Source organism: Mustela nivalis, assembly GCF_964662115.1.
Source record: "Mustela nivalis genome assembly, contig: HAP1_SCAFFOLD_448, whole genome shotgun sequence".
Lineage (NCBI taxonomy): Eukaryota > Metazoa > Chordata > Mammalia > Carnivora > Mustelidae > Mustela > Mustela nivalis.
The window spans coordinates 421874-566052 of record NW_028136207.1 but is presented as its reverse complement, the minus strand read 5'-3'; the positions used below and the strand labels follow the sequence as shown (position 1 = coordinate 566052).

General features: G+C 44.1%; 1 protein-coding gene and 1 pseudogene across 2 annotated transcripts; one reads left to right on the top strand and one right to left on the bottom strand.

The window, feature by feature from the left end:
* Positions 1-38892: 38892 nt before the first annotated feature.
* On the bottom strand, positions 38893-141841 carry LOC309857163 (uncharacterized protein; the record flags this gene model as incomplete). The annotated part of the gene is made up of 18 exons (XM_082749989.1): positions 38893-39011; positions 83864-83946; positions 84521-84674; positions 87650-87714; positions 88719-88813; positions 88937-89004; positions 89084-89119; positions 89227-89287; positions 97181-97282; positions 99901-100039; positions 100206-100269; positions 101202-101276; positions 101492-101580; positions 103309-103330; positions 113893-114024; positions 119755-119818; positions 141025-141271; positions 141700-141841. The coding sequence occupies 18 exons, from the start codon at positions 141839-141841 to the stop codon at positions 38964-38966; spliced, it is 1686 nt and encodes a 561-aa protein (XP_082606115.1). The 3' UTR covers positions 38893-38963.
* On the top strand, positions 67814-68347 carry LOC309857165 (small ribosomal subunit protein eS24 pseudogene; annotated as a pseudogene). The gene has a single exon. The product of its transcript is annotated as a small ribosomal subunit protein eS24 pseudogene (transcript).
* Positions 141842-144179: the final 2338 nt, after the last annotated feature.

The window sequence follows — 144179 nt, the reverse complement described above, 5'->3', positions numbered from 1 at the left end:
TTCATGATTTCAGATGAGTAATCTGCTGCCATCTCCCACCCCCTTTTTTCCTTGTCTACAAGGTGTGTCTTAGTTGCTTCTACGATTTCTCTTTATCCCTGGCTTTTAGCAGTTTATGATGGTCCTTGGTGTTGTTTTCTACATGTTTCTTGTGCTTAGGGTTTGTTGAGCAGCACTGTGCTTTCTACTTAAAGCTTGTAGGATGTTGGGAAATAAATAAGGAACATTTTTATGAAATGAACTAATGTTCAATCTACATTCCTAATGACTATAGTTGCAACTGGCCCAGAAGAGCTAGGATTCTTTGAATTGCCCCGGGTACTGTTTTTCCTCCATGGAAAAATTGCTTTAGAATGGACCTTAGAGATCATTTTATCCAGTCATTACATCCAGGAATCCAGTGAGCTTAAGTGACTGGCCCCACGTCACGAAACAGGTTAGTAGTAATAGAACCTGGACTAGACTTCTGGACTAGTTTTGTCCTCTTCTGCCAAGTCGTATCACCTTTCTGACAGACCAAGCATTAGGAAGATGATAAGAGGCATTCCTCTGTACTCTGCAGTATGAGTGCTATTATGCCTTAGATTTTATGGTTTCTTTACATTGAAGATTCAGAACTGTGGTAGACATGTGTGTATTTCATAACAAAATAAGAACTGTTTCTTCTCAATTCCAGCTCTCATTTTTCTCTGTAGAAAGCACTTCCATGAAATACTCCCCGTTACAGTCTAAACTATCTTAGACTTCCAGTACTTGGGTGTTGTCATAGGAAGCCCTGTGATTTGGTTTGCGCAACAGGGAAATTTGATACAAGGGGATTCAGGGTGTGAATTAGCTTTCTCTTGATTTGTCTGTGGACCTAATGTCTCCCAGTGGGAGAGATGTATGAATGTGGGTGGTGATTTGTTGTTGTTGCCATCATATGCATAAAACTCCCTAAGATTTCCTTTGTTTTTCTACTCCTTTCTTGATGATTCTTCTCGGATGATTTTCTTCATAGATGATTGTGGAGCTCCTGTAGTACTTAGGCAGAGGCGGAATGCTTTACATGCTTTTATCCTTTTTGAAGTTTATAAGATTAGCTCTACAAAACATGCATTGGAAATACTAGATTGTGTCGTCATATGGAACATCTGGTTGTCTTGGAGTTGAAGTTTGATCAGTATGGTTATATGAGGCTTTTAGAAGTACATTTAGAAGTACATGATGAGAGGATTTGTTAGAGAAGAGTGAATGGAGTTTGGGAAACTGAAATGTTAAAATATTTTAAAGAAAATACTCAAGAAAAGGATGTTTTTTTAAAGGTTAGATATACATATACAGAATAGTCAGATTAATCTTTCTTGGTGTACAGGTCTGTGAATGTTCATGAACTTATTAACCCTGTAATTACAAGCAGTAATAATATTTGCATCATCCCCAAGAGAACCATTTTGTTTTTTATCATCAACAGTGTAGAATTTGTTTGTGCATCCTCAGTATTTCACATTGCTGGTTCTTTGTCCTTTTGTAATACCAATATAATAGATTTAATGGTCTATCTTTGTAGTCTTAATTTGCATTGCCTTAATGACTAATGATAAGTGTCTTTTAATGCATGTTTTTTTTTAAGATTCAACTTATTTTACAGAGATCACAAGTAGCCAGAGAGGCAGGCAGAGACAGGGACGGGGAAAGAGTCTCCCCACTGAGTGGAGAACCCTAGGTGGGGCTCAATCCCGGAACCCTAGGATCATGACCTGAGCCGAAGGCAGAGGCTTTAACGCACTGAGCCACCCAGGCACCCCATCCTTTCATGTGTTTTTATGCAAGTCGCCCATCTATCTCTGGGGAAATGCCTTCAGATATATTCTTTTGCCCATTGCATTTATTACTCAGCTTTCATACAGGTTTTCATATATTCCAAATAACAGTTTATTAGATACATATTTTGCATATTTTCTCTCCTAGTCCTTGGCTTTTCATTTTCTTCGTGGTGTCTTTCAGTGGGAGAGGGAATTTGAGGAAGGTGGTCAAAAGGCACAAATGCCAAGTTAGAAATAAGTACTAAGGATGAAATGTACAGCATCATGACCATGAGTCTGTTGTATTATGTATAGGAAAGTTGTTAAAGGAGTACATTCTGAGAGTTCTTACCCAAGGAGAACTTTTTTCCTTTTTATTGTATTTAGAGAAGATGATGGCTGTTCCAAACTTGTGGTAATCATTTTATGACATATGTAAATCAAATTTTCATGCTGTTCACCTTAAACTTTTATAGTGGTATGTGTCAATTATTTCTCAAACCTGGGGAAATGCCCTCTTTCAGAAAATAGAGATTTTTAATTTTTTGAAACTCAATATTTATATTTTTTACTTTTGCAGGTTATGCTTTTTATGTTTTGCTTTTTGAAGATTTTGCTTATTTGACAGAGATCACAAGTAGGCTGGGAGGCAGGCAGAGAGAGGGGTGTGTGAGGAAGCAGGCTCCCTGCTAAGCAGAGAGCCCGATGTGGGGCTCCATCCCAGGACCCTGGGATGAGGACCTGAGCTAAGGGCAGAGGCTGTAGCCCACTGAGCCACCCAGGCACCCCTGCTTTTTATGTTTTATCCAAGGAATCTTTGCATAGACATGGTCCTAAAGATTTTCCTTTATTTTTTCTCAGAAGTTTTATAAGAACTTTAGTTTTACAATTAGGTATTTAATCCATTCTAATATATGGATAAGAATATGGATTGAGGTTCTTAATTTTTATGTATGGACATCCCACCTTTTTCTGTACCAGTTATTGAAGACTCTCTTTTCTCTAATGAGTTAAATTGGTATCTTTGTTCAAAATCAAATGATCCTATGTATGCGTGTATATGTATCTGAACTTTGTGTTTTTGCCAATACCACACCATCTTCATTACTATTAGCAGTCATCATAAACCATGAAATCCAGTAACATCAGTCCCTCATCTGGGTACTACGTTTTCAGAATTTTATAAAATTACTTTCTTACTCATTTAGAGTCTATGAGGTCCTCTTTTTTTATCCTCATTTCTGTGAAATTTGGTGAGATTGTGACTGGATTGCATTGACTCTGAAGCTAGCACTGTCCAGTAGCAATAAGAACTTCTTGTAATGAGGGGGATGTTTCCCATCTACACTGTCCAGTATGGCAGTGACGGACAACATGTGACTTGAGCACTTGAAAAGTGATTAGTGAAATTGAGGAAACGAATTCTAAATTTTATGTGATTTTAATTAAATGCAAATGTAAATAACCATGTTAATAGCGACTGCTGTGTTGTGTATCATAACTACAGGTCATTTTGGGGAAAATTGATTTTAACATTAATAAGTTTTCTCACCTACAAGCATGGTATATCTCTTACTCAGTTAAGTCTCTGATTCTCTCATCAGTGTTTCGTATATTGTAGCGTACAGATCTCCTACATATCTTTTTACATTTATCCCTGAATAGTTAATGTGTTTTTTATGCTATTAAGTTGTACTTTATGTTTTATTTCCAGTTGTTGGTAATATGTCAATAATATTGTATTTATTTTAGTATTTTCATGTTTCAGGTATGAAAGAACTTTGCACTCCTTGTATAAATTCAATTCTTTATTACGTTTTACCCTTTTTTGTATTGCTGGATTCAATTTTCCAATTTCTTAAGGAGTTTTGGTTTCATATTCTTGAGAGAGCTGGATCGTTCTCTTGTGTTGTCTTTATTTTTGGTGTTCTGATAATGCTGACTTTATAACACTGAGTTGAAAAGAGTGTTTTCTTGGGAAGGAAGAATTGGTGAAGAATTCTTTCTTAAATTTTTGGTAGAATTCACCAAAGAAATTGTCTTGGTGGGGGTATTCTTTTGGTTTTGTTGTTTTAATTGTTGAAGTCTTTAAGTACAAATCAGTTATTTTAAATATATATAGGTCTTCTTACTTCACCTATTCTCATGTAACCTTTGATAATTGGAGAAATTCTTTGAGACATCTCATCTAAGCTGTCACATACACAAATCGTAAGTTTCCCTTATCCTTTTAATATCTATAAGACTTGTAATGATGTCTTTTTCTTGATTCTTGGTAGAATTTGCATCTTCTTTTTTTCCTTTGACTTAATGTACTTTTCCGTTTTTAAAACCTTTGGAAAGACAATCTTTTAAACTAATAGAAAAATACGAAGTAATACTCATTCCCTAAATTTAAGAAATGTTAACTCTTTTTGTGCATTTGATTTGGATAGTTTTTTTTAAAATTAAGATCTTATTTATTTATTTGCCAGAGAGAGAGAGCGAGAGCGAGCACAGGCAGGCAGAGTGGCAGCAGAGGCAGAGGGAGAAGCAGGATCCCCACCGAGCAAGGCGCCTGATGTGGGACTCGATCCCAGGATGCTGGGATCATGACCTGAGCCAAAGACAGCCGCTTAACCAACTGAGCCACCCAGGCGTCCCTGATTTGGAAAGTTTTGATTAAAATATTCAAACACTGAACAATTTGCAGGAATTGAAACAGTGAGCACGTCTTCTTTTTCTCCCTCAGTGCCTTTCTGAACCACCGTTACTGAAGGAGATCTATATCATTCCTTTGCATATTTCTGTATTTTTTGGTACATATTTGTATGAATTCATCATCTGTATAAACCTTTTTTCTAGTTGGAAAATCTGTCTAAATGGTGTACTTTACGTATATTTTTGCACCTTGAGTTTTTTGTTTTTGTTGTTGTTGTTGTTTGACTTAGCTTTGTGTGACATACAACCATGTTGATACTGAATCTAGCATGCATAAACAGAATTCCAATTTTCTTGTAGAATACCAACAGTTTGGGGTTATCAGGTTTCAGGTCTAGAAAAGAGAGTGGAAAATGGGAGGGTCGTAAATGGAATTCGAATCTTTTACTGTACATTTTCCTTATCCAGAAGTATAAACTTCTTTTGGTATGTTTGTTATCTGTTTGAAATTCTTCTGTTTGTTAACTGTGTTGGAATGTTAAGAAAGTATAATCTTCTGGACATTGTTCCCAGAGTTATAATTTGAACTTTGGTGTTTCTTTCATTTAGTGCCTTTATACACTTTTCTTATGTTTTCTGTCTTTTGTCTTGTTACCTGTAATTTCAGGGTGCAAAAGGACCAGAGTATGTGCCCGTCTTGATTTTCTTTCTTTTATGAGTTTCAGGTAATGTAAGGATGTTACAGTTTTCAGATGGCTCCTTTACTGTTGCTTTTTACTTTGAAATGGGAAGGAAAGCTTCTCCACCTTTACTCTCTGTCTTCCTTTTTCTGGCAGCTGTCCATTGCATGTTTAGACTTGCTGGGTGCCATCAGTAGGTCACCAGGTGGAAAGGGGATAGCTTTGCATGCTTTATGTGGAGTTAAGAGACAAATCGGGCTCCCAAAAGATTTCCACTCACCAGATATCCTATCAGATGGGAGTTGAAGGTGTCAAGGTGCTAAGAACCTAGGTTGGTGATTTGAACTGACTTGGTAAACTTGGAATTAATAATAAAGTGTATGCCTTTGTGTGTGTCCTACAATCTCGAAGGCATGGCTTCATCTGTACCATACCTTTCTGATTGAAGAGATTGTTCCAGGGTTTTTGGTTAAAAATTTAAATCCACCTCTAGAGATTGTATTTTGCAGCTCGATGTAGAAGTTTTCAGTGCTGAATTTCTTTCCTGTGTTTGTTCTCTGGTGTTAAGAATCAATAGCTAATGATTGTTTGAAATCACTTTTCTTTGGTCTGCTGTGTGGAGGGTTTATACCCCATAAAAAAGATTCATATATTGCAAGACTTAAAACGTGATGCAGCCTCAGAATATGTGAGCTACCAGTATTCTGTAGAGGTAGCAGTGCAAATATGCTATGTTGAAATTAATTTAACTTGAAAAAATTTTATTTTGAAATACTTGTAGATTTATATGCAGTTATAAGAAATACTAGAGACATCTCACATCTCCTATAACCTTTATCCTGTTTTTCCTGGTGACAATGTCTTGAATGACTGTAGGAAACAGTAACACATCCAGAAACTTGACAACGACACAATCCAGACTTTATTTAAATTCCCAAGTTTTACTTAGACCTATCTGTGACGTTGTCAGGTAGAGGAAGTAAGAAAGAAAGAGAGTGTATGCGTAATTAGTTGTAGCTAATGTTACCATACATGTAGTTTGTAATGCCACCATCACAGTGAAGATGCAGAGGAAGTCTGTCACAAGAATCCCTACAGTCCAGTCCTCTGCTCCCAGCCTCTTTGGCAACCACTCATCTGGACTCTCTCCAGTGATGTTGTCATTTCAAGAAGGTTTTGTAGATGGAATCCTATATATGTTACCCATTAAGAGTGGATTTTTTTTCACTTAATCATAATTTCTTTAAGGTGAATTCAAATTGTGTGTTTTACTAGTTATCCCTTTTTACTCTTCAGTTGGTATTCCATGCTGTGGACATACTGTGGCTATAATATCCACCCATTGTAGGGTATTTGAGTTGTTTTCAGTTTTGGGCTATGATCACATAAAGCTGCTAGAAACCCTTACGTAAAGGTTTTGGTATGAAAATAGGTTTTTCTTTCTTTAGAATAAATGCCCAAGAGTATACTTACTGAGCAATGTATTGACTGTGCTTTGGTTTTTTTTTTTTTTTTTTTTTTTGACCATGTAGATGAGAATGAAATACCTGCTGTTAGACATTGCTAAACAATACACCTTAAATGGAAAACTGTCATGTTAAGTTGCTTTTAATTCTATTACAGTTGGTGTTTGAAAATACAATCTTTGGCCTTTGGTAACTGTGAGAATTTGTTGAAAACTAAATTAGCTTCTACTAAAAATTTTGGAGGGTTGGGTTTTCACTTATAACAGCATTTTTTTAAATATTATAATACAAAATTTACCTGTCAAACAATTTAGCACGTTTATACATGTGTCCATTAAACAGATATTTGTGGAGAGAGGGAGAGAGAATCCTGAAGCAGACTCCCCACTCACGATGAAGTCCAGTGCCGGGCTGGATGCCAGGACCCTGAGATCGGGACCTGAGCTGAAACCAAGAGCTGACCGCACATACCGTTTGGTTTAAATGGTAAAGATGTTTGTTAATTCCCAAGATACCCATTGAAGGGCAAAGGTCAAAATGGCTTCAGATTGCCTTAGAGATCCAGGCTCCCTCTGCTATTTCTTGTTTCCCTAAGGCTGGTTCCTCACAGTTGGCAGAAGACCTTCACTGGTAATTTGGGCTTCAGCTCCTGGCTTAGAACACTAAAACTTTGGTTCCTTGTAGCGTACACCATGGAGAGTTTAGGCTACCATAGCATTTTCCAGGTTGTGTAGATCAGAGTTCAGGCTACTGCACCATTTTCTACGTTGTAGCTATTATGTTTATTGGTTCCTGGTTTTCCCACTGCGACCTGCCTAAGGGATGTGAAGGAGTGGTACCTATTACAGAGCTGGGGGAAAGGCTTAGGAAGTCATTCAAGTGAGTTTTAGGAAACAATCTTGGAGCTCTTTTCCCATAGACCTAGAACTTGTGGTCGAGCATAATTGTCTGTCTGGCTCTTGCCAGTGAGTTTGCTGAGGGGATAAATGGTGGCAGGTCTTCTAGGTGAGGTATGAGGTGAGATGCTGTGCTCTGTAGGGTCCTGGGAAGGGAGTTAGGCACCTGAGCAAATAAAGAGAAGAAACGGCCACTGGCAAGGGGTGGAACGGTGAGGGGTGTACGTGAGCACCAAGACAGATGGCTGAGTCTGCTGAGGTTTGTAATGGTGCCTGAAATGCGCCTCTGCTGACCTTTGGAGGTAGCTGATTGTCCTCCTTGACCTGCTTCCTGAGAACTGGGCCCGAACCTATTGACCTCCCCTTACCTGCCTCGTTTCTTCCCCTCTAGGTCTGCAGTAAGCATCAGCTACTGGCATGAACCTTCCATCCAGCATTTTATAAGACTGTCTAAGGAGAAGAAGGCCTCCAGGATGAACAGAGGCAAGTGACTCCCTCCCTCCCAATGTCCCCTCATCAGCCCAGAGTCCTGAGGTTTTAGGGGTTCATTCTTCAAAAGAGAGAGTTCCAGTGTTCACTCTCTCTGGTGGCATATGAAAGTGCTCATTTCCCAACATCCTCACCAGCACAGGGAACTTTTCATTGTGGTTCATCTGTTATGCAAAAAATGTGATCTTACAGTATATTTATGGTATTGTATTCCTCTTATTTGGGGGCTGAAATTAAGGATCATTTTTATATGCTTAAGAACCATTTCTAGTATCTTTTACAGTGAACTGTCCAAGTAAGGAATCACCTTTTTGGCCATATTAAAGTGATAATAACACTCTTAGGCTCTGCAAGTCCCTTCTATCAAGGAAGGCAATGAAAAGATTTGAGATGGGAGGGTGACTCATTCTCGATCAGATGGAGAAATTAGCCAAATGACCCCAAGTCCTTGGGCATGCAGGGAATCCTGGCCAAAAAGATAGAGCCTCTGGGTCGATTTTGTAAGAAATGCAAAGAAAGTTTAAAGTGACAATAAGGACAAGGACCTTCCTTTGAGCTGAGGGTGAAACCCAGGCTTTAGGAAGATGGGACCAGGCCTACCTAAGAGGCCTGAAGCCTCCATTCGGGACTCCTGAGGCAGCTTTCGGGGCTGCCCCTTGGAGCCCTGGGGACCTGGGTGCCCTGAGGCAGCGAGTCAGCAGCCTGCCTGCCTTCTCTCTCTGCATGGGCTGGCATGTCCAGAGTGCTTCCCAAGTAGGGTGTGGTGAGCATCTTTTCAGTTTTTGTTTCAACATCCAGTCTGTTGTGGATGATACTGTATAACATACAACAAAAATGATTTCCTAGAAATAAAATGCAAGATAACCTGTAAACTACAAGCTCAAATGATTTATTAGGAGAATCAATATACACAGAACTCCTATATCACATTGCAGTACATTTCTAAATGCTGCTCAGGTTTTGTTCTTAAGATAGTTACACTTTAAGCAACAGGGCTGTAGAACACAGATTCTATCTTCCTTTCCCCTATTTATTCGCCATCTCCTTTACCCAAGCCCCTCACCCTGGAGCTGAATAAGTCCATTTTGGGGGCAATGTTTGCTCGTGCCTTCCTCTTCTGCAGTCAGTCTGTGATGTCAGTTTATAAGCATAGAGAGTTTTACCCACACAGATTGGAGATGAAGGGAACATGGTAAGAAATACAGCTTTATTTTATTTCATTTTGCTTGGACATTTATCTGCCCCATATTCTGACCGCAAAATATTATATCACCTTGATCTCGCATGTTGATGTTTAGGTGAGTCCTCAGTAGTTTGCACCTGGGCACGAAATCATATTTCGAAGAGGAACATTAAGATCTGATGTTTTGATGTAAAACACTTGTCTTTCCTGTGTAAAATCATGGGACATTTTATGGTAATCTTTAAAGATTTCATTTATTTATTTATTGGAGAGGGAGAGCATGAGTGGGAGAGCCAGAGGGAGAGGGAAAAACAGGCTGTCAGCAGAGCAGGGAGCAGATCCTGACCTGAGCCAAAGGCAGATGCTTTACCAACCGAGCCACCCAGGTGGCCCAAGGGACATTTTTATTTCTAAGATCTTTATTTCCACCATTAAATCATTAAATAGATTGTAGTTACTTTGGTTCCAGCATGTTTAAGTTAAAAAGAAGAGAATGTGAAAGTCTTGATTTCTCCCATGAGTGCACAGGAAAATCCCTGACCCCAAAGAAGAGCAGCCGAATCCCCATAGGCTCTTCTCCCAGGGCGGGCTCTGCAGGGATGCTTTCTGATCTCATGGAGCGATAACTTGTCTCTGTGTCTCTGTCTCAGGATATTTTGCTCGAGTCTATGGCGTCAGTCAGCTGGTAAGGGCATTTCTGCAGAAGACAGAATGTCATGGTCAAATTCTAAATCTTGGGACTGGGATGGAGACCACCTTCTGGAGATTAAAGGTAAGTGAACATTTGCCCTCTTCTTTCATTTGTGAATGTGGCCGCCTGGTTCAAAATGTTGAAAATATATTAGGAGGTGACTGCCTGTCTCCCATGCCTGTCCCCAGCTACTTGCGCCTGCTGCCGCCGTCAGCCACGTACTTGATGTCACCGGGGCCCCGGTGAAGGATGGGTGCCTGGCTTCTCATCCTTTGCTGTTATCAACAGGGCTCCTGATAAAAACCCTTATCGACGTGTCCTCTGCATGAGTGGAAGACCCTGCCAGTGGGACTGTGAGTGCTAGACCCCCGTGTCTGCTGTATTCACAATCACGAAGATTTTATTGTCAGCGTGACAGTGTCTTCAGTACAGTTTAGAGATGTGCAAGGCTGGTGATAGTGATATGTACAAAGGCCTTTCATAGCTGCTCCCTGATTTCATCCCTCACCTGCTCAGTTAACGATCAAGAACAGTTCTAACTTCCCTCACAGAAAATGAGACGGGTCTGGTTAGTGGCAGAAGCAGGACCGAATAGACTGCAGGTCCCACAAGTCCAGGTTGCTCCTGTGTTTCTCTGTACAGAGCCTTGTGCTTGCTCAGGGAGGTCTTTTTGGTCCATCAGTCAGTGGTGCCTGTACCTCAGTGGCCATCGTGTGGCGGAAGGAGCTGGATCAGAATGCGGGGGCAGATCGTGTGCAGTAGGAACAGATGCCACTGGAGAAATGCCTCCTCTCAGCCCCACGTCCTTTCAAATTGGTCCCGAGGTTTGTTTTCTCCTTCGTGTCATATAGTTGGGTTGATCAGGAATACATCTGACATTTTCATTTTTGGTCCAGGTACACTGAGTCTTAGGTACCCCTTCCAAGGATAAGGTTATCTGCCAGTAGTAAGGACGGCAAATAGCACAGGGTAGGACAGATTTAGTGGATGTCTTTTGGACCGGTCCAAAGGGTTTTTTAAAAAAACTCAAGTCCCCTTGAAACAAAAGAATGCCTGTTCCAACCATCTTCATGTTCATTCCCTGCTAGAGGGTAAAACTACTTGACACTTGCCACTTGACAATGGCAAGGTCTCCAGTATCTTGTAGGTCTTCCTTAGCATAGGAAAGTTCTTTTGAAACCCTTCCCTCTCCTTAACTCCCCCACCTTTCAAGGGTGTATCATTTCCCCCCCCCCCAACACTGATGCCACACTCTCTGTGCACGGATCCTTTCCCCGTGCTTTAATAAAACCACTGTTTTGCACCAAAGAGGTCTCAAGAACTCTTTCTCGACATCGGCTCTGGACCTCACCCCACCAAACATCACCTACATTCCAAAACTCTAGGACTGCTCCCCTGTCTACCTGCCGTTTGGCATTATTTCTATCTTTTCCTGCAAATGATGGCAAAGGAGGCACTGCTAGGCTTTAGGGGACAGGCATCAACTCTGGAACAGGGTCAGTGCACACTAAGATCATGGAGTGGAGTAGCAACCAAATTAAACACAAAACAAAGCCACTAAGCGAAAAGTTCTGGGGGAGGGACCTGCAAACCCTCAATTGCAAGTTTAGAAAATGAGAGGGGAAGGAAAAGCATTTTGGTACACACACACCAGAAGAACTGTCACATGTGCTTTGGCCAAACCTCACTCCCCATTTGACCCAGTCCTTGGGGGAAAAAACAAAAAAGCAATAGCTGTGGAAGACTCACACTTTGGTATTTCATCCAGAATAAACAGTCAGTAGGTCCAGTACAGCCAGAAGCCCTAAGGACCTTGAAAGCTGTGCCCCAGAAAACTGGGCATATGACCATCACCTCCAGGAGCTCTCAAAACCACCAGTGAGTGATTCCTATTCCAACAGCCAGATGGTCTACAAACCCTGGTGTCTGTTGTCATTTCATAGTGGATAATGTTTCCTGTCAGGCGTTAAAGCAGAAACCAAAGAAACTTGGAGAGGAGCTGCATCCAAACCCAGAGGGAGAAAGGATTTTTTAAAAGGTCTTTAAAAAAAATAAAAAGAAAAATAAACCTAAAAGTTGGCCCAAAGCGTTTCCACAGTTCTTTTCTCCCAGGGGCCTGGGTTTGGAGGCAGCAGCACCTCTACGGTCCCTCCATGGATAGCAGGAAGTCCGGAGGCAGATCCTATGGGCCGGACCTCCAATTAATTCTTTCCTGCAATTAGGCACTTGGAAGCTGAGGATCTGCAGAGGTAGGGTGCTCCCGAAATGCAGAGAACACCTCCCCCAGAGCACAGTGTCCACGGGGCCTCAGGCACATCAGTGCCCAGAGTTTTTGCCCAGGGCAAACCCTGGTGTGGGGGGCAGGGGAAGGCTCAGGTGCAGTCCCCCCAGGGCGATGCTGGGCATGGCCAGGACAGAGGACGGTGGACACCCCCTGCAGGGGGCGTCTTGGAAAGGCCAATCCACCAAGTAGCTCTTCCCAGACTCTGGCACTGGCCCAAGCTGGCCTCCAGTCTGTGGCTTGGCGCAGACCCAGACCAGGACCCCTTGTGCCTGGTGCGTGGTGGTGGCAGGGGACGTTAGCATGCCCCCAGGAGAGCCTCCAGCCCTCCTGTTCCCGCTCCTGACCTCACCTGGCACAATACAGGCCCGAATGGGCGTATTTACAGGCCAGGGTCTGGTTGGCCAGCTGCTTCACACAGCAGAATTGCTTCTTCATCGTGGCGATGGGGTGGGCAGCGGGGCTCCCGCGGGACAGCTGCCAGCGCGGTTCCTAACCCTATCCCCCTGGACTAGCATCAGTCAGGACTGGCAAGGGGGGTGGAATCAGGCCTCTGCTGCTGCACACCTGCCACTCTGTGCAGGCGGAGGACCCGCGGACCAGGCGTGTCCAACATTCTGCCCTAATGCCTGCCTGGTCTAGGCGCACAGCTGCGGGAGGTGATAGAGGCGCAGCGTGGGCAGTGGCCAGTGAACCGCCTAGAGCAAATCATCACCAAGCTGTCCCTGCAGAACTGATGGGGCAAGGAGGGACAGAGCACTCTGGAGCCACTGGAGGCTGGAAATACACAAAGTCTCCATGAGGGCCATTCTCTGTGCAGATAGAGACCTCTGTGAAGTGCTCTGAGGATCCTCTCTCCTAGCTGGATGGATGTGTGTGACCCTGTAATTTACACCAGAATGAAAAATGTACTATTGGGTGGAAAGACCATACCACAGGACTTTGTGTATTGTGATCCCACTTAGGGGGGTAGTAGAGGGCCATGTGCATTTTCTGGGGGCAAGCACCTGGGTGCAGTCAGTCGGGATCATGCACTAGGGGCACACCCTGGACAAGCACCAAGGAGGACAAGGGGCCGAGGCCTGGGTGGGAAGTTGTGGGGATGAGCTGTGGGGACAGGGACCCGGACCAGTGGCCAGGGGGCCTTGGCTGTTTGGAGTTACCTGACCAGCAGAGGCGCGCGGGAGTGAGCGGCAGGAGGTGGGGTGGGGGGGCAGAGGGGCAGGGAAGGGGCATGCAGGCATTGCCTGAAAAGGTCCCTATTCTTAGGCACAAGGGAGCGCTGGAGAGGGGGGTGGGGGAGGGGCATGCAGGTGTTGCCTGGAAAGGTCTGTATGCTTAGGCATAGCTGAGCTCACAGGAGGGGTCGGGGGAGGGGCATGCAGGTGTTGCCTGGAAACCTCTGTAGGCTTTTGATTCTTAGCCTTGCACAGCTTGGGGTTCTAGGACACTTGGGAGGGTAGTCTGACTGGGCTGAATGCTTTTGTACCGCGGACCAGTACAGTTGTATGACCATCAGATGTTCTCCTGGTCTGGTAGGCTGGGCTCTGGCCTAGGCCATTCCCTAGGGGCCTTGGACAGCAGCCAGACCTCTTTGACCAGGGACATCGATATTAAGAGACATGTGCTGGAGAAAGGGACTTTCCCTGGGGATGCCAGGGATTTGGCTGATGTCATCTCAACCCAGACACAGATCAGTAGACTCCTCCATGAGATTGAAACATTGGAGGCTGAAGTGACTCATTGGAAAAAGTTGTGCCAGTGTTCTACCCAGGGACCAAATACCATCAACACAGAAAGACTGTGGAAACTGAAGAGTCACATCAGGGATCTAGAGCAGCGGTGGAAGCGGGAGCTGGACAAACATCAGCTGGAGGTGGCGGGGTTGCAAAACACCCACTGGCGGAAGCTAGCAGACCTCACTGACCGGCACCACCAACAACTTAGAGACTATCAACGGATGGATCGGCTCTCCAAAGAGGAGATTGGGAAACTCACTCAAATTATCCAGCAAAAGGATTTGGAAATTCAGGATCTTTCTAGGAAAATCTCTGTGGCTTCTCACTGCCAGAATGCGCACATGGAACAGCTTCAGCACCAATTGCAAGAGTGTACTTTGAAAAGCGAACAGGTCTTGGTGGTCCTAAATGAGAAGACGAGGGAGAATAGCTATCTGAAAAGGAACTATCACAGAATGACCAATCGACTTGCTGCCAAAGAAGCAGAACTCCAGAAGATGCAAGAGGAAAATCAAAAACTGTCCACTAGAATAGAAAGCAGTGACATAGAGGTGTTTAGAGAAATGATTCGGAATTTGTCACACATTATTCGAGAAAAAGACCTGGAAGTGGATGCGTTAAGTCAAAAATGCCAGACTTTAATGACAATCCTGCAGACACCCAGCACTGGTCATGCGGTTGGAGGAGTTTCTATTGATCAGTTCCAGCAGCTTCTACAGGAATGGGACACATTAAGACAGCGGGTGATGATCATGGAGGAGTGGAAAGAGCAGGTGCTGACCACAGTCCAAAATATGAAGCGTGAGTCACCCCAGCTTCAGAGAGATCTGCGACAACTCCAGGCATGGGCTTGCACCAACAGCGAGGTTTTGGAACCGCAGATGACCTCTCTTGACCAGATCCACACTTACCAAGGACATGAAATACACTTACAAGAGCTAGAGAAGGAACTGGCACAAGTTCAGCTCCGCATCGGGGAGCTCTGCAATGCCAAGGACCTCCTTTTAGGGAACCTTGACGCGATTTTCCTCCCTCCCTCCAGCGACACTGCAGAGGCAGCCGACTCTCTGAAGGCCGTGAAATCTGACCGAGTGAGTGAGTCTTCTAAGGTGCTCCGAGAGGAGGTAGAAGAGCTCAGAAAATCAGGGCAAGGAAAAGATAAAAAGATTCAAACCCTCCAGGAAATCAGCAGAGACGGATTGCTTCAGGGGCTGCTACGGGGGAAGGAGAAGGGAAGCCACAGGAACAGAGCGATTCCGATTCCCACATGGAGCAGCAGAAGGAGAAACAGGCTGTTCTACAAGATTTCCCTCAGGCTCAGGAGCTCCGAATCCCAGCAAAAAGTGAGGAACTGCTTTCTTTACAGGCGAAGCTCAGGGGCCAACTGAGTGAGAATGAGCTGCTGAGGCAGGCAGTCACCAGACTGAAGGAGAGGATAGGAGATTTTGAAATGGATGTGTGTCGGCGGAAAGAGGAAAATGCAAAGATGGTGGAAACATGTAGAGAAAAGGACATGGAAAATCAGGCCTTGCAAGAGACAAATCGGCTGCTTTCAAAGATGTGGAGGGAGGAGGAATCCCAGCCTGCCGTGATGAAAGAGAACCACTTGCTCTGGAGGAACTGCTGCAAGAGAAAGAACAGGGCGAGATCGGGGAATTGAACCGGCATATGGACGCTGTTCAGTCAAAGCAGGAAAAGGCAGTTGTGGGTCAACAGGAGAGAGATGATGTCGTGTTGGCACAGAAACAGAACGAAACGGAAACCTGTGCCCACCAGAAGGAGGGTCACCAGTTACATGAGAGAATTGCGCCTAACCCAGGAGCTGGAGAGAGGGTGGCACCTCGCTGCAGAAGCCAAGATTCTCGTTGCCCGGAACGTTTGGCTTCAGAAGACCAAGTGGCTCAGCTAAGAGAGGAAGTGACGGTCCTGCAGGAAAACTCGTTTTGTCTTCCGCTGCCATGGAAAAGGGCAAGCATGGAGCCAGTCTGCAGGTGGAGTTGCTGCGGGAGCAACTGCACGTGGTCACCCAGCAGAAAGAGGAAGCTGCGCTCCGGCTTCCCGCCTCCCAGGAAGAGGGAAGGCACTATGATCGAAGGCTAGCGAACCTCAAGCTGGAACATGCTGAATGGATGGAAAAGGCAGACACCCTAGAAGGAAAACTGAAGTCGTTACAGGGACGATGGCATTAAACAAATGCCGACTTGGAGGTGAAGGAGGACCAACTCCAAGAGTTCAAGAAACAGAATGAGGTCCAGCAGGAAATACTGGAGGACACACAGAAGAAACTCTTGACCTTAGTAAGTAAGGCTGAAGGAATGGTGGACAAAACCCTCCTAAGGAGACTCTTCGTGGGATCTCTCCAGGCAGGTGATGCGGAACAGCAAGAAGCGTTGAGGTTGATGGCAAGCACACTGGGGATCCAAGAAGACCAGCTGCAGCAGCTGCGTGGTCAAGAGCCCACGGGTGTGCCCAGGGGGTGACTGGGGAGCCTGGATCCAGAAGCGCCCCCAATGCACCAGGGAAGCCAAATCACCAAGCTGTGGCCAATCATTCTTTTTCAGGACTTTTTGTCCAGTTTCTAGAAGCGGAATCTCATTCAGCTTTTCCATCGCCAAACTCCTCTGCTCATGACATGAAACCCCCAGATTCAGGAGGAAGGGGACAACTGCCTAAGAAACAAGGCCCACCACGACTGAATGCTACCCTGGGATCCACACCCGGAAAAAAAAGATGACAAGCCCAGAAGCACAGCTGTGTCTCTTATTAACCCACCTGGACTGGAAGTGGATGGGTCGGAGCACCTTCTTGTAAATGTTATCTCTGATTCTTTACCCAGATACACACCCTATATACTGTCACCTGCCAAGAAGGTTGGAATGGCAGCCAAAGACCTCTCAGAGAAATAGATGATTGTCAAGCCAGAGATGAGACCAAACTTTGAAGATCCCAAGTCACTCTGTGTGTCTACCTGAACCCCAAATGCCCTTTTTCAAAATGTAAACTATTTGCAGTTCTGCTTTCAGCTTAATAAACATAGTATTTTATGACTTAACAAAAAAAGGGGTCATTTAAAGACTGCAGAAGTATTTGCCAAAGTGAAAACAGTGGTGACTTCTTTTTCTTTTTTTTAAGATCTATCTTTCTTTCTTTCTTTCTTTCTTTCTTTCTTTCTTTCTTTCTTTCTTTCTCTTTCTTTCTTTCTTTCTTTCTTTCTTTCTTTCTTTCTTTCTTTCTTTCTTTCTTTCTTTCTTCTTTCTTTCTTTTTTTGACAGAAATTGGGAGCACACAAGCAAGGGGAGAAGCAGAGGGAGAGAGAGAAGTAGGCTCTCCACTGAGCAGGGGAACCTGTGACCTGATCCTTGGACCCCGGGATCATGACCAGAGCCAGAGGCAGACGGTTAACAGACTGAGCCACCCAGATACCAGAACAGTGGTGACTTTGTTAGGACAGTCGACACTGCTGGGCTTGGGGGCTGTGGTCAAATGATTCTTCCAATAATGTCTGTAATGCTTTAAGGTTTTCACAAGGGTCAGGTGTCTTTGTATATCTGATCTAGGGAACACATCAACTCGTTGTAGTCTTCCAAATTTATCAAATACACGAATACACACTCCTTATATGGGAAATAAAGTGAATAGCACGAAAGTACAAGATAAATATAAGGTTAAAAACAAAAAGGCAAGTTTGCTTTTCCCAGGGAAGTCTCATTTCTGTTCGCTTATTTTTTAGTTTTTATTTTTTCAAAGTCATTTCCTTTTCTGTTGTCTGCAAAAGCACTCTATGGGTAACCTGAGTCCTCTTGGGCCTTATGTATATTTGTCTAGTTAGGAGTATTGTATTCTCTGACTTGTTTTATTTTTTTCCCTCCAAATCACTCTGCCTTGGAGACCATTTGAAATGGGAATGAATCCCATCTTATTCTTTAAAAGAAAATCCAGCTGCTTATGGTTCTACCCTACATTATGCAAATAGCTCCCCTTGATTAGCATTTAAGCGGTTTTTACCTGGAATGTCCATGGTCAACTCCCTTGTTCATTTCTTCAAAAGCCCCTTCAAATCTTCCTTTGCCCTTTGAGGCGAATTGTTCCATTGTCCCTTGGAAAGGATCCATTCAGATTTCTTTAAGGACCTCATTCCTTTTTCCATTCTGCTCTCTCTTCAGCCTGCCAAATATGGTCATTCCTTCCCTGCTTTCCTGTTGTCAGTGCTCTGATTCACCCACTGCTGTCTCAGACTGGTGCAGTAGACTCCCTAACAATCTTGCTGGTTCCACACTTAGCCTCCGTTGAATCCATTCTGAACTCTGCTGTCAGGATGAACTGAGATGAACATGTGATGTTACTTCCCTGCTGTAATTACTGGAGCGTTTCCCCACTGCCTGGGGTTTGACCTTTAAGAGAGCATCCAAGCCCTTGCATTTGCGGCCTTCCTTCCTCTTCATTGTTCACATAAAGGCTGCCCTTTAGCTCCAGGTGAATTCTTGCAAGCACCAAATAGATTATTATCCAAATAGCTTCAAGTCCATGAGCCTTCTCTTTGTGCCTTGACAAAGGTACAAGTGAGAAAGATTTCATCCTCTTCTTCACCCGTTGGCGAGGGGAGGGATTCTAGCCCTAAAGCTATGCAATGTCCGTATGCAACATAGCTGAGATCCACCGTGATTTGTTACCGACCTATCCTCATGGCCCAGGGAAGGAGGACACACACATCATGCAGGGCCATGGGGGACGTTGCACCTGGGAACGGAATGGACAAGGGCTGTGGGTGCAGACTATGTAGTAAGGGGAGAGCGAAGGTGAGCCCTACGTCCTGCAAGAGGGAATGACCTGCTTGCTGGATCATTCCACAGGCTGTCAGGGAACTGGAACTTATTACTTGGGGAGGAACTGTGCCTGGTACCTGTGCTTAGGAGGCCTTGTTGGCCAGAGGATCTGATCTGTGGGAGCAGAGTGGGAAGAGAACATGGAGTGAGGCCATTTGAGGCCATCTGAATCTTAATCAAACTCGGGCTTTCCGTCACGGCAGACTCTGGTATTTGGACATCCATTTCATCTGAGACCCTTAATGCATAGGAAAGGTGCTTCTCCAGGACATGAAGCTGTCATGTGAGCAGGAGGGAGATGTGGTCATCAAAACCAAAATGTAATATCTTCCATAGATGTTCACGCAGTTGATCCCAAGGAAATCCCTGGGTGGCCAAGGGGTAGAAGGAAGAGCTGAAGTCCTCCAGCACCATGGAATCTGGCAATGCACTGTGGACAGAAGCCTCCACCTCCACCTGCAGGTAGGATAAGCAGACTTTGGCTTCAGCCTCTAGCAAGTAGGCCTTGGTGACTCTATTAAGCTGGTGGGGGTGCCATGACCCAGAGAATAATAGGCAGCTGGATAGGAAGGCTCAGAGCCTGTGAGAGACTCTGTTTCCAGGAGTGCCCAGTGCATGGCCAGCAACTGCTGCTTTCATGGTCTATAACCCAGGGCCAAGGAGGGCTGTTTCTTGCATTGGGATCCCATGGACAATTGACAGATAGCATGGGTGGTCCAGGGACTCCAGGAAGGAGAGAGGAGGCTTCTGAAGCCTTTTCTCCTGGGCAATAACAGGTGATTTTTTTAAAAAGAGTTTATTTATGTAGTTAAGAGAGAGCTCTGGCTGGAAGAGGGGGTGGAAGGGTGAGGGAGAAGCAGGCTCCCCACCAAGCAGGGAACCCCCCTGCCAGGCTTGATGTCAGGATCCTGAGATCAGGACCTGAAACTAAGGCAGATGCTTCACCAACTGAGCCACCCCGTCACCCTCAACAGGTCATTTTTACTTGCCTTTTGTTGAGGGGAGACCCTCCTGCTTGATTGTGAGCACATTGACAAGTAACAGCCTAAATGGGCTTCTGTAAAATTTATAAACAAGGAATATGTTGTCTCAGAACCCAAAAAGTACTGAAAGATGTTGGACTTCTATGTCCTTTTTTTCTTTTTTAAAGATTTAATTTCTTAGTTGATAGAGCACGAGAGAGAGAGAGAGAGAGAGAGAGAGAGAAGAATAGAAGGGGCTGGCAGGGGCAGAGGGAGAGGGAGAAGCATGCTTCCCGCTGATCAGGGAGCCTGATGCAGGGCTTGTTGCAGGACCCTGAGATCAGGACCTGAGCTGAAGGCAGACACTTAACTGACAGAGCCACCCAGGAACCCCCGGATTTGTAGGTCCTTAACAAGTTTGCCAAATAAATTTCCTCACAGTAGGATGTCTTTTTTTTTTTAAGATTTTATTTATTTACTTGTCATAGAGAGAGAAGCGAGAGCAAACACAGGCAGACAGAGTGGCAGGCAGAGGCAGAGGGAGAAGCAGGCTCCCCGCCAAGCAAGGAGCCCAACGTGGGACTCGATCCCAGGACGCTGGGATCATGACCTGAGCCGAAGGCAGCCGCTCAACCAACTGAGCCACCCAGGCGTCCCACAGTAGGATGTCTTAAATGTGATGTCATACCTATGTTCCTCGAGAAAGATGGGTGTAGTAAGTTCCTACCCACAAAGGTTGCCTATGATAGCAGAGCGGTTTGGATGCCCTTTGTATAACAAGGTATATCATGTGTCCTTCAAGGTTGAGGCATACATGCCTGTGAGGATGTTAAAATAGGCACTGATCAGAACATCTTGGCCAAATCTATCATAGCGAAGTATTCGCCATTTTAAATTGGTTGGGCTCCCTCATTTTTTAAAATTTTTTTTAAAAATTTATTTATTTATTTATTGTGACAGAGAGAGATCACAATTAGGCAGAGAGGCAGGCGGGGGTGTTGGGGAAGCTGGCTCCCCCCTGAGCAGAGAGCCCAATGTGGGCCCGATCCCAGGACCCTGAGACCATGACCAGAGTTGAAGGCAGAGGTTTTAACCCACTGAGCCACCCAGGTTCCCCATCCCTCATGGTTTCTTAAATGACTTTATTTCTTTATTTTAAAGAGAGAGCAAGAGAGAGAGAGATAGCAAATGAGCGGGGGTAGGGGGTGGTGGTGGGAAGGGAAGGTCAGAGGCAGAGAAAATCCCAAGTGGACTCCACCCCGAGCATGTAGCTGGACATGGGACCCAATCCTATGACTCTGAGATCATGACCTGAGCCAAAAGCTTAACCCAACGAGCCCCCCAGGTGTCTCAGATGTTTTAAGGGGACTGGGGTTTATTTTAATCAGGTATGGTAAGACAGGCAGATATACAAGTAACTCTCACAACGGAAGAAGTGTTTTTGGACTCACAGATCCCATGAAAGGAGGTCCTGGGAGCATGGAGGGCCGCCCCGGGAAGCACCAGGCTTGGTCAGGAGAAAGAGGAAGTGAAGGGACAATAGGGGGAAGACCCTTTATCATGGATTCCGTGCGAAGGGGCAGGAGAGTCCGGGTAAGCACGTTTAAGACTGCCTAGTTTGTGTCATCTCAGTGGGTTCTGGTACACAGTGGTGTCTGGAGTAGTCTGTCCTTACCCCTGGGGTGATCAGGGCAGGGCATAGTGGCCCAGAGTGTAAGAGTTTCTTACAAGAGGTGGTTGGGGTTAAAGCCTCTGATTTGGTTGCTTTACCTGTGAAAGGTTTGCTGGCAGGCAAGCTGCTGACCATCTCTAGGAATTCAGTAAGCCTGCCAAGGACAATCCCTCTGAAGTCAGAAGGCCTGAGATGTCAAAGCATTAAATACAGAGGATAGAAAATATGGTTATTATATTTGCTATAAACAGGATTTGAGCCCTCGTAGTAAGTCCATTAAGGTTAGGCAACCAGTGCCTCCTAGCAACATTAGTGTTCATTCAGAACCTATGATGTAGAGGCACAAAAGCCAGTCGGCCTCCTTTTATTTTTGCCAATTAAATTATTTTAGTAAATTTTGGATTTCTTTTTTTCAAAGATTTTATTTATTTATTGGAGAGAGAGAGAGAGTGCAAGTACGTGTGATAGAGCAGGCCCCAGGGGGAGTAGCAGGGAGAGGTAGAGGGAGAAGCAGAGTGACTCCTTGCCCAGCAGGGAGCTTGATATGTGGCTCTATCCCAGGATCCTGGAATCAAGACCCAAGCTAAAGTCATTGACTAACCATGTGAGCCACCCAGGTGCCCGTGTAAATTTTGGATTGACAGTTGGGTCAAATTTTGAACCTATGTTGAATTAGTCGAGGCAGGTGGGGGGTGGGTTCTGCCTCCTGTATTCAGACTTCTCTCTTCCACTCCTCCTATGCTTGGGTCTGTTTCTTCCTGGAAGAAGAAACCCCTGTGGGGTGGGGGAGTGTCTCATTACCCTGCTCCTCTTTCTCGGGTTTTTTTTCCCAGAGTGTCTCAAATGAGCATCATCAGCCTTGGAGCTTCCGTTGTGGCAATGGTTGTATGGTTTCAAGTCTCCTGGTGTAAGTCAAGTGGAAATTGATCCCCTCACTGTGCCACGGGGGTCCCCCGTATGTTTCCCCCGTAATCCTGAGGATCGGGATCCTGTGCCAAACAGATTAGGCAATGGGGTGGTCAGTGGAAAGGCACAAGACCCACAGCCTAGTCATTGATGAAGCAAAACCATCTTCTGCTACAGCCCTACCTTCTCTCAGTATAGACTGTTTCCCTTCCCCCCTTTTCCCTCTCTACAGATTTCCTCAGGATAGAGTTTCATTTCTAACCACACAAAGCCATGAGGTTTTGTTTCTGTCCCCATCTAATCACATGGCGCACATGTTCTGCATGTTTATGGGGAAAGGGAGCCGGTTTGGTCAGTCCACAGATGCCATCCTCTTCTTGTGGGAATTCCAGTCCATCTCCCCAGTGTTGGAGTCCACAGCCAGGAAAATCATTCTGTCCGTGGCCAGAGTCAGAACATCAAGCCCCCGAATCACAAGATTAGTCTATCGACGAGCTGGGGAGCAACAACACTACGAGAAAGGCAAGTGTGCTGATGAGGTGTTTGGCACTGGGAGAGAAGTGGAACACCAAATGCCTCCCCCCCTCCACTTTTCTGTTTTTGATCAGCTGGTGGGCCTTGGGCTGCCATGGATGTCTACCTGAAAACCTTGAGGGCTCAGGAAGACACATGGTAACAGGGAGAGGAGTGGCAGCTCGGAGTCGGGCAAGGCCACTCCCAATGCCTGAAACACAGTGACTCGGGAGGCTGCCAGGGAGCCATTCTTACATTTCCCTGGGGCCGTGGTCTCCCTCCTTTGCACCCACAACACAGAGGGTCAGCCCCAGGACTGTGCTTGAGGTGCACTGTCCCCCATAGACCTGTACATCAGCCCCAAGCACTGGGCCATCACCCAGTCCCTGGAACTTCAAGCACACAAGTCAGCATGCCCTGCAGTTGCCAACCTCAGGGTTGTGACTAGTAAACTGTTGGAGACCAATGCAGGCCACATAGGTGACACATCTCCCCCAGATACAGTCAATTCTCATTCATTCTCACCTTTTTGGCAAGGATGGGGTATTATTTTGGAAATGGATGGCGACCTCCATTTGAGAGAATAGGACATGAGCCAACACAACTTGCCAGTGATTGCCAGTTCCCTCCCAGATCGTCATTGTCACCCCTGAAGCCAGTGACTTAGCAAATCAGCAGGTCAAGCTGACCCCATGTCTTCATTTAATGTGGGGACACCCTATTTGTGATGCCACTTGTTTGAATCACCTTCTCCTCAGGTCCCTGATGAGGCCTGAGGAGACCTGCTCCAGATGTTTGGGAATCCCTGACACCTGCTACATGTGATTAACAACAGTTTACTAGTCACATATACTCACACTTCAGGGGAGAGGATACCAAACACGGTGCAGGACTGCACAGAGATTGCACTTGGGAACAGAGAGAGGGAGCAGGGCCTTGGAAGGGCAGACTTGGTTGAAACAAGAGGGCAGGCAAGTCCTGGTTCCCATGAGATGGTATGAGTGGCTTCCTTGAAAAATTCAGTGGGCTTCTAGAGAACTGAACACTGCTCCCCAAAAACCAGTAGGCTTTATGTCTGGTCCCTGTGATGAGAAGGGTGTTTGGTTAAGAGACCTCCCCTGTGATAGGGAGAGGAGAACGTGCATGATGCCATTTGAGTCCCTCCTTGATCTTCAGGTGTCAAGACAGCCCTTATTACAGAATCTTAATTTCAGGCCTTATGCCATAAGAGGGTATGACAAAGTAATTCTTACCTTATGTAAAGTAAGTTGTATTCCTCTATGCTAGCAATGAATATGTGGGCTCCACAATCAAACACACATTCACAATTACTCGTAGAAAGAAACTACTTCGGGATAAATCTAACAGTGCCTGTCCAGGCATCCCATGCTGAAAGCTATTTAGCACTGATACAGGAAGTCAAAGATATAAATAAATGGAGAAATGCACCATGCTCGTGATTTGGAAGACTAAGCATTGTAAAGATGTCAATTCTCCCCAGACTGATAGAGTTAATGCAGTTCCTATCAAAGTCCTGTCAGCTTTGTTTGTTTTTGTTGAAATAGACAAAAATATTCCAAAATGCACGTGGAGGGACAAAGGAATTAGAGTAGTTTCAAAAACTATTTTGAAAATAATACTAATGTGTGAACACAGTCTACAGAGTTTCAGAACTTAGTAGTTAAAATAAGGAAGGCTGTGTGCTATTTGTAGGACAGATACATGGAACCGAGCAGAACAGGGGCACCTGGGTGGCTCAGTGGGTTAAAGCCTCTGCCTTTGGCTCAGGTCATGATTTCAGAGTCCTGGGATGGAGCCCCACATTGGGCTCTCCCCTCAGCAGGGAGCCAGCTTTCTCCTCTTTCTCTGCCTGCCTCTCTGCCTACTTGTAATCTCTGTCTGTCAGGTAAATAAATAAAATCTTCAAAAAAAATTTTTTAAAAAAGAATAGAGCAGAACAAAGAACCCAGGTATAGTCCCCACAAATAAGCCCAACTGTGTTTTGAAAAGGGCACTAAAGCAACTCCAGTGGGAGAAAACTGGGTTTGTACTCTCTACAGCCTTTTAAAGCTTGTGGAAGTCACAGAGGCCAAACTTAGAAACAGTATCAGCAGAGAAGGATGATGGTGGTGTGACCCAGGCCCTACCAGGTGGGAATGGGGAAGGAGAGAGATTCCATGCCCCGGGTTGTGTGGGCGGGGTCCAAAGAGTTATCTATTGATGTTTTCCAAAGGGCTAGGGAGATGGGAAACTGTCCAATCAGCATGTGGGCACAGGCACCAATGAGGGGGAGGGTTGTTAGGATAGCTGACGGGGGGGGGGGGGGTGGGTGGGGGGGGCAGGTCTCCAAAATGCCTCTGCTGAGTGCAGGGCGACCAGCTCCCTTTTTCCACCTTTCTGTAAGTCTTGCTTCTTGCCTGGCATCTCTGGATCCCTCTTCCTTGCCCCGGTGGGTGCAGAACCTCCAGACCCATGGCCACTGGCCTGAGGACGCACTTTTTCACCTCCTGTACTTCCTCTTCAAGGCCGATGCAGAGGATGACAGATTGAGCGGCCCCTGGGAAGATGCTTCTCTGTGCAGAGGTACCTGTGGGGCATGATGTCAGGACCCTGTGTCCTTGGGGGCTGGGGCCTTGCTGGGAGGCAGCCTGTGTCTCAGGAATACACTGGATTGCCAAAAGGTATCTGTCAGCTCCTGCGCCCCTCGTTTCGCATCTGTGAGGGGCCCAGAGCAGGGCTTCATTTATGGACCTGCTAATTATCTCAAGTGTGCTGTGAGAAAGGGAGAGTGGGAATGCAGCCTGAACCAGGCACACGGACTTTCGGCCTTCTTGGGGCTCAAGTCCTGCTAAAAACCCGATGTGAAGCGAGTGAGTTGTAGTTTTGGTGGGCCAGAAGTTTCCGTTCTCCCTCTTGAATAGTTACATTCCACTAGGCGTTGTCAGGATCTCCACTGTGCACCTGAGATAGGGCCAATTAGGGGTGTGTGTGTGTGTGTGTGTGTGTGTGTGTGTAGGGGGAATGGCCTTTTGGGTGGCTGGTGGGCCTTCAGTGACTGGAAAGCATGATCAGTAGGACTGACAGGATGTGTGAGGGACTCACCAACTGGTTGGAAAAGACAGAAGGAAATAATGATCCGTGAAATTCATCATTACTATTTTGCATTGAGTGCTGAGGAATACAGCATGCGTTAGAGTTTGTCCTTTACTGAGTAGTGTTTAAACTGAGACCAGAAGGCTAAGAAATAAAAGGCGGATGTGGGAAGGTGTTCAGTGAGAGCAGGGAAGGATGTGTACTGTTACAGGAACTGAGAGAATGTCCTTGAATCTTGGGCCACGTGGGGACTGTAGGATGGGGAAAACCATGGTTTGGGGAGAGGACTTGGACTTTTTGTAGGTTCTTGGAGACTAATCATAGTGATTTAAAACATGATGCCCAGGCCCAAGCTGATCCTAGCTCTGCCTCTTATGAGCCATGTTACTCTACCATTGTAGGTCTCAGTTTCCTGAAGGAAAAAATGGGGGTGATAATAATCCCACTTCATATATGATTGTAAAGATGAAATGATATTTAACATTAATAAAACACTCAGAGCCATGTAGTAGGTGTCGGTGGTTGATGCAAGAAATAAATAGGGGCACCTGGGGGACTCAGTGGGCTAAAGCTCTGCCTTTGTCTCAGGTCATGATCCAAGGGTCCTGGGATCCAGCTTCACATTGGGCTCTCTGCCAATAAGAGGCTGGATCCCAGGACCCTGAGATCAGGACCTGAGCTGATACCAAGAGTCGGATGCTTTGCCAAACTGAGCTACCCAGGAACCCTTACAGGGCCTGTTGCCTTAGGAAAATAAATTGCAAGGGTAAAGAAAGAGGAGGGAGAAAATGAGGCCTATAATTAAAAGAGGCTTGAGAGGCTTGTTAACCAATTGCAAGGTATGGGTCTTATCCTCACTCAGGATTTAACAAATACGGAGAGTCAAAATATTTATGACATAATCAGCTAAATTTCTTTTTTTCCCCAAGATTTTACTTATTTAGAGAGAGATCACAAGTAGGCAGGGGCAAGGCAGAGAGAGAGAAGGAAGCAGGTGCCCCGCTGTGCAGGGAGCCCGATGTGGGGCTCGATCCCAGGACCCTGAGATCATGACATGAGCCAAAGGCACAGGCTTTAACCCACTGAGCCACCCAGGCGCCCCAATCAGCTAAATTTGAACTGTGACTTGACCTGTCATGATATTGCGAAATTATTTTGAAATGTTTAAAGAGTGAGGATAGTTTTGCGGGCATATCTATGTGTGTGTCCATCAAGGGCAATTTTGCTCCCTAGATGTTTGGCAAAGTCTAGGACATATTCGGTGGTCATAAGCACAAGTGAGGAAGAGGCTCTCTGCACCTCATGTATGGAGACCAGGGGTGCTGCTAAGCATCGTAGTATACTCAGGACAGCGCCCTCAGCAAAGAATGATGGGGCCCAAGATGTGGGTCATTCCAAGGTTGTGTAAGCCTGTTCTGGAGACAGGTGTTGATGTAGCCATGGGTTCAATGATAGGATGAAGATAGTTGTTTCAAAATGTTATGGGGGCTGTGGGGATGGGCTGTGAGCTGAGAATTATTTAAGTTAGTGATGGGAGTTCCTTATACCATTCTCTCTATTTGGGTGTGTGTATATGTATCTATCTGTATGTTTATATCGTGTGTGTGTGTGTGTGTGTGTGTGTGCAGTATATTATATGCACTTGTATATTTCCATAACAAAAGCTCACAAGCTTGCTAGGGGTGATGTAGAGTCTGTGTTCACGTGGCATCTGGTGCCAACACGTGGGGAGGGTGGACAAACTGAGACGGGGGTTCGCAGGAGCGGCAGCAGTGGCGTCCTTAGTAGGCTTGGTCTGCAGTGGAATGTTGGTGGTGTCTGGCTGTCAAGCTTCCCTTTATCCCTGTTGTATTTTCATTTTTTTGTCTTGTTCTTTGGCCTTCCTAACAGCCTTTCAATAAATTCTTTTTCTGTTAAATTTAGTCAGAATCAGTTTCTGTGAAGCAAGAATTCTGACTTACACAAGAAAAGGGTGAAGCTGATGTATAGAGAAAAGGTGATCTGACAGACTGTGGGAGGAGAGAGAGGAATTAGGAGAAACAGATATATAAAAATATATGTCATTTATATATCTAACAATTAAAATTTACACAGTGTATATATATATAGATAGATAGATAGATAGATAGATAGATGTAGATAGATAGATATATCTACATGCACATATATATGTATATAATATTTGAAAGAAAGAGAATCTCATGGTTTCTGTTTTTCTTGTTCTTAACCTCTATCCCTCTCAAGACCACAGTTTAATTCTTGTCCAGGGATATTATGAGATAGCCCTATTTTTTAATATAAGAAACTCTCCTTTCTACTTCAATAAATGAAAGTGGTTTTCTGTCACCTACAACCCACAGAAGCTCAGCATAGTTTAGATGATGATGTGCTCACCTAACCACCTTTTTGCTATACTTGCTTTTGCTCACCGCTGTGCAGAGGTTCCACAAATGTCTGTTTCATGGGCACACGATTGTCATTTGGCTCCAGACAAGGAATGAATGTGCTGTTCATGGCAGCAGAGGCACTCTGGTCTTCTTGGCCTTTCCAATAATCATTGTAAGTGGACACACTTATTGAGAGTTCATTCTGTCAATTGTGCCTGCCTTTCATAAGTTTTGCCAGTAAGCCTCAGTCTCTCTGAACACCCCTGACTGTAGGGTCCTCAGTCCTTGGGTTTGTGAGGCACAAGGAATGAATGAATCCAGCGGGGTCCCTTGAGAGACAGCCTGCCGGCCTCTCCTGGTGGGTCCTATACTGACAGACAAAGGCCATTGCAACTTCATTGAGGAAGGTGGCATATAACGTGAAAGAGTGTACAGGCAGGATAGCCTGGGTTTTCCGAGAACAAGCTTTGAGTCAAATAGCCTTAAACTATCACCCTATTTCTACCCTGTGCTCCTGTGCTTCCTTAGGCATGTTTTTTGACCTCTCTATCCTCGGTTTTCTTGTCTATAAAATGGACTGTTTTATGGATTAAATGAAAAAAATGTATACATATGTAAATTCACAGAGAAGATGGCATATGGGGAGCCATGTAGAAATGGTATTTTTATTATTACTCAACATTGTGGTTAATATTATCATAGCAAAGTTCTTCCGGTATAAAGAGCATGAAGCACGAGATGCTCCATTTGGCCCCTTCCAGGCCCTGTGGTTTGCATGATGCCACTTACTCATCAGCTTATTGATCTCATGCATGGGTGACCCCTTCTGGGCCAGCACATTAATTATGCAGCCTTGGTAGCTCCCAGGGGCCTGGTCTTGTGGGGAGGGTTTTTGTGTTGGAGCTGTTGGGTCCTGGCTACCTGGACTCCATCACCTTCTACCTGTGTGACACTCGGGACCTAATCACCCTGTGACAGGAAAGCAATTCGGGCTGTTCCTTAGGGTTGTTGATGATGATTAGATTGAATGATACATATAAAATGCCTGGAACATGTAAGAAATGTTTGACCTCATTCAATTTTCTTACTCTTTTTTACTAGCTCCCAGAACAACCCACTTCTACCCATTTTTGTTTCAGAGAGGTGAGGTGATTTTGCGAAGGCCATAGTTTTAGGCGAATAAGGTGAGGAAAAGACATTGCAGGTGTCGTGAAGAACATGAGTAAAAACTGGGGAGTAAGAACCCGCTGTGAAGCTGCAGGTAACCGGGCGTAGCTGGAGAGCCAGATGTGGGTGAGGGAAGGGTGAGGGATGAGTTTAGGAAGGACTTTGGATGTTGTGCTGAAAGACAGTGGGTCCCTGAGGGACTTTTAAGTTGGAGTGACCTCGTTTAATTTGCATTGTCAGAGCATTGGAGAGGAGAGGTTGGAGGAGGAGCCAGTAGAGACAGAGTGACTCCAGAGGAGGAGGATCTTTTCTGAGGGATCATGGCAGCCAGTGCAGAGGGTTTGAAGCAGGAGTGAAAGGATCTGGGTCCTTAAGAAGGCACAGCCCACTAGGGAAGAAGAGGCCTGCATGGGAGGGAAAGTGATGTAGTACAGTGCCCAGCACGGATGCCAAGAGCATGCAGCCTGGAACCACTGGTCACACAGGCCTATGGCGACGGGTCCCATAGTCACGGAGCAGTGCATTCAGATCAGATGGGATCAGAGTAATAGTTTCTGCCAGTTCTGCTTTGGTCCGTAAAACTCAGGATTTAGCTTCCTAAAGTCCTGCTTTGTTAGGACTGCTCTCTCTTCTCAAGGGGTATATGTGTGTATTGGAAATAGGGACCAACGTCCTAGTTACAAAATCAGGAGAGAAACCTTATTTTGGTCTGTGAGATTCTACCTGCCTCCAGCCCTCAAATGAGAGTGCAGCATTTTTTGTCATCAGGCAGATGTGATTCCAAGTTCACACCCTGCCACGTCACTGTATGACCTTGAGAAGAAAACCTCATTTCTGGGTCCTCGGTTTTCTTATATAGACAGTGGGAGTTATTATGCTGTCTTCTTCCTAGAGTTGCTGTGAAGATGAGATAGTGCATGTGTGTTTGTTATCTCAGAACATAGCGTGAAGTGCAAAATGGACATTAAGCATTGTTTCTTGCCTTGTCATTCGTGGCCTTGTGCCCAGGTCAGATAGTTTGGGTTCCCATCCTGACATCAAGTCGTGAGAGCCATTTTGTTTCTATACAGATTTCAGTGACTACAAGAGAGTCTGAATACATGACCAAACAGACTTGTCCTCAGTGGTCCAGAGCCTCCGATTTCCAGGAATGGTTCAAGGATCCCCCTGGGGGCATAGCCCACGTGGAACTCACTCAGAAGCTTTCTGGGACTTGGTGACCCTTCTCACTGTGATAATGGCACAGCTGAATTTCCCAGAAGGGATCATTAATCAGAGTAGCCACTGATCCCACAAAGGACAGAGCTGAGCTCTTTGCCAGGCATCTAGGACAAATAGGATTCTTGCTTATGATTCTTGGTTTCAGTCCACCAGGGAGAGAAGGAGAAGCAGACTTCCCCTTTCCATGGAGTAGGTCATGGTTAGATATAGACCATGGATTAGTTTTCAACTTACCTTACCTCTAAACTCCGCACTTGCTTCCTTCTACCCTGTCTACCCCCAAATCAGAACAAATGCTGACCTGCTGGGATATATGATGGGCCTGAGGAGGAGGAATGCCAAAAAGAAGAGCAAGGACATATCCCATATCTTCTTGCATATTCACTGTATGTCCACTCCAGGTTTTTGATCCTGTGAATGAATAAGAAAAAGAAATAATAAATGGAACTTCATGAGTCTATGCTTTTTTTCACAGCATCCTTCCTTTCAAATAAAATCCAGACCCATATGCAACCATGCCAAGTCATCTGTGTCGCTCAAGTGTAGAGCCCGTCTCCTGCAGTGAAACATGCAGATCAAACGTGAATGCTTTTCTGTTGCTGTCTAAATCTGCTTTCTACCAGGATGGCACTGCAGAACTCATTGCTTCGAGGAAAGGACAAACATGGAAAAATTAGTCCTCAATTTCAGTTCACAAAAGGGAAACTGAAGATCTCTTGCATGCAGTATAGAACCAGGACCTATTGACTCTGCTGAAGAATTGATGATCTTGAGTGTATCATTGACAATGGCCCCAGTTTTTTTGTCTGGAAAATGGGGAGATGAAGTTTGGTCAAGTGTCCCAGTAGGTATAGTCTTGGCTCTTGGCATTCTGGGTTGGATAATTCTCCTTGTGGAAGCTGTTCTGTGCATCGCACCCCTGCCCTCGACTCAGTAGACGTCAATAGGATTTTCCTTACGGTGACCAACGGTGTCTCTAGACGTTGCCAGATATCCTTTGGACATAAAATCACCCTGGTTGAGAACCACTGAATTAGATCTGTTAGATGATAAGCAATTTAAAATTTTCCAAGGTGGAGTGAGAGTCAGGGCTCTGCTATCTCCTGGTACCTAGCCCTGTGTGTGGCATTGTGGCAAGCATTCAGTACAAGCTGAACGAGTGAGATGAAATAGACAGTTCCTTCCAGTTCTAGGTCAGTTCTTTGGCACAAGAGAATGACTAGATGGTGATGATCTTATCACCCATGTGACTGCCTCTATTTGGGTACTGTTTAACATTCCTGGATAGAAGTAGACTAAAAACGCCACCCGGTGCTATGAAACAAATAGGTCTGTCTGGAAGTTTAGCAACAAATAATGACTATAATTATCAAGGAGGGTCCACTCAATTTCGACAGCAATCTCAGATCGTGTCCCCTGAAAGTTAACTCTGAATTTTATGAATATGACAAAAAATTGAGTTGAGAAAAATGAGTCCAGATCTTGGAATATCATGATCTGAACCAAAGTCAGACACTTATCCTGGTGAGCCACCCAGGTGCCCTCAGCCTGTTTTTTAAAAAGGGATTTTACTGGAATACTGCCATACTCATTTATTAACAGATGGTTTAGGGCTTCTTTGATAACACCAATGGCAAAGTGGAATCCTTGGGACAGAGAATCTTTAGCAAGTAAAGTCCAAAGTATTGACCATGTGGTCCCCTTATAAAGAAGCTTACTGGCCCCTCTTGTAGAGCACAAGTTTTCTCAGGGATGCCCTGTTGCACAGTAGGAAATATGCTTATATTTAATGAGCGTGTGTTAGGTTGCGCCATATTAAGTTGTCATCTTTGTAGGTCAAAATGGTCAGATATTGGCACTTATGTATATGGTCCACATAATGTAACTTTCCAAGCATAGATACATGGAGTACAGTCTGTGCCCTTAAGGACACGCACATAGGTACACACATGCACACATGCTACTGCTGTCAGTGAATGTAGGAATTGTTATACTAGAGGCACAAAATCAGTATTTCAGGAGCACAGAGTAGCGTGTGCACGGTTCTTACCAGTAAGGGTGAGGGAAAGGGACTAGAAGCTTGAGAGGCCTCCAGAGAAGTGGCTGTGTTTCTGGCTGCTGTGCATTTGAGCTGCACGTCATGGCACCTGTAGGATTTGTATTGGGTCAAAAGAAGTGTTTTCCACAGGGGTGGGGGTGGGATTGACATTGAGCTATAAGAAACATGCTGCATTCTGTCGTTCAAGCACAATTGCCGTTCATCCTGGAAAACAGTTGCTTAGAATTAGAGGACATTAAAGATCGAGTGAGTATGACTCGCTAATTTTTAGATGAAGGTTGGAGGCAAAGGGATCGGTTCAAGGTCTCCCTGCTGTTGACCAGTTGTTTTATTGGCAGGACTAGAGCCTATGTCTTCTACGCCCCAACTCAAGGTGATGTCCATCAGGCTACTCGGAATGCCAAGGTAAGAGTCAGAGAAATCACCTACTAGGGACAGTGGTGGCAGCCAGGCCTGGGCTTGCATTCTGGCTCTGGTACTTACTGTCTCTGTTACTCATCACAGGGTTTGTGAGCCAGAATTGCCTCCTACACAGATGCCCTCAGAGTAGAGGGTTAGAAAGCTCAGAGTCTGAAACCAGACTCTCTGAGTTTCATCTCAGCACTACTATATACTAGTTGTGTCACCCTGGGCACATTACTTATCTGGGCCAGTAATAAAGAGATAATACTACTACTTACCTCACTGAGCTATAGGACTGAGTGATTTTAGGATTAAATGCACGCATAAGGCACACAGAAAAGTGCCTGGGACATGCTAAGTTCTATATGCTAACATTATTAGAAGAAAAACAGTGGATTGGGACATCTCAGTGGCTCAGTTGGTTAATAAGTGTGTGCCTTTGGTGCAGGTCATGATCCCTGAGTCCTGGGATGCAGCCCTGCCATGGGCTCCTTGCTCAGCAGGGGGCCTGCTTCTTCCTCTACTACTGTTCTCTTTGCTTATGCTCTCTCATTCTGTCTCTGACAGATAAGTAAATAAATAATAAAATCTTTCAATAAAGAAAAGAAAAACAGTGTATCCTAGGACTGTTCTAAGAACCAAGCAGGGTAATTTAGGTGAAGCCTTTTTCCATACTTGTAGAACAATACAAGTAGAAATGTATTTTTGTTCTCTTTGTGAATTGAAAGACTAGCATCCTGGAGATTGAAGGTGATGATTTTCATTTCTTTTTTTTTTTTTAAAGATTTTGTTTATTTATTTGACAGACAGATTACATGTAGGCAGAGAGGCAGGCAGAGAGAGAGGAGGAAGCAGACTCCCTGCTGAGGAGAGAGCCTGATGCGGGGTTCGATCCCAGGACCCTGAGATCATGACCTGAGCTGAAGGCAGAGGCTTAACCCACTGAGACACCCAGGCGCCCCATGATTTTCATTTCGTACAGCCTTACTATTTGCCAGGGACTTGACTTCTGTTAAGCATCACAAGATCCAGAGACGGTTCTTAGTTTGGCTGACAATTGTGACTGCATAGCAGAGTGTAGGAGGTCAGTGTGCTGCAGACTCCGGGGCCAGGCTTCCTGGGTCTGAATCCTTGCTCAGCCTCTTACTGGCTGTGTGAACCCAGCTGTGTTGCTTACACCCTGTACCTCGGGTTTCTAGTCTGTAAATGAGAATGATGAATATAGTGGTTTTGAGGATTAAAGGAGATAAATTTGTGAAGTGCTTAGGACAGTGTTGGATGGAAAGTATTTGTTTAAGGAAGAATGAAATCAAGAAGCAGATTCCTTGCTGAGCAGGGAGATGGATACAGGGCTCAGTCTCAGGACTCTGAGATCATGATGTGAGTTAAAGGCAGATGCTTAACTGACTGAGCCACCCAGGAACGCCTATCATCACCATTTTCACTATTACTGTAGATAGAGTTCTGTGGGCATTCAATATATGCTGGGGATTAACTCTGTTGATATTATTGATATCACTAGTAGAGCACAGGGCCTTGTACACAGTAGGCACTCAGCACACAGGGAATCAATGAATGCATACTCTAGAGCCAGGCTGCTCAGATTCCCATTCCCGCTCCACCACTTTTTAGTTTTGTGATCAGGCAACTTATTTAATTTCCTTAGGCTTGTTTCTGTCTCTGTAAAAGCGGGTCTCAGAGTCCTTAATTAATGGGGTTGCTGTGAGCCGGAAATGAGCCCGCACGCGTGGGTGCCCGTGTGCGCACTCACGCACACACGCGCGCGCACACACACACACACACACACACACACACACACACACACTGCCCTCTGCTGACCACACCGTGTAAATGCACATGTACATCCCCTGGGCCTCCTTCCACCCTAGGTCCAAGGCATCCCTGTACCTGCCTTAATGCGCACAGACAGACACAAGGACGGGCCTCTGTGTCCTCCTTACCCCCCTTCAAATCGGGTCCGGGTTGCTCCCCACAGCTGATTCAGCCACCTCAGGATGTTCGCTCAGGGCATTCTCCACCTCCATGGGCCCGATGCGGTTCCTGCAGGATGGATGGCTCTTGCTTGGTTTCTGAGCAGCTGCCCAGGCCAGGAGACCCAGGCCTTCAGTGCTCAGGTTTTGAAGGCTCCCATCTACCTCTGGCCTGCAGGAAAACTGTCGCAGGGAGCCAGATACCTGGGACCTGGCTCTGTCATGGGCCCCAGACATGAAGAATGCGCACTCTGTGATGAGGAATACAACACTCGCACGCTCCCCAGAATTTCTCACCTCACTACCTCTGCTCAGGGAGGGGGGTGAATATTTAGTCCTCCCCAAGCTCTGGGTCTTGACACTAGCAGCTTCCCTTGGCCTGAAACTTAATGGAACTCTCAACCTTTAACTTAAATATTGATGCAAATTCTGCATACTCTTCCCTGTTAGATTAGCATGTTTCCATCTGCACCCTGTATTTAGCCCATCCATGTCTGAGCCTTTCAGGGACTCCTACGGTGTCAACCTGCACTATTGGTTGGAGGGAGGGTCTTGCCACACTTGCCAGCCAGTCCTGGAAAGTGGTTGCAGGACCACGTGAGGGTTCACGTGGTTTAGAGCAGAATGCTGACACCAAGACCACTGCTCTCATCCAGGAATTAGGATGCATGACACGCCATTAGAATTTTCATAGGAATTGCACTGAATCTATAGATTGTTTTGGGCAGTATGGACATTTCAATCAGGGTAATTCTTCCAGCCCATGAGCATGGAGTATGTTTCCATTTGTTTGGGTCTTCTTTGATTTCTTTTAGCAGTTTCTGGTAGTTTTCATATACAGGTCTTTTGCCTCCTTGGTTAATTAAACTCTAGGTATTTTATTCTTTTTGATCCAATTATAAGTGGGATTGCCTCCTTATACTCTATGATAGTTCACTTGCCTTTACCTCTAACTGGTCTCAAGTTTTACCTTTACCTCTCTTGCCATCAGTAACCATTATTCTGACTTCTAAAACCATAGATTATTTTTGCCTGCTCACTTATACAAATGGAGTCATACAGTCTGTGCATCATTGTGTCTCACTTCTCTCCAAATAATGCCTGTGAGATTTATACATGCCATTGTATCTGTACCAATAGTTTATTCTTTATCATTATGTAGAATCCCATTCTTTGTACATACCTAAAATGTACTTCACTCTACTTTTGGTGAGAGAATGGAATTGTTTCCAATCTGGGATAACATGAATAAAGTTGCTATACATATTATAGTACATGTCTGTTGCTGAATACTTGCAGAGATTTTATGATTGATATATATCCAGGAGTAGAGATGCGGAATTGTAAGGTGTACATAGTTTAAGTTTGATTAAGTTATTACCACACAGTTTTTTAATGCCTAACATATACTCCTACCACAGTGGAAGCTGAATAAAAGTTGAATAAAAGTTCCAATTGTATAATTATGCTGAGCAAAATAAGTCAGAGAAAGACAAATATCATATGCTTTCACTCATGTGAAATCATTGATGAGCACTGGATTTTGTACTGTGTGCTGAATCACTAAATCCTACACTGGAAATTAAAATTATACTGTATGTTAACTAACCAGAATTTAAAATAAAATTTAATTAATTAAAAAGTTCTATTCGCTCCATACCCTCAACAACACTTGTTATTATGAATCTTTCAAACTTCAGTTATCCCTATAAGCATGCAGTATTATTTCGTCAGAGTTTATATATAATTTTAAGGGCCATGTAGTAGTTCCTTCTGTCAAGATGACAAAGTTTTTTAGTTTACTAATCTTTAATTGTTGGAGGCTTGTTTTTGTTTTCTTTTTAATTCTTTACAAAACACCTGGATGATCATCCTTTAATATAAAATTTTTCTGTACCAATATCAGAAATTAAAAGAGAGTTATCACTACAGGGGCAACTTGGTGGCTCAGTGTGTTGAAGCCTCTGCCTTTGGCTTTGGTCATGATTTCATGGTCCTGGGATTGAGCCCAGATTGGGCTCCCTGCTTCCCCCTCCTCTGCCTGCCTGTTGACTTGTGATCTCTCTCTCTCTCTCTCTGTATCAAATAAGTAAAATCTTTAAAAAATATATAACACCACAAAATAAAACAAAAATCTGAATGATTCAATATCTATTTTAATAATTGAAATAATTATTAACAACTTTATCAGAAAGAAAGTCCTAGATCCAAGTAGTTTTACTGGCAAATCCTATCAAACATTTATGGAAGAAATAACACCAAAATTACAAAAAACCCTTTCAGACAGTAAAGGAGCAAGTAACACTGGGTGTTATGAGGTTTTAAGCCTTTGCCAATGTGAAAACTTTAATCTTATTTGTCTTTTCATTACTAATAAGATTGGATTTTCTTTTTAAAGATTTTTTTTTTGTTTTTCAGTGAGAGCAGGAACACAAGCAGGGGCAGTGGGAAAGAGAGAAGCAGACTTCCCACTGAGCAAGGAGCCCGATGCAGAGTGCGATCCCAGGACCCTGGGACCATGACCTGAGCCAAAGGGAGATGCTTAACAACTGAAACACCCAGGTGCCCCAAAGTGTTTCTTTTTAAATATATATATATATTTATTTGAGAGAGAGAGAGAGAGCTATAAAGATACCACATGTAGGCAGAGAGTCTGGCAGAGAGAGAGCAGGGGAAGCAGGCTCCCTGTTGAGCAAAGGGCCTGATGTGGGTCTCAATCCCAGGACTCTGAGATCATGACCCAAGCTGAAGGCATAGGCTTAACCCACTGAGCCACCCAAGTTCCCCAGATTGAAGTTTTTTGTATATTTGCTGTCCTTTTCCCATTTTAAAATCTTTGAGAGAGGAAGAGAGAACAAGAGAGAGAGAACGTGAGTTCGGAGGGGAAGGCAGAGGAAGAGAAAGGTTCAGAGAAGAGAGAATCTCAAGCAGGCTCCCCACTGTATGGGGAGCCTGCACTGACATGGGGCTCAGTCAGACAACTTAAAATTCATGACCTGAGCGCAAATCCATCAAGAGTTGGACACCTAAATGAGTGAGACTGAGCAGAGGGTGGTGTGCTCAATATGAAAGTAAAAGTGCTCAGTCCACAGTCCCTTTACCTCCACGCTATGGTCTAAAAATACCTGCTTGTCATTAGAGCACTTTTGACCTAAGGTATCACTCAAAGACTGGAACTGTGGGAGAGACGGATCATGAATCCAGGCACTCCTCATTTACTAGATTTTCAGTAGTGCACTAAGGCACAAGGAGACAAGGTAGTTTGGTTTTGATGGAGAAAGGAGACAGGCCGTGAAAAACCAGAATATAAAAACCATAAAACTCAGTCCTGAAGGAGGCCCCATGCAGCCTGATAAGTGGAGTTAAAGAAGCAAAACAAGCCCTTCTTGCAAAATATTTCATTACAGACCAGGGGCGGTTACTGTATTTGTCTGGGGGATAATCTGTTCAGGGAACCAAAAAAGTAATAAGACAAAGAAAAGTGCAGGATTATAATTCTTCTCAGAGAGACTGAGAGTGTGTGGCTGGAAGTAATTTGGGATATTGTCTAAGAAACCCATAAAGGACACATGAGTTAAAGGAGGAAGTTGCTAACCACCTACCTGAGCAAGGTAGATCAGACCAGCTGCAGGGCTTTGCTTCTGGCTGAGAAGGGCATGTGAGTTTAGGGCCAGAAGTGCTTTGCTTGGTACTCTGGGGATGAGGCTGCACCCTGTCACCTCTGTCTTTCTTTTTCATCCTTCCCCACGCAGCCAACAGCTTTTCCTCCAAACAGATGTTGAACAAGTGTCTAAAGGTTGTTGGTTAAATTTTCATTATGAAGAATATTAGGGTCCCTAAAGGGCTGCCCATCTCAGTCTCACCCTGGCTGCAGGAAGGCGGAGAGAAGAGAAGTGGAGAGATGCTGCAATTTCTCTGCTACTCACTTGAATCCTCAAGCTCTCCAGCTTGCTCCCTCCTCCCTTCCTGACAAAACAAAGAGAAAAAGAAGAAAAGGGTAAAAGTCGGAGGATGTATTCGGTTATAAAACACCAGAACTCCTTTCCCCTGCCTATAATGTAAGGATGATAGAGCTCCGACATCTCCTATCCCCCATTCCAAAATTGGAGAAGCTCTGAAAAATAAAACTGCTTCTCATATCTCATTTGATGCAAAACCTGACCTATCAGGAAGTGAAACTCTCTGAGGTCTTTATCCTAGTCAGTAGACATATTCATATATTTCATTGCAGAAATATTTACTGGTATGATTTCAAGATGCAGCTCCATGGTTTTATGTACCATATCACCTTTATAAAAGCTGAGAAACAGGGACGCCTGGGTGGCTCAGTTGGTTGGGCGGCTGCCTTCGGCTCAGGTCATGATCCCAGCGTGCTGGGATCGAGTCCCACATCGGGCTCCTTGCTCGGCGGGGAGCCTGCTTCTCCCTCTGCCTCTGCCTGCCATTCTGTCTGCCTGTGCTCGCTCTCTCCCCCTCTCTCTCTGATAAATAAATAAAATCTTTAAATTAAAAAAAAAAAAAAAAGCTGAGAAACAATGAAATCTAATAAACATTAGCCCTATGGTTTTCAGGTGAGAAATAATATTGAAAGAAATTTCATAAGCGATAAGTGAGAGAATGTTCACAAAGCACCCAGAACGTGCCTGACACCCAAGAAACAGGAATTCCATTTTCTTCTGCCCATGTTTGGCTTATTTGGAGAAGGAGCCCTTCTTCAGAAATTAGCTCCAGGCTGGCTAACGGGGATCAGATATTACCAATGAGGTGGTACACAGTGAAAATATTTGCAACTTCTACAACAAGAAGCTAATATCGCTAACATATCCAGAACTCTTAAAGGAGAAAAAGAAGAAACTTGGTAGGAAAGTAGGAAAAATACACGAATAGATAGTTTACAGGAAATGATAATCAAATGTTCCTTAAACATTAAAAAAAAACAAACAAACAAACACAGAGGGTTACAAAAGGGAAGGGATGGGTTGAAGGGGTAATTGGGTGATCGGTCTTGAGGAGGGCAGCTGTGGTAATAAACACTTGGTGTTACATGCAACTAATGAAAACTACATCAGAAACAAACGATGTAGTATATGTTGCTTAATGGGACAAAATAAATAACAATAATAATGATGATAATAATAATAATAATAAATAAATAAGCCACCCTTGGAAGAATTCTTGTTTTCTGCTCCCTTCAACCCAGGTCCCTGTTCCCTCTTCTGGGTGCTCTCTTCTTCTGTTCCAAACTCCTGTCCGAGAACCACAAGGTGAACAATGTAGAAAGCAAAGCAGGACCAAACTGCAACAACAATCAAATACACAACCAGAGTAGGAGGTTCCAGCCCTCTGTCAGCAACTCAGCGCAGTCTACAGAGCATCCACCAAATATAGATCTTGATGGCAAACCATCTGAATCCGACAGCTGTCTTCATACATCTGTCCACATCCACATCCACTGTGGAGGACACATTGATTTTAGGCACAGAGACCGTTACAAAAATGCTCCCGATTTACTTTGGTCGTAAGGGAAATTTCAATCTGTTTCAGAGGCATGAAATGACACAGAACATGCTGTGTTAACATAATGTGCTAGAAATCACTGATAAAAAACTAACCAGAAATTCCCATATGTTTAGACAGAAAGAAGTACCTCTAATAATGAAATAGGAGTAAATAAGTAGAAAAGAAAAAGAGCTACATTGGAACTGAATGATATGAGCATGATACAATCGTAATCAAATATGTCTTTGGCTGAGAATATCTTGGAAATGTGGTGTGAGAACACTATATGGTCTCAAAATCATGCCTCATAGACTGAACCCTATAAATCCTATGTGATGAAGGAGAACACAAACCCATCCTGACATAGGCCTCCTGTCATTTCCTACCAATATCCCACGTCCCTCCTCCGACCCTGCACAGTCCCCCAGATGGACTGGCACCATGTGGTATCCCCAAGAGGCTCCACCAAGCATTTCAGGCATTCCTCTGACTCAGGAAGTCGGAGGCAGTCCTGTAGACATGCTCTGACCAGTAAGATGTGCGAGGGAGTGAGATGTGCCATCTCGAACAGAATACCTGGGACTGAATCAGGTTCCCCCTCTGTCCATCTCATATAGCACCCGGCAGTTACCTATGGTGGGTGCTCTTTTATCCTGGTCCCACGAAGACCGTGTGGACATGTGGCAGGTGCTAGAAACAGACTTCCCTAATAGAAGCCACTAAGGCTCAGGGCTACAGGTTACTCACAGTAACATCTGGCCCTTTCTAACTGGCACACATCCCTCCAGTCTTCTCTCTGTGAGGCAGCACAGCCTAAAAAGCGAAGCATGAACTCTGTTGTCTGAGACACAGGGTTTGACCTCCACCTCTGCCCATGTCTTCACTCCAACCTCACGCAATTTACTGTGAGTCTCTGAGCCTCCATTTCTACTCTATATGGTGGTTGGTTATACCATCTCAGGTTTGGGGGGATTAAGGAAATAATAATACATGTAAAGTTTGAGTCAGCAACTGCACACACAGTAAATGCTCAATAAATTTTTGCTGTATACCTTTATGTCTCGATTGTAAACATTCTGAAAGCTCAGAAATGTATTGTGACAAAAGAAGGACTTGTTCAATTTTTGGCTTATGCATCCTTTTGAACTGTGTTTTTCAACAAACAGTGTAATATTTACATTCATTGACAGTATTTTTTCTCTTAACAAGGTACTGTGCTCTTTTTAAGTTCCAAATTATAGCTCTGCCTCGGCTTTTTAAATTATTTAATGTTAAATATTGCCAATAATTTAATCATTTTTCTATTGTGGGGCATTTTCATAGGCTGCACATGGCATCAAAAACAAACGAGGTTAAAAAAAAACAAATGAAGTAGATTAAAGTATATCATGTATTACAGGATAGAATAAACACTTTGTTCACTTTTGTTTATCACGTATCTATATATGTCTACATATATGTATATATGTATACAATTTAAGATGTACTCCCAGAGACTCTAAGATGGTGGAGAAATAGGAGACCTTCATTTCATCTGGTCACAGGAATTCAGTTGCACAGTTATCAGATCATTCTGAACACCTGTGAACTCACCCAGAGATGTAAGAAAAGAGTAGCTGCAACTCCTGAAATATAAAAGTGACCTCTTTCTACAAGGTAGGACCTGTGGAGAAGTGAATTCGCATTGATATATGGGAAGATGAACTGCAGGGAGGTACCAGAAAATGATATAGTAGAGGACTGCAAAGTAAGGACTTTTAGAAGTTTGCTCTGATGAGGGCCATTCCTGCCTGAACGGTACCCACGTGGTAAAGCAGGGCAGAATCCAAGGTGGGACAGTGTCATCTCGAGATGCCCAAGGGCACAGAAATAACAGGGTTCCTGAGTGTGGCAGAGGTCCCAGGCATCAAAGCGGGGACTCTTGCTGGAATCATCAAGCCCCAGAGTGGACTCTCAGCTCCAGGCTGCCATAAGCCATGATTTGTGGCACAATCAGTGCCAGCAGGGACTCAGCAACAGCACACAGGCAAGATCCATTCTTCTCCCAGAAGGAGTGGCTTGGGTGTGCCCTGCAGGAGTCTGTAGGGTTTGGAGACTCAAACAGGGTCCCGCCCTGAGATACAAATGCTCAGTCACAGGCCAGGTGAGCACAGAGAGAAGATGGAGACCAGGGAGCCAGGAACGATTCACTGCTTTTCCCTGAGGGTGCACTGAGGAATGGTGCCTCAGACTCTTGGATCCCGGCCTGGACTTTGCAAGGCTTCCTTTTTCATTCTCATCCTCTAATGAAGCACAGAGAACCTTCAGGGAACAAAAGCTGGAGCAAACCGGGGTAGATTACTTAGCTTGGCCCCTAGGCAACAGCAGTGCAATCCTGCCCCGGGGCAAAAATGCCACAGGCTCCTTCCCCAGAGAATCAGCAAGAACACACCGCCAAGTTTACTGATCACTGAGAATGCCCAAACCCCAGTGCTAGGGGAATATAGTATATAGAATTCATGGGGATTTTTCCCCACGATTTGGTCCTTGGCTTTTTAAAAAAAAATTATTTTTTATTGTGTTGTTAGTCACCATCAAATATATCATTAGTTTTTAAAGCAGTGTTCCAAGATTCATTGTTTATGTACAACAGCCAGTGCTCCGAGCAATACATGCCCTCCTTAACACCTACCACCAGTCTCACCCATCCCCCCCGACGCCCTCCCCTCTAAAACCCTCAGGTTTTGGGGCGCCTGGGTGGCTCAGTGGGTTAAGCCGCTGCCTTGGGCTCAGGTCATGATCTCAGGGTCCTGGGATGGAGTCCCACATTGGGCTCTCTGCTCAGCAGGGACCCTGCTTCCCCCTCTCTCTCTCTGCCTGCCTCTCCAACTACTTGGGATTTCTCTCTGTCAAATAAATAAAATCTTTATATATATATAGATATATATATATATATATATATATATATATCTATATATATATCCCTCAGGTTTTTTCTCAGTCTCTCATGGTTCATCTCCCCCTCTGATTTCCCCCAATTCACTTTTCCTTTTCTCTGCTGATGTCTTCCATGTTATTCCTTATGTTCCACAAGTAAGTGAAACCATATGATAATTGACTTTCTCTGCTTGACTTAGTTCATTCAGCATAATCTCCTCCAGTCCCATCCACACTGATGCAAAAGTTGAGTATTCATCCTTTCTGATGGCTGAGTAATATTCCATTGTATATTATGGACCACATCTTCTTTATCTATTCACAGTTTTGTCTTTCCATTTTAATTTTTTGTTCTCTTTCTTTTTGTCAACCACTTTATTTTATCCACACTTCTTTAATCTTAACTTTCACGTTTGTACTTAACTTTCTAAATATTTAAGTTCCTCTTTCTTTATAATTTTAGGGTGCAGTTTCTTCAAACACACCAAAATACACTAGAATCTAGGGTATTATTCTTTTTGCTTTAACTGCCTAATCATACTGTCTTTTCTTCCTCTTCCTCTTTCTCTTCCACTTCTTCTTTTTATATGTTAAGTATTTTAGTTGTTTTTTTGTTTTGTTTTGTTTTCTTCAAGTCTTTTTAAATTTTCATCTTCATGGATACATTCTATCCTTTCCATATATTTAATTTTATTTTTCTGTATATACCTGTGTACATATATATAAATATATATATATAAATGTATATATTTATACATTTATATTTATACATTTATATACATTTATATTTATACATACATTTATATATATTTATACATTTATATATATGTATACATATATATGTTACAAGATTAAATATGTGGAAATCTGTAAATTGGTAAGATATAGAAGTATTTTTCATAATATATATTATATAATACTGTATAGTGTATGTATTATTTAGTTATATATATATTTCATATATATATATTTTTGCAAGATTTTCTTTCTATACAATTTTGAGGTGGAGTTTTTTCTAACAAACCAAAAGATACACTCAGGATATGTAGTGTATTGCTCTGTTTTCCCTACATGTCCCATGATATTCTCTCTGTTCTGTTCACCTGGCTAACTTCCCTTTTTTTCCCTCTTTTTTTTGTTTTTGGACTTTTAAGTTTCATTTATAGGTAATACAATGGCACTAACTTCCTATCTTTTCATAGTTACTCTGAATGTAAATGGAATAAATGGTCAATCAGAAGGCACGGGGTATAGGATAGGATGAAAAGGCCAAGACCCATCCATAATGTTATCTAAAGAGAATCAGTTTAGACCCAAAGATACCCCCAGACAGAAAGTGAGGGGGGTTGGAAAAATATTTATCATGCTAATGGACATCAAAAGAAAACTGGGGTAGCAACCTTTATCAGACAAATTCGATTTTATGGGCACCTGGGTGGCTCAGTGGGTTAAAACCTCTGCCTTTGGCTCAGGTCATGATCTCAGGGTCCTGCGCTCGAGCCCCACATCAGGCTCTCTGCTCAGCAGGAAGCCTGCTCACCCCCCCCCCCCCGCCTACTTGTGGTCTCTGTCAAATAAATAAATAATATCTTAGAAAATTAGATTTTAAACCAAAGACTGTCATAAGAGATGAAGAAGGCTACTATATCATACTTAAAGGCTTTATCAAACAAGAAGATCTAACAATGATAAATATTTGTGTTGCTAACACAGGAGCAGCCAATTATATAAGCCAATTATAGCAAAATTAAAGAAACACAGCAACAATAATACAATAGTAGTAGGAGACTTACAGGAATGGACCTATCATTTAAGCAGAAAATCAACCAGGAAACAAGTGTTTTGAATGATAAAGGGTACCAAGTGGACTTCACATATATATTGAGAACATTCCATCCTAAAGCAAAAAAAAAAAAAAAAAAGACATTTTTCTTGAGTACACATAGAACATTCTCCACAATAGATTACATACTGGGTCACAATCACATTTCAACCAGTACCAAAGACTGGCATTATTCCTCACATATCCTTAGACCCCAGTGCTGTGTCAAATTGTAACTTAATCATGAAAGGAAATTTGGAAAGAAGTCACATGGAGGCTAAAGAGCATCCTACTAAAGAATAAATGGGTCAACTAGGAAATTAAACAATAATAGAAAAAATCATGGAAACAAATGAAAATTTAAAAAGAAGATCCTAGCAAACAGGATCCAACAGCACATTAAAAAGATTATCCGCCAGGACCAGGTGGGATTCATCCCTGGGCTACAAGGATGGTTCAACATTCGCAAATCAATCAATGTGATACAACAAATTAATATGAGAAGAGAGAAGAGCCACATGGTTCTCTCAATCGATGCATTCGTTCCTGATTAAAACACTTCAAAGTATAGGGATAGAGGGAACATCTCTGAACTTCCTCAAATCTATCTATGAAAGACCCACAGCAAATATCATCCTCAATGGGAAAAAGCTTGCAGACTTCACGTTGAGATCAGGAACAAGACAAGGATGCCCACTCTCTCCACTCTTGTTCAACATAGTATTAGAAGTCCTAGCAAAAGCAATCCGACAACAAAGAGAAATAAAAGATATCCAAATTGGCAATGAAGAAGTAAAACTCTCTCTATTCGCAGATGACATGATTCTTTATATGGAAAACCCAAAAGACTCCACCCCCAAACTACTAGAACTCATAACAGCAATTCAGCAACGTGGCAGGATACAAATTCAATGTGCAGAAATCAGTGGCTTTCTTATACACTAACAATGAAAATACAGAAAGGGAAATTAGAGAATCGATTCCATTTACTATTGCACCAAGGACCATAAGATACCTGGGAATAACCCTAACCAAAATTAACAAAACAGGAAGCAACATGTATTGGAGAGGATGTGGAGAAAGGGGAACCCTCTTCCACTGTTGGTGGGAATGCCAGTTGGTGCAGCCTCTTTGGAGAACAGTGTGGAGATACCTCAAGACATTAAAAATAGAACTTCCCTATGACCCTGACATTGCACTCCTGCGTATTTACCCCAAAGATACAGATGTAGTGAAAAGAAGGGCCATCTGTACCCCAATGTTTATAGCAGCAATGGCCACGATCGCCAAACTGTGGAAAGAACCAGATGCCCTTCAACGGATGAATGGATAAGGAAGATGTGGTCCATATACACTATGGAGTATTATGCCTCCATCAGAAAGGACGAATACCCAACTTTTGTAGCAACATGGACGGGACTGGGAGAGATTATGCTGAGTGAAATAAGTCAAGCAGAGAGAGTCAATTATCATATGGTTTCACTTATTTGTGGAGCATAACAAAAAGCATGGAGGACATGGGGAGTTAGAGAGAAGTGGGTTGGGGTAAATTGGAAGGGGAGGTGAATCACGAGAGACTATGGACTCTGAAAAACAATCTGAGGGGTTGGAAGTGGCGTGGTTGGGAGGTCAGGGTACCAGGTGGTGGGTATTATAGAAGGCGTGGATTGCATGCAGCACTGGGTGTGGTGAAAAAATAATGACACTGTTATGCTGAAAATAAATAAATTTTTTAAAAAACCACTCAATGAACCATCTGACATTTGGCAACTGGATTTCATGCAATTTCCTCATCTCGTGGATAAAGTAGGTGTTAGTTAATGTGCCTATGTCTTCTCACTAGACAAACGCTTTCCCTTGGAGAAAGGCCAATGACTCTTCTGCAGCTAAAATCTTGTTAGAAAAAAATTACCCCTCCCAGGGAAGCCCTCTTGACGTATACACAGTGACCAGAAAACACATTTTACCCTGTAGGCGTTTCACCAATTTGCAATGTTTTGCTAGTTTTAGAACAATTTCATTGTATGTTACTGTCCTCTATCTTCAAAGTTAAGCTCACAGAATGACCACACTACTGGGGACTCCATTGGCACAATCTATGGAGACTTTCCTGCTCCCTGGGTCAAAGGGATTGCTGTCACTCCTAAATCTCAAGTCCACCCCTTTGTGGAAATCAGTCTCTCTCCCTGGGAGATAGTCACTGGATTTGATTTGAATTCGATGTGCATTCGACCACTGCCTCTCTGGACCCACAGTTGGGAAAAGGGGATGTATTTCAATAAAGCAAAGATCGAGTTGCCTCTATTCAACCTAACCATGATGCAGTATAGCAGACTTTTTCCCAATGCACTCCCAGGGGACACTTACCCTGACCGCCACACCTTGCAACCTGATTCTGTTGGGAAAGATCCCACAAAGATTCTCTCCAACCTCCCCTGAGGGGCCCCTCTCCAATACTTCTAACCAAACCTTGCACAGCCAAACCCCAAGGAAATGGATGGTTGGGTCCTCAGGACACCTTTAAAGAATTCGCCAAAGCCTGACTCGACCTGTACACCATCTGGTCCCAAGAAGGTTGTTACTGCACCAACTGAAATACAAAACATCTGGGGAGACAGCCTTCTCCACATGTCCGGGCCAGGCCTGCATTTCTCTCCTCACTATTGCTCCTTCTCCATCTTCGGTGCAAAGAACATGCCATTTTCTGCATCTCCCAGTCTCTTGCAGAAGGAGGAAACTTCTTTGGATTATGACCTTGCCAGAAAACACTTATTTTGATCTTGTGAGCATTTCTAGACATTTAGAAGGTTGAGAATTCAAAAGTCGTTCCTTTACCTCTAGTATTAACTGAATCCTGATTCTAAGCCAAATGCATGGTTTCTGAATTTACAACATATCAGACCACTTTTGATAACACATAGAGTTCTAAACAGTTCTTTTGAAAAAAACAATCCTGTTTGGGAATGTCCCGGAAGTATTCCTATTCTTGCAACAAGTTGTCTAAGGAACGCTTCACATTTTTCAGTGTATCCTATGTCCCCAAACACGCTCCCTGATTTCATCCGGTGCACTCTCCCAGTATTTCACTATTTTGCTCATAGCCACTCATGGAGGACACTTTCAGGAGGCATACAGGACTCTGAGTTGGCCTTCATTGGGAGAAAATCTTTCTCCTTCAATCCAAACAAGTGCCAATAAATATTTTCAGTGGCTCCTTTAATACACAGGGTCCTGGTTTAGAACTAACATATGGTTTGGAATTGTCCCCATGCTTTGGTTCTGCCCTTGTTGTCTCTCAAATCCTGTGTAGAAACACTGTCCCCAGTGAGGTGATGCTGACTCACTGATCTCAGTCTTGAGCAGATACAAACTTTACATGGGAAGCTGGTGAAAGTTTCTGCCTTCTAACCCTCCCTGCTCCTCAGTGGTCACTTGAGTAGTTTACAACTGTGATGCCATACCCATGACACATGCCAACCAGAAAAGGCTTTGCTGGCACTGAAACACAAAACCACTAAATACAAAGAAATTACTGTCGATTGAAATTCCTCCAAGGAAACTTTCCTAAAGTTTTAATTTATATTACAATCAACTCACACACTTTTCTATTCATTTCAGGTATATAATCGTGATTCAGTACTTCCATGCAACTCCTGGCGCTCGTCACAAGAATAAGTCGCAATCCCCATTACCTGTTGAATTCATCCTGCCCACACACCTCCTCTATGATTACCAACGGGTTGTTCTCTAGTTAAGAGTCTGTTTCTTAGTTTGCCTCTTTCTCCTTCTCTTTGCTCGTATGTTTGATACCATAATTTCCACAAATGAGTGAAATCATATAGTACCTATCTTTCTCTGACTGACTTATTTCGTTTATCAAGGCAAATCATGATCAGACGGGACAAAGTCATAAGGGGAACGTCACAGCAGAGGGAAGAGGTTTTGGTAGGGGGTGTTCTGACACACTACCACTCCAAATAAATGGGGAACCAACAGGAGGACATGGACTTGATCTTGCACATGGGTGCCCCACTATTCCAGCTAGCAGAGCTCTAGTCTCATCTCTCTCCAGCCCCCTACATCCTCCAACAGGACTCCCCCATGAAAAGCCATAACAATTTGAACTGCGAGATGCCTCCAATGCACTTCTTGTTCTTCTTTCAAATTGCCCCCTGTCTCTGACAAGAGTGAACCTCTCCGAAGTTCCCCAATGTGCCAAAGGATCAGTCACTGCTTCTTTGGCCTACATTCAGTTTTCCTTCCTTCTCAACAAACCCAACATTTGCTGATACTTCTAACCTTGAAGATTACAAACTGGACAGCAGTTTGTTTTTACCTGGGGTTCTGAATCCAGCAGTAATCTGCAAGTAGGCCCCAATTGCATTCTTCTAAGACACCCTGAGAGTCAGCAGGTTGTGTTTTCAGCTCCCTACTACAGGCTGCTCCTCTTCCTCTTTATTTGAGTCAGGATTTCTCCCCAGAAACAGGTCTGCTTCTGTAACAAACCAACCATGGCATCTCAGTTATAGCATCACAGAATCCCTCCATCCACAGATTAGGCCCTAAGTAAAATAGGTCTTATTCAACTACCCTCGAGGAAAACGAGGAGCAAACCATGGGAACAACACCAAAAATGCAACAACGTGGTGGCTCACCTACCAGCAGGTCTCATGAAGCAGCCTAGAGCTCCCTCCTCAGCTCTCAGCCAACAAGGCTGCTTCTGCATCGCATTACAGGAGTCACCAAGTGCTGCAAACACAGCCCTGGCCCTCTGAGGGGTACTGGGTCCTCAGCTGGTGGCAGAATCCCTTTGGGCTCTGAAGAACCCAGCCTCAGATGATGCCATGGCGCGCATTCGGCCCCCTGAGGCTGCTGTGCCCAAGCGCAGACAAACAGTCCTCTGCCAGCTGGAGGTGCGCGGTCGCCCTCTGCTGGATACTCTGGGAATCTCTGCAGAGCTCTAAGCAGGGGCAGGGGTCAGCTCAGCGGGAGGCACTGAGGCAGTTCTGGTCCCAGGGAGCCTGTTCTCTACACTGAGACAGACCTTTGTGGCAGCGCCTCAGACACAAAGAAACTGATTCCTTCTCCTTTCTGTGTGAGTGATGAAGCCAAATTTAACAATGTTATTATGTAATGTGTAGTGCTTGCTCCACTCCCTTCAGAAATACACACTACAGGGGCGCCTGGGTGGCTTAGTGGTTTAAAGCATTTGCCTTTGGCTCAGGTCATGATCCCAGAGTCTTGGGATCAAGTCCCACATCAGGTTCTCTGCTCAGTGGGGAGCCTGATACCTCCTCTCTCTCTCTCTCTCTCTCTCTCTCTCTCTGCCTGCCTCTCTGCCTACTTGTGATCTCTGTCTGTCAAATAAATAAATAAAATCTTTAAAAAAAATACAGACTATAGACGTACAAATGTAAAGTAACAGATAACTTTGTTTACCCACCCAAATATTCCTACTAAATAAATCACTGACACCCATTACACTATTTTAATTTTTTTTTTCCTTCTTCTTCCTTTTAGAAGAATTTCCAGTCAGGTCAGGGTATATGAAAGTCCACTGAATCAAGACATCATCTAGCACTATGATCTTGAATGTGAGACTTTCTTTTCAACCTTGCCAATAAAGTGTTTTGGGACACATAGGTGACAGTGTCAAAAGCAAAGCTAGACAGAGCTACACATGCGTTATGAATTTACTGCATGTCTTTTTAGATCATGTTTTCAATGAAAGGGGATTTAGACACGGTAGATGGATAAAATCATTTCCATCAGTCTGGTAAGGAACCAATTTTACCTTCGAGTAATAATTGCCATCTCTTCACTAGCAGAAGAAGACTTGGTGAAGTAGACGTTTCTGCTTGGATGTAAGAGAAGGCTGCAGGGGTTGAAATCATCCACCTAACATCCTGTGTCAGGATGCTCGTTGGACATATATCTAAGTGTATAATTACCACACATACATTTCATATACTTATTTTGTATATACTTCTATATGATATGTACTTGTATCATTATGTATCTATTTCTACATTCAGATGGTTCAACCATCTAAATCTTCTGCATCCTTACTGATTTGGGGTCTGCTTTTTATCAGCTGCTGAGTGAGGGCTGTGAAAATTTGCCTCAGGGAGGATTTTATTTTTCTTGGAGTATTTTTTTAAAGACTGTTTTATTTAGGAGAGAAAGCATGAGTGGAGAGAAGGGGAGAGTGAGAAGGAGAAGCCGACTCCCAGTGCATGGGGAGCTGGATGTTCGGCTCCATCAAAAGTCCCTGGGATCATGACCTGAGCTGAAGGCAGATGCTTACCTGACTGAGCCACCCAGGTGCTCCTCTACTTGCAGTCTTGTCAAACACTCCTTTATAGGTTTGACGTCTATGTAAGTAAGATCCACAGTTTTACTTTCCTGGGTAAACTACAGCTTTTTTTCATTTTGTACCAACTTTCTTTGTATCTAGTAATGCTTTTGGCCTGATATTACTATAGTCAGAGCAGCATTTCCTTCATTGCTGTTTGCATGGTTCGTTGTTTTCCCACTGTTTTATTTTCCAAATATCCATAACGTTAATTATTGGAGGATTATCATATCAAATTTTACAATGTTTGGTCGGTTGGTTGGTTGATCAAGTTGTGGATTTTTATCTGATCTTCCTGTCCATTCGCGTTCATTGGGACCCTTTTCTCTTCAACTTTACATTCACCATCTCATGATCTGCTCTTTATTTGTCCAGAATTCTCTATTTTTGCTTCTTTTGGAAATCAGTTATTATCTGATATCATACCCTTCACTTTGATTCTGCCCCATGAGCAACATGGGAATAGCCTAGTTTTACTAGAAGGAAGTGGTGTTAAGTTCCCCATGGTTCCCACAGTCCATGTCTTGTTCTCCAACATCATTTCACCCAAAGACCTTAGCATCTACTGAAAACTGGTCGCTGAATTTTTACATATGCTTTTGCAAGATGATTTCTTCTTTCCACTTTCTACTTCTGTCTTTATTTCTGAGCAATCTTTCGCTTCTCTCCAATCCTGATTCTAAAGGTTCTCTTAAGTAGTACTCTAGATTTACAGATTATTATTCAGTGTTGGGAAAGCACTCCTGCTGTGATACATTTTGGTGCAGGTTGTCTTGATTTGGTCAATAGTGACCCTTTCAAGCTGGCTCCTGCATCCTTTTCACATGAAGATATCCTCCTTCTCAGTCCACACAGGTTCAGGCACAGAAACCCAGAGGCTGAGGAAGAATTCCCATCTGCTTGGGTTAAAAAGTCTCTCAGTCTATACCAGAGTCCAGGAAGTTTGGGAAACAAACTGAAGGGTCTGATCAAGGTCCTAGTTGATAAGTAACCTCATCAGAGGTGGACTAAAAAGGCCCTGACCTGAGGTCAATATGGCGTCTTCCCACAAGACAGGCACTCTGACTACCCTTTCCTAGGAGGGCCTGATTTTTTTAAAATATTTTCTCTCCTCCATGGAGAATATTTTGAGTTCTATTAGGATTGAATACCCCCTTTCTCCCTTCACCAGTAACAATCAAGTGGCAAGTGGCTCTACAAAAGCTTAGAGAGTCTTGAGTCGAAGGGAAGTCTCCCTCTTGGTTGATATCCTAGTTTCCTCCCTCCCTAGCTGTGTGCCTGTCTCTGAGCCTCAACGTGCTCACTTCCAAAATGGGGAGGACAATGAGATTTATGTACTGTAGGGCACTGTCCCCTGAGAACAGATTCATTAATAAAGGTCTTTGGAGCATACCTGACATAAACATTCAATAAACATGACATCCCATTACTTACATTTCCTTCCCTCGCATTTTTTATTTCCTGGCTTCACAGCTGGATCATCTTTCAGGCAAGGCCTAACCAGACTATATCTACTGACATCTACCCTCCCACAAATATGCTGGTGCTCTTTCCGGTGCCCAGCAAAGGCCTACAGTTTAACATATTTGTGTTTAATTCAATCCGTTCTTTGCTATAGACTAATATCCAGGCAATCCAGGACTCCAGACTGGATCCCATTCCCCCTTTTAGGGCCAGGATATGAGGGAAGGTAGAGCAAGATCTTCATTTATACTCACACCCCCTCCTACTAACCAGAGGGGAGCAGGAGAGATGGTGGATGCAAGGAACCTCTGACACCTGAAGGGTGGGAGTCTGGAGCCAAGATGGATCTTGGGGAGAAGAAAAGGAGGAAGGGACACAGAAAGTGGGAACAAGGGAGGTGGGGATGGATGGGAGTGAGTCGAGAACTGGATACAAAGATAAGGACGGGGCATGAGTTGAGGGTGAGCACATAGCCAAGAAGTACCATTATGAGCAAAATGGGAGTCAAAGAGGGACGTTCAAGGGATAGGATGTTTGAACTCAGTAACAGTACCACTGATAACGATACTACAATAAATGTCTCCTTCCAACCAGAGCGTTCCACTTTATGTGACAAGTTGAATAATCTCACTATTATCTAGGTCACCCTACTGCTTTGCATGCGTAGATTTTCAGTTCTCCTACCCAAGGGAAAAATGTAAGTTGATTCTCATGACTGAGCTTTGAGATCTCTCAAGAATGTTTGTGTTTTAAAAGGTAGATCCTCTCCTGGGGCACAGAGAGACAACACCCACCATTGTTGGCAGCACCAGGAGCTATGAGAGTTTGGGTGCCTCAGAAAGTGACTCTAAGACAAGGATGTGAGTACAAGTAGTTTCTCTGGAAGGATCTTTGGTGGGAAGAAATGACGGGAGCTAAGAAGTGAAGAAGGAGGCAGCCAACACACAAGACAGGGTGTTAGTTTAGAGGGCACTGCTTGGGCAACTCTGTCTCCATCCACTGGGAACGTTTTAAATACATGCAGAACAGCCCTGAGTCATCCCATCCAAGTGCAAAAAGACCTGCATGGGATGAGTGTTGCTCTTATGGACATTGGTTACCTGGCTCCAGAGCTCACTGCCATGGCCAAAGGAGCCAAGGAAGGCAATGGACACCCTCAGGCAAAGAGCTGCAGGCAACTGCGGGAGGCAGCCACTGTGTGTACAAGACAGGGCTTGTCAGTGAAGACACCAGAGGGCACCAACCCTCTCCTTTCCTCCCTATCATGACCCATGGGATCTGAAATACTGAGAAATTAGTGTAGTGCTGCCCATCATACACCAAGTGACTGCCAGGATGCCTTACTTTCCTGATCACTTACAGTCCCAACACTGATACTTCTTAAATAACAAGTAACTTCTGTCCCATGACTACTCCAACCCCACTCTTTCACTCCAGAAGTTTCAGTTCAAGCAACTCTTCTTCCAAGCACTGTTCAAATCTTGCTAGGAACAAAGACATGCACCTTTAACAAGGGATGGAGGATTATCGACAGTCTATACCTTGTGCCAAGAACAGCAAACAATTTTGTCCTCCAAGAAAAAATTCCCATTCCTTGGAGTCTCAGAAGGCATAGGATTTAAGAGTGCTCACTATCCTTGAAATCATTATTAATAAGCACAGCTTTACAAGCTGAACAGCAATTGACAGTATATTGTGGTAGTGACAAAATAAAAAATGTAATCATGTTCCCATCCTATAAACATTAACAATTAACTATGCATCTTGATATCAACCATACATACATATACATTATTCATATATCTATATCTATATCTATATCTATATCTATATCTATATCTATAAAAGATTTTATTTATTTACTTGACAGAGAGAGAGATCACAAGTAGGCAGAGAGGCAGGCAGAGAAAGAGGAGGAAGCAGACTCATGAAGCGCAGACAGCCCAATGAAGGGCTAGATCCAAGGACCATGAGATCATGACCTGAGCCAAAAACAGAGATATGAACCCACTGAGCCATCCAGGCACCCCCCCCCTTTTTTTTTTTTTTTGAGAAAGTGAGAGAGAACAAAGTCTGAATGGGTGGGGTGGGATAGTGGGAGAAAGAGAAACTTTTTTTTTTTAAGATTTTATTTATTTATTTGACAGAGAGATCACAAGTAGACTGAGTGGCAGGCAGAGATAAGGAAGAAGCAGGCTCCCCACCAAGCATAAAACATGTTGTGGGGCTCAATCACAGGACCCTAAGATCAAGACATGACCTGAAGGCACAGGATTAAACCACTGAGCCACCCAGGCACGGGAGAGGGAGACTCTTAAGCGGACTCCATGCTCAGTGTGGAACCTGATTTGGGCTTAGTCTCATGACCCTGAGATCATGACCTGAGGCAAAATCAAGACTCTGATGCTTAAGCAACTGAGCCACCCAGGAAGTCTCCCTATCAACTCTATTTATCCCCTCAGTAACCTCTAAATAGCCTTTGTTGGTATTAACTGTTCTAGTATTATGACCATGATTGTTCTCCCCATAAATAATTAGCCCCTAGAATGCCAGGCACCAACTTCCCAGAGCACCATGGGATGACACATCCATTCTAGATTAGAAAACTACATTATGATAGAATACATAATGTTATATATGTTTTACCTTAACGCAAAACATCTGTAATAGCTCCTTCTGTGATTTCTATATTGTTGTGTATTACTCAATTTCTGTAACATGAATGCTATTATTTAAATAAACAACAGAAGAGAATAGGTGTCCATTACTACTAAGTAATGGTAGCACTGATTATGCAACATTATGTATTAAAAAATAAGAAAAACAATGATTATGAATAAACTTTAAAATAGGTTTAGATTTACCAACAAAACCAAATAGGAAAGACAGGAGTGAACATTTCCATACACCTAGCAAAGTTTGCCAACTATTTTCCTTTTCTTTTAATTACATTATGGTTCACATACAGTGTTTGTTTCTAGAATACAACAGAGGGATTCAACACTTACATGCATTCTCCATGGCTCATCAGGACAAGCAGCTCCTTCATCCTCATCACCGACTTCACCCATGCTGGCAACCATCACTTTGTTGTCTGTCGTGAAAAGTCTGGAAAAAAGACCTGAGACTGAGGCAGAAATCCATCAAAATCCTAGAGGAGAACACAGGCAGCAATCCCTTTGACTTCATCCACAGAAACTCCTTACTACACACACCTACAAAGGCAAGGGAAACAAAAGCGAAAATGAACTTTTGGGACTTCATCAAAATCAAAAGCTTCTGCACAGCAAAGGAAAACCGTCAACAATCAAAGAGGCAACCCACAGAATGGGAAAAAGGTGTATGCAAATGACACTACAGACAAAGGGCTGATATCCAAGATCTGTAAAGAACTTCTCAAACTCAACACCCAAAAGACAAATAGTCGAATCACAAAATGGGCCAAAGATGTGACGATACAGTTCTGCAAAGAAGACATACAAATGGCTAACAGATGCATGAAAAACTGTTCATCATCATTAGCTATCAGGGAGATTCAAATCAAAACCACACAGATGCCACCTTCCACCACGTAGAATGGCAAAAACTGACCAGGCAAGAACAGCAAGTGTTGAAGAAGTTGGGAGAAAGGAGAACCCTTTCAACTGTTGGTGGGAATGGAAGTTGGTACAGCCCATTTGGAGGTTCCTCAAAAAATGAAAAATAGAGGATATGATATTTCACACCAGGGCTGAACCTGTTCGAAAAATTGTATGTGGCCAAGTGATTCATGTTGGCTGGCTCACTTGTTCTTAGGATACCTCATTTTTCTCTTCCTCCCCTTCATCCTCTTTAGCAGTAATAAGATAATGAGATAATAATGATAATAATAAGATAATGGAGCAACTGCATTCAAATATTTCAAATTTAAAAAGACATTCCACTTCCCCTTTATCCTCTACAACATTAATAGGACAATCAAATATTGCAAATTTAAAAAGACATTCTAGCCGGGAAGAATGTAGAGGGAGTTCAATGAGTTTCAGGCTGAAGGAAAAAGATGTGACCATGAGGTGGCACTAACATGCAACCCCCTTTCCGGGAGGACTGACAGGATTGCAAGAGGGGTGGTCCATCACAGTAATAATCCTTCCAATACTGGGTATATTGAACAGGATACACATGTGCCTAAGTAATGCCTTTCTGCAGCCTGGCTGGGGGAGAGGGGTCTCTGCATCAGGGATTTAGAAAGCCAACAGTAGTTTAGGGTCTTTTAGAGCTAAAGGACTAATCTGGATTGCTTGATTGGCTCACTGACTTTATTTATGATAAGAAAATATTGGTCACAGTTTCACGACATACAGAATAGAGGCAGGCAGTCAATAACTAAACATCTGCTCTCCAGGGTTATGTTTTTAAAAGACTGCATGTGTAGAAAACAAATCTGACTTAGGCACCAACCACAGGTCTTTAGCTCATGGGTTGCAGCTACCAATACACAGGGGCCATCTCTGGATCACCGATATCACAGAACAGAAACAGAATCTGTTACAATGATGATGTAATATTTCATCATGAAGGTTTTTTTCAGAACAAAGTTCACAAATTACTCAAACTCATAATTTATTCCGTTGTGCTTTGCAGCAAATGAAAAAAATATTTTTAAATGAAAGATTATTTTGGGAGTGATTTAGATGTTACGTTTTGTGCAATAAACAATTTACATCTTAGGGGATCACAAGAAAATATTGAAAACCCAAACTCTGGAAGGATTCTAAATTTAGAGTATTATAGATTATTATAATGTCTATATGCCTAATCATATAGTGATAATAAGATCTAGTCTTATATGTATAAAAAATTCAAAAAATTTGTAATGCTATTACAACATTATGTTAGACCTGAACCACTATTGAGAATATTCAAAGAAAAATGCTATCCCCTGGTTATTGATGGGAAAAAAGATAAAGACCATCAGTGAGGAAAAGCTTCAGTTATAAAAGATGTCATATTAAGAATGTCATAAGGCGGCACCTGGGTGGCTCAGGGGGTTAAGCACCTGCCTTATGCTCTGGTTATCTCTCAGAGTCCTAGGATCTAGCCATGTAGCAGGCTCCCTGCTCAGCAGAGTTTGCTTCTCCCTCTGCCTAACCCCCTCCATGCATTCTCTCTATTTCTCTATCTGTCAGATTAATAAAATCCTAAAAACAAAGAATTGGGTCATAAAAACAGATGATACCTTTGTTGATTTTCTTAGCATGGAGAAGAAAAAAGGGTATATTAATTTATGAAATTAAAAAATGGTTAAAAAAAGGATACCATCATAAGATTGCTTATATCTATACACTGCATGTTAACTAACTAGAACTTAAATAAAAATTTTAAAAGTAAAAGTAATTGCCCATATCCAGACATAAGATAATGGGGCAACTGCAGCATGTTTGGAAAAGAATGGAAGACATTTTTTTCTTCTCCCACAATGATTACGTCCACTTGCCCCTTGCTCAGCAAATAACCTTAACTTAAGAGGGAAGTCATCTCCATTTAGGAGATACAAACATGCATCTTTCATATTTCATATTCCAATATGCAAACTTTCAAAATTTAATACTTAGGATATATGATTTTTCCAAATTCAATGAACTTGAGAGATATTCTAAGGCCTTAGTCATGAACAGAAAATCTCGAATAAAGAAATACACTATAATTAAATAAAATCATACGATGCATATAGATTACACTTCTTTTGTAAGATGTCAAGGTGGCATGAAAATTTCGAATGGGTTGGAAACGTTAACAGAGATGTAAACAACCAGTCCTGAAGGGACACAGAGCTGCATGCTCAACAGAAGGTCTGCTTTCTTTACAAGTCACAAAGGAACCTTGAAAGTATGTGTGAAGCATGGAAAACTCAGGAAGGGCTATGAATATGATATCTGAATTAGAAATAAGCAACAAAGGAAAAGAAAAAAGTGGGAAGTGCATGAATCAGTGTAGCTAAGCAACTATTTTAATATCTTCAACAAGCAGGATCAGCTCTTCTGTAATCACTGATTCACAAATTTTGCTTAGTACAATCTTCCGCATAATGAGAAGTGGTCCTGACACTTTTGAGCGAAGAGGGAAGTGGGGGGAGGTGAGGGAGAGAGAGAATCCCAGATAGGCTCCACACTCAGCACCGAGCCCGACTTGGGGCTCAATCTCAAAAGCTTGAGATCATGACCGGAGCAGCAATCAAGATTCTGCTGCTTAACCCACTGAGTCACCCAGGAGCCCTTGTAGGTTCTTTATGTACTTCAACTCCTATTGCTCTAGTGACCTCAGAATCCAATATGCTCTCTCTATGACAGATTAAAATAAAAGCGGAGGCCCTTAGAAGTCCCCACTGAGAGCTGGTATTTGGGCTGAGAAATCTGGAACACAGGCAAATCTGGACACTGGGACTGAAATCCCAGGGAAGTGCACAGCTGCAGGCAGGGTGGTGATGCAGATGCAGAGGCCTAGTGACAGGGTTCCAGCTAGGGTGGCTCCTGGCCAACCCTGACTCTCCCACTAACAGTCTGACTCGGGCTGAGGCCAGGGCGGCCACCCTTCATTGGTTCTTCATCTTGTCTTCATGTTTTCTCACTGGGGGACTTAAAATCCTGTTAGAAAAATTACCCCTCCCAGGGAAGCCCTCTTGAACTATACACAGTGACCAGGAAACCCATTCTACCATGCAGGCTCTCCACCAATTTGCGATGTTTCACTAGTTTTAGAATTTCCTTGTACATTACTGTCCTCTATCTTCAAAGTTAGTCTCACACAGTGACCACAATACTGGGGACTCATTTGGAAAAATCTACATAGACTTTTCAGCTCCCTGGGTCAAAGGGATTGCTATCCTCCTAAATCTCAAGTCCACCCCTTTTTGGAAATCAGAGTCCAAAGTTGCAGATAGTCACTGGACACTGTGCGTTCGACCACTGCCTCTCTGGACCCACAGTGGGATGTATTTCAATAAAGCAAAGATCGAGTTGCCTCTATTCAACCTAACCACACTGCAGTAGATCAGACTTTTTCATAGTGCACTCCCAGGGGACACTTACCTTGACCACCACACCTTGCAACCTGGAGATTCTGTTGGGAAGGATCTCCACAAAGATTCTCTCCAACCTCCCCCGAGAAGTCTCTCTCCACTACTGCTAATAAAACCTTGCACTCCCAAACTCCAGGGAATGGACGCTTCGGTCCACGGGACACCTTTAAAGGAAGAACCAAAGCCTGACTTGACCTATACATCATCTGGTCACAAGAAGGTTAATACTGCACCAACTGAAATACAAATCATCTGGGGAGACAGCCTTCCCCACATGTCTGGACCAGGCCTGCATTCCTCTCCTCACTATTGCTCCTTCTCCATATTCTGTGCAAAGAACACGTCATTTTCTGCATCTCTGAGTCTCTTGCAAAAGGAAGAAACTTCTTTGGATTATGGCCTTTCCAGAAAACACTAATTTTGATCTTGTGAGCATTTCTAGACATTTAGATGGTTCAGAATTCAAAAGTCATTCCTTTACCTCTACTATTAACTGAATCCTGATTCTAATCCAAATGCATGGTTTCTGAACTTACAACGTAACAGATCACTTTTGATAACACACAGAGTTCTAAACTGTTCTTTTGAAAAGAACAATACTGTTTGGAAATGTCCTGTAAGTATTCCTAGTCTTACAACACGTTCTCTAATGAACGCTTCATGTTTTTCAGTGTACTCTATGTCCCCAAACACGCTCCCTGATTTCATTCAGTGCACTCTCACAGTATTTCACTATTTTGCTCATAGCCACTCGTGGAGGACACTTACAGGAGGCATACAGGATTCTGAGTTGGCCTTCATATGGAGAAACCCTCCCTCCTTCAGTCCAAAAAAGTACCAATATATATTTTTAGCTGGTTCCTATCATATGTAGAGTCCTGGTGTAGAAACAACATATGGTTAGGAATTGTCTCCTTACTTTGGTCCTGTACTTGCTGTTCCTCAAATCCTTTGTGTTAACACCATCCCCAGTGAGGTGATGCTGGCTCACTGGTTTCAATCTTGAGGAGATACAACCTTCACAAGGGGAGTGGGTGAGAGTTTCTCCCTTTTAAACCTCTCTGTTCCTCAAGGCTCACTTGAGTAGTTTACAACTGTCATGCACATTCAACCAACATGGGATATGCCAACCAGAAAAGGCTTTGCTGGCATTGAAACACAAAACCACTAAATACAAAGAGCTTGACTGTTGATTTGAAATTCCTCCAAGGAAACTTTCCTGAAGTTTTAATTTATAGTACAATTAACTCACACACACTGCTGTATTCATTTCAGGTGTATAATCATGATTCAGCACTTCCATGCAATACATGGCATTCATCACAAGAATACAACTCAGTCCCCATCGTCTGTTGAACCCATCTGCCCCACCAACACCTCCTTTCTGATTACCAACAGGTTGTTCTCTAGTTAAGAGTCTGTTTCGTAGTGTGCCTCTTTTTAATTTCTCTTCGCTCATATGTTTTATATCATAATTTCCACAAATGAGTGAAATCGTATAGTACCTACCTTTCTCTGACTGACTTATTTCGTTTTATCAGATGGGGCAAAGTCATAAGGGGAATGTCACAGCAGAGGGAAGAGGTTTTGGTAGGGGGTGTTATGACACACTACCACTCCAAATAAATGGGGAACCAAAGGAGGACAGGGACTTGATCTTGCACATGGGTGTCCCACTATTCCAGCTAGCAGAACTCTGTTCTCATCTCTCTATCCAGCCCCCCACCTCCTCCAACAGGCCCCACCCATGAAAAGCCAGAAAGATTTGTACCACCAGATGCCTCCAATGCACTTCTGGTTCTTAACAGCCTTTCAAATTACCCCCTGTCTCTGACAAGAGTGAACCTCTCCGAAGTTCCCCAATATGCCAAAGGATCAGTCACAGCTTCTTTGGCCTACATTCAGTTTTCCTTCCTTCTCAACAAACCCAACATTTGCTGATACTTCTAATCTTGAAGGTTATAAACTGGACGGCACTTTGTTTTTACCTGGGGCTCTGATTGCAGCAGTAATCTGCAAGTTGGTCCCAAGTGCATTTTTCTAAGACACCCTGACAGTAAGCAAGTTGTGTTTTCAGCTCCCTACTACATGCTGCTCCTGTTCCTCTTGAGTCGGGATTTCTCCCAAGAAACAAGCCTGCTTCTGTAACAAACCAACCATGGCATCTCCAGTATGGCATCCCCGTGACCCCTCCATCCAGGGATCCTTGAGTAAAATAGGTCTTGTTCAAATATCCTCGAGGAAAATGAGGACCAAACCGTGGGAACAACACCAAAAATGTAACAATGAGGCGGCTTACCTACCAGCAGGTTTCGGGAAGCCGCCCAGAGCCCCCTCCTCAGCTCTCAGCCAACAAGGCCGCTTCTGCATCGCACCACAGGAGGCACCAACCTGCTGCAAAGCCCTGAGGGTCTCTCCAGGGTAGCATCAGAACTGGCTGCAAATGCAGCCCTGGCCCTCTGAGGGGCCCTGGGTCCTCAGCTGGTGGCAGAAACCCTTCTGGCTGTGAGGAACGCAGCGTCAGATGATGCCATGGCGAACCTTCTGCTCCCTAAGTCTGCTGTGGTGCATGTGCAGATAGATAAAGCGCCTCTGCTGGCTTGAGGCGCTTGGGCGCCCTCTGCCCGCTTCCCTGGGAATCCCCGCAATGCTCTAAGCTGGGGCTGCTCAGCGGGAGGCACTGAGGCTACTCTGGTTCCAGGGAGCCTGTTCTCTACACCAGGGCAGACCTCTGTGTCAGCGCCTCAGACACAAACAAATCACTTCCTTCTTTCTGTGTGAGTGAAGAATGAACCGAACTTGACAATGTCACTGCATAATGTGTAGTGCTTGCACCACTCCGTTCAATAATAAAGACTACTGACATACAAAATGGAAAGTTACAGGGGCACCTGGTTGGCTCAGTGGGTGATGCCTCCACCTTTGGTTCAGGAAATGATTTCAGGGTCCTGGGAATGAGCCCTGCATCAGGCTCTTGGCTCAACAGGGAGCCTGCTTCCCCCTCTCTCTCTGCCTGCCCCTGCCTACCTGGGATCTCTGTCAAATATATAAATAAAATATTTTTTTAAAATGTCAAGATAGATGCGTTTGCCCACCAAAATTGTCATACTACACAATTACACTACTGTAATTTTTCTTTCCTTCTTCTCCTCTTAGGAATAATTTCCAGTCAGGTCAGGATAAATGAAAGTACACTGATACGAGACATCATCTAGCACCATGATCTTGATAGTTTATTTTGACCCTGCCAATAAAGTGTTCAATGACACATAGGTGACAGGGTCAAAATGCAAACCTAGAGGGAGCTTCACATGTGTTATGAATTTACTGCATGTCTCTTTAGATCGTATTTTCAATGATAGGTGCTTTAGATATGGTAGATGGATGAAATCATTTCCATCAGTCTGGTAAGGAACCAATTTTACCTTCGAGTGCTAATTGCCATCTCTTCACAGGCAGAAGAAAGCTTGGCGAAGTATGACATTTCTGCTTGGTTGTAGGAGAAGGCTGCAGGGATTGAAGCCATCCACCTAACATCCTGTGTCAGGATGGGCAGTGAACTTGAGGATAGCAACCCCTCATCCTAGTGCACATTGCTAGCTCCAGAGGGAGAAGATGGACCTTATTCTCAATACTCTGGGTTGACATCAGCTGTGCCTCTGTGTCAGTTTCAGGCTGCAGGACTTGGGGCCTGGTTCTGGAACTTGAGATAGGCCCTGCTGGTGCAGGAGGAATGCAGCAGGGACAGGGGCAGGGAGAGAGATGGCTCAGGGCCACCTCCCCACAGGGCAAGCACTAGACACTACCTGCCAAAGAGCAGCATGCTCTCCCTCAAGCCACCTCTCTCCCTGACAGATCCTGAGGCTGGGTCCCTCATTTCCAGGGCAAATGACGGGGACTCACCTTCCCAAGTGAAATGGCCGCTGGAGGGAGATTGGAGCCCTGAGCTCAGAGAACTCTGATGCTCAGGATTCCTGCCTTTTCTTGCCCCAACACTGAAAGCCCCTCCTCCGTGGGCCATGGTTCCCCCTCCACACTCCTGGGCCATGTCCCACCTGTCTTCATGCAATTCCCCTTTGTCCCTTCCTCTCGCTATCCCTGTTACCTCTGACCCTTCCTCTCCTACTTTCAGACACCTGGTGGTGCCACACTGTCTGGGAGTTGTCCAGAAGTCCATTGACAGAAAAGCGTATGATGAACCTGTTGACTTAAATTAGTAAGGGTCATGGAGATCCCACACAGAGCAAGCATGAGAATCAGCTTGTCATTTTTCCATGTATGTACATAATGTAAGCTCCACACTGACACCTAGTGAGGTTACAGAGAAAAGTGGCGTTTCTAGAGATGTTTTAGGTGTAATACCTTCTCTGTTAATATGGGATGATTTGAACACCATAAATCTTTCTATCCAAAGTTGAATTCCCAGAACTGAAGGAAGTCTAAGTTTTTTTTTTTAATTTTTTTTTCATTTATTTATTTTCAGCATAACAGTATCATTATTTTTTCAGCACACCCAGTGCTCCATGCAATCCATGCCCTCTAGAATACCCACCACCTGGTAGCTTGACATCCCACCCCCTCACCACTTCAAACCCCTCAGATTGTTTTTCAGAGTCCATAGTCTCTCATGATTCACCTCCCCTTCCAATTTACCCCAACCCACTTCTAACTCCCCATGTCCTCCATGCTTTTTATTATGCTCCACAAATAAGTGAAACCATATGATAATTGACTCTCTCTGCTTGACTGATTTCACTCAGCATAATCTCTTCCAGTCCCGTCCATGTTGCTACAAAAGTTGGGTATTCGTCCTTTCTGATGGAGGCATAATACTCCGTAGTGTATATTGACCACATCTTCCTTGTCCATTCGTCCGTTGAAGAGTATCTTGGTTTTTTCCACAGTTTGGCGACCATGGCCATTGCTGCTATAAACATTGGGGTACAGATGGCCCTTCTTTTCACTACATCTGTATCTTTGGGGTAAATACCCAGGAGTGCAATGCTAGGGTCAAAGGGAAGTTGTATTTTTAATTTCTTGAGGGATCTCCACACCGTTCTCCAAAGAGGCTGCACCAACTTGCATTCCCACCAACAGTGGAAGAGGGTTCCCCTTTCTCCACATCCTCTCCAATACATGTTGTTTCCTGTCTTGCTAATTTTGGCCATTCTAACTGGTGTAAGGTGATATCTCAATGTAATTTTAATTTGAATCTCCCTGATGGCTAGTGATGATGAACATTTTTTTCATGTGTCTGATAGCCATTTGTATGTCTTTATTGGAGAAGTGTATGTCCATATCTTTTGCCCATTTTTTGATATGATTATCTGTTTTGTGTGTGTTGAGTTTGAGGAGTTCATTATAGATCCTGGATATCAACCTTTTGTCTGTACTGTCATTTGCAAATATCTTCTCCCATTCCGTGGGTTGCCTCTTTGTTTTCTTGACTGTTTCATTTGCTGTGCAGAAGCTTTTGATTTTGCTAAATTCCCAAAAGTTTATTTTCGCTTTTGTTTCCTTTGCCTTTGGAGACATATCTTGAAAGAAGTTGCTGTGGCTGATATCGAAGAGATTACTGCCTATGTTCTCCTCTAGGATTCGGATGGATTCCTGTCTCACATTGAGGTCTTTTATCCATTTTGAGTTTATCTATGTGTACGGTGTAAGAGAATGGTCAAGTTTCATTCTTCTACTTATAGCTGTCCAGTTTTCCCAGCACCATTTATTGAAGAGACTGTCTTTTTTCCACTGTATATTTTTTCCTGTTTTGTCGAAGATTATTTGCCCATAGCGTTGAGGGTCCATATCTGGGCTCTCTACTCTGTTCTACTGGTCCATGTGTCTGTTTTTATGCCAGTACCATGCTGTCTTGGTGATCACAGCTTTGTAGTAAAGCTTGAAATCAGGTAACGTGATACTCCCCCATTTTATTTTTGTTTTTCAACATTTCCTTAGCGATTCGGGGTCTCTTCTGATTCCATACAAATTTTAGGATTATTTGCTCCAGCTTTTTGAAGAATACTGGTGGAATTTTTATTGGAATAGCATTAAAAGTATAGATAGCTCTAGGCAGTATAGACATTTTAACAATGTTTATTCTTCAGATCCAAGAGCATGGAATGGTCTTCCATCTTTTTGTGTCTTCTTCAATTTCTTTCCTGAGTGTTCTGTAGTTACTTGAGTACAGATCCTTTACCTCTTTGGTTAGGTTTATTCTCAGGTATCTTATGGTTCTTGGTGTTATTGTAGATAGAATCAGTTCTCTAATTTCCCTTTCTGTATTTTCATTGTTAGTGTATAAGAAATCCACTGATTTCTGTACATTGACTTTGTATCCTGCCACATTACTGAATGGCTGTATGAGTTCTAGTAGTTTGGGGGTGAGTCTTTTGGGTTTTCCATATAAAGAATCATGTCATCTGCAAAGAGAGAGAGTTTGACTTCTTCATTACCAATTTGGATACCTTTTATTTCCCTTTGTTGTCTGATTTCTGTTGCTAGGACTTCTAATACTATGTTGAACAAGAGTGGTGAGAGTGGACATCCTTGTCGTGTTCCTGATCTCAACAGGAAGGCTGCAAGCTTTTTCCCATTGAGGATTATATTTGCTGTGGGTCTTTCATAGATAGATTTGATGGAGTTCAGGAATGTTCCCTCTATCCCTACAATTTGAAGCATTTTAATCAGGAACAGATGCTGGACTTTGTCAAATGCTTTTTCTGCTTCAATTGAGAGGACCCTGTGGTTCTTCTCACTTCTCTTATTAATTTGTTCTATAACATTGATTGATTTGCGAATGTTGAACTATCCTTGTAGCCCAGGGATGAATCCCCCCTGATCATGGTGGGCAATCTTTTTTTTTTTAAGATTTTATTTATTTGACAGAGATCACAAGTAGGCAGAGAGGCAGGCAGAGAGAGAGAGAGAGAGGAGGAAGCAGGCTCCCTGCTAAGCAGAGAACCCGATGTGGGACTCGATCCCAGGACCCTGAGATCATGACCTGAGCCGAAGGCAGCGGCTTAACCCACTGAGCCACCCAGGCGCCCCATGGGTAATCTTTTTAATGTGCTTTTTGATACTGTTTGCTAGGGTCTTGTTGAGAATCTTAGCATCCATATTCATCAGTGATATTGGTCTGAAATTCTCCTTTTTGGTAGGGTCTTTGCCTGGTTTGGAGATCAGGGTAATGCTGGCTTCATAGAAAGAGTCTGGAAGTTTTCCTTCTGCTTCAAATTTTTGAAACAGCTTCCGGAGAATAAGTGTTATTTCTTCTTTTAAAGTTTGGTAGAAGTCTCTGGGGGAATCCATCAAGTCCTGGGCTCTTGTTTTTTTGCGAGTGTTTTGACCACTGCTTCAATCTTGTTACTAGATATTGGTCTATTCAGGTTGTCAATTTCTTCCTGGTTCAATTTTTCTAGTTTATAGTTTTCCAGGAATGCATCCATTTCATCTAGGTTGCTAAGTTTATTGGCTATATCTGTTGATAATAACTTCTGATGATTGTTTCTACTTCTTTGGTGTTCGTTGTGATCTCTCCCTTTTCATTCATAATATTATGTATTTGAGCTTTCTCTGTTTTCTTTTGGATTAGTGTCGCCAATGGTTTATCAATCTTATTGATTCTTTCAAAAAACCAGCTTCTAGTCTTTTTTTCCTCTCCGGCTGCTTGAAGCTTGGCCGCCATCATGAAAGACACAGTAACTATCAGGACCAGGAAGTTCATGACCAACCGACTACTTCAGCACAAACAAATGGTTATTGATGTCCTTCATCCTGGAAAGGCAACAGTACCTAAGACAGAAATTCGGGAAAAACTAGCCAAAATGTACAAGACCACACCAGATGTCATATTTGTATTTGGATTCAGAACCCATTTTGGTGGTGGCAAGACAACTGGCTTTGGCATGATTTATGATTCCTTGGATTATGCAAAGAAAAATGAACCCAAACATAGACTTGCAAGACATGGTCTGTATGAGAAGAAAAAGACCTCAAGAAAACAGCGAAAAGAACGCAAGAACAGAATGAAGAAAGTCAGGGGGACTGCGAAAGCCAATGTTGGTGCTGGCAAAAAGAAGTGAGCTGGAGATTGGACAACAGAAGGAGTAAAGATGCTGCAGTGGCTTTATTTTTGGTGATTGTGCAGATTTTTCATGAGAGGATTAATAAACTAAGAATGTTTTAAAAAATCTTCTAATTTCATTGATATGTTCTACTGTATCTATGGTTTCTACCTCATCGATCTCAACTCTAATTTTGATTATTTCCCTTCTTATGTGTGGAGTTGGTTTGATTTGTTGATTCTCCAGTTCTTTAAGGTGTAGAGAGAGCTGCTGTGTTCTGGATTTTTCAATTTTTTTGAGGGAGGCTTGGATGGCTATGTATTTCCCCCTTCAGACCACCTTTGCTGTATCCCATAGGTTTTGGATGGAAGTGTCTTTATTGTCATTGGTTTCCATGAATTGTTTTAGTTCTTCCTTGATCTCCTGGTTGATCCAAGCATTCTTAAGCAAGGTGGTCTCTAGCTTCCAGGTTTCTGAGTTCCTTCGAAACTTTTACTTGTGATTGAGCTCCAGTTTCAAAGCATTGTGATCTGAGAATGTGCAGGGAATCATCTCAGTCTTTTGGTATCGGTTGAGTCCTGATTTGTGACCCAGTACGTGGTCTATTCTTGAGAAGGTTCCATGTGCACTTGAGAAGAATGAGTATTCTGTTGCTTTAGGGTGGAATGTTCTGTATATATCGATGAGGTCCATCTGGTCCAATGTGTCATTCAATGCTCTTGTTTCTTTATTGGTTTTCTGCTTGGATGATCTTTCTATTTCTGAGAGAGGCTTGTTAAGATCTCCAACGATTAGTGTATTCATATCAATATGACTCTTTATTGTTGATAAACAGTTTTCTTATGTAATTGGCTACTCCCATATTGGGGGCATAGATATTTACAATTGTTAGATCATCCTGGTGGATAGTCCATTTCAGAATGATGTAGTGTCCTTCTGGATCTCTGACTACAGTCTTTAGTTTAAAATCTAATTTGTCTGATATGAGTATTGCTACCCCAGCCTTTTTTTGAGGCCCATTGGCACGAAAGATGATTCTCCATCCCTTCACTTTCAGTCTGGGTGTATCTTTAGGTTCAAAATGGGTCTCTTGTAGACAACATATGGATGGGTCCTGTTGTTTTATCCAGTCTGCAAACCCGTTCTGTTTTATGGGCGCATTTAGGCCATTCACATTGAGGGTGATTATTGATAGATACGTTTTTATTGACATCATGTTACCTTTGAAGTCTTTCTTTCTGTAGATTGTCTCTCTATTTCTGTTCAATGCTATTCTTGGGCTTTTTCCTCCTTTAAAGAAGCCCCCTAATATTTCCTGCAGTATCGGCTTGGTGGTTACATAGTCTTTTAAGCCTTGCCGATCCTGGAAACTCTTTATCTCTCCATCCATTTTGAATGTCAGTCTTGATGGATAAAGTATTCTTGGATGCATGTTCTTCTCATTTAGTGCCCTGAATATATCTTGCCAGCCCTTTCTGGCTTGCCAGGTCTCTGTGGACAGGTCTGACATTATTCTGATGGGCTTTCCTCTGTACCTAAGGATCTTCTTTGTCCTAGCTGCTTTCAGGAGGTTCTGCCTACAATTCTAATTCTTCATTCTTACTTTTAGGTGTCTCGAGGACTTTGAAGAATCTCTAATCTTGGGGGGGAAACCTTTCGGCCTCTAGTACATAAACGCTGGTTCCATTCATGAGATTTGGAAAATTTTCATGAAGAACTTGTTCCACTATATCTTCTAGACTTCTTTCTTTCTCCTCCCCTTCAGGGATTCCAAAAATTCTGACGTTGGAAGGTTTCAGGGCATCATTTATTTCCGTGATTTTCTTTTAGTGGCTTCTAAGCTGTTTGTTCCAGGCTTCTTCCTGATCCTTTCTCTCTATCTGTTTGTCCTCCATATCACTAATTCTATCTTCTGTCTCAGTTACTCTAGCATTGAGAGAATTTAGATTAGATTGGAACTCATTGAGAGCATTGTGAAGTTCATCCCTGGTAGCTTTCAGCTCTTCCCTAATATTGAAATCATGATCTCTGGTCGTTTTCATTTCAGCCCTAATCAATTCCGTTTGGTCACCCATGGCTTTCTCCAACCTAGCTATTGCTTGGATAATTGTTAGCCTGAATTCTCTTTCCGACATATTGTCTATGTTGATAGCCCTTAGCTCTGTTGCAGAAGGTTCATCCTCTGTATTTTTCTTCTGTTGGGCATTCCTGCTCTTAGTCATTTGGGTGATAGATGGCTGAATGGGTGTATCTGGGTGTATCGACTGTGGTGCAATCAAGGTGCACCCTGGAATGCTTCTGAGCAATCAGGGTTCCCCACCCAAATGAGAGGAAAAAGAAAAGGGAAAGAAAAAAAGAGAGGGAGAGAGATAGGAACAAAAAGTGAGATAGAAGAGAAGGTTTAGCCCAAATGGGTCCTAGGTAAGATTTATGAAGTATACAAACAGACACAGATAAACAAAAAGACTGATAAAAGTATATGAGAAGAGAAAATATATATATATATATGCAAAATATATATAATATATATATGTATATATATATATATATGTATATATATATATATATATATTTTGCATATATATATATATGCAAATAAAGGAAGTACCTCGTCAAAAAGAACCCTACATATAAGATTTATATACTATCAGGACAAACACAAAATTATAGAAACACTGGTGGAAGAAAAAGATGGGAGAGTGGTTGTAAATTCTCGGTGTGGGTGAGGAAGGTTGTTTTGATTCTTCCTGAATGTATCTTGATATCTTTGTTAAAGGACTCAACTTTCCCAAGATAAGGGGGGATTAGGAATTGGTTTGCCTATAGGTGTGGCATTGATTGGGGAAAGGGGATTACCTTGAAGTTTAACTCTATATGAATATTAGAAAATAAAAATTAAAAAAAGGAATAAACTGGGGCACCTGGGTGGCTCAGTGGGTTAAGCCGCTGCCTTTGGCTCAGGTCATGATCTCAGGGTCCTGGGATCGAGTCCCGCATCAGGCTCTCTGCTCAGCAGGGAGCCTGCTTCCTTCTCTCTCTCTCTCTGCCTGCCTCACAGTGTACTTGTAATTTCTCTCTGTGAAATAAATAAATAAAATCTTAAAAAAAAAGGAATAAACTAAACTAAAATTAAAAAAAAAAAGAAATTTAAAAAATAGAAATGCAAAAGGAAAACACAGGTGTATGTATCAAATAGTTCAGGTTAGAAGGTTATGGAACTTGATGTACTGCACATCTTACTCTGACAGTAAATAGGTTAAAAAATTATCTATATAATAATAAAAAAATTAACTATATAAAAAAATTAGCCAGAATAGTGGGATAGAATTATTAATAAAAATTGTCCTACGAAGTAGTGGTGGTTGTTCTTTTGTCGTCTTTTTTTTTTTTTCCCTTTCCCGGTTGGTTTCCTGGGGGAGGGGCCTGCCACGTGGGTTTTCAGTCCCTGAAGTTCTCTCAGCTAAGTCCTCCCGCCCCCCTCAAGGGGGTGGGTTCTGAGGAAACTGTTTTTTTCAGGCTTTTGTTCTCTGGAGGTTTTTATATTTGTTCACTTTTGTTTTTCTCTCTTGCCTTGACCGCTTTTTGATAGTTTTTGTAGGTTTAGAGGAAAGCAAACTGCACCCTGACCTCCCTCTCAGAAGCCTCAGTCAGGCTGCAGAGCCCATATAAATCCCCCCCTTGTCCGCTGGCAGAGCAGGTTCCCAGTCGCGGTCCCCCGGGACTCAGGATTTTTTGCTTGTACCCAAAACCATGGCAGTGGCCACTGTCTGGACAGCTCCAGACTGCCAGAGAAGTTCCAAGCAGTGATCACACACTGAGATTTTCCTGCTGGCCGGGCTGGGAGTGCGTGGTCTTTAGGATCCTAGAGCACCTGGCTGGCATTTGTGTGCACCTCTAGCCCACCCCACCAATTCAGTCTTTTTTCTCTTGTTCTCAAAAAAATATGTATATGTATATATGTATATGCATGTATGTATGTATAAATGGTTGATTTCAAGATACACAGTTAATTGTGAATGTTTATAGGAAGGGACCATGATTATATTTTTTATTTTGTCACAACTGCAATATATTGTCAATTGCTGGTCAGCTTGTAAAGCTGCACTTACTAATACTGATTTCAAGGATAGTGAGCACTCTTAAGCCTCAGATTCTATGACTTCTGAGACTCCAAGGAATAAGAATTTTTTCCTGGAGGACAAAAGTGTTCATTATTCTTGGCACAAGGTATACGCTGTCGATAGTCCTCCATCCCTTGTTAAAGGTGCATGTCTTTGTTCCTGGCAAAATTTGAAGAGTGCTTGCAAGAAGAGTGGCTTGAATTGAAAATCCTGGAGTGAAAGAGTGGGGTTGGAGTAGTCATGGGACAGAAGTTACTTGTTATTTAAGAAGTATCAGTGTTGGGACTGTAAGTGATCAGGAAAGTAAGGCATCCTGGCAGTCATTTGGTGTATGATGGGCAGCACTACACTAATTTCTCAATATTTCAGATACCATGGGTCATGATAGGGAGGAGAGGAGAGGAGAGGGTTGGTGCCCTCTGGTGTCTTCACTGACAAGCCCTGTCTTGTACACACAGTGGCTGCCTTCACAGTTGCCTGCAGCTCTTTACCCGAGGGTTTCCATTGGCTTCCTTGGCTTCTTTGGCCATGGCAGTGAGCTCAGGAGCCAGGTAACCAATGTCCATAAGAGCAACACTCATCTCGTGCAGGTAATTTTGCACTTGGATGGGATGACTCAGGGCTGTTCTGCATGTATTTAAAACGTTCCCAGTGGATGGAGACAGAGTTGCCCAAGCAGTGCCCTCTAAACTAACACCCTGTCCTGTGTGTTGGCTCCCTCCTTCTTCACATCTTAGCTCCCATCATTTCTTCCCACCAAAGATCCTTCCAGAGAAACTACTTATACTCACATCCTTGTTTTAGAGTCACTTTCTGAGGCACCCAATGCCTCATAGCTCCTGGTGCTGCCAACAATGGTGGGTGTTGTCTCTCTGTGCCCCAGGAGAGGATCTACCTTTTAAAACACACACATTGGGGCACCTGGGTGGTTCAGAGGGGTAAGCCTCTGCCTTTGGCTCAGGTCATGATATCAGGGTCCTGGGATCGATTCCCACATCGGGCTCTCTGCTCAGCGGGGAGCCTGTTTCCTCCTCTCTCTCTCTTTCTCTCTCTCTCTCTCTCTCTCTCTGCCTGCCTCTCTGCCTGCTTGTGATCTCTGTCTGTCAAATAAATAAATAAAATCTTAAAACACACACACACACACACACACACACACACACACACACACACACACATTCTTGGGAGATCTCAAAGCTCAGTCATGAGAACCAACTTACATTTTTCCTTTGGGTAGGAGAACTGAAAATCCACGCATGCAAGGCAGTAGGGTGACCTAGATAATAGTGAGATTATTCAACTTGTCACACAAAGTGGAATGCTCAGGCTGGAAGGAGACATACATTGTAGTATCATTATCAGTGGTACTGTTACTGAGTTCAAACATCCTATCTCTTGAAGGTTCTTCTTTGACTTCCATTTTGTCCATAAGGGTACTTCTTGGTTATATGCTCACCCTCAACTCACGTCCAGTCCTTATCTTTGTATCCAGTCCTAGACTCACTGTCATCCAACCCTACCTCCCCTGCTCCCACTTTCCATGTCCCTTCCTCCTTTTCTGCTCTCCAAGGTTTCCCAAGATCCATCTTGGCTCCAGACTCCTACTCTTCAGGTGTTGGAAGATCCTTGGGTCCATCATCTCTCCTGATCCCCTCTAGTTAGTAGGAGGGGGTGTGAGTATGAATGAAGGTCTTGCTCTACCTTTCCTTATATCCTGGCCCTCCAAGGGGGAATGGGCCCCAGTCTGGAGTCCAGGATTGCCTGGATATTAGTCTATTTCAAAGAAGGAATTGAATTCAACTATAATTATACATTGGAAATAAAGGAAGTCTCAATATATTTCAAAAGAATGAAACCCACAAGAGTTGTTCTTTGATCATAATTGCAAATGTGCTGGATTAATCAAGAAAGGATAACTAGGATTTCCCCATATATTTGGAAATTGAATAGCTTTTTGAATAAAACTGCAAAAGGGAATCTCATAGGAATAACCAGTATGTTATGAATGAAAATGATACTGCATATGTGGCATTAACATAGACTTCCAGGGGGGAGACAAGATGGCAGGGAAGTAGGAGGAGGCGCCCTTTCAACCTTCTCCCTAAAGTGAGCTGATTACCTTCCAAAGATCTCTAATCACCCACGAAATCAGCCTGAGATAAGAATTATACACGTCTGGATCTCTACTGGAGCAGAAGACGCCAGTGGGCAGGTAAAGCGGAGTGGGAAAGTCGGACTGATATCAGAAGATAAACAAAAGGGGGAGGGAGCCTCCAGAAGCGACCCATTGGAAAGTAATATCCCAATACGCGAGTGCCCTGCACCTGGGGACCAGCATTAACTCGGGAGTCTGGTAGAAAGCACTCAGAAAGCAAAGGATCACGGGGGGGGGGGGCGGGGGGATTGCGGGGATGGGGTTGTTAGGGTGGGGGCTTGTCCCAGACCCAGGACAGTTACCCCTGGCGCAGAGCCAGAGAGAGTGCAGCAGAGAACCCAGGTCCCTGAACCACCAGTGCGCCTGAGAGTGCATGGCGCTTGGCTCCCATGAAGCTCTGGGAGGCTTGCCAGCCAACAGAAGCACAGCCTTTTTGCAGTCCCCACGCAAGTGCCCTGCTGTGCCATCAGAGTCCGAGTCGTGCCCCACACCCTCCCCTGAGAGAGGCTAGAAGGAGATGGAGAATCTTTTTTTAAAAAGATTTTATTTATTTATTTGACAGACAAAGAGATCACAAGTAGAGAGAGAGGCAGGTAGAGAGAAGAGAGAAGCTGGCTCCCCACCAAGCAGAGAACATGATGTGGGGCTCGATCCCAGGGCCCCGAGACCAAGACCTGAACTAAAGGCAGAGGATTAACCCACCGAGCCACCCAGGCACCCGAGAGGGAAAATCTAAACAGACTCCATGCTCAATGTGGAGCCTGATTTGGGATTAGTCTCATGACCCTGATATAATGACCTGAGGCAAAAATCAAGACTCTGATGCTTAACCAATTGAGCCACCAAGGTGGTCCCCCCATATCAAATCTCTTTTATCCCCTCCAGTAACCTCTAAATAGCCTTTTTGGTATTAATCATTCTAGTATTACAACCATGATTTTTCCCTCCATGAGTAATTAGCCCCTGGAATGGCAGGCACCAACTTCATAGAGCGCCATGTAAGGACACACCCATTCTAGATTAGAAAACTACATTATGATAGAATACAAAATGTTATATATGTTTTACCTTAACATAAAACATCTGTAATTGCTCTTTCTGTGATTTCTATGTTGTGTATTACTCAATTTCAGTAACATAAATGCTATTATTTAAATAAAACAACAGGGGTGCCTGGGTGGCTCAGTGGGTTAAGTCTTTGCCTTTGGCTCGGGTCATGATCTTGGGGTCCTTGGATGGAGACCCGCATCGGACTCTCTGCTCAGCGGGGACCTTCTCCCCCCCGCCTATCTGCCTACTTGTGATCTCTCTCTGTGTGTCTAATAAATAAATAAAATGCTTAAATAATATAAATGAATAGATAAATAAATAAATAAAACAATAGAAGAGAATAGGTGTCAATTACTAGTAAGTAATGGTAGGAATAATTATGCTACATTATGCATTAAAAAATAAAATAAAAGATTACTAATAAACTTTTCACTTTGTAATAGGTTTAGATTTACCAACAAAACCAAATAGAAAAGAGAGGACTAAACATTTCCATACACCTAACACAGTTTGCAAACTATTTTGCTTTTTTGTAATTCTTTAATTCCAATATGGTTCACATATATTAGTTTCTGGAATACAACAGAGGGATTCAACACTTTCATGCATTCTCTAGGGCTCATCAGGACAAGCAGCTCCTTCATCCCTATCACCTACTTCACCCATGCTGGCAACCATCACTTTGTTGTCTGTCGTGAAAAGTCTGGATAAAAGAGCTCAGACTGAGGCAGGAATCCACCAAAATCCTAGAGGAGAACACAGGCAGCAACATCTTTGACCTCAGCCACAGTAACTCCTTACTAGATGCACCTCCAAAGGCAAGGGAAACAAAAGTGAAAATGAACTTTTGGGATTTCATCAAGATCAAAAGCTTCTGCGCCACAAACGAAAACCGTCAACAAAACAAAGAGGCAACCCACAAAATGAGAGAACTTATTTGCAAATGACACTACAAAGGGCTGATATCCAAGAACTATAAAGAACTTCTCAAACTCAACACCCAAAAAACAAATAATCGAGTCAAAAAATGGGCAGAAGATGGGACCAGACACTTCTGCAAAGAAGACATACAAATGGCTAACAGATGCATGAAAAACTGTTCATCATCATTAGCCATCAGGGAGATTCAAATCAAAACCACACAGATACCACCTTCCAGCAGGTAGAACCGCAAAAACTGACAAGGCAAGAAACAACCAGTGTTGGAGAAGTTGGGAGAAAGGAGAACCCTCTCATACTGCTGGTGGGAATGGAAGTTGGTACAGCCACTTTGGAAAACAGTGTAGAGGTTCCTCAAAAAATGAAAAATGAAGGATGTGATATTTTACACCAGGGCTGAACCTGTTAAAAAAATTACATGTGGCCAAGTGATCCATGTTGCTGGCTCAATTGTTCTCAGGATACCTCATTTTTCTCTTCCTCCCCTTCATCCTCTTCGGCAGTAACTGGACAATCAAATATTTCATTTTATAAAGACATTTCAAGACTGGAAGGATGTAGAGTGAGTTCAATGAGTTTCAGGCTGAAGGAAAAAGATGACAGTAACATGGAACCCCCATATCCTGGGGGACCGACAGGTTTGCAAGATGGGTGGCCCATCACAGTATTAATTCTTCCAATACTGGGGACATTGAAGTGAGTACACATGAGCCTAAGTAATGCCTTTCTGCAGCCTGGATGGGGTGCGGGGTCTCTGCCTCAGGGATTTAGAAGGCCAACAGTTGTTCAGGGTCTTTTAGAGCTGAAGGATTAATCTGGATTGCTTGATTGACTCACTGACTTTATTTATGATAAGAAAATGTTGGTCACAGTTTCACGACATAAAGAATTGAGGCAGGCAGTCAATACCTTAACATCTGCTCTCCAGGGTTATGTTTTTAAAAGACTGGATGTGTAGAAAACAAATCTGACTTAGGCACCAGCCAAAGGTTTTTAGCTCATGGGTTGCAGCTGCCAATACACAGGGGCCATCTCTGGCTCACTGATATCACAGATCAGAAACAGAATCTGTCACAACGAAGATGTAATATTTCATCATGAAGGGTTTTGTTTGTTCAAAACAAAGTTCACAAATTATTCAAACTAATAATTTATTATGTTGTGCTTTGTAGCAAATGAAAAAAAATATTTTAAAATGAAAGAATATTTTGGGAGTGATTTAGATGTTAAGTTTTGTGCAATAAACAATTTAAATCTTAGGGGATCACAAGAAAATATTGAAAGCCCAAACTCTGGAAGGATTCTGAATTTAGAGTATTATAGATTATTATAGTGTTTATATGCCTAATCATATAGTGATAGTAAGATCTAGTCTTATATGTATAACAAAATTCAAAAATAATTTGTAATGCTACTACAACATTATATTAGACCTGAAACACTATTGAGAATATTCAAAGCAAAATGCTATCCCCTGGTTATTGACGGGAAAACAGGTAAAGCCCATCAGTGAGGAAAAGCTTCAATTATAAGAGATGTCATATTAAGAATGGATAAGGGGGGCGCCTGGGTGGCTCAGTTGTTAAGCATCTGCCTTTGGCTCAGGTCATGATCCCAGAGTCCTGAGATCAAGCCCCACATCGGGCTCCCTGCTCTATGGGAAGCCTGCTTCTCCCTCTCCCACTCCCTCTGCTTGTGCCTTCTCTCTGTAAAACTAATAAATAAAATTTTAAAAAAAAAGAGAATGTCATAAGGGGAGCACCTGGGTGGCTCAGTGGGTTAGAGCCTCTGCCTCAGGCTCAGGTCATCATCCCAGAGGTCTGGGATCGAGCCCTGCATCGGGCTCTCTGGGGAGCAGGGAGCCTGCTTCCTCCTCTCTCTCTGCCTGCCTCTCTGCCTACTCGTGATCTCTGTCTGTCCAACTAATAAATGGAATCTTTAAAAAAATTGTCATAAGGGTGTGCCTGGGTGGTTCAGGGGGTTAAGCACCTGCCCTCTGCTCTGGTCATTTTTCAAGGTCCTGGGATCTATTCATGCAGCAGGCTCTCTGCTCAGCAGAGTCTGCTTCTCCCTCTGCCTAAGCCCCTCCATACATGCTCTCTCTTTCTCTGTCTCTCAGATTAATAAATAAAATCCTAAAAACAAAGAATTGGGTCATAAAGATAGATGATACATTGGTTGATTTTCTTAGCATGGAGAAGAAATAAGGTATGTTAATTTATGAAATCAATAAATGGTTAAAAAAAGGATACCGTCAAAAGATTGCTTATATCCACACACTGCATGTTAACTAAGTAGAACTTAAATAAAAATTTGAAAAGAAAAAATAATTGCCCATATCCAGACATAAGATAATGGAGCAACTGCAGCATGTTTGGAAAAGAATGGAAGACCTTTTTTCTTCCCTCACAATGATTACGTCCACTTGCACCTTGCTCAGAAAATAACCTTAAGAGGGACGTCATCTCCATTTAGGAGATGCAAACATGCATCTTTCATATTCCATATTCCAATATGCAAACTTTCAAAATTTCATACTTAGGATATATGATTTTTCCAAATTCAATGAACTTGGGAGATATTCTCAGGTCTTAGTCATAAACAGAAAATCTCCAATAAATACACTATAATTAGATGAAATCATACAGATGCATATAGATTACACTTCTTTTGTAATATGTCAAGGTGCATGATAGTTTTAAATGGGTGAGAAACGTTAATAGAGATGTAAACAACAAATCCTGAAGGGACATAAAGTTGCACGCTCACCAGAAGGTCTGTTTTCTTTACAAGTCACAAAGGAACCTAAAAGTAGGTGTGAGGCATGGAAAACTCAGGAAGAGCTATGAATATGATATCTGAATTAGAAATAAGCAACAAAGGGAAAAAAAGCGGGAAGTGCATGAATCAGTGGAGCTAAGCATCTATTTTAATATCTTCAACAAATAGCAGCTTTTTTTCAAATGCTGATTCACAAATTTTGCTTAGTACAATCTTTCGCATATTGAGAAGTGGTCTTGACACTTTGAACAGAAGAAATCTCAGTGGAATCCTGCGAAGGAGCTCTTACTGAACTCTTTTTAACCAACTTAAAACTGCTTAAGATTGTTACTGGCTCATGAGAAAATTAGAAAACATGGCAAATCTCAGTTGAGAATAAAGAGATAAGCAGGGGCACCTGGGTGGATCAGGTCTTGATGTCAGGATCCTGGGATCGAGTTCCACGTTGGAGTCCCCACTCAGTGTTGAGTCACCTTCTCCCTCTGCCTCTGCCTCCCCCTCCTCACCACTGTACTTACATAAAATCATTAAAAAAGAAAACAGAGAAAAGGAGATGAGGTAGAAGTCATGTTTTGAAGATATTATTGATGAGTTTCCTTCCAATGATCACGAGAAAGGATAAATAAAACAATTCCAGTTTTCCTTGTAAATTTAACCTTAAAAAAATGAGAGGTTTATGGAATCAGGGACCTGTCAAGTTTGCACTTGTTTTCCAACTACTGTAACATTGTTGGAAAAAAATAAACACTGAAAAGTAATAAAAGCATCAGTGCAGGACAGTCTGTGCTTTTACCTGGGGTACTGGGTCTAGCAGAACTCAGAGAGCGGGATCCCAGCTCCTCCTTCTAAAAGGTCCTGAAGGTCAATGGTTCTTGCATTCCTGGCCCAACCCAATGTAGCTCCAGTTTCTCTGAAGCTGAGTCACGATTTCTCCCCAGAAACAAGTCGGCATTGGTAAAAAAAAACCAACCACAGTATTTCTGTTGCAGTGTCCGTGACCTCTCAATCCAGAGACCCTTGAGTAAAATAGGGTCTTCAAATGCCATCAGGGACAATGAGGACCAAACTCTGGGAAGAGCCCCAATATGTCATCCCCTGTACTTTCTCACCTACCAGCATGTTCTGGGGAAGCTCCCAGAGCCCCCTACGCAGCACTCAGCCAACAAGGCAGCTTCTGTGTCACACCTCAGGAGGCAAGAAGTTACTGCAAAGGCCCCAGGTTCTCCCCAGGGCATTGGGTGAACCGGCTGGAAATACAGCTCTGGCTCTCTATCCTGGGGCAGTGAGAATGGAGCTGGATCCCATGACCTGGGAAGAAGGAGGGCTTTGCAGGATCCAGCAGCTCTGCTGCAGAAGGGATTGGGAAGAAAGGGCCTAAAAGGGGACAGAAGCATACACACCCAAATCCTCCTGCTGCTGATGAAGGGATGGGTCTCCTGTCAGGGACCTCTGCCCTGCCCATCCCTCAACAGGGAAACTGTGGGAGGACTGTGGGGCATCATGGGTCTTACCACAAACACTGCCACCATCAGCTCCACTCAAGGCCCCCCTGTGGTTGGGGGGCAGCTGGTGAGGTGAAAACCCTGCACAAAACCTGGATTAATGCAGGTCCTCCTCACCAGGCTCTCGGGGCCTCACAAGACACTTCATTCTCTGCTCACTGTCACAGTAGACCACTGCCTGGGGACAGCCACCTGTCCTGCTGATCATTATCCCCCTAAACAAGCAGGTGCCATGTGCTCAAGAGGATCTGTCACCAGAGTTTATACAAACACCAGCAGATCTAAATTCAAACTGGGCCCCCCCCCAGAAAGGTTCCTGGGGTCCCTGCAGTAGAAGTACCACGAAGGGTAATCTTGCTCTATCCTCCATCCCTGCACTGTTGCCAGGGTGATATCTGTGCCTGAAGGCTTCACCCTGTGCCCTCGAAGGAGAGGGACTGTAGGTCCCCCTGAAGGGAGATGCTGACACAGAGACAGAACCATGTACAGTTTATTGGGGAGATACCAGGAGAGACAAAGCACAGGGTACAGGATGGGCAGGGAAAGCATTCAGACCACCAGGCAGAAACATTCATATCTTGACTAGATATAAAAACTCATTGGAGCCTGGTTGTTGGAGGTCAAGGAAGTCTTCAGATTACAAAATGATTACCCTGTAAGGCAAGAGGATTTGGGTTAGTACAATGGGATCTTATGTTTTCCTAAATGCTCTCTGCCTCCCATACTGTATCTGAGGCCTTGGATGAACACTTGGGTGTGTGGCCACATCTGTGAGTCTGTATGTAATAGACAATAATTGTCTTCACATCTCACATAGAAATATCTGATTGTACCTGTTCTCTTAACTATATTTTACTTCATTGTGGCTAGGACCTGACATTTAATAGAAAAAAGGGGGCTCTTTGCCTTGTCTTTGAAATGACAATTGCCACTACCGGGGCTGAGGTATTACACTCTTAGTGTATTTTGTGGACTTAAATAAACATTTTTTGATGCTCATTGGCATGGAGCTATTTTCATTTAAACAGTGAGAATGGTGAATAGTCAGAGCCCAGATTCTTTGCCAAATATTATTATTTTTTTCTTTTTGAGACAGAGACAGAGAAAGCACAAACTTGTGAGTGAAGACGGATGGGGGAGAAGGTAAGGGAGAGAGAGAATCCCAGATAGGCTCCACACTCAGCACCGAGCCCGACTTGGGGCTCAATCGCAAAAGCTCGAGATCATGACCGGAGCAGCAATCAAGATTCTGCTGCTTAACCCACTGAGTCGCCCAGGAGCCCCTGCAGGTTCCTTATGTACTTCAACTCCTATTGTTCTAGTGACCTCAGAATCCAATATGTTCTCTCTATGACAGATTAAAATAAAAGCGGAGGCCCTGAGAAGGCCCCACTGAGAGCTGGTATTTGGGCTGAGAAATCTGGAACACAGGCAAATCTGGAAACTGGGACTGAAGTCCCAGGGAAGTGCAGAGCTACAGGCAGGGTAGTGACGCAGATGCGGAGGCCTGGTGACAGGGCTCCAGCTAGGGCTGCTCCTGGCCAACCCTGACTCTCCCACTAACAGTCTGACTCGGGCTGAGGCCAGGGCGGCCACCCTTCACTGGTTTCCGTCTTGTCTTCATGTTTTCTCACTGCGGGACTTAAAGTCAGCCAGACAAGAATCCCCAAAGACCAAGTTAAATTTCCAAATCTCCACGATACTCTTTCACATGGTTCAGAATTTTCAGAAATTCAGGGAAACAACGCTCTTCACAGACTATGAGTGAAGGGATTCATGGCAAAAACGACATTCTGAGACAAATACCGGCGTGATCCACACTGTGTGAGTGAACACATGCTGCAGTCGGTGTGGACGGCGTGGTGTCTTCACACTCACTCTCAAGCTGCTGGCCTGCCGGGAACGGCCTCACCCTCCCTGAGAGAAGCCCAGCCTCTCCCTGAGCACCTCGGGCCTTCTGGGCATCCACGACCTCCTGTTTCTGTGTGACTCAGGGCTCCCTCCCTTTTTTCTGGATACATCTCTAGTTCTTCCCTTATACAGAACACACGGTCTATGTCCTGTCATCAGTGTGTCCCTCCCTTCTCTCAGACACACACCCTCAATTCCTCACATTAAGGCCTCATCCCTCCCAGAGCACAGAGCATCATCTCCGTACCATATGTGTGTGACACCTGCTGAGCCCAGCGTTCGGAGAAGGGCAGCTCTCTGCCACAAGGAACCTACAACCCTCTCAGTATGACTGGAAGACAATGCCCATCAATTCTAAATACAGAACAACCAGAAGAAAGTTACCATGTCTAGCAGCCTTCACTCTGCCATACCACGAGAGGCCTGTGGGCAGCACCGCTGGTCCTTGTGAGGACGCTCCAGCATCTGTATCTGACCCACACCATGGAAAAGACAGAAGCTTCTCCACCTGGAAGTGACTGAGCAACATTCCAACAAACCCTCTACACCTGCATCCGGCATCTGCCACTTTTTCTTTCATTCTCACCTCCCAGACCAGACAAGACCGTTACCCACAAGTTTCTAAACTGCAGAGGACAAGGGCAGACCCCTACACTAATGAAGAATAAAGGGACCACAGGCCTGTGTCAGGCGTTTATACAACTAAGGAAATGACAGCTTAAACCCTACACGCCACAGATGAAGTGAGAGGTGTTTCATCCCTCCCAGAACAACGTATGCGGGTGCTGGATGTGCACGACGGTAAGAGACAGATGTCTGCCATTGTGCAACGGAGACACTTCCTTCCCAGCAATGGCACCTGCCCACTGCTCAGTGTGTGCAAATAGCCAGGAACATGCACGTGTGTCCTGAAGAACTTCAGAATCATACAGGGTCCCCAGCCTGGTTTCCCCTTGAATGTCAAGCCCTGAACACAAACTCTGCCTTTGCTCCACTGACACAACCAGAAGGTGATCTGGAAATAGACACCTGTAAGCTCTGCATGAAGACTTGCCACTTTGAACAGGAAACGACACCACACACAGACCCCAGGATATACCCAACACACACAGGCCAAGACACTGTGCTGCCCAGAGAGGAACAGGATTCCAGAAATGGGTACAACTGAAAATACCCCAGCATTTACTTGGTTCTTCTCTGGGACCTTCTCGGGCATGGTGCTGCTATTGTCCCCTTGAACTCCACAGGCTTCTGATTTGGACCGAAGGCCTAGAAGGGACAGAGGTGGTTTCAGACTGGCGACGACCACACAGGATTCAAGCCAACCTTCTACCCCTGCCCCAGCCTATTCCCCTCTCTCCTTCTGGAGGGTCCACTGTGATTCTCACAGGACTCCCCTGACCCTTGTGGACGAAGACGGGAACTGTCCATCACCCTCGCAGATACGACCACTCTGCCTGGGACATATGTTTCCAGAACTAATCTATAATGCTGGACAACTGGGGTCTCCACATGTGAGACTGATGTGAAGGTTGTGATTTGTCCAGCCCAGAGCCCAAAACGTCATGTCTGTGTGGTGCACCTGAGCAATGCTTCTATGTCTGTCCTCTGTGGAATGTCACTTTCTGCTCCATAGTAGAAGCCTGATGCCCAGTTCTGTATGGTGAACCAGACAGTCCATGAGATGGACGTCAGACAAAGTGGAGCAATGTTACCATGTCCTCACTTGGGCATATTGCTGCATTGCAAAGCCTTGTGGTACCACCTCTCCATACTCTCCACTGACAGAAGTGGTTCAACTATGAATAAGCTCTACGACCCATGTCAATTCAGATCATCTCACCATGTGGTGGGGGAACGAGGTGTGCCCGAGGCCCCCATGTCCACCACTGTGGAGGTGGATGAGGAGGAGGGAAGTCTGGTACATTCCACCCCATGTGGTAGGGCATATGGAGGAGCCCTGGGCAATGAGGGAACTCTCTCACACCTCTAGCGACCTGCAGAACAGACAAGAAAATATTTTAGCAAAACAGACAAAAGTTGCAACACCAAGAAAAGAAACCAAAACAAAGAGCTCTCAGCATCCGGCTCCTTCTCCAATACCACCTTCCAGGAGAGCTGCATCATGCTACAAAATTTACATGCCCCTCCCAGCTGGGGCCAGTCCAATGAGGGTGGAGAGGGCAATGGCTGTTACAGGAATAGCCTGTCACAACACATCACTGCCCATGTCGGCCCACATTCTCCAGCAAGAAGTCGTGTCTTAAAGATGAAAAAGGATCATTGCAGACTAAAGCAGCACATTCCAGACACGGAGGCATCGACATCCTGGACAACACTTCCTCTATCCTCCTCAGCCACCAGAGAAGATTTTGCTTTGGTCATAATAGAGAGAATGTGACGAAACTGAATGCCCTTTCTCCACAAAGTTTCTGAGCCACTTGAGGGGAATCGTTGGCCTGTAAGTCCCTGACTCTCCCCACGCTGCCTCGCTCCTGACAAAGGGGTCCTCTACTCTCTACAGTTTCTGTCCATGGCTACAAAGACACTTGAGGAATTAGGGCCTTGTGGTCTGACAGGGGCACTGGAAAAGTGTCTTCCGAGGGACATGATACCAAAAACCTTTATTTACACTCATCAGCTGTGCTTGTCTTTTTTTTTTTTAAAGATTTTATTTATTTGACAGACAGAGATCAGAAGCAGGCAGAGAGGCAGAGAGAGAGAGAGACAGAGAGAGAGAGAGAGAGGAAGGGAAGCAGGCTGAGCAGAGAGTCTGATGTGGGGCTTGATCCCAGGACCTAGGATCATGACCTGAGCCTAAGGCAGAGGCTTTAATGCACTGAGCCACACAGGCACCCCCTGTGTTTGTCTGAAAACATAGTCATTTGGAAATTTCAACCTACTGAGTTCCAGAGTAATTTTGTACAATGGGAAATGAAGATGGGAAGGCCATATGAGAGAATTCACAAAAGGGTATATGCTTCCCAGTGGAAAACTCCACACGTGTAATGAGAAAAGAAATCAACTCTCACAGTAACTTAGGACCCAGTGACCTGCTCCTGGAAACCCAGCTGAAGGGCTGGGAGGCAGTGATCATGCATGTAATCACTGATGTCCCCCTTAAGAACATGTGACCCAGTGTGAGATTACGACAGTGCACATAAGAGCTTTGACACTTCAAAATACTTGTAAACAGGGTCTTAAGTGGGCTGGTTCTGCAAGGCACGTTTTCCATCAGAAGTAAAATGGAGATGACTTGTGAAACATGCCCTGAGAACATTGCAGACTGCAAAGGAGACAGTATAAAATGCAGAGAGAGTTTTCTCCAGTTTCTGTTTGTGAGGATTCCCAGACCCATCTATCCCCAGGATGAGCACACCAGTGCTCCTGAACGTAACCTAAAGGGAGTCGGGCTGGCCAGAGGACTTCACTGTGGAGGGAGGGGACCTCCTCCCCCAATTACTTCCCCGGAGTGCACTGTGGGCAGGCAGGGGTACACATCCGCACACACATCTTCCCCACCACCATGTTCCAATACTATAGCATCTGTGCCAGAACGGCTATCCGCCCCCTGTGTCTCACCTAGCACCTGGGGTGAAGAGATGCCATGGGGAAAACTACTGTCACCACATGTTAATATAGGTCTGCACACCTCGACAGAGACAAGAGTGTGACACCAAGGATAATCAGCTAAGGAAAAAACTCCACTCAGGACAGGCCAGTATCTACAGCTGGGACCACACCTCCCCCATCACAGCAAACAGAGCAGCTCCTTCTATACATTGAGAACAAACACAATGAGAGGCCATGGGAAGCCAGGTGTCCATGCATGGAAGTGCAGGTGCTTGTGGGTCAACCGGAAGCCCACCAGCATCCCCCCGACCAGCTCTGCTTTCCTCCCTGACAATGGGATCTTCTACACTCCACAAGGGCTGTCCATGGCCACAGACAGCGCTGAGGAGATAGGAGTGTCCGGAGTCCTGCAGAGGACCTGGAAGAGTGCTTTCTGAGAGAAACAGGACCCCTTAGAGTGAGCAAGACCAGCTCTGTGGATCCCTGACATTCGGACAGTCCTTAGCTCAGGCACAGAGCAAATGCCTAGTCCTGGGTGCTGAGAACCACTGATGGGCCGATTCGATACCCCCAAATGGGAACCAGTGTGTCTGGAGAGCACAGGCAATGCTCCCAGGATGGGTCGGGAGAGACGCTATGAGCTGGCACAGCCATCAGACCCCATCAGAACCTGCTCACGGAAGCATAAGTAAAACACGTGTGAGGTGTGGGCCTTGCAGAGAGTCACTGGGATTCCCTCCTCAGGGCTGCTGCTCCAGGGGGTATTTTCTATGACACACCTGGCACCTGCCAGAGTTCATCATCATCTCACCCAGGGGCCAACTGGAGGGAATCTAGCTGTCGTCTTCACCCACTCAGATGGGACGCACGGGAGGTCACAGCTCACCTTCTCCACAAACACTCAAGCTGCCCAAAGCATGTGGGGCAAGTGTGACGCGGTCCTGGCTTTTCCCATTTTCCATCTGAGGACCTCTGCAGACACCCTCCCAGGTTAGTCTCCTGACCCAAATACTAAAAATGCTCCAGCTCCCGCAGGAAAGCAAACCGCAAGGAGTCAGCCAGACTAGCTGACTTCACTGTGGGGTGAGATGTCACCCTCCACGAGTTATGTACACACACACATACACGCACGTACACACACACACACACACACACACACACACACACATGCATGAGGTGAGCGTCCTACCATCCCGTGTCGCAAAGCATCTACAGCTTTGGGAGGAAGCACAAATTTGAAGATCTCTAAGGGAGCAGGTGGAGGCTCCTGGGTGAACAGCGTGCACTCTGAAAGGGATAATCACAGGACACACACCAAGGCCACAGGATAGGACAGGGACCTGTCCACACTGCAATCCATTTCAGAAACAGACACAACTAAAAATGCCCAAGCACTTACCGTATGCATCTCTGGGTCCCTTTGAGGGTTAGTGCTGCTGTTCATCCTGGGAACCACTCTAGATGCTAGATCAGACAAAGGTCAGATGTTTATTGTGGTTTCATGCCCTCCATGCCTTCCTCTCCCATCTTGCACTCTTTCCCACACTTGGGTCCCTTATCAGAGGGTTACTTGGGTCCCTTATCAGAGGGTTTCACCCGTGACTCAAGTGAGTCCTTTGCAACGAGAGACACCAGTCACCTCTTGCGTGAGACACTCCAGGGCCCTGGTTCCAGTGTTTCTGTAAGCAATCCATCACGTGTAAACAGGTCGGGGTACAACTGGCTATCAACACTAAAATTGGGGTGCTCAACACACATCAGAAAAAAATCACTTTATCTTCATAGATTAAACACCTAAGTGAGAATAGCCTTGTGTGGGGACATCCACAAACCCTCAACATGAACAGCCCATGTTCTCTTCTCAGGCCACAGGTGGATGGTTCATTTGTCCATCCTGTAGTTGGGACCTAGAATGAGTGACTGGCCAACAAATAAACATTTCAGGGAAGAAACAGACTTTGACATTTGTATAGTCATGAACAAAGAAATCATAGACAGATTGAGCAATAAAGCTATGGCATTGCACCGATAACATGAGAGGAGTAAAATATATTTCATTGCTCAATATGGTCCTATAGATGACAAATAAAACAAAAATATAGAAACCTCCATAATGAGTAAATAAATTCCCTTTTTCACCAATAGTCTTTTTTTTTTTTTTTTTTTTGTCAAGGTGACCACTGAGTCAAGGTGGGAAGGGCGCTCGTCTCGCACCTTCTCAGGCTCAGCTCTTCCGAAGGGGGTAGCAAGGGTAAGGTGTGGAGCGGTGTGAGCTCCACCTGTCACGGGGGCAAGTGTCCTGCTGCCTGGGGGCATATAAGAAAAGCACCCTCCTGTCACCCCTTCAGACCACCTGCAGGCTTGTGATTCTCTCCAGGACACACAGCAATCACCCACAGGAACAGGAAGGACACCGTGTGGTTTCACAGCAGAAATCAGGCTGCTGCATTTCCCATTGTGCTCCCTACCTTGCCACACAGGCTTCTGCAACTCAGGCTTTCCCGGCTTCAGTTCCCGCCTCACGGACCCCACAGGCAGCATCTCCCTTTGCATCATGCGCAGTCTTGAACACAGAAAAAGAATGGACATCTCTAAGAATTACAACACCACATCCTCTCCTAGGCAGTAAACAGCATAGCCCTCACCTCTCCAAACACCTGCAAAAACGCATGTCAAACTCCCACACCTGTATTTCCAGTAGGTGTTCTCCCTGCTCTGCTGCATCATCCTTGTTTCCCAATACCGAGCCTTCATCTGCGGCAGAAAAACACACCCACCTTCAGTTGTGCCCGACTGTGCCGCAAACGAAGATGAGGAAAAGGAAAACACTTACCCAGTTAGCCAGAGCATTCCTCTCTTGAACTGCGATCTGAAAAAGCCAACACACCAGAAACCCATGTTCAGGGCTCTAAGGGCCACGACCATCACCTGCAGGGGGCGCCAAGGGGTCAGTGTGTTGGACACAACTTCGGTTACCTTGTGGTTGAAGCTGAGGTTAGACTCCTGCAGCTCTTCTCGCATTTCTTCCACTTCTCGTCTGTGAGGGGGGACAATTGTTTTCACCAGACAAAACCCAACACTGGGTGTGATTTTCAATCATCTGCCAATGTGGCCATCCTCCTCTTATCTGTCCCCTCATACAATTGATCCTGACACAGGAAACACTTTCACCTGACTATAATTGGACTGTGGGATCAAAGCTGTTCTTACAGCCTTTCCTTCATCATTTTTCTTTGCCTGCAGGATCAAAACCGACAAAACTTCCTTACCCGTTTTCAATCCTTCCCTCAGTTATCAGATGACAAATGTCTTTTGCCATGAAGCTCTATTCTCCTTTAACTTCTATCCTCGCTATGGTTCCCAGGTTTGCAGAGACCAGCACCATCAGATGCCACTACCGGGCTTATGGGAAAGACTCATCCTAGGACAAACTGTTTTCCTCCAAACACCACCTCAAGGACGCTGGTATGGAGCTAGTTTCCACAGTCATGCCAACACTGGGGATCCGGATATGTTTAGTAACGTAATTGTTTTGTGCCTTATCTTTCTGTGTCAGTTAATTTGCTCTGGATACATCCTCTGAATTTTAGTGTATATTACTTAATTGAGTCCTCAAAATATACAGAGATTAACAATCCAGAGGGAGGGAGGAGTCAAGATGGTGGAGAAATAGCAGGCTGAGATGACATCAGGTAGCAGGAGATGAGCTAGATAGCTTATCAAACCATTCCAAACACCTACAGATCCAACAGGAGATCGAAGAGAATAAGAGCATCAATTTGAGAAACAGAATATCGACTACTTTCTGAAAGGTCGGACCCACGGAGAAGTGAATCCAAAGCGATGGGAAGATAGACCCCGTGGGGAGGGTCCGGCTCCTGACAAGCAACAGAGCACAAATCCAGGACTTTTAAAAGCGATGTGCACTGAGGGACGTCGCTCCAGAGGCTAAACCGGGCTGAAGCCCGTGCAGGGACGGCGTGGCCCCAGGTCCTGCAGGGTCACAGAAGGCCCGGGGGTGTCTGAGTGTCATAGAACATGCAAGTATTAGAGCGGGGAAGCCGGCAACAGAAAGAGAGCCAAGGAGTGACCTTTCAACTCAGCGTTACCTTGAACCGTAATCCATGGCACAGGATCTGGGGAAATCCCCCCAAAAGAGCTCAGCGATCTAAGGGTTTCGGAGACTCCAGGTGGAGCTGTGTGCCAGAGACAGAGACACTTGGTCACAGCCTGGGTGAGGTCTGAGCGCAGCCGGAGGCCAGGGAGAGGGAAATGATGAGTGCTTTTCCCTGAGGGCGCACTGAGGAGTGGGTCCCTGAGCTTTCGGCTCCTCCAGGACAGAGATTGGGAGGCCGCCACTTTCATTACTGATCTCTGGAACTCTACGGAAAGCGTTCAGGAAACAAAATCTCCTGAAAGCGACCCCAGCGGATTACTTAGCCTGGCCTCTGGAAAGGGTGGTGCAATTCTGCCTGGGGCAAAGAGACCTGCGAATCACTACAACAGTCCCCTCCCTGAGAAGATCAACAAGAAGTCCAGCCAAGACCAAGTTCACTTACCAAGGAGAACAGCGGAATACCAGAGGAGGCTAAAGCAAACCATGAATTCACGGCTTTCTCCTCATGATACTTTAGTCTTGCAAAGTTAATTTTTTTAACTTTACTTTTTTATCTTCAGCTAATTTTTTTTTAAACTTTTACCCTTTCTTCTTTTAACGTTTTTTTTAAACTAGTTTATCTTAACAATACTTTTCATTAAAATAATCTTTTTCAAACCTTCATTATTATTGTCACGTTATCCTTCATTGTATCTAACTTCAGTTTCTGTATACACATAGGGTTTTTTCTTCTAAAAAATTTGGGGTACAACTTCTTCTAATAGATGAAACTACACCCTAAATCTACCACCGGGCTTGTTCTACTCTCCAGCCTGAGCAATTCTTCTCCACTTTCTTTTTTTTTTTTTTTTTTTTTTTTACATTTTTTTTTTTTAATTTATTTAGTCAGAGAGAGAGAACGAGAGCGAGCACAGGCAGACAGAGAGGCAGGCAGAGTCAGAGGGAGAAGCAGGCTCCCCGTGCAGCAAGGAGCCCGATGTGGGACTCGATCCCAGGACACCGGGATCATGACCTGAGCCGAAGGCAGCTGCTTAACCAACTGAGCCACCCAGGCATCCCTCCACTTTCTTTTTCTTTATTCTCCCAACCAACTTACATATCAACTCTTTCTTTAGAAATTAAAAAAAATTCTTTTCATCTTAATAGTCATATTCCGTCCTTCATTGTGCTTACTCTTATATATGTTTTCCATCCTTTAAAATTTTGGGAGGTAATTTCTTGTAAGAGACAAAAATACACCCCAAATTAAGTGAATGACCCTGTTCTAGTCACCAGACTAATATGTATATATATTTTTCTTTTTTATATTATTTCATTATTTGTATTCTTTTTTAAATTTTTTCCCTGAACCTCCTTTTTCCCCCTTTCTCTCCCACCATGATTTGGGTTCTCTTCTGATTTGGCTAAAGCACACTTTCCTGGGGTCTTTGCCACCCTTTTAGTATTTTATTTGCTCCTTCAAATATTCTTATCTGGACAAAGTGACAAGGCGGAAAAACTCACCACAAATAAAGAACAAGAGACAGTATCGAAGGCTAGGGACCTAATCAATACGGACATTGGTAATATGTCAGATCTAGAGTTCAAAATGACGATTCTCAAGGTTCTAGCCATGCTCTAAAAAGGCATGGGAGATATTAAAGAAACCCTACCTGGAGATATAAAAGCCCTTTCTGGATAAATAAAAGAACCACAGTTTAACCATGTTGAAATCCAAAAAGCTATTAAAGAGGTGCAATCAAAGATGGAGGCTCTTACTGCTAGGATAAATGAGGCAGAAGAAAGAATTAGTGATATAGAAGACCAAATAACAGAGAATAAAGAAGCTGAGCAAAAGAGAGACAAACAACTACAGGACCACTTGGGGAGAATTCCAGAGATAAGTGATACCATAAGACAAAACAACATTAGAATAACTGGGATTCCAGAAGGAGAAGAAGAGAGAGCAGAGCAGAAGGTATATTGGAGAGAATTATTGGAGAGAATTTCCCTAATATGGCAAAGGGAGCAAGCATCAAAATCCAGGAGGTGTAGAGAACCCCCCTCGAAATCAATAAGAATAGGTCCACAACCCGCCATCTAATAGTAAAATTTACAAGTCTTAGCAACAAAGAGAAAATTCTGACAGCACCCCGGGACAAGAAGTCTGTAACATACAATGGTAAAAATATTAGATTGGCAGCAGAATTATCCAAAGAGACCTGGCAGGCCAGCAAGGACTGGCAAGATATATTCAGAGCAATAAATGAGAAAAATATGCAGCCAAGAATACTATATCCAGCTAGACTATCATTGAAAATAGAAGGAGAGGTAAAAACCTTCCAGGACAAACAAAATCTGAAAGAATTTGCAAACACCAAACCAGCTCTACAAAAAATATTGAAAGTGGTCCTCTAAGAAAAGAGAGAGCCTAAAAGTTGTAGATCAGAAAGGAACAGAGACAACATACAGTAACAGTCATCTTACAGGCAATACAAGGGCACTAAATTCATATCTCTCAATAGTTCCCCTGAATGTAAATGGGTTAAATACCCCAATCAAAAGACACAGGGTATCAGAATGGATAAAAAAAAACAATACCCAACCATATGCTGCCTACAAGAAACTCATTTTAGACCCTAAGACACCTCCAGATTTAAAGTGAGGGTGTGGAAAACAATTTACCATGCTAATGAAAATCAGAAGAAAGCTGGGGTGGCAATCCTTCTATCAGATCAATTAGATTTTATGCCAAAGACTATAATAAAAGAGATGAGGAAGGACACTATATCATACTCAAAGGGTCTCTCCAACAAGATCTAACAATTTTAAATATCTATGCCCCTAACATGGGAGCAGCCAACTATATAAACCAATTAATAACAAAATCAAAGAAACACATCAACAATAATTCAAGAAGAGTAGGGGACTTTAACACTCTCCTCACTGAAATGGACAGATCATGCAAGCGAAAGATGAACAAGGAAATAAAGGCCTTAAATGACACACTGGACCATCACAGATGTATTCAGAACATTCCATCCCAAAGCAACAATACATATTCTTCTCTAATGCACATGGAACATTCTCCAAAAGAGATCACATCCTGGTTCACAGATCAGGTCTCAACCGGTATCAAAAGATTGGGATCATCCCCTGCATATTTTCAGACGACAATGTTCTGAAGCTAGAACTCAATCACAAGAGGAAAGTTGGAAGGAACTCAAATGACAGAGAAAGGAAGCTAAAGAGCATCCTATTAAAGAATGGATGTCTCAACCAGGAAAATAAAGAAGAATTGAAAAAAAAAATCATGGAAACAAATGACAATGAAAACACAATGGTTCAAAATCCGTGGGACACAGCAAAGGCAGTGCTGAGAGGAAAATATATAGCGATACAAGCCTTTCTCAAGAAATAAGAAAGGTCTCAAATACACAACCTAACCCTACACCTAAAGGGGCTGGAGAAAGAACACCGAAGAAAACCTAAACTCAGCAGGAGAAGAGAAATCATAAAGATCAGAGCAGAAATCAATGAAATAGAAACAAACAAACAGGGGCGCCTGGGTGGCTCAGTGGGTTGGGGCTCTGCCTTTGGCTCAGGTCATGATCCCAGGGTCCCGGGATCGAGCCCTGCATCGGGCTCTCTGCTCAGCAGGAAGCCTGCTTCCTTCTCCCTCTCTATGCCTGCCTCTCTGCCTACTGCTTACTTGTGATCTCTCTCTCTGTCAAATAAATACTTAAAATCTTTAAAAACAAACAAACAAACAAACAAACAAACAAAACAATAGAACAAATCAATGAAACTAGGAGCTGGTTCTCTGAAAGAATTAATAAGATTGATAAACCCCTGGCCACACCTATCAAAGGAAAAGAAAAAGGACCCAAATTAATAAAATCACAAAAGAAAGAGGAGAGATCAAACCAACACCAAAGAAATACAAACAATTATAAGTACATATTATGAGCAACTCTTCGCCAACAAATCTGACAATCTGGAAGAAGTGGGTGCACTATCAGAGACAATATTATCTATCACAAGTGAGCCAGGAATAAATAGAAAACCTTAACAGACCCATAACCAGTAGGGAGATTGAAATAGTCATCAAAAATATCCAAACAAATAAAAGCCCAGGGCCAGATTGCTTCCCAGGGGAATTCTATCAAACATTTAAAGAAGAATTAATTCCTATTGTCCCGAAACTGTTCCAAAAAACTGAAATGGTAGGAAAACTTCCAAACTCGTTTTATGAGGCCTGCATCACCTTGATCCCCAAACCAGACAAGGATCCCATCAAAAAAGAGAATTACAGATCAATATCCTTGATGAACACAAACGCAAGAATCCTCACCAAAATACTAGCCAATAGGATCCAAGAGTACATTAAAACGATTATTCTCCACCACCAAGTGGGATTTATTCCAGGGCTGCAAGGTTGGTTCAACATCTGCAAATCAATTAATGTGATACAATACATTAAGAAAAGAACAAGAACCACATGATACTCTCAATAGATGCTGAGAAAGCATTTGACAAAGTACAGCATTCCTTCCTGATCAGAACACTTCAAAGTGTAGGGATAGAGGGCCCATATCTCAATATTATCATAGCCATCTATGGAAAACCCACTGCAAATATCATTCTCAATGTAGAAAAACTGAGAGCTTTTCCGCTAAGGCCAGGAACACGGCAGGGATGTCCATTATCACCATTGCTATTCAACATAGTACTAGAAGTCCACGCCTCAGCAATCAGACAACAAAAAGATATCAAAAACATCCAAATCAGCAAAAAAAAAAAAAAAAAGTCAAACTCTCACTCTTTGCAGATGATATGATACTATATGTGGAAACCCCAAAAGACTTCACTCCAAATCTGCTAGAACTTGTACAGGAATTCAGTAAAGTGTCAGGATATAAAACCAATGCACAGAAATCAGTTGCATTGCTTTACACAACAACAAGACAAAAGGACGAAAATTAAGGAGTCAACCCCATTTACAACTGCACCCAAAACCATAAGATAATTAGGAATACAACTAAGCAAAGAGGCAAAGAAACTATACTAAGAAAACTCTAAAGCACTCATGAAAGAAATTGAGGAAGACACAAAGAAATGGAAAAAGGTTCCATGCACCTGGATTGGAAAAACAAATATTATGAAAATGTCTTTGCTATCTAAAGAAATTCACACATTTAATGCAATCCCTATCAAAATCCCATCCATTTTTTTTCAAAGAAATGGAACAAATAATCCTAAAATTTATGTGGAACCAGAAAAAACCTCGAATAGCCAAAGCAATATTGAAAAAGAAAGCCAAAGTTGGTGGCATCACAATTCTGGAATTCAAGCTCTGCTTCAAAGCTGTCATCATCAAGACAGAAGGGTACTGGCACAAAAACTGACACATAGATCAATGGACCAGAAGAGAGAATCCAAAAATACACCCTCAACTCTATGGTCAACTAATCTTCAACAAAGCAGGAAAGAATGTCCAATGTCCAAAGACCGTCTCTTCAACAAATGGTGTTGGGGAAATTGGACAGCCACATGCATTAAAATGAAACTGGACCATTTCCTTACACTACACAGGAAAATAGACTAAAAATGGACGAAGGGCGTCAATGTGAGAAAGGAATCCATCAAAATCCTTGAGGAGAATACAGGCAACAACATCTTCGACCTCAACCACAGCAACTTCTTCCTAGAAACATCATCAAAAGGGAGGAAATCAAAGGCAAAAACAAACTATTGGAACTTCATCAAGACCAAAAGCTTCTGCACAGCAAAGGAAACAGTTAACAAAACCAAAAGACAACTGACAGAATGGGAGAAGATATTTGCAAATGACATATCAGATAAAGGGCTAGGATCCAAAATCTATAAAGAGCTTCGGAAACTCAACACCCAAAGAACAAATAATCCAATCAAGAAACGGCAGAGGACATGAACAGACATTTCTGCAAAGACATCCAGATGGCCAACAGACACATGAAAAATTGCTCCACATCACTCGGCATCAGGGAAATACAAATCAAAACCACAATGAGATACCACCTCACACTAGTCAGAATGGCTAAGATTAACAAGTCAGGAAATGACAGATGCTGGTGAGGATGCATAGAAAAAGGAACACTCTTACACTTTTGGTGGGAATGCAAGCTGGTGCAACCACTCTGGAAAACACCATGGTGGTTTCTCAAAAAGCTGAAAATAGAGCTACCCTATGACCCAGCAATTGCACTACTGGCTATTTACCCTAATGATACAAACGTAGTGATCTGAAGGGCCACGTGTACCTGAATGTTTATAGCAGCAATGTCCACAATAGCCAAACTACGGAAAGGACCTAGATGTCCATCAACAAATGAGTGGATAAAGAAGATGTGGTATATATATACAGTGGAATACTATGAAGCCATCAAAAGAAATATCTTGCCATTTGCGACGACGTGCATGGAACTAGAGGGAATTATCCTTATCGAAATAAGTCGATCGGAGAAAGACAACTATCATATGGTCTCCCTGATATGAGGAAGTGGAGATGCAACGTGGGGGGTTGTGGGGTAGGAAAAGAATAAATGAAACAAGATGTCACAAAATAAACTGAGGGATGCTGGGGGGAAGGTTGTAGGGAGAGGATGGTGGGGTTATGGACACTGGGGAGGGTATGAGCTATGGTGAGTGCTGTGAAGTGTGTAAGCCTGATGAATAACAGACATGTACCCCTGGGGCTAAGAATTCATCATAGGTTTATAAGAAAATTAAAAATTTAAAAAAAATCCAAAGGGAACTTTTCAGGAGCCAATAGTATGTAGTGTCTGAACTTACCCGTACTTCTCCATTTCTTCTACAGTTACTTTCAGATATTTATCGGCAGCTAACAGCTCATTCTTAGTTGCATTCAATTCATACAGTTTCTCTTCTAGCTTCCTAAGATGGGAGAGATATATACATTGTCCAGTAGCCACGGTCCTGAATTTTTGCCATTTATTCTTCCAGCACACTTGATGGCCTATGGTGGAATGTCCCCGCTAAAAGCACAGACTGACAACACAACAGGGAAATGAATGAAGGCCCCATTTAAGGTTGAAGAAACATCGAACTCTTGCTGCTGGCCAAGCTCCCTGCAATCGGGGCTTTCTTTTTACTTGTCTACTTTAATTCATTCACTATGTCACCAAATAATATTGCACTCTGTGCCCTCTTGGAATACGTCTTTGGTTTGAGAAGGTGAAGGCTCATTTCAATTCAAAGTGAAAAGCCAAGCCTGATGAGCTACACTCATTAGGATGAATAGGGGACCATCATTAGTCTCTGTGGGGAGCCCTGATCCTCAGACCAAGGCTGTGCCCCCACATTCAGCCCAAAGGAACTTCCAGAATATGGCTTCACTGGTATGGAAACTCACTCCCACACATCTCTAGGCTTTAGATGTACAACCCCTGGCCCCTCGTGAAAGATCCTGGAATAGGAAAAGGCCAATCTTAGTGCCGAAAATATGTCCTTAAATAATCCATGTGAACTGTCACATACTCAGGGTGTTATCACAGTGGAACATAGTTCAGATGTAAATCTGTCAACTCCAATGACTCTACCTTTATTAAAAAAAAAAGATTTTATTTATTTATTTGACAGATAGAGACCTCAAGTATGCAGAGAGGTAGGCAGAGCGGGGGGGAGCAGGCTGCCCACTGAGCAAAGAGCCCAATGCAGGGCTCCATCCCAGGGGGACCATGACCTCAGCCGAAAGCAGAGGCTCTAACCTACTGAACCACCCAGGCGCCCCAAGTAAACCTTCTTGACCAAGACCAACTTCATGGATGGTGAAGGCAGCAAATGGTGATGCTTAGAAAGGTTGGTCTGCTGGGCTGCCCTCAACTCTTTTGTTCATGGTGTTCATTCACAAGGTTTCAACAGGACACTTGTCAAGAATCTCATGCAGAAAGACTTAGGGACAGACAAAAGCTCTAGAAAGAGAAGGACAGGAGCATCTGCTTTTGGTCTCTCAACCATCCTTCAGCAAATGTCTTCTGGAGCGGCAGTCAGTGTGCGGCTCAGGGATATGGTGTTGAAGAGAGAAAGGTGGTCAGGACACTGGACCTGCCCCAAGAAGGTCCTGAAGTATGTAAATTAAAAGTAAGACTCCTTTCTTTGCCTGAATTGTGTTCTAACGGCAGAAATAAAAGTAATGAAATATTATTATTATTATTATTAAAATTATTATTATTTCAAAGATTGATTTGAGAGAAGGAAAGAGTGAGGGGAGTGGGTCTTTACCAATGAACAGAACCCAAGTGCCTATGAGAGAGAGTGGCCCCCACCACCGATGTGGGACGGAATAACACAAAGCTGATTCCCCAGGGTAGACAGGGAACAGTTTTGCTTTTCCACATGAATGAGGGACTTCAACGTCCTTATCTCCTCCTGAGAAATAAAAGGACACACTGGACAAGAGAGAAAACTTGTGACTGAATGCACCCAATTTCTAAAGAGCACATGAAGAAACATGATAATCAGATGGAGAAGAAGGAAGCCTAGGAGAAAGCCAGCCTGGCAGTGAGAGCCAGTTTCCGGAGGACACATCAGTGAATTCTAGAACAGGCGAGTGAATACAAAGTAAATGAACAAGCAACCTTTTGGGGACAGGTTGGAATTCAACAAGCGAAGCTCTCGTCCAGCCAGCAAAGATGAGACTTAATGAAACTGCAGACTTTGGTTGCGATCCAAGAGACATACACCTAGAAAATCGTGTGGAGGGGCACCAGGATGGCTCAGTAATTATCTGCTTAAAAGTATTTGGTACAGGTCATGATCCCAGGGTCCTGCAACAGAGCCCCACACTGGACTCCCTGTTCGGTGGGAAGCCTGCTTCTCCCTCTTGCACTCCCCCTGCTTGTGTTCTCTTGCACGCGGTGTCTCTTTCTGTCAAATAGATAAATAAAATCTCTTTAAAAAAGAAAGAAAGAAAGAAAGAAAGAAAGAAAGAAAGAAAGAAAGAAAGAAAGAAAGAGAGAGAAAAGAAAATCAGGTGGACAGGAAATACCCTGGCCTTCTAAGGTATTGGGCTGCAGCGAATGATCTCAGTTGTACACCAGATAAAGGGACCCAGTATTGCTGGAGCCCCAGCACACTTTCCACAAAGAAACTTTCCCTGTTTCTGCAGGAAGAGAATTCCATTTTTCTCTGCACATTCTGGACCCAAGTCTCATACTGAACAAGAAATGGACCTAATGCAGGAGTGGTCAGAGCACGTGATGAGAGTTAAAATGAAAGGACAATGTAGACTGATCCAGAGGGGATCCACGTATCAAAGTGATTAATGCTGGTACCTTCCCTCTTCTTCCCCAATGAATCACACAATAACATGTGGCAAGTCATTAGAACAGAAAGGAAAATTCAGGTTACACAAATCAAGACAGGAAGGGCAGGCGCAATTCTACAGAATGCATTTGGCAAAAGTACACAAAGATCCAATTCCAGAAGATCTAAATACTTGCTGCCACGAAAATTCATACAACAATATCTATGACAAGACAGCAATAGCTTACTTTTCTGCAGTCAGTTTTCGGTTTTCAGAGAACTCCACCACCATATCCAATTTTTTCTTTAGCAGGTTCAATTCTGCTTCTTTAGCTGTCTTCTGATAGCTCAGGGCATTACACTGGTCTTCCAGGAATGTTTTCCTTTCTGTAAAGGATGAGTTTAATTTTCTATGTTTGTGCCATGACCTGAGAACTTGGTTTCAATGGGGAAAGGAGAAGGGCAAGGCCGTGAAGGCAGAAAGGCATTCTCTCCCTGCCCGATGCAAACTCATTGCCACCATATGGAGATTTCATCCCCCCAAACAAGGTACCTTTAAGTTCTTGGTTTTTTGATTTCAAGGCTCTCAGCTCTTGATCCGCCAGTGCATCTTGGGCCTTTAAGACAGATTTGAGAAAAGACATATGAGGGCACCTAACAGGACAGGATCATGGAGGGCAACAAAGAAAGCCCTTGAGGCATAAAAGGAATAAGGGGCACGTAAAGAAACTAGTTCATGTCAAAAAAAACGCACAAATGGCTTTCTTAGAGGAACTGATATAAAATAATATTCTACTATACAAATTGGGCTTGCTATCATCCTTCACTGCTCACGTATTTTGTGGGATTTTCTACGTAACTTGGAGGGCAGCGCTGAATGATGTGATGATTACCCAGCTGTGAAATAAACCATACTTCCTAGGCCTTGAAATTGCAAATCTCATCGGGGTGGTCCTAAGTGAAATCACAGCTCACGGTTCAGTAGTAGTTGCTGTTCCCAGACGCCCACGCTCTACTGCGCAAACAGCACACGAGTACACTGCACTCACCTCACCCAATGAACCGAAAGCCTCCCAAGCCACATTATAGTACAACTAACACCTAACTTTTACCACATCCACATTCTTGATATTCTTTTCTCTCTGAGCTTGTAAGAGAGCCTGTTTACAATGAAGGGAGTCCTTCAAATTTTCATTAATCTCTTCCACCTTTTTGATGTTCTCCTTCAAGAAAACATATTGAATGAGTAACAATGATTCATTCCTTGGGGCACCTGGGTTACACCTGGGTGGCCCAGTCTGTGGAGTGTCTGACTCCTGCTTTCGTTTGCCTCAAGTCCTGGTCTCAAGGTCATGGGACTGATCCCCGCATCAGGCGAAACACTCGGCACGGTGTCTGCTTGGCATTCTCTCTCTGTCTCCTTCAGACCCCCTCCCCTCACTCTTTCCTTCTCTCAAATCAATCTTTGAAATAATAATAATAATAATAATATTTTATTACTTTTATTTCTGCTGTTAGAACACAATTCAGGCAAAGAAAGGAGTCTTACTTTTAATTTACGTACTCCAGCAAGGGAACGCTCATGTTCTCTCTTCGTTTCTGCTTGCTTCTTTGCTTCCCTGGCCTATAAAAAATATGAAAAAGAATCAGAAGTCCAAAATAGCATGTTAAAGAAACCTATATTTGTGACTCCTTTCACAAAGAAGGAGGCAGTACTCTACGTTTGTGAAGCTTCTCTTACTCAAGGACCATTTCTGGGTTGCATGATATAGATCGATAGAATGAACTACCAGAGGGTAAGTAACCAATATGAAATCACAAAAAAATATTTGAACATACCCTCTCCTCCCAACTCGCTATGTTTTTTTCAAGATCCCTGTTTTCATTTTTAAGGTTATTAATCTTCATCTTGATTTGGTCTAAAGTAACTGAAAGGAGAAAAAATAATTTTAAGATAATTAGCAAAAACAGCGACATTGAATAATCCCAATATATTAGCACCAGAGTACATTCTCTGACACTTGGGTGTCACTAACTTGCTAGCATTCCCATTGTGCCTGAAGGGAGCATGTTGTAGCAGCATTTGAAACCTAAGACATTCTATATCAGTGAGATTCCTACTTAAAATGTTTTTCAAACATAGAAAAAGAAACAATAGAATGCTTTCTCATTTTTCTCCCAACTGTAAGCACCATTCTTGGAAAATTCAAACCTTGCATATGCCAATGTCATCGCCAGAGATGTGACCGAAAAATCAAGCATCCTAGCAACTAACATCTCTCTCCTCCAGTGATTCAGATATAAAAGCAGGTCCCTGCAAACAACCCATAATGAGCAAAACTATACTTTGTTCCTGCTCAGTGGAACGTCCACTTCCAGGTCCTACTTGGAATTCCACACAAGGAAAGCTCAAGATATCAGGTGAGTGACAACTCACAGGCCTTCAGAAACTTTCTGCTGCTCCCAGATCGCCTTTCATGGACCCCAGGCTGGGGGCTCTGGAGGACAAGATCTCTGCTATAAACACACTTGGGTACAATCTCCACGTTACAGACAGTCTTTGGAGGCCCTGGATAATGCACAAGCCTGAGAAGACAAGCTTTTTTCATCACAACAGGAGAATGTTACCCTCCACCCTTAAAGGAAAACAACACTCGTGAGGAGACTGATGGCAGCTGCATAACACTTGTAAGGTCTAGAACACAGACTCCTCTAAGAGCCACTTAATTTTCTCATCATGGGGCACCTCGGTGGCTCAGTTGGTTAAAGGGTCTGCCTTCTGCTGGAATCAGGATCCTGGGTCCTGGGGTCACATCCCACATCCAACTCTCTGCTCAGCAAGGACCTGCTTCTCCCTCTCTGTCTGCCTCCCACTCTGCCTCCTTGTGCTCTCTCTCTATATATATCAAGTGAATAAACAGAATCTCTTAAAAAAATAATTCTCTCATCTTGCCTCAAAGTGCAAACTTCTCTTCTCCTGACGCACTGTGAGCACTCTCCTGCTCTGAGACCTCTCTTCTCACCAGTACCACTTCCACACTCACAACAACGAACAACGACATTCAATGGTTTCCTAAGTGCCAGGTGGCCACCCAGGCCGTCAACAGCCAGCACCATGGAATCACCACAATCCATGATCCCCACACACTATCCATTATCCCCGCTGGTACAGGCTCTATTCCATTCATTCTCCCCTGGTAGGCAACGACCCCTCCACTTCAGACTTAAAACCACAGTTTACTTCTCTCCTGTAACACACGCTCTGCATGGCAATATCTGCCTTCTTCCCTACGTGTAGCCGGTTTGCTAGACTCAGAGAGTTTTCTCCTCTTGACATTTCACCAAGAGCCGGCTCATGGTGAAGTACTCACTCCAGACCTCACGCTGTCATCATCACTTGCCTCCTAAACATGTCTCTGCAAAATTACACCTTGTATTCTCCCTAGTCCCACGAAGATTTCCTTCTCCTGGTCTCTTAGAGATGGCAACTCCCTCCACACTGTCACTTAGACTCCACATGGGGAAGAGAAGCATTTTCAAGACTTAAGTCAGTGAGACATCAGAAGTCACCATATTTATCCCTCATCAAATTAAACACACATCAAATACGGGTACTGAGAATTTTTGGCAAAGAAAACTGAAGCCCCAAATCTTACCTTCGTATTGTCGAGGCTTTATCTAAGAGAGGAAGAAACAAAGATAAGCTGGATGACAAAACATATTATGAGTAATAATCTATAGTACAGATAGTACCACAATTATAATCCGAAGATATGACAACAATCACTTTGCTTAGCAGCATGAATTCACAGGATTAAAAAGGAAGATAAAATTAGAATTTCTGATGAAGTCATCATGGCTCACAATCAATTTATGATAAAGAGCACAAGTGTGTTTAACTTATTTTTGCCCCCAAATTCTATTCACATAGTAGTCAATGAATGTTCAACCTATTCAATTTTGACAAGGGATCATGCAGACATTGAAAATATATCCATTAATTCATTATTTCCCTAGCTTTTTTTTTATGTTAGTCACCACACAGTCTGTCATTAGTTTTTGTTTTCTTGTTTTTTTTTTAAATTTATATTTTATTTATTTTCAGCCTAACAGTATTCTTTGTTTCTGTAGCACACCCAGTGCTCCATGCAATCCATGCCCTCTCTAATACCCACCACCTGGTTTCCCCAACCTCCCAATCCCAAGACTTAAAACCCCTCAGATTGTTTTTCAGAGGCCATAATCTCTCATAGTTCACCTCCCCTTCCAATTTCCTCCAACTCCCTTCTCCTAACTCCCCATGTCCACCATGCTCCACCAATAAGTGAAACCATATGATAACTGACTCTGTTTGTTGCCTTATTTCACTCAGCATAATCTCCTCCAGTCCCATCCATGTTGCTAAAAAAGCTGGGTATTTGTCCATTCTGATGGAGGCATAATACTCCATAGTGTATATGGACCACATCTTCCTTATCCATTCGTCCGTTGAAGGGCATCTTGGTTCTTTCCACAGTTTGGCAACCGTGGCCATTGCTGCTATAAACACTGGGGTACAGATGGCCCTTCTTATCACATCTGTATCTTTGGGGTAAATACCCAGTAGTGCAATGGCAGCTCATAGAGAAGCTCTATTTTTAATTTCTTAAGGAATGTCCACACTGTTCTCTAATGAGGCTGCACCAACTTGCATTCTCACCAACAATGGAAGAGGTTTCCCCTTTCTCCACATCCCCTCCAACACATATTGCTTCCCGTTTGGTTAATTTTGGCCATATCTCAATGTGGTTTTAATTTGAATCTCCCTGAGGGCTAGTAATGATGAACAATTTTTCATGTGTCTGATAGCCATTTGTATGACTTCATTGGAGAAGTGTATGTTCATACCTTCTGCCCATTTTTTGATATGATTATCTATTTTGTGTGTGTTGAGTTTGAGGTGTTCTTTGTAGATCCTGGATATCAACCTTTTGTCTGTACTGTCATTTGCGAATATCCTCTTCCATTCCGTGTGTTGTCTCTATGTTTTATTGACTGTTTCCTTTGCTGTGCAGAAGCTTTTGATTTTGCTGAAGTCCCAAGTTTATTTTGGCTTTTGTTTCCTTTGCCTTTGGGGACATATCTTGAAAGGAGTTGCTGTGGCTGATATCGAAGAGATTACTGCCTATGTTCTCTTCTAGGATTCGGATGGATTCCTGTCTCACGTTGCCATCATTTATCCATTTTGAGTTTATATTTGTGTATGGCATAAGAGAATGGTCGAGTTTCATTCTTCTACATATAGCTGCCCAGTTTTCCCAGCACCATTTATTGAAGAGACTGTCTTTTTTCCACTGTATATTTTTTCCTGCTTTGTCAAAGATTATTTGCCCATAGAGTTGAGGGTCAATATCTGGGCTCTCTACTCTGTTTCACTGGTCTATGTGTCTGTTTGTATGCCAGTACCATGCTGTCTTGGTGATCACAGCTTTGTAGTAAAGCTTGAAATCAGGTAACGTGATACTCCCCCATTTTATTTTTGTTTTTCAACATTTCCTTAGCGATTCGGGGTCTCTTCTGATTCCATATAAATTTTTGGATTATTTGCTCCAGGTATTTGAAGAATACTGGTGAAATTTTGATTGGAATGGCATTAAAAGTATAGACATTTTAACAATGTTTATTCTTCTGATCCAAGAGCATGGAATGGTCTTCCATCTTTTTGTGTCTTCTTCAATTTCCTTCTTGAGTGTTCTGTAGTTCTCGAGTACAGATCCTTTACTCCTTTGATTAGGTTTATTCCCAGTATCTTATGGTTCTTCGTGATATTGTAGATAGAATCAGTTCTCTAATTTCCCTTTCTGTATTTTCATTGTTAGTGTATAAGAAATCCTCTGATTTCTGTACATTGACTTTGTATCCTGCCACATTACTGAATGGCTGTATGAGTTCTAGTAGTTTGGGGGTGGGGTCTTTTGGGTTTTCCATATAAAGAATCATGTAATCTGCAAAGAGAGAGAGTTTGACTTCTTCATTACCAATTTGGATACCTTTTATTTCCCTTTGTTGTCTGATTGCTGTTGCTAGGACTTCTAATACCATATTGAACAAGAGTGGCAAGAGTGGACATCCTTGTCGTGTTCCTGATCTCAACAGGAAGGCTGCAAGCTTTTTCCCATTGAGGATTATATTTGCTGTGGGTCTTTCATAGATAGATTTGATGGAGTTCAGGAATGTTCTTTGTATCCCTATACTTTGAAGCGTTTTAATGCATCGGATGCTGGATTTTGTCAAATGCTTTTTCTGCATCGATTGAGAGGACCATGTGGTTCTTCTCTCTTCTCATACTAATTTATTCTATCACATTGATTGATTTGCAAATGTTGAATCCCACCTGGTCATGGTGGATAATCTTTTTAATAAGCTGTTGGATCCTGTTTGCTAAGATCTTGTTGAGAAGATCTTAGCAACAGTGATATTGATTCATCAGTGATATTGATCTGAAATTCTCCTTTTTGGTAGCGTCTTTGCCTGGTTTGGGAATCAGGGTAATGCTGGCTTCATAGAAAGAATCTGGGAGTTTTCCTTCTGCTTCAATTGTTTGAAACAGTTTCAGGAGAATAGGTGTTATTTCTTCTTTGAAAGTTTGGTAGAATTCCCCTGGGAATCCGTCAGGACCTGGACTCTTGTTTTGGGGAGATTTTTGATCACTGCTCCAATCTCATTACTAGACATCGGCCTATTCCGGTTGTTGAATTCTTCCTGGTTCCATTTTGGGAGTTTATAGTTTTCCAGGAATGCATCCATTTCATCTAGGTTGCTAAGCTTATTGGCATATAAACCGTTGATAATAACTTCTGATGATTGGTTCTACTGCCTTGGTGTTTATTGTGATCTCTCCCTTTTCATTCATAATTTTATGAATTTCGGCTTTCTCTCTTTTCTTTTGGATTAGTGTGACCAATGGTTTATCGATCTTATTGATTCTTCCAAAAACCAGGTTCTAGTTTCATTGATACGTTCTACTGTATCTCTGGTTTCTACCTCATTGATCTCAGCTCTAATCTTGATGATTTGCATTCTTATGTGTGGAGTTGGTTTGATTTGTTGTTGATTCTTCAGTTCTTTAAGGTGTAGAGCCAGCTGCTGTGTTCTGAAGTTTTCAATTTTTTTGATGGAGACTTGGGTGGATATGTATTTCCCCCTTAGGACCACCTTTGCTGTATCCCATAGGTTTTGGACCAAAGTGTCTTCATTCTCATTCGTTTCCATGAATTGTTTCAGTTTTTCTTTGATCTCCTGGTTGATCCAAGCATTCTTAAGCAAGGTGGTCTTTAGCTTCCAGTTATCTGAGTTCCTTCGGAACTTTTCCTTGTGATTGAGCTCCAGTTTCAAAGCATTGTGACCTGAGAATATGCAGGGAATCATCTCAGTCTTTTGGTATCAGTTGAGTCCTGATTTGTGACCCAGTATGTGGTTTATTCTTGAGAAGGTTCCATGTGCACTTGAGGAGAATGAGTATTCTGTTGTTTTAGGGTGGAATGTTGTGTATATATCTATGAGGTCCATCTGGTCCAATGTGTCATTCAATGCTCTTGTTTCTTTATTGATTTTCTGTTTCGATTATCTATTTCTGAGAGAGGCGTGTTAAGATCTCCTACTATTAATGTATTCATATCAGTATGACTCTTTATCTTGATTAACAGTTTTCCTGTGTAATTGGCTGCTCCCATATTGGGGGCATAGATATTTACAATTGTTAGATCATCTTGGTGGTTAGTTCCTTTAAGGATTATGTAGTGTCCTTATGTATCTCTGACTACAGTCTTTAGTTTAAAATCTCATTTATCTGATATGAGAATTGCTACCCATCCTTCTTTTGAGGCCCATTGGCATGAAAGATGCTTCTCCATCCCTTCACTTTCAGTCTGGGTATATCTTTAGGTTCAAAATGGGTCTCTTGTAGACAACATATGGATGGGTCCTATCGTTTCATTTAATCTGCAACCCTTTGCCATTTTATGGGAGCATTTAGGCCATTTTCATTGAGAGTGATATTGATAGATATGTTTTTATTGACATCGTGCTACCTTTTAAGTCTTTCTTCCTGTAGATTGTCTCTATATTTCTGTTCAATACTATTCTTAGGATTTTTCCTCTTTTATAGAACTCCCCCCTTAATATTTCCTGCAGTATCGGCTTGGTGGTTGTGTAGTCTTTTAAGCCTTGCCGATCCTGGAAACTCTTTATCTCTCCATCCATTTTGAATGTCAGTCTTGCTGGATAAAGTATTTTTGGCTGCCTATTATTCTCATTTAGTGCCCTGAATATCTTGCCAGCCCTTTATGGCTTGCCAGGTCTCTGTGGAGAGGTCTAATACTATTCTCATGGGCTTTCCTCTGTAAGTAAGGAGCCTCTTAGTGCTAGCGGCTTTCAAGAGATTATACCTACAATTATGATTCCTCAATTTGACTATCAGGTGTCTTGATGTTTTTCTGGAATCTATAATCTTGGGTGGAGAACATTTGGTCTCTAGTACATGAATGCTGGTTCTTCACTAGATTGGGAAATTTTCATGAAGGACTTGTTCCACTATATCTTCTAGACTTCTTTCATTCTCCTCCCCTTCAGGGATTCCAATAATTCTGACGTTGGAACGTTTCATGGCATCATTTATTTCCCTGATTCTGTTTTTGTGGTTTCTAATCTGTTTGTTCCAGGCTTCGTCTTGAACTTTCTCTCTATCTGTTTGTCCTCCAGATCACTAATTCTATCTTCTGTCTCAGTTACCCTAGGTTTGAGAGAATTTAGATTAGATTGGAACTCATTGCGAGCATTGTGAACATCAGCCCTGGTAACTTTTAACTCTGCCCTAACATTGTGAACATCCTGTCTGGTCGCTTTCAGCACGGCCCTAATCAATTGCACTTGGTCATCCATGGCTTTATCCAACCTAGCTATTGCCTGGATAAATGTTAGCCTGAATTCTCTTTTCGACATATTGTCTATATTGATAGCCCTTAGCTCTGTTGTGGAAGGTCCATCCTCTGTATTTTTCTTCTGTTGGGATTCCTCCTCCTAGTAATTTTGGTGAGAGATGACTGAACAGATGTAGCTGGATGTATCGACCGTGGTGCAGTCAGGGTGCACTCTGGAACACTTCTGAGCAATCAGGATTCCCCACCAAAATGAGAGAAAAAAGACAAGAAAAAGAAAAAAATAATAGATAGAGAGAGACAGGAAAGAAAGGGAAGATGAAAGAGAAGGTTCAACCCAAATGCGCCCCAAGGTAAGATTTATGAGGTATACAAACAAAAGACAAACAAAAAGACTGATAAAAGTATATAACAAGAGAAAATATATAAATATATGCAAATACAGGAATAACCTTGTTGAAAAGAACCCCAAGTGTAAGATTTATATACTATCAGGACAAACACAAAAACACAGAAACACTGGTGGAAGAAAAAGATGGGAGAGTGGTTATAAATTCTCAGTGTGGGCAAGGAAGGTTGTTTTGATCCTTGCTGGATGTAATTGATATGTTTGTTAAAGGACTCAACTTTCCTAGGATAAAGGGGGATTAAAAATTGGTTTACCTATAGGGGTAGTATTGATTGGGGAATGGGGATTACTTTGAAGTTTAACTCTATATGAATATTAGAAAATAAAAATAAAAAAGGAATAAACTAAACTAAACTAAAAATTTTAAAAATTCAAAAAATAGAAGTGCAAAAGAGAAACACAGGTGTATGCAACAAAAAGTTTAGGTTGGAAATTTATTATGGAATTTGATGTGCTGGACAGCTCTCTGTGATGGTAGATAGGTTAAACAATTATCTATTTACAAAAAATGAGCCAGAATAGTGGGAACAAATTAAAAATAAAAGTTGTCCTATGAAGTAGTGGTGGTGGTTCTCTCGTAGTCTTTTTTTTTGTTTTTTTTTTTTTTCTTTTGATTGGTTTTCTTTGGGATGTGCCTGCCACGTTGGTTTTCAGTCAGTAATGTTCCCTGAGTTAAGTCCTCCAGTCCCCGTCTAGGGGGTGGGCTATGAGGAAACCGGTTTTTTCAGGCTTTTGTTCTCTGGAGGTTTTTATGTTTGTTCACCTTCCCACGCCCCCTCGCCTTGACCTCTTTTGATGGTTTTCCTAGGTTTAGAGGAAAGCAAACTGTACCCTGACCTCCCTCTCAGAGAGAAGCCTCAGTCTGTTCTTCTGTGGGTGTTGCAGAGCCCATATAAATTTCCCCTTGGCTGCTGGCAGAGTAGGTTCTGAGTCACGGTCCCTGGGGACACAGGATCTTCTGCTTGTACCCAAAAGCAAGGCAGCGGAGGCTGTCTGGGATCTCCAGACCGCCAGAGAGGTTCTAAGCAGCGATCGCACACTGAGATTTTCCCGCTGGCCCAGGCTGGGAGTGCTTAGTCTTTCTGGGTCTAAGAGCACCTGGCTTGCATGCACCTCTTTCGGGGGAGTCTGTGGGTCGCGTGCACGTCTCAGGCTCTGAGAACCGGTGCAGTTCCGAAAGCACCAGGCTGAGCCTTTGAGCACCTCTCTCCTGGCAGTTTGGGGTGCGTTTGTTAGGCTCTGAAACAATGGCGCATATCAAAGAGCGCTGGCTGGGCCTTTGTACCTCTCTCAGGGGAGGGTGAGGGAGGCGCACATTAGAGGCTCTGTAGCAGGGCTCACAAGTTCTGCCGTCCTGTGTGGCTCCCATCCCCTCACAGGAGCCAGAACCCACGCAATCGCGGGTTTGCTGGCGGCTCTGGGACCAAGATCTGGTTTCTTTGTCACACTCTCTCTAGCTCAGAGGCAGGGAAGGCTGTCCTGGGACCGGGGACTTAAGCCCCTGTCCCTAGCTTCCCCGATTCCCACAATTTACCCCCCACGTTCCTTTGCTCTTTTGGAGTGCTTTCACCAGTCTCCAAGTTAATGCTGGTCCCCAGACACTGGGCAAGCTCGCTCATATTTGGGTATTACTTTACAACTGGTCAGCTCTGGTGGCTCCCTCCCCCTTTTGTTTATCTTGCAATATCAGCCCGCCTTTCCCACTCCGCTTTACCTGCCCATTGGCGACTTCTGCCCCTGTAGAGATCCAGATGTGTAAAATTCTGATCTCAGGCTGATTTCATGGGTGATCAGAGTTCTTTGGTAGGTAATCAGCTCGCTTTAGAGTACAGGTTGAAAAGGTGCCTCTTCCTACTTCCCCACGTCATCTTGTCCCTTCTGTCATTAGTTTTTGATGTAATGTTCCAGGATACACTGTTTGCGTATATCATCCAGAGCTCCATGAAATCGGTACCCTCCTTATTACCCATCACCAGGCTCCTCATACCCCTCTCCTCTAAAACACTCAGTTTGCTTCCCAGAGTCCACAGTCTCTCATGGTTCATCTCCCCCTCTGACTCTTCCCCCCCCAATTCATTTTTCCCTTCCTTCTCCAAATATTCCCTATGCCATTCCTTATGTTCCACAAATAAGTGACCAAAGGATAATTGACTTTCTCCACTGGACTTATTTCACTTAGTATATTTCCCTCACATTTTTGCAACCCAGTATCTGCAGTTCTGAAGTACAGAACCTGGGACTATTTTAAAATCCTGAAAGAAAGAAAATGGAAGGAAGGAGGAAAGAAGGCAGGCAGTGTCAAGGATATGCCACGTCTTTCCTTCTCTACAAAGCTATGTTGAAACCTTACAAAGAGTTGGCTGTTTGCTGAATTCACACACAGTTATGGCATATGAGGTGCTATGAAGTTTCCCAGACTGTTTAAATGCAGTGTCATCAAAAAGAAGTAAAAGCCATCGGTTGAGATAAAGAGTGGCCCATTATGAGATGAAGCATAAGCCATGACAGAAATGACAGCTGATGGTTCCAAAAAGGGGAGTGAGGCAATTCAGATTTGAGTCACCCTCATGTTATTATAGCTCAATAACATCTAGGCAAGACCTCATTTTGACACCATTAACATATTTCCTGTTTTAAAAGTTTTACAGGATGATGAGAGGCTGGGGCCAACCCCCAAATCTTGCCAGGATATTGGAATATCACCATGCTATCAATAAACCAGTCATAGTATGTTGTTGGGGAGAGTGCATCAGGGGAGGGGAATCAAAAAGCCATGGTTATTCCTTTAATTTCACATGTTGATTAGGAACCTCTGTGCTCCCCTGGCCCATGTCACCAGCCACATGGGCAGGGGAAGTGGAAAGGTCGATGGCTACACCAAATATATAATATTTTTCTTTTCTCTTTGAAGGGAAGTTTTCTCCATTGTGAGGGAGAGGGGGAATAGTCCCAAGGAGAAAGAAACTCAAAAGACTTCTTTCTTCTTACAAAGGTCTTCCCTCAAATGAAACTATGTCTCCAGAGTCTAACTGGGGGTTTCCCAAAGACTCAGCCACAGAGGTGAGGGAAATCCTCAACTCCAGTGCCATCTCCTCCCTGTCTCACCGGCGAGGACCTCAGTCTAACCCCGAGCCAGAGAAGCAGAAAACCTCACCCTAACTCCCACTTACCTCCCTTCCTTCAGCAGGACACAGTATCTAGCTTTCAACACAACCCTACAAGGCATGCTGCAGGTAAAAACCATGACAGCAAGCACGAGAATCACACTTCCTGTGGCAGAAGTGATGGGGAGAGCAGGCTGGACTTTCAAGTCTCTTTGATGTATGATACTGGGTCTAAGGGAAAAGTTCACAAGAGGAAGAAGAGATGGTAAATGTGGGCAGAGATAGGAAACTCTAAGATTGTAACATGTTGTCTAGAAAGACAACAACACCATTATAAAAATCAAGAGTGCTTGCGGTGGCTTCATGAAGACACTCAAAATAAACCAGAGGAAAGAATCATTGACAGGAAAGAAACTTCCAAAAGAGAAACACAAAGACAAAAATTACACAGACAACACAGAAAACCCAAGACTGATAGGTCATTACAAAATGTGTAACACACACATAACAGGAATACCTATTCCTATAGGAGAGTGGATGGAGAGCTATTTGAAGCAATAATGACAGAGGATTGACTGAAATTAATGGAGTAAACTAATCAAGATCCAGGAAAATCAAAACATTGAAAGAAGGATAAATACCAAAACACACACACAAACAATGAACCAAAAACACCAATGTTTCCTAATCTAGAATATTCAGCTACAGATCATTAAAGACAAAGAAATTGTTCTGGAAATCTGGAGCAGGGATTGGGAGTGGGTGTGGGAATGGGAGAGGGGAGCAGAAACACCTTACTCCAGAGAAAAAGGATAAGAACGACATCACACTTCTTTTCAGAACCCATGCCATCAAGAAGGATGAAGTGTTTATATTGTTTAAAGGAACATCGAGCTAGAAACCTGTGGCCAGTGAAATGGTCCTTCAACACACACTACAGAGTAAGGAAACCCGTCCGGAATAATGGCGGGCATTATTTCAATGATGAAGGGGTCAATGCTCCAAAAAGACACAACAATTTCTAATGCGCATGCATCAACAACAGAGTGTCAGAGTACATGAAGCAGAAACTGAAAATACTGCTGGTGGGAACAGATGAATCTATTCCTACAGCTGGAGAATTCAAAATCCTCTTCTCCCTCATTGACAGACCCAGAGATGCAGAAGTTCCATGAGAACACAGGTGAACTGACCAGCATCACCCATCCACCCCATCCACTACACATTGGCAGAATACTTCATTCAACAATGAGGTATAGACATTCTGCTCGGGCTGACATGAAACAGTCACTAAGAGAGCCCATATTCGGGGCCATACAACACATGTGAACCACCAAAGGAATCGAAATCACCGGAACTATGCTCTCAGACCCCAGTTGACTCAAACTAGAGATCGAGAACAGAAAGATAGCTGGAGAAATGACCAGAGAGAGAGAGATTCAACAGCCCACTTCTAAAGAAGACATGGGTGGAAGGGCAGGTGGGTGGAGGGATGGGTGAAGGAGGTGAAGGGAAAGAAGAGTGCACTTCTTCTGCTGAGCACTGAGAAATGTATAGAATTGCGGAGTCATGTTGTACACCTGAAAGTCACATTACACTGTTTGCCAATTATGCTTGAACTTAAAAAAAAGAACATATGGATCAAGAAGGCACTTCAATAGAAATTTAAAACTACATCAATCTAGGTGATAATCAAAATTGACATATTAGAGGGAAATTTGTAGTACTGAATGGACATAAAAATGTCCAGGGACTATAACATTTTTTGCTTATTTATGAATGAAAGTACAGAAGGTACATTAATATACTTACAGCGAGGATGGTTCTCCAGAGGTAAATGAGAAAGGCACAAGTTCCCAAGAAGGCAGTTAAAATGAGAAGCTTCCACAGAACTTCAATCCCATGAGGGCCAAGACAGAAATGATCAGGCAAGGAAAGGACAAGCTGAAATACCATTTGAGACAATGAGGAATCTCAAAGACTTTTACTGTGTATCTGTCACAAAAGATCAACTTTACAAACCCTCAATCAGCCTCCAGGAGGTAAGCATACCTCTCAACCAGCTCCTCCTGGAGGAGAAGGAGCACAGAGGCATTTCCAAGGAGCTGGGGCAAACTTTTGGCAGTGATGAGTGTGTTTCCCAACTTACCATGATGATGGCTTCCTTGTTGCTTCCCTGTGTCTAATATCAGCAAAAAGTATTCTTTGAAAAGATGTTATGATCATATATACATTATGACACACTAAAGCTGCAGGCAAAATCTAATAGACAAATCTTGAAATTTTATTTTATCTACAAGCACATTGCAACTGTTTTTTCTATAGCTAACAGAACTTGAGAATTTATAAGCCAACATAAAATAAACAAGGTAAGTCAATGTAAACTTAGAATAGGTAAGGAGTCAGTGACTTCTATTGTACATCCATGAAGGACCTGGAAAAACTCCTTTGGACCATTTCCTAAACTACACCCAAAATTTATGGACGAATGAGAGAAAGCATGAATAGAATTTGTACTAGAGGTACAAATGAGCACATTATATGGACACATGTTTATAGATCAGGACATAAGTGAGAGAGACAGGAGGCTGCTCATTAATATGACATGTGATTATTGCCCAATAAAAATAAATCAGAGTTACTGATTAGTTTCTGAAAACATTGATGTTTTCTTTCAGTGCTCACTCTGATTCTGAATCACAAACCCAGATGTCAGATTTCTGAAGTACATAATCAGGTGATCATGTATGTTCTAAGCATATCTGTGAGGGTTAGTATCTCCAAAAAGCCAATGGAAGCAATTCATGTTCCTATTTCTTGGTACTGTAAATAAATCATACAAGAGCAACTTAAAATTTAACTTTCTAAAGAGGGAAAATATTAACGAATCTATTTATTTATTTGAAAGAGAGAGGGGGAAGGGCAGAGGGAGACTGAGTAGCTGAGTGCCAGCTGAGCAGGGAGCCCAACCAGGGCTCAATCCCAGCACTCTGGGATCATGACCCAAGCCTAAGGCAGACACTTAACTGCCTGAACCACCCAGGTGCCTGTGAATTCTAAGAATACAAAATTCCTGGATACGAACACCAAGGCTAGGAACACATCATTTTACAAAAACTACATTTAGAAGTATTTCTGGATAAAAGACACTAACAATGCAATTCATACTAATTCACACCAAGCTTGAATTTTGTGCAAACAAACCTCTCTAGAAAGGAGCTCCTGAAATCTAAAACATTTTCCTCTTCAGCCCTCACAGCTGAGGTCAGGAAAATGTGTGCTGGTGGGAAACGTACACTGCCTTTAATAGCCACTGTCTGGAAGAGAGCAGTAGCTGTCAGCACAATGGTTGGTCATGGGGATCAAATGCACAAAAGACAGAGGCTGTCTTGTCAGGAATGTAAAACACGCCCAGCTGTGGGCACACAGTACATCTGGCAGCTGTCTGGATGCTGATACCAGTAGCTGAGTCTTAACTAGAGGACAGCCAGTGGGGCCAAAAACTCTAGGTTCTCCGACAGTGGCCATGAGCAGGTGGAGGTGGAAAATGCAACACCAGTTCATTTAGGCAAGAGTTCAGAGATGAGGAAGGGTGAGAAAGGTGAACTGATCCATGAGATGCAGCCCAGGTAGAGGGGAATGATTCCAATCCAGACGACCAAGAAATTCCCTCTTCTGAAGACTCAAATGAAACAGAATGGGGTCTACTTTGACTAGAGGTCTTCATGTGCGATGGGTCTGCCTCAATACAAGCATCCTTCTTGGCTACTGACACTTCCGGATCCCTCTTTCCTAATCTGGTGCAAGCGGATCTAAAGTAGTCTACTTATTTCCAGGGGTGTTCCCTAACTTTTGGCTGACTCTCTCTCTTTCTCCTGGGGGTACAGGGTTTACTTTTTCATGACAGAGTAAAATATTCATGCTGGGAACCACGTATTTCTTTATATTTGGACAATCCTAAGGACATCCAGAACTTTCTTATTTTGGGAAAATCAACACACTGCACGTACTTGGTCAAAGAAAGGACAACAACTCATTCACTTCCTGATCACATAACTCCTAGTGATTTTCCTGTGACATATATCCCAGCAGGTTGCGGTCTATTAGTGTCTTCTGGGATTCTCAGGTCTCCATGCACCTGGTGGGACACACGGTCCCTGGGGACAGCCTCCAAGACCAGAAGGAAAGGGCTGATTCAGAAGTTGCTAAAAGTCAACCAACCAAGAAGCAGAGCAAAAAGGACATTTCACTTCTTAACACTCTAGTCCCAACACCAATGCTTAAGATACCCAGGGCTGTCAAACTTGACAAATATAAACAATGCGCTGACACAAAAACAAACTAAACAGAAGCTGGACCCTGAATTTACCAGGCTTGCAGTAGGATCTTCACCAGGATTCCAGGGGACAATCTAACACCCCTAGCTCCTACTAAATTAGAGTTCCTGACATTTTTGAAGACAATTTTAAAGAGATATAATGTACATATCACACAAGCCCCCGATTTAGGACAAAGAGCTCAATGGCTCTTCCTATCTTCACAAATCCTTCCTCCTGACACTAGAAACCTGGTGCCTTCAGGTTTCCATCCTACCAAAGCTGTGCTTCTTGGACCAAGCAGCACAGACAGGACCCAAAACATGAGGGAAATGGCTGTGGCCTCAACCCCTTCAGGCTGACCCTGAAACCTGCCCTGTGGTGCCCAGTCGTCAGGAAGAACTCTCGTTCTTCTGAAGTTACCATCAAGAACCCCATGAAAAAGCTGTGATTAAAGAACCCAGTCGGAAGGAAGACACCACTAGCAGCTTATGGGCACCCAAGTAGCTCAGTCAGATAAATGACCAAGTCTTGGTTTGGATCAAGTCATGATCTCATGGTCCTGAGGTTGAGGCCCACTTTGGGCTCTGTGCTCCCTGCACAGCTGGTTTGGGATTTTCTCTTTCCCACCCTCTCTGCCCCCTACACATGAGCCCCTTTTCTCTATTCCTCAAGTAAATCATATCAGAAGATGAAGAAAAAGAAAAAGCAGAAGAAGAAGAAGAAGAAGAAGAAGGAGGAGGAGGAGGAGGAGGAGGAGGAGGAGGAGGAGGAGGAGGAGGAGGAGGAGGAGAAGGAAGACACGAGTGAAGTGTCACATTTACTCACATTTGGGTTTGGGGAACTGGGACACTGGAGCAAGACAAGCCAGAAGAGTAGCCTTTGCACCATCATGTCCTGGTCCTTTTAAGGGGCACTGTGGGCCCAGGGAGGAAGTGGAGATGGTTGGGGGGCAGGGGAGAGTGGGGTAGGGGTGTTCGGAAGGCGTGGGGAGGGGCAGGGTGGTAATTAGGGAGGGGAATAGGGAAGAAATAATAGGGTAGGATGGGGAAGGTGTTGGTCAGGAGAAGGGGTCAGGGTCAGTGTCAGGCGGTATCAGGGTCAGATTAAGTACTCAAGGGGAACTAGCACGGTTCAGAAAGGTCAGGAGGTCAGCAGGTTAGTAAAGGACAAGGTCAGCAGGACACATTAGCAGGTAAAGTGAACTCTCAGGAGCAGTTAGTGTGGAGAATCCATCCTCCACCAAGCCTTCCCGGGATTGAACGTTTCCTTAGCAACCGAGAAACATTCTAATCTCTCCGCCAATCCCCTGCCTTTGCCCCTAGTAGCTCAACATGGATGCCACAGGTGACCTCATTGGTACAAAGCCCCTTCCCACCTGATACCCCAACACGTGCCATCCCAACGACAGATCCTCTCTGGATCTTTAGCCATCCTTCTTGTTTACTTTCTCCAACCCAGGTCCCTGTTCCCTCTTCTGGGCGCTCTCTCCTTCCCTTCCAAACTCCCGTCTGAGAGCCACTGGCTGAACAATGTAGAAAGCAAAGGAGAACCAAACTGCAACAACAAGCAAGTACACAACCAGAGTAGGAGGTTCGAGCCCTCTCTCAGCAACTCAACGCAGACAGAACATTCACAAGATGTAAATCTTTATGGCAAACCATCTGAATCCCATAGCTGTCTCCATACATCTGTCCACATCCACATCCACTGATTTTAGGCACATAGGAGACCATTACAAAAATGCGCCCAATTTACTTTAACCATAAGGGAAATTTCAATTTTGTCTCAGATGCATTAATTCAGGCAACTACAGAGCATCTTGTGGTAATATAATGTGCTAGAAATCACTGATAAAAAGTGAACTAGAAATTCCCATATGTTTAGAAATGGAGAAGTACCTCTATCATGGGAACAGGAGTAAAGAAATAGAAAAAAGAGGGGCTCCTGGTGGCTCAGGTCATGATCAGGTCCTATGATCAAGCCCCACATCGGGCTCTGTGCTCAGCAGGGAGCCTGCTTGCCCCTCACTCTCTGCCTGCCTCTCTACCTGCCTCTCTGCCAACTTGTGATCTCTCTCTCTCTCTGTGTCAAATAAGTAAATAAAATCTTAAATAAAAAAGAAATAGAAAAGGAAAAGAGCAACACTGGAACTGAATGATACGAGGATGATACAATAAAATCAAATGTCTTCTGGGCTGGAATATCCTCCGGTATTAGTCTGAGAAGACTTCATGGTCTCAAAATCATCCCCAATTGGCTGAGACATTGGAACACCTCCGACAGAGTAGATCTGTCACTTCTCTTTGTGACCCTCCTACGCACTAGCTTCGGCTTTCCATGAGGAAACTTTACAGGGAAACAGTCCAATCAGACTCTCATGTCATCTTCTGGGACCTCCAGGAATGAGAGCATTTTAAGAGAAGACTTTCACCAGATTCTACCCTGGCGGATCCAGGACAACACCCAGAGAGCTGGCAACTCCATCTGTGCTGGGTGGGGAGAGCCAAGCAGGTGGGCAGGGCCAGGGACCCAGGAGACTAGACAAACCCCTTGTTATCCTCTCTCCTGGGGCCTGTCCTGAGATGAACTTCCTAAACTGTGTCTCCCTGGGACTCTCAAATGTTTCCTCAACTCCTTCTGGCCCAAGACAGCTGATTGTCAGTGCTCTACAAACCACCACTTTATTATTGTGTAAATTTCTTGTAAACAGGAGCCACTCTAGTACTGCTTAAATAGAACAACAGGTTGTTTTTTCTAATTAACGTATAATGTAGTTTTTGTTTCAGGGGTAGTCTGTGATTCATCAGTCGCACGCAGTTCAAGCACTCACCAAAGCACATACCCTCTCCAATGCCCATTCCCCAGCCACCCCATCCTTCGCACCCACTTCCACTCCTGCCACCCTCAGTTACAACAACATCTTAAACATACACATACAGAAAGCATAAAAAACAAGCCAACAACAAAACAAGGATAACAAAACAAAGTATTCAATTCTGCTTAGATACCACTGTCCACCTCAAGAACCCCAGAGTTGGGCTGCTCTGGTTGTAGAAGGAGAGCTATGGAAGGGGTGGAGTCAGACCAGCCCAAAAGGGAACAGGAGAGAGGCCCAACCTGTAAGGGGGGCCAGGGACTTCCATGGAAGATGGCCAGAGTCACCTTGATTAGAACTGGAATCGGGAGCAGGGAAAGAAGCAGGGGACAGAGTTTGGGGGCCTCAAATAGGTGAGATCAGTCATGGAGTTGAGGAGGTGTCCCCAAAGCCAGTGTCAGTCTCCCATCTATGAAACCCTTTGTGTCCCCGGGAGACAAGCCAGGAGCCTAGAGTCTGAGATCCAGCTGTCCTGCTTACCTGCTGTTTGGCCTGGTGCTCATTTCCTTCACCGAACCGGGAGTGTCCATGCCCATGTCCATAACTGTGTGGAGGACAAGAAGAAGTCACATGTTGAGAACACGCAGACATTGACGTCATCACCTCCATGGGCTCAGTGTCTTTGGAGATCCAGTGCCTCATGTCTCACCCCTGTTAATGGCAGCCCAGGTGACAACCACAGGTCCCTCCTGTTTCAGGCCTGTGCTATGCCCTGCCCTTTGCCCACATCAGCATTCTGGCACCAGATGGCAGGAGGACCCCATGAACTGTGGGGAGAGCTCTGGGCCCCTGGCAAGACTGAGAGATTCCTGGACCATGGGAAAGGTGATCAAGTGAGGGATTATACAGGACTGGGCAACTGAGCTTCGGGGTACCCTGAAAGGAATGGGGGATTGGGCACCCGTGGAAAGGGCTGGAGGCATCTTACAAGATTCCTGGGTCCCCACAGGGCAGATCCCTCCTACACTCCTGCTGGTGCTGGCAGGGATCTGGAAGCACCAGCAGCACCAGCAGCACCAGCAGCAGAAGTAGCAGCAGATCAATGGGATGCTGGATGGACCTGGGAAGAATGGTCTGACAGGTAAGGGGAATCACCAGGCTGGGATGCCCTTGGTCTCCTCCTCCTTCCCCAGCCACCTCTCAACCTCTGACCCTGACTTCACCTTCCAGCAGGCCATGGGAAAGCCAAGCAGATGTGGACACCCGTGGCCAAGGAAGGGTCTCTCCCCAGAGCTCTGTGTCCTTGTTTCTGAACAGACAGAAGGAGTCACCCGGGGCCCCTGGAACGGGGACGGAGAATCTGGCCCCAGAGCCCTCTCTGATGGGGCCTGGGGAGAATCCTGGAGGGACAGAATGTAGCACTGGTTCATAGTCTAAAAAGTATATGTTTATTAAGGAAATGGAAAAAACAAGTTGCCAGTTGAGCTTCTGGAAGAGAACAGGACCAGTTTCCATTCTTCCAATTTCTACTCTTTGCCTGGATAATTACTTCACCTCTCCAAACCTCTGTGTCCTTCTCTGTGATGTGGGGACAGCATGGCTTCATTCCTCAGGGCATGGATGCAAAGATTCATCGAGATTCGTCATACAAATCTAGTTTAAACTGATACTTATAGCTATCACTATCATCATTTTTTCTTAAAGATTGAACTTGTTTTTCTCAACATTATGCTAAATAAACTTTTATATTTACTTTCTTCAAAAGATTTTATTATTTGAGAGACAGTGAGCACAAGTCGTGGGCAGACACAGAGGGAGAGGGAGAGGCAGCCTCCTCTCTGAGCAGGACTCAGTCTCAGGACCCTGAGATCAGGATGCCAGTTAAAGGCAGATGCTTAACTGACTGAGACACCCAGTCATGGAGGGCCCCTGAGAAGGAGCCCCCAGGGCTGCAGCAGTGGGAAGAGCCCCAATCCCGATCCCTAGTGGGAGAGATACATCCCCAGCGCCAGGATATCCTCCAGCCCCGGGAACTCCATCTTAGCAATGCCTGTCTCCCCCCACCCCGGGTGGCCCCAGCGTCCAGCCTGTTCCAGTCCCTGCCTGCCCCCAGCCCTTCCTCCCATTCCACCCCCTCCGCTCCATGCAGGTACCTAGTCGGGCTCTTCTTGTGGCCCATGGTCAAGGACGGGCTGTACCCCCGCCCACCCTCCAAAAGCCGAAACCAGCGCTGCTTGGAGGAGTAACGCCATAGGTGGAGTCCTCGTGGTCCGCCCCTCTCCCTTCACAGCCCCGGACCTCAGCCCTACCTAGGCCACTGGGCCTTGAGCACCCTTCACCGCCGCTACCGCCTCTGCTGCCGTCCCTTGAGCCTCCACAGCTGCCAGTCTCCTGAGACCAGCTCCCACCTGCGCTGCCTCCACTGAGTGCATGTCAGGGAGTGTGTGCTCCTTGGGGGCGTGCGGGCTTCTTGGTGACCTAGTGGCCCAGCGAGGTGGAGCGTGTGATTCCGGCAAGTGGCGATGGGCTCCAGGCCCTGCAAGTCTGCCTTAAGGGGCTGTAGTGGGGACCCAGTCCAGAAGCCGTTCCCAGGGAGGCAGTTCCCCACACTGAGGCTTGCAACTGCCAGTGCTGCTTGCTATGCCTCCAGGCTTGGAGTGCCCTGGGAGCCAGCGGGCCTCTTTCTTTTGGCCCCAGTTCCCTTGCTCCCTTCTGCTCTTCTGCCACCAGGAGCTTTGGAGCAGCCTCTCCTAAAGTCCTGGCCTCTTGCCCATACCCCAGGCCGAAGCCCCTTCCCAGGCTCCTGAGGCAGAAGAGAAGTGTGCTGACAAAATAAAGACAGCAATGCATACCCTGGAAAGCTAAATCCACATGTGACAACACAGAGACCAAAGGCTTAATTACACGTGCTCCATCAGACCCTGTCCAGACACCAGTGCCACCATGGACTTGTGCAGCCATATGTCCTTAAGATTCCCATTTCATTGTGGGGACGGGATGTCTTGGCCCAAATGAACCTGAAGTTGACTCCAGAATTATTCTCTAGTGAGGAAGCTGAAGCCTTAATGACTAAGTCTGGTTATCCTGGAACGGGAGGCCTAGGAAAACAGCTGCAGGGCACCCCTGAACCTATTCCCTTGACTAATTACTTCTCTCAAAGAATAGGTGGGCCAGGGCTGGGTTTTTCTTAGGGGCCACTGAACCTCTAAAAATTCAATGGAAAAACAGTAAACCCATGTGGGTTCCTCAGTGGCCCCTGCCTAAGAAAAATGTGAAGCTGCCCACACGTTAGTAAAAGAGCAACTTGCCGCTGGTCATATTCGGCCCTCCACATCACCATGGAATACGCCTATTTTTGTGAATAAGAAGAAGTTGGGGAAATGGCGATTGTTACATGCCTTACGAGCTGTTAATGAAATGATGGTGGCCATGGGAGCAGTACAGCTGGGGGCTGCCTTTAGTCTCAGCCCTGCCCTCTGGTTGGCCCTCTGTGGTAATCGATATTAAAGACTGTTTCTTTTCCATCCCATTGCACCCCGAGGACACCCAATGTTTCGCTTTCACAGTACCTACCATTAATCATTCTTGTCTGGATCAATAGTATGAGTGGGTGGTATTGCCTCAGGGCATGGCCAACAGCCCTACAATGTGCCCATTATATGTGGAACAAGCCCTGAAGGAGGTTAGAACACAATTTCCCCCGCTCATTGGGTATCATTATATGGATGATCTTTTGCTGTGCCATAAAAAAGAACAATATATTGAGAAGGCCCTTTCCTTTCTTTACAAACATTTTGAGAAATTCGGATTACACATAGCACCAGAAGAGGTCCAAATGACGCCCATTAAAGAATATTTGGGAACTAGGTTAGAGAATACTAAAGTCAGACCTTTAAAGATAACCCTGCGGATGGATCACCTAAATACGTTAAATGATTTTCAAAAATTGTTAAGAGATATCAATTGTCACCCTTATTTGAGACACTTAAAGGAGACCCTAACCTCACCTCTCCTCATCAGTTGACTGAGGGGGCAAAAGCAGCCATCAATCTGATCCAGAAAAGGCTAGAAGCTGCTCAGATAGACAGAAATGACTACTCCAAACCTTTGCTATTTTGTGTCCTTGCCGAAAAACGAGCCCCCACTGCAGTTTTTTGGCAATCTGGCCCCATATCATGGGTTAGTTTGACCCACTCTCCAGGGAAGGTCTTGCCCTGGTACCCAAGTGCCATTGCACAAATTATACTTAAAGGGATTACACTTAGTATAGCAGCATTTGGTAAACAACCAGATACTATAATATCACCATATACGCAGGAACAAATAAAGTGCCTAGCAGCCTGTGATGATGACTGGGCCATTTTGATAACTATAACGTGCACTCAATTTGATAACCACTACCCATCACATCCATGGCTACAGTTCAGTTTATCCAATCCAATCACATACCCTAGGATCACTCACCATTTACCCCTCAGTAATGTAAGGCTTATATTCACTGATGGATCTAAGCAAGGAGTAGGAGCTATAGTTACCAAAGAAGAGAGTTGGACCTTCCTATTTCAAAGCTCCTCTCCCCAAGAAACCGAGCTGCTCACAGTGATAAAAGCATTTCAAATGTTTCATCAAGAACCCTTCAACCTTTTATCAGATAGTAGATATGTGGTGCAAGCTGTCTCTATCATTGAAAATGTGGGTTCTATTAATGCCAGGTCTACTATCTCTGAGGCATTACAAGAAATCCAAACATTAGTTTGGGACAGGAAGGCTCCATTTTATATTGGCCACATATGAGCTCATACAACCTTACCAGGCCCCCTGACAAAAAGTAATCGGTTAGCATATGCCTTAACCAGAGGAGAATTTGTCTTTGCCATTGAGGACCCAGTGCAACAGGTGAGACATTATCATAAGCGGTTCCATGTGAATGCTTTAACTCTTTGCCTCAAGTTTTTTTAAAATTTTTTATTTTTTATAAACATATATTTTTATCCCCAGGGGGTACAGGTCTGTGGATCACCAGGTTTACACACTTCACAGCACTCACCAAAGCACATACCCTCCCCAATGTCCATAATCCGACCCCCTTCTCTCAGACCCCCTCCCCCCAGCAACCCTCAGTTTGTTTTGTGAGATTAAGAGTCACTTATGGTTTGTCTCCCTCCCAATCCCATCTTGTTTCATTTATTCTTCTCCTACCCACTTAAGCCCTCATGTTGCATCACCACTTCCTCATATCAAGGAGATCATATGATAGTTGTCTTTCTCTGCTTGACTTATTTCCCTAAGCATGATACGCTCTAGTTCCATCCATGTTGTCGCAAATGGCAAGATTTCATTTCTTTTGATGGCTGCATAGTATTCCATTGTGTATATATACCACATCTTCTTGATCCATTCATCTGTTGAAGGACATCTAGGTTCTATCCATAGTTTGGCTATTGTGAACATTGCTGCTATAAACATTCGGGTGCACGTGCTCTTTTGGATCACTACGTTTGTATCTTTAGGGTAAATACCCAATAGTGCAATTGCTGGGTCATAGGGCAGTTCTATTTTCAACATTTTGAGGAACCTCCATGCTGTTTTCCAGAGTGGCTGCACCAGCTTGCATTCCCACCAACAGTGTAGGAGGGTTCCCCTTTCTCCGCATCCTCGCCAGCATCTGTCATTTCCTGACTTGTTGATTTTAGCCATTCTGACTGGTGTGAGGTGATATCTCATTGTGGTTTTGATTTGTATTTCCCTGATGCCGAGTGATATGGAGCACTTTTTCATGTGTCTGTTTGGCCATCTGGATGTCTTCTTTGCAGAAATGTCTGTTCATGTCCTCTGCCCATTTCTTGATTGGATTATTTGTTCTTTGGGTGTTGAGTTTGCTAAGTTCTTTATAGATTCTGGACACTAGTCCTTTATCTGATATGTCGTTTGCAAATATTTTCTCCCATTCTGTCAGTTGTCTTTTGATTTTGTTAACTGTTTCCTTTGCTGTGCAAAAGCTTTTGATCTTGATGAAATCCCAATAGTTCATCTTTGCCCTTGCTTCCCTTTCCTTTGGCGTTGTTCCTAGGAAGATGTTGCTGCGGCTGAGGTCGAAGAGGTCGCTGCCTGTGTTCTCCTCAAGGATTTTGATGGATTCCTTTCGCACATTGAGGTCCTTCATCCATTTTGAGTCTATTTTTGTGTGTGGTGTAAGGAAATGGTCCAATTTCATTTTTCTGCATGTGGCTGTCCAATTTTCCCTGCACCATTTATTGAAGAGGCTGTCTTTTTTCCATTGGACTTTCTTTCCTGCTTTGTCGAAGATGAGTTGACCATAGAGTTGAGGGTCTATTTCTGGGCTCTCTATTCTGTTCCATTGATCTATGTGTCTGTTTTTGTGCCAGTACCATGCTGTCTTGATGATGACAGCTTTGTAATAGAGCTTGAAGTCCGGAATTGTGATGCCACCAACGTTGGCTTTCTTTTTCAATATCCCTTTGGCTATTCGAGGTCTTTTCTGGTTCCATATAAATTTTAGAATTATTTATTCCATTTCTTTGAAAAAGATGGATGGTACTTTGATAGGAATTGCATTAAATGTGTAGATTGCTTTAGGTAGCATAGACATTTTCACAATATTTATTCTTCCAATCCAGGAGCATGGAACATTTTTTCATTTCTTTGTGTCTTCCTCAATTTCTTTCATGAGTACTTTATAGTTTTCTGAGTATAGATTCTGTGCCTCTTTGCTTAGGTTTATTCCTAGGTATCTTATGGTTTTGGGTGCAATTGTAAATGGGATTGACTCCTTAATTTCTCTTTCTTCTGTCTTGCTGTTGGTGTAGAGAAATGCAACTGATTTCTGTGCATTGGTTTTATATCCTGACACTTTACTGAATTCCTGTATAAGTTCTAGCAGTTTTGGAGTGGAGTCTTTTGGGTTTTCCACATATAGTATCATATCATCTGCGAAGAGTGATAATTTGACTTCTTCTTTGCCGATTTGGATGCCTTTAATTTCCTTTTGTTGTCTGATTGCTGAGGCTAGGACCTCTAGTACTATGTTGAATAGCAGTGATGATAATGGACATCCCTGCCGTGTTCCTGACCTTAGCGGAAAAGCTTTCAGTTTTTCTCCATTGAGAATGATATTTACGGTGGGTTTTTCATAGATGGCTTTGATGATATTGAGGTATGTGCCCTCTATCCCTACACTTTGAAGAGTTTTGATCAGGAAGGGATGCTGTAGTTTGTCAAATGCTTTTTCAGCATCTATTGAGAGTATCATATCGTTCTTGTTCTTTCTTTTATTCATGTGTTGTATCACATTGACTGATTTGCGGATGTTGAACCAACCTTGCAGCCCTGGAATAAATCCCACTTGATCGTGGTGAATAATCCTTTTAATGTACTGTCGATTCCTATTGGCTAGTATTTTGTTGAGTATTTTCGCATCTGCGTTCATCAAGGATATTGGTCTATAGCTCTCTTTTTTGGTGGGATCCTTTTCTGGTTTTGGGATCAAGGTGATGCTGGCCTCATAAAATGAGTTTGGAAGTTTTCCTTCCATTTTTATTTTTTGGAACAGTTTCAGGAGAATAGGAATTAGTTCTTCTTTAAATGTTTGGTAGAATTCCCCCGGGAAGCCGTCTGGCCCTGGGCTTTTGTTTGTTTGGAGATTTTTAATGACTGTTTCAATCTCCTTACTGGTTATGGGTCTGTTCAGGCTTTCTATTTCTTCCTGGTTCAGTTGTGGTAGTTTATATGTTTCTAGGAATGCATCCATTTCTTCCAGATTGTCAAATTTATTGGCATAGAGTTGCTCATAGTATGTTCTTATAATAGTTTGTATTTCTTTGGTGTTAGTTGTGATCTCTCCTCTTTCATTCATGATTTTATTTATTTGGGTCCTTTCTCTTTTCTTTTTGATAAGTCGGGCCAGGGGTTTATCAATTTTGTTAATTCTTTCAAAGAACCAGCTCCTAGTTTCGTTGATTTGTTCTATTGTTTTTTTTTTGGTTTCTATTTCATTGATTTCTGCTCTGATCTTTATGATTTCTCTTCTCCTGCTGGGCTTAGGGTTTCTTTCTTGTTCTTTCTCCAGCTCCTTTAGGTGTAGGGTTAGGTGGTGTACCTGAGACCTTTCTTGTTGCTTGAGAAAGGCTTGTACCGCTATATATTTTCCTCTCAGGACTGCCTTTGTTGTGTCCCACAGATTTTGAACCGTTGTATTTTCATTATCATTTGTTGCCATGATTTTTTTCAATTCTTCTTTAATTTCTCGGTTGACCCATTCATTCTTTAGAAGGATGCTGTTTAGTCTCCATGTATTTGGGTTCTTTTCAAACTTCCTTTTGTGGTTGAGTTCTAGCTTTAGAGCATTGTGGTCTGAATATATGCAGGGAATGATCCCAATCTTTTGATACCGGTTGAGTCCTGATTTAGGACGGAGGATGTGATCTATTCTGGAGAATGTTCCATGTGCACTAGAGAAGAATGTGTATTCTGTTGCTTTGGGATGAAATGTTCTGAATATATCTGTGATGTCCATCTGGTCCAGTGTGTTGTTTAAGGCCTTTATTTCCTTGCTGATCTTTTGCTTGGATGATCTGTCCATTTCAGTGAGGGGAGTGTTAAAGTCCCCTACTATTATTGTATTATTGTTGATGTGTTTCTTTGATTTGGTTATTAATTGGTTTATATAGTTGGCTGCTCCCACGTTGGGGGCATAGATATTTAAAATTGTTAGATCTTCTTGTTGGACAGACCCTTTGAGTATGATATAGTGTCCTTCCTCATCTCTTATTATAGTCTTTGGCTTAAAATCTAATTGATCTGATATAAGGATTGCCACTCCTGCTTTCTTCTGATGTCCATTAGCATGGTAACTTCTTTTCCACCCCCTCACTTTAAATCTGGAGGTGTCTTCGGGCTTAAAATGAGTTTCTTGGAGGCAACATATAGATGGGTTTTGTTTTTTTATCCATTCTGATACCCTGTGTCTTTTGACAGGGGCATTTAGCCCATTAACATTCAGGGTAACTATTGAGAGATATGAACTTAGTGCCATTTTGAATTGCCTGTACGGTGACTGTTACTGTATATGGTCTCTGTTCCTTTCTGATCTACCACTTGTAGGCTCTCTCTTTGCTTAGAGGACCCCTTTCAATATTTCCTGTAGAGCCGGTTTGGTGTTTGCAAATTTTTTTAGTTTTTGTTTGTCCTGGAAGCTTTTAATCTCTCCTTCTATTTTGAATGATAGCCTAGCTGGATATAGTATTCTTGGCTGCCTGGTTTTCTCGTTTTGTGCTCTGAAAATATGCCAGCTCTTTCTGGCCTGTCAGGTCTCTGTGGATAACTCAGCTGCCAATCTAATATTTTTACCATTGTTATGTTACAGACTTCTTTTCCCGGGCTGCTTTCAGGATTTTGTCTTTGTCACTGAGACTTGTAAATTTTACTATTAGGTGACGGGGTGTGGGCCTATTCTTATTGATTTTGAGGGGCGTTCTCTGAACCTCCTGAATTTCGATGCTCGTTCCCTTTGCCATATTGGGGAAATTCTCCCCAATAATTCTCTCCAGTATACCTTCTGCTCCCCTCTCTCTTTCTTCTTCTTCTGGAATCCCAATTATTCTAATGTTGTTTCATCTTATGGTGTCACTTATCTCTCGAATTCTCCCCTCATGGTCCAGTAGCTGTTTGTCCCTCTTTTGCTCAGCTTCTTTATTCTCTGTCATTTGGTCTTCTATATCACTAATTCTTTCTTCTGCCTCATGTATCCTAGCAGTGAGAGCCTCCATTTTTGATTGCACCTCATTAATAGCTTTTTTTATTTCAACTTGGTTAGATTTTAGTCCTTTCATTTCTCCAGAAATGGCTTTTATATCTCTTGAGAGGGTTTCTCTAATATCTTCCATGCCTTTTTTGAGCCCGGCTAGAACCTTGAGAATTGTCATTCTGAACTCTAGATCTGACATATTACCAATGTCTGTATTGATTAGGTCCCTAGCCTTTGTTACTGCCTCTTGTTCTTTTCTTTGTGTTGAATTTTTCTGTCTTGTCATTTTGTCCAGATAAGAGTATATGAAGGAGCAAGTAAAATACTAAAAGAGTGGCAACAACCCCAGGAAAATATGCTTTAACCAAATTAGAAGAGATCCCAAATCGTGAGGGGGGAGAAAGGGGATAAAAAGAGGTTAAAAAAGGAAGAAATAAAATTAAAAAAAATAAATAAAAAAAGAAAACATAAGAAAAATATAATATATATATATATATATATATATATATATATATTAGATAAACTAGTTAAAAAACGTTAAAAAAGAAAAAGGTAAAAGTAAAAAAAATTTACCAGAAGGCGAGAAAGAAAACAAAAAATGAAAAAGAAAAAAATTAAATTAACTGCAAGACTAAAAAAAATCACAGGGAAAAAGCCATGAGTTCCGTGCTTTGCTTTCTCCTCCTCTGGAATTCTGCTGCTCTACTTGGTATTGAAACTGCACTCCTTGGTAGGTGAACTTGGTCTTGGCTTGATTTCCTGTTGGTCTTCTGGGGGAGGGGCCTGGTGTCATGATTCTCAAGTGTCTTTGCCCCAGGGGGAATTGCACCGCCCTTACCAGGGGCCGGGTTGAGTAATCCGCTCGGGTTTGCTTTCGGGAGTTTTGTTCTCTGAGCGCTTTCCGTGGAGTTCCAGAGGACAGGTATACAAATGGCGGCCTCTAGGTCTCCGGCCCGGAGGAGCCGAGAGCCCGGGGCCCCACTCCTCAGTTCGCCCTCAGAGAACAGCGCCCAGTTACTCCCGTCTGCCTGACCTCCGGCCGTGCTCCGAGCTCACCGAGCCTGCGACCGGTTCAAGGTAACCCCGAGCTGCAAGCTTACTGTCGGCTCTGTCTCTGTAGCCGGCTTTCCCGTTCCAATACCCGCAAGCTCTGCGACACTCAGACACTCCCAATCCTTCTGTGACCCTGCGGGACCTGAGGCCACACTGACCCCGTGTGCCCGGTTTAGCCTCTGGAGCGATGTCCCTCAGTGGAACAGACTTTTAAAAGTCCTGATTTTGTGCGCCGTTGCTCCGCCGCTTGCTGGGAGCCGGCCCCTCCCCCCGGGGTCTATCTTCCCGTCGCTTTGGGTTCACTTCTCCGCCGGTCCTACCTTTCAGAAAGTGGTTGTTTTTCTGTTTCCAGAATTGCTGTTCATCTTCTCTTCGATCTGCCGATGGATTTTCAGGTGTTTGCAATCTTTAGATAAGCTATCTAGCTGATCTCCAGCTAGCTGAAGTAGTCTCAGCCTGCTACTTCTCCACCATCTTGACTCCTCCCTCCTCTTTGCCTCAATTTAACATAACAAAAGCGCAGGCACGGGACATAGTAGTCTCCTGCAGAAATTGCGTGACCTTACTACCTGCACCATCCTTGGGGGTTAATCCTAAGGGTTTGTTACCTAATCATATATGGCAAATGGATGTCACACGTTTCAGAATTTGGAAAGTTAAGATATGATCATGTCTCTGTAGATACCTCCTCTGTAATAATTTTCACCTCAGTGCATATGGGGGGGAAAATCCAGAGATGTTATCGCCCATTGCCTACAGGCTTTCGTGGCATGGGGAAAGCCACGCCAGTTAAAGACAGATAATGGCCCAGCCTACCCCTCACAACCCTTTAAAGCCTTCCTACAACAACTTGACATTCACTTGATACATGGAATACCCTATAACCCACAAGGAGAGAGTGTTGTGGAGTGCGCACATCTTACAATAAAAAATGTGCTTTATAAACAAAAAGGGGGGGATAGGGGACACCTTCAGGTCCCCTAAAGATAAACTCAACACCATTCTCTTTATTTTGAATTTTTTAACGTTGGACAAAACGGGTAAATCAGCTGCAGACAGACATGCAAGTGCTGCTGCTGCTCCCCCTAAGCCTTTAGTACTTTGGAAGGACATCCTCACAGGATAGTAGAATGGACCAGATCCAGTGTTAGTATGGAGTAGGGGGTCTGTATGTGTTTTTCCACAGGAAAAGGAGGCTCCAATTTGGATCCCAGAGTGGCTGGTGCGTGCAGCCTTGCCTCCAAACACCAGTCATGATGCTGAAGATGCTGATGATAACTCTGGGAATGCTACACCTCCTGCGGCCGACTCAAGGCAGAGAGCTGTGGGCAGTGGTTAAAGCATGGCCATATCCTTTACCAGTAACTAACTCTTCTCTCATATTCCCTCCTCTCCCTTGGATGCATGGCAGGTCTGTAACTTGCTAGGAGCATGTACTGATATCTCAGCAGTGTCCATGTTAAATGGTGGCAAATTCCTCAACTGTTCTTATAAACAAAATGACTCTAGTGCCTTTGAGGCAACAGTTAATGTGTCTTATCCCAATAATATTACTTATCAGCCCACTCCCATATGCGTCTTGCCACCGTTCCTTTTCCTCGTAACAAATGCTAGCAAGTTGAATGATACATTAATTGCACTAAGAATTGCCATCTTTCCCAGTGCTGGAATGTAACGGCCTTCAAGCTGGCTGTGATTATGCGTATCCCTACCCATGTCCCTATCCCAGTTTCCATTCCAGAGGACAAGTTACTGGTGGTGCTATCCAGAAAGAAGAGAGATTTTGGTATCACAGCCGCCGTTGTGACAGCACTGGCTATATCTACAGCAGCTGCCACGGCAGCAGCAGTCTCACTTGCTACAACTATACCCACTGCAGAAGCTGTGAACACCCTTGCAGAAGGAATGGCGGCTGCCCTTCAAACACAGTCTCAGATCAGTGCACATCTGCAAGCAGGAATCCCGATAGTCAACCAGAGAGTGGATTTGGTTCAAGAACAGGTGGACATATTGGGGGCCCTATTGGGACTGGGATGTATAGCACCCTTCCCGGCAATTTGTGTAACTCCCATAGCCTATACTAATATGAGTGACTTATAGAATGTCTCCTGACAGCTCTCCCAATACTTGCGGGGGAATTAGTCTGCAGAATTCCAAAACTACACTCAGCACCTGCTACTAGGCATAACAAGGATAAAGAACACCAGAGTTGAGCTGGCAACCCTCTCAGAGATAATCAAAACATTGCAAGATGCGTTAACCTTTATGAAACAATGGGCTAGTGTAAGTGGTCTGATGATAAATCTTATAGTGGGCTTGATTCTGCTAGTAAGGAAACTGCAAATTTGGAGGCGACAGCAACATAGGCAACAGCAAGCCATGGTGCAGGACTTGTTAGCCATCGAGGCTGGAACATCCCACCAAGTGTGGCTAAGTATGCTGGATCGGTAGTCAACGACGGGTAAGATTGGTGGGGGAAATATACCAACCTAAGACAGGATGCAGATCATTGATATCTGCCGTCTGATGATGGGTAAGGATATTCCCCTCCACTGACAACCTAAGACAGGCACGATCCCTGCCATAAAAGAAAAAAGGGGAGATGTCGGAGGCAGGCCCCTGGCCAGGGCGGCCTCCGCCATTAAAAGATGGCGCCTGGCTAGTTGCCAGGTTAGGATTGCCTCATGAGACTAAGCAGAATGCCCAAAGAGGAAGTAAACAGCATTGGTTGCTAGCAAAGTTGTTCGTTTAGGTGTGCAGCCCGATTCGCTCCCTCCTGTACCCTGCTCGCTGATTGGTCATGTAAGCATATATAAGTGTGTAGACTTGCGGAAATAAAGAGAGAGAAGGTACATCTGAACTGGGGCTTCTTGTCATCCTTGTGGGTTGAGGGCGATATTTAGGGATCCACTATTACCTGAAGTTCTACTGAACTGAGTTAGTGCTGACAACTTCCTCAAGTAGCTGTCGTTTACCAAAAGAGCTTTTACTAATATTGGAATTTCTTCAGCATTGACAGAAGCACAGGAGAAACCTATGCCACATGAGGAATGCACTCCAACCTCCCATCCCAGTAATTGACAGGATACACTGACAAGTTAGCTGGCCTGGTCTCAGGATGTGGCAGGCAACTAAGGAAAGGTTGACTAGCCTGTCCATGAAGGTTCCACCTTTAATTCTCCCCAACCCCAGGAGCTAAATGGCAGAGTCTTCAGAAATAACCTACAGAAGTAACTACTCCTTGCCCCCAAAAGAAAGGAGTGTGCACGCTGCCCCAAAAGGCAAAGGTGTACCTTAACACTGTCTAGAACAAGTTTCTCATCACTGTGTAGTTTCACATTCTGCTCTGATTTCTCAAAACACTTGCCACTGGCCACAATTATTTCACTTTTCTGTTTACTTGCTGAATTTCTCTTCTTCTCCACAGTATTCCAAACGCAATGAGAACTAGGACATTGTCTGTTTTTCCACCACTAGACACTAGAGCCCATTTGGTGGTGTGCTCCAGAAAAACCTGTCAAATAAGAACAACTACCCAGGTAATTTACTGGAAGGTTACCAAGTAGACAGAAGATCAAGTCAGTATCAATAAATCACTAAGCCCAATGTAATAGCAAATACAAACAAAATTATCACCATTTTGGGATAAGGGCGATCTTAGAAGCCAAAAGGTTGGGTAAATTAGATGGCTCAGAAGACATGTAGTTTTTCCATGTATTTAATGGAGAAGGTTTATTAAAGACAAACACTACAGTAAAACCCATGTGCCCTAAGGAGCAAAACCACTGTGGTAGATGACCCCAAACCACAGGAAAGAAGCCTGGCTCTACTCTAGGTTAGCTACACCCCAGCCCTGTTTTCTGGGAGTTGTTCTTTTTTTTTTTTTTTCAATATGAAACTCATTACCTCAGGGAGATGCACGTTTGAGGCAAGATTAGAACTTTCATGTCTCGCTAAGGATGAATGTTTTCCCCCAAAACTTCTAAAGTACTTCATGACTATCCAAGGGCTATTGAGTTGTTAGGCTACCTGAATTTGAGGAGAGAAACGTCCAAACTTACAACTTCAAAAAATGAGGGAGCTCCAGAAGAAAGGAAATGTTTTACAAACAAAACAGTGTACCAACTTCTCATTCAATATCCTGAGTACCAACTTTTATCCTTTTAAGAGATTATTTTATGACACATCTAAAGTATGTGTCATACTTCTCCTGCAAAAGCTCTACAAACTTCTCAAGGAGATGGTGTGCAAATAAACACGAGCTGACCCTAGTATCCCAATAAAATTGGGCACTGAACAATACAAAAGTTCTAAATCCATGGGAATTACCCAACACCAAATTTTACCAACTTTCGAGTGAGTGTCACATAAGCAGTAGCTGAGGGTTCAAATGCGGCACTATGATCAAAGAGGCACTAATCATCTCCTGCTGCAGCAGTAGCTTGGACATCTTTACTTTCAAAAAAGACACGATTGGATTCAGAGAACCAGCAAGACTGAAGCAAAGTACATCGAATCTACCACCGAGTCTAAGAAGTTTCTCTGCTCAACACTCAAGGATGTCCACTTCACAAAAGGGTTAAGTAAAGTTGTTAATTTGCAGGGGTAGCTCATCCGAAAAGCCGATGGCATCATCCTTCATGACACTGGCAAACCCTACTTTATCCGTCTCCTCTTATCACAGAGGAAAGGGACAGAGTGTCCTCCCCACCCACAGCCACCTTCAATATACACCCCTTTATTTCCTATGTTGAAAGGCTTAGGGTAGAGTTCTCTCAGCATGGTGAGGAGGCAACCTTCCTGGCCAGGACCTGGTGACCCCTCCAGGCTCTTAACTTGTATCACAGAACAAACAGGAGACAACCACAGGATAGGATGGAAATCATCTCAAACTGGTTTGTGGTGATGCTTGCACAAGTCTTTAAAACAACTGAAATTCAATGAATCATGCACTTACATGAGTGACTTCGACAAGATGGAAATCATACCTCCATCAAACTACACAATAATCACCAGCCAGGGGCAGACTGCGATGACACAGTTAGAAAAAGGAGTGTATCCAAGACCCACAGAGACCCTCCATATGACTGACACACCCAATATACATCTCTGTTGCTCCCTGAACCTCCGAGGATCCTGTTCAGTATTTCGTCCTGCTTCCCTTCACATGTTCCTCTGGTGCATCTGACCTCCTTCCCATTCTGCTCCAGAGCAGACCTTATGAATCCCTTCCACGAATCCACCTGGAGTATTCAACACATAAAGTACACCTGGCAATAACAATGAAAAGTTGGCAGGGGATCTTGTAGACATCGATTCCTTTTTTCAGAAGAAATGGGAAGGAAAAGGAGGCATTCGAATTGACTCCCCTAGCCAGAGTGCTCTCATCTCCCACACAGCACCTTATTTATACCTGTCTCCGAGGCTGTAAAACTTGATTCTGCTCATCCTAGTGCCTTTCTAACCAACTCCTTCCCCACCCCTCACCAATATCTTGACCAGTACCTTTCACCTCCTAGGAATTTCATAAATGCTCTTTGGGGAAGTTATTATTCTCCTCACCCAATTAAGTGACACCTGTTCTATCCTCAAAGGGTAAATACAGTTCTGTGTCCTACTGGACCTACCACTCATCAAACTCTGACTTCCTTCCTAGACTTGGTCGATTATGACAATAAAGACCAAAATGATGAACAAACTCCAAAATGACCAGGGGTTAGACCACCGGTGAGGCTGTTGTCATAATACGAATATGAAATACCAGCTCAGAGCAATAAAACCTAACTTCTACACCAGCCAACAGGTTAACGAATCCCTTTTAGGATTTTTAAAAATATTATTTATTTATTTATTTGACAGAGAGAGAGAGATCACAAGTAGGGAGAGAGGCAGGCAGAGAGAGAGGAAGGGAAGCAGGCCCCCTGCTGAGCAGAGCCCCATATGCGACTCGATCCCAGGACCCTGAGATTGTGACCTGAGCCGAAGGCAATGGCTTAACCCACTGAGCCACCCAGGCGCCCCAAGATTAAGGAATTTGAGTCTTTCTAGGAACCTGCCAAATTTCTTTAGTTTTCTAATTTATTAGCATGCAATTGTTCCTCGTATTGCAATTTAATTCTTTTTATTTCTATAACGCTAATAGGAATGCCTCTCTTTCATTCCAGATTATTCATAATTTGGTATTTTTATCTCATTTTTGGTAAGAATAGCCAAAAATTGTCAATTGCTCATCTCTTTAAAGAATTACCTTTTGGGGCACCTGAGTGGCTCAGTGGGTTAAAGCCTCTGCCTTTGGCTCAGGTCATGATCTCAGGGTCCTGGGATCAAGCCCCTGATCAGACTCTCTGCTCAGCAGGTAGCCTGCTTCCCTTCCTCTCTCTCTGCCTACCTCCTGCCTACTTGTGATCTGTCTCTGTCAAACAAATAATAAAATAAAATCTTTTTTTAAAAAAAGAATTAGCTTGGGCGCCTGGGTGGCTCAGTGGGTTAAAGCCTCTGCCTTCAGCTCAGGTCATGATCCCAGGGTCCTGGGATCGAGCCCCGAATGGGGCTCTCCACTTCTCGGGAGCCTGCTTCCTCCTCTCTCTCTGCCTTCCTTTCTCTCTGCCTACTTGTGATCTCTGTCTGTCAAATAAAAAAAAAAAAGAATTAGCTTTCGTATATATTGATTTTCTCTGTTGTGTCTTATTTCATTTATATCCGATCTCATCTTTCAAAATTTCTTTCCTTTTAACTCATTCTTCCTTTATCATGTTTTTATTTTTATTTCTTTATTTGAGAGACTGAAAGAGTGAGTGAGAAGGGAAGAGCAGAGGGACAAAAGCAGTCCTCACTGAGTACAGAGCCTAAAACGGGGCTCAATCCCACAACCCCGAGATCATGACCTGAGCCAAAACCAAGAATTGGCCACCTAACCAACTGAGCCACCTATAAGCCCCTAATTTGTTTTTCATTTTGTCATTTCTTAAGATGATCGGTTATGAAAGTAACACTTTCTTCCTTTTTAAATATATGTTTACAATCCTAAGTTTCCCTCAAAAAAAAAAAAAACTTAACTGTATCCCATAAGACTTTTTATTTTATATTTTCACTTTCAAGAGATGAGCAAGTGACCGATTTTTGGCTTTCATTCATCTCAAGGTATTTTCTAACTTCTAACTTCTACCGTGATTTCTTTTTTGACTCATGTCTTATTTAGGAGTGTGTTATTTATTTTCCACATACTTGTGAATTTTCTGTTTCCTTTTGTGAACCACTTTTATTTTATTGCATGGAGTTAGAGACCATACATTGAGTGACTTTAGTTCTTCAACATGTATACTACATTTATAGGTCTTTTGGTTTTTCAGACTGGATAATCTCAATTGATCTCTATTTATATTCCCTGATTATTTCATCTATTACTACCACTGAGCTCATCTGGAGAATATTTTATTTCAGTTATAATGCAACTTTCATTTCTTTCTGTTATATATTTTTTTATTATATTCTTGATTTGGCACCATTCTTGTAATTCCTGTGTATTCTTTTTTTTAAGAGTTTATTTATTTATTTGACAGACAGAGATTACAAGTAGGCAGAGAGGCAGGCAGAAAGAGAGAGAGGAGGAAGCAGGTTCCCTGCTGAGCAGAGAGCCCAGTGCTGGGCTAGATCCCAGGACCCTGGGATCATGACCTGAGCCAAAGGCAGAGGCTTTAACCCACTAAGCCACCCAGGCACCCCAGTGTATTCTTTAGACATGGTTTTTCTTCAGTTCTTTAACATATGGATACAGAAGAATGACAGTTTTTGTCCACATCTTTCTCCATTCAACCTATATCTGCAGTTCTTGGGAAATGTCTTTAATTGGTTGTATTTTGTTTTTTGTTTTCCTAGTGTATAGATAGCTATAATTCCCTTTTGCTGGAGTATTGTGCAATTTCTTGAGAAAATTAAGGTTTAAATTATATAATGTGGTAACTATAGAAAGTAGATCCTCACCCTGGGTTTTGAAAGGTAGCCTAAACATCAAGGCCAGATCTCCTGAGACTACATTTCACTCTGTTTCCCCCCTACATACACATATTTGCACACTTCATCTGACTGTATTTTAATTATTAAACTGGGTTGTGGAAAGCATATGTCTATTTACTTATTTTCTGCTGTTTAATTTGGATGTTATTTTCTAATTATACAATGATTCTCTTTTAGCTGCTACTCCATGGAGTGTGCATCAAGAATGCAACAAAATTCTATGGGCTTTCTTACCACAAATGTTGTTTTTCATTTCACAAACGAAATGTGAAATTTTCACAAATGTAGGCTTTCATTTGACTTGAGCTCCCCAATGCACTCAAATCAAGAAAGATTATTAAATACATAGAAAAATGGGGATTCAAATTGTGTCATGCTTTCTGCCTATGCATAATAGGCATGTGATGTAAAACGGATATCGAGACAAAATATTTAGCTTGGTTTTTAATCGTTGCACCTAAATACTGTCAGACTGCAGACAAATCAATCATTATGTTCTTATTTGTAAACTGGGAATAATATCAGCTCTACTTAATACTTTAATATTAATGCATTTTTACATCAAATGTTACATATTTCTACATAAACATTATAACATGCATTTTATTGAGATAAAATGTGTATATTTTCTCGTGTACCTACCTAGTTACTATATAATAGATAGGGTCATAAATTACTTTCGCAAGGTTACACTCTCTTAAATTCTATATCTGAAAGTCAACCTTTTCTTTTTTTGTTTTTTTTTTTCCACATGAAACTATGCAAATTTATTACACAGATGTTCTTAGCTCTATTCACAATGCCACAAACTGGAAAACTACCTATATACACAAGTATATGCATACATAAGCACATATGTATGTATATATATATATATATATATATATATATATATATATGTATACACAATGGAATAATGTTATTTTAAAATTTATTTCTTATTTATTTTCAGCATAACAATATTCATTATTTTTGCACCACACCCAGTGCTCCATGCAATCCATGCGCTCTCTAAAACCCACCACCTGGTTCCCCCAACCTCCCACCCTCCCCGCCCCTTCAAACCCCTCAGATTGTTTTTCAAAGTCTATAGGCTCTCATGGTTCAACTCCCTTCCAATTTCCCCCAACTCCCTTCTCCTCTCTATCTCCCCATGTCCTGCATGCTATTTGTTATGCTCCACAAATAAGTGAAACCATATGATAATTGACTCTCTCTGCTTGACTTATTTCACTCAGCATAATCTCTTCCAGTCCCTTCCATGTTGCTACAAAAGTTGGGTATTCGTCCTTTCTGATGGAGGCATAATACTCCATAGTGTATATGGACCACATCTTCCTTATCCATTCGCCCGTTGAAGGGCATCTTGGTTCTTTCCACAGTTTGGCGACCGTGGTCATTGCTGCTATAAACATTGGGGTACAGATGGCCCTTCTTTTCACTCCATCTGTACCTTTAGGGTAAATACCCAGGAGTGCAATGTCAGGGTCAAAGGGAAGTTCTATTTTTAATGTCTTGAGGTATCTCCACACTGTTCTCCAAAGAGGCTGCACCAACTTGCATTCCCACCAACAGCGGAAGAGGGTTCCTATTTCTCCACATCCCCTCCAATACATTTTGTTTCCTGTCTTGCTAATTTTGGCCATTCTAACTGGTGTAAGGTGATATCTCAATGTGGTTTTAATTTGAATCTCCCTGAGGGCTAGTGATGATGAACATTTTTTCATGTGTCTGATGGCCATTTATATGTCTTCTTTGGACATGTGTCTGCTTTGCACCCAACACGAAATACACACAACCAAAACCACACATCAACCACCCGAAAATGGAAAAAAGCCATCCTCAACAAGTTGGAAAGAGGACCTCAAGGATAGCCCTCCACTCCCTCCCACACCTTAAGCAACACAAGTCCTTCCACCAAAGCTAACCCGGATCTTCAAGTACCTGGTAGAGGTGCCTTCCCTCACATGGCAGATGCTGCCTATCAAGGCTTCAGCTCAGCTTCTGAAGGTGCAGATGCTCTAACCCCAAAAATCTTTCTCTGCAGCATGTTCCCTGGTCTTTCTGGCCTTCTGAGGAGTGAGGAGTGGGGGAAAGGGAAGGGAAGAGACAGGGGGATCCCGTTAAAAAGGAGGAGAAACAGCAAAACACAGGCACTGGTGAGCCCTCGCAATTTCCCAGGCATCCAGTGCTGCAAACTTGGTCCAGAGACTGACCACCCACCCACCTATTCCAGGGAAGGAAACAGGGACCAGGAGTGCACAGGGCGCCCCCATGTGCACCTCACAACCTCTGGGCCCAGACCATGCTGCCTCCCACAGGCAGCAGAGATGGCAGAGGCCTGAGAGAGGCCAAGGCAGGCATAGGGAGCAGTGGACTTGTGGACTGCAGCCTGGGGCTGGTGGGGGGGGGTGGGGGGGGGCAGGGGAGACACTGGCCAGATTTGGAGGGAGCATGTAGAGGCAGCCAGAGGCCTGTGGCGGGGAATGGGCCAGCTCCTTCCTTCTGCCCTCCCAGGCTGGTTCCCTCCCTTCCCCCCTACCTGGGTAAATCTCCCTTTGCCTGGGAGGAATGGCCATGGCGGTGGCAGCGGCGGAGGGCCACTGAGGAGGAGCTGCCAGGGCTGCTGCACTCAGAGCCGCCAGCCTCCAGCGGGAGCGAAGGCGTCCACTGCTGCCACAGCCTCCCCCAGCCCCGACAATCTCCATTTTAGCAGCGCGGGCCTCCCTCCGCCCTGGATAGCCAGGGAAACTTGTCGTCGCCAGCTCCCTCTAGCCCCCAGCCCTTCCTCCCCTCCCACCCTCTCAGCTAAGAGCAGGTACCTGGTTGGGCTCTCCTTATCGCACAAGGACAAGGGTGGGCTCTACCCCCGCACGCCCCCCTCCCAAAGCCCAAAGTGGCGCCACTGGAAGGAAAATGCCGTCCACGAAGTCCTCCCAAGCCGGCCCCCCTCCCTTCTCGGCGCCAGTCCTCAGCCCTACCTCTGCCCTTCCTCAGTTGCTGGCCCTCGAGCTCCCGCTGCGGCCGCTTGCGCAGCCCCCGCCATCTGCGTTGCTGCCATCTGCGTTGCTGCCATCTGCGCCGCAGCCGCCGCTTGAGTCGCCAACACCGCTTGTGCAGCTGACGCAGTCTGTGCCGACGCCGCTATGTGCTCCTCCGCTGCTACCGCCGCCGCCGCCGCTTGAGCCTTGGACGCCCAAGCGGTCGCCGCTTGTGCAGCCCAGCTGTCTGCGCCAGTGCTGCTTGCACCGCTAACACCGTCGTCTGTGTCGCCGCCCCTTCCGCCGCCACCACCGCCTGCGCCGCCGCCGATGCCGCTTGTTCCGTCGAAGCCACCACCGTCTGCACCGCCGCTTGCGCCGCCGAAGCCGCTGTCTACACCGTCGCTGCTACCGCCGCCGCTGAAGCCGCTGCCGTCTGCACCGTCGCCATTGTGCGCCGAGGCCGCTTGCACCGTTGACGCCGTCGTCGGAGCCGTTGCTGGTTCCGCCGCTGAAATCGTCTGCGCCGCCACCGACGCCGCTTGTGCCGCCGCTGAAGCCGCCGCCACTGCTATCCCCACCGACGCCGCCGCTTATGCCGCTGCCACCACCGCTTGAGTCCCGGACGCCTTCGGAGCCGAAGCCGCTTGTGCAGCTGAAGTCATCTGCCCCTACGCCCCTTGGCGACCTCGAGGCCACTGTCTGTGGCGCCACTGCTTCCGCCGCCGAGGCCGCCTGCGCCTCTGACGCTGCGGCTTCCGCCGCCGCCGCTTCCGCCGCCGCCACCGTCTGCGCCGCCAGCGGCGTCAGCCCCCATAGCGGCGATGGCGCAGCCGGGGCATCCGCGGCCTAAGCTGTGTCCGAGGCGGTGTAGAGGGCGTTGGCCGGAGAAGAGGCGGCGGCGTCGTCAAACAGGCGGGGACGGCTTTGGCGTCGGCGGCGCATGCGGCCTGGGCTGTACAAGCGGCGTCGGGATTCAAGTGGCGGCGGCGGCGGCGCAGGGGGCACAGACCGTAGCGGCGGCGGCGGCAGAGTCGGCGGCGGAGTCGGTAACAGCGGCGGTGCAGACGACTGCGTCGGCGGTTCAGGCGGCCTCGGGGCAGACAGCGGCGGCCGTGCAGAAGGCGGCGGCTTCGGCGGCGGCGGCAGAGTCGGTGGCGGCGGCGGTAGCAGCGGCGGTGCAGACAGCGGGGTCGACGGTGCAAGCGGGGCGGTGCAGAGGGCGGTGGCTGCCGCGGCACAGGCGGCATCGGCGGCGGCGCAGGCGGTGTCGGCGGCGGAAGCGGCGGAGGTGCAAGCGGCTTGGGCGCAGACAGCGTCCGCTACACAAGTGGCAACGGCTTAGGCGTCGAGGGCTCAAGAGGCGACGGCGGCGGCAGCATAAGCGGTGTTGGCGGCGGTAGCCGTGATGGTGCGGACAGGGGCGTTGGCAGCGCATGCGGCGGCGGAGCAGATGGAGGTGGCTTCCGCGGCGGCGGCCCAAACGGCGGTGGCGGCGGCGCAGGCGGAGTTGGCGGCGGCACAGACGACGGAGGGGCGGTGCAAGCGGCATTGGCGCAGACAGCTGGGCTGCACAAGCGGCAACCGCTTGGGCGTTTTCAGCTCCAGCAGCGGCAGCGGCGGCGTCGGCGGCGGTAGCAGCGGTGGAGCAGACAGCGGCCTCGGTGCAGACTGCGTCGGCTGCACAAGCGGTGTTGGCGACTCAAGCGGCGGCTGCGGCGCAGATGGCAGCTACGCAGATGGCGGCGGCGGCTGAGCCGCGGCGGGGGCCGCGCAAGCGGCGGCAGCGGCAGCGACAGCGGCAGCTCCAGCGAGGGCCAGCAACTGAGGAAGGGCAGAGGTAGGGTTGAGGACTGGCGCCGAGAAGGGGGGGGGTCAGGTTTGGGAGGAATTCCTGGATGGCATTTCTCCTTGCAGTGGCGCCACTTTGGGCTTGGGGGGGGGGAGCGGGCGGGGGTAGAGCCCACCCTTGTCCTTGCGCGATAAGGAGAGCCCGACCAGGTACCTGCTCTGAGCTGAGAGGGTGGAAGCGGAGGGAGGGCTGGGGGCGAGAGGGGGCAGGGACGACCAGTCTCCGTGGCTACTCAGGGCCCAGGGAGGCGCGCGCTGCTAAAATGGAGATCATTGGGGCTGGGGGAGGCTGTGGTGTCAGCGGGCGCGGTCGCTCCCGCTAGGGGCTGGCGGCTCTGCTGCAGCAGACCTGGCGCCGGCTCCTCAGCGGCCCTCCACCGCTGCCACCGCCATGGCCATTCCTCCAAGGCAAAGGGAGATTTACCCAGTGAGGAGGGAGGGAGGGAGGGCGCCAGCCTGGGAGGGGAGAGAGAAGGAGCCGGCCGACTCCCCGCCACTGGCCTCTCGCTGCCTCTGCGTGCCCCGTCCAGATCCAGCCAGTCTCCTCTGCTGCCCCCGCCCCCAGCCCCATGCTGCAGTCCACAAGTCAGCCCGCTCCCCGCGCCCACCACGGCCTCTCTTGGGCCGCTGCCATCTCCCAAGCCTGTTTGAGGTAGCACAGTCTGGGCCCTGAGGTTGCGGGGTGCCCTTGGGGGCGCCCGGTGCACTCCCCATTTAGGTCCCTGAAAAGGGTGGGTGGGTGGTCTCCGAGCCAAGTTTGCAGCACTGGATGCCTGGGAAATTGCGAGGGCTCACCAGTGCCCGTGTTTTGCTGTTTCTCCTCCTTTTTAACTGGATCCCTGTCTCTTCCTTCCCCTTTCCCCCACTCCTCACTCCTCAGAAGGCCAGAAAGACCAGGGAACTTGCTGCAGAGAAAGGCTTTTGGGGTTAGAGCATCTGCACCTTCAGAAGCTGTGCTGAAGCCTTGATAGGCAGCCTCTGCCATGTGAGGGAAGGCACCGCCACCAGGTACCTGAAGATCTGGGTTAGCTTTGGTGGGTGGACTTTTGTTGCTTAAGGTGTGGGAGGGAGTGGAGGGCTCTCCTTGAGGTCCTCTTTCCAACTTGTTGAGGATGGCTTTTTTGTATTTGCAGGTGGTTGATGTGTGGTTTTGGTTGTGTGTATTTCTTGTTCGGTGCAAAGGGGTCCTATTCCCAGCATGACTTGAGGGAGGACATTTGTCCAAGTTTTTGTCTCATTTCTAACGGGCTGGATTGGTTTGACACTTGTATCCATTGGGTTATTGGTATGGATGGGCTCAAAAA